Raw genomic sequence first — 101,814 nt, 5'->3', positions numbered from 1 at the left:
ACTCAGGTCCTCTGCAAGAGCAGTATATTGGTGAGCCATCTCTCCATCCCTGTGTAATTCTGTACATCTAAGAGAAAACACAGACTTGCTAGTCATGTTCCTGAATGCTTTCTTTCCCATCCACCATTAGATTTTTTTTTTCTCACACATTGAAGCTTTTTTAAAAAAAGATTTATTTATTTATTATTGTGTATACAGTGTTCTGCCTGCATGTACACCTGCAGGCCAGAAGAGGGCATCAGATCACATTACAGATGGTTGTGAATCACCATGTGGTTGCTGGGAATTGAACTCAGGACCTTTAGAAGAGCAGGCAGCATGCTTAACCACTGAGCCATTTCTCCAGCCACACTGAAGGTCTTTAAAACAACAAAAACAGGCCAGGTGATAGTACTGTACGCCTCTAATCCCAGCACTCGGGCAGCAGAGGCAAGCAGAGCTCTGTGAGATTGAGGCCAGCCTGGTCTACAAAGTAAGTCCAGGACAGCCAAGGCTACACAGAGAGACCCTGTCTCACAAAGACAACAAAACAAAAACACAAAGAAGTGGGAATGCAGGCATGTTGCACCACACTCAGGGAAAATATTATTTCCTTTTTCTTTTTAAATTTATTATGTATACTGTGTTCTTCGTGCATGTACACCTGCAGGTCAGAAGAGGGCACCAGATCTCATCATAGATGGTTGTGAGCCACCATATGGTTGCTGAGAAATGAACTCAAGACCTTCGGAGGAGCAGGCATGCTCTTAACCTCTGAGCCATCTCTCCAGCCCCTAGAAAATACTATATTCTATGTCTGTTTATGAAAGCACATCAGAATCAATGAATGTGTTAATTTCCCTAGCAGGCTGTATTCTTTGTTGTTATTGTTTTGACACAGAGTTTCTTTGTGTAACAGCTCTAGCTGTCCTCTTTGTAGACCAGGCTGGCCTCGAACTCACAGAGATCCACCTCCCAAGTGCTGGGATTAAAAGTGTGCGCCATCATGCCTGGCTCAGGCTGTATTCTTATTTGCTTATTAGCTGGAAATAGTAAATGCTGTATAACTCCGCTCAATGAGTGATTACCTGCCGGTCAGGTATGGCTAGTACTTAACAAAATGTGACCGGAAGTAGGGGAAATTACGTACATCCAGAAAAGGTAAAGAGCTAGTTAGGGAAGCCCCTTCGGATGTGTTGGAGTCTGGCTTGGGGGGAGAGGGAGATGCCTAGAGATAAAGACATTCCAAAGCTCTGTCTGTCCACAGGCAGCTTGGTGATACGCTGGGTCACCGTTGACTGTGCTTTTCTGCAATATGCTGCCCCCCAACCCCCCACCCCTCACCCCCAGCTCTCTTGCTCATGTTTCTTCAGTTCTCCTAAGTTTTTCTTTTTCTTTTCTTTCTTTCTTTCTTTTTTTTTTTTTTTTTTTTTTGGTTTTCTGAGGCAGGGTTTCTCTGTGTAGCCTTGGCTGTCCTGGACTGGCTTTGCAGACCAGGCTGGGATTAAAGTGTGCGCCACCACCCCCGCCTGCTGCCTCCACCTCTTGCTGCCACACCTTGCTTCCAATCCTCGAAATCCTGTCATGTGCTGCAAGCACAGAAAGTACTTTGGATTTCAGGTCCTTGGTGCTCTCTGTTCTTTCAGTGCTTTCTTCCTTTCATGTAGAACGAATGTTAAGGAGACAGCGCAGCTGTGCCTCTCCAATTGCCTCCTCAGGCCCTTCTTAAAAGTCTTCCACCCACACATGGCGTCCCACCCACAATGTCATGTCATGACTCTGTCATCAAAGCCTGGGGACTCTAAAGGAAAAGCAAAAGTCCCTGGCTGCTTCTTCGTGCCCGCGCACATCTGAGAGTCACAAGTGAGTGTCCTATCTGAGGCAGAGGCTGGGGAGCCGTGATGTTCCCTGAGCTCTTACCTTCCTGTCTTTCCAGAAGGTCACTTAATCAGCCAAGCCACAAGAAGGCAAGCTACACAGCAAACCTAGAAACCCAGAGCCTCAGCTGGCTTTAAACAGCAGCTAGCCACAATACTTAAACGCAGCTGTGTTTTCCTTTTTCACTGGGTGCTGGATGGAGAGGTGGCTTAGTGGTTAAGAACCCTCACTGCTCCCGCACAAGGCCCATGTTTGAGTCCTAGCACCCAGGTAAGGCAAGAATGCCTTTGTCCTTTATTGACATCAGAACTCACAGACAGACAACACATATACACTAAAAAGTACAGGAGGATTGCTGTAAGTTCGAGACCAGCCTGGTCTATAAAGGAAGTCCAGGACAGCCAGGGCTACACAGAGAAACCTTGTCTTGAAAGAAACAAAAATAAATAAATAAATAGTACAAATGTAAAAATTAAAATTTTTTGTAAAGAAACATAGGTTGGTTTCATAACTTAGCTTCTGCAAATAGAGCTGCAATTCACTCTGATGTGATAGGTTGACGTGGCATCCTCTTGGTAAGTACTCAGGAGTAGTGCGGCCAGATCACATGCTAGACCTATTTGGGTTTTTTTGAAGACCCTCGATCCTGACCTCCGTGCTGACTGGACTCTTTGACTTTCCCACCAGCATCATATAAAACAGCCTCTCATCTTTCTAGTCTTCTGTCTGTCCCCTCTTCAGCAAGACGTACCGGTAGCTCACTGCTCCCCACCACGACTGCCAAATTCTTTGACACCTCGAAACCTTGGACCCTTGCTCTGAGACCCACTAGTAATTTTCCTCTCTTTGTCAATCAGCAAATATTTGAGGATGTTCTCACATGCTCGCTCAGCTTCCTGGTTTTGCCTATTTGGTTGCTTGCTTCTCTGCTCAAATGTTTCCTTTTCGAGCAAAACAGTTTTTTACTGTTTTTTTTCCCTTTCTCTCTTTCTTTTCTTTTCTTTCTTTCTTTCTTTTCTTTTCTTTTTTTTTACATAAAAAGCTCTGAGAGGGGTCAGGAGGATATTTCTCAATGGAAGACTTTTGTCTTTCCCTGTGGAGGTGCTGGGGGCTCCCTCAAAGCCTTGGAAAGCCCTCCCATCCTCTGACTAATAGAGACAGTGAAGAGAGGGTCCCAGGGTCCCACTGATACCCAGGGGCTGGCCCTGACAACCCATCTCCTTTGTTGTTTGCACTATGCAAGCCCCAGACTTCTCATATGCTCCTGACATGTTTGAAACAGGCTTTTGCAGCAGCGTTAGCTGCATTTTCACACTTGGAGTGGGCTTTTGCAGCACCTGGCTTAGCAGCTCTTTCTCCTGTTCTGGAAGGTGGGCCAATCAGTATTCATTAACCCGGCTGCATGGAAGAGTGCCACAAAGCAGCTCACCCGTAAGCAGAAGGAACATAGAGAGAAGAACAGAAAAAAAATAAGAGGTAGAGGTCAGGGGCCTGCAGCAATGCTAGAGCTTAAGAGCACTTACTGCTCTTCCAAGAGGACCCAGGTTAGGTCTCCACCGTCCATGCTGAGGAGCTCACAACTGTTATAACTCCAGCCTCCAGAGGATCTGACATTCACTCTTCTGGGCTACACAGGCACCTCCTGACACATGGTATAAACATAAATAAAATACAAACCTTGTTTTTAAACAAAGAGGTCCAGGGGGCTGGAGAGATGGCTCAGAGGTTATGAGCACTGACTAGCCAGGCATGGTGGCGAATGCCTTTAATCCTTTAATTGGAGGCCAGCATGGTCCACAAAATGAGTCCAGGACAGCCAGGGCTACACAGGGAAACCCTGTCTTGAAAAACAACAAAAACAAACAAACAAACAAAGCTACTTTGTTAAGATGGTTATAATGTATTTAACTTCAAAAATAGGTGTCAGGAATCTAGGTTTGTTTGTTTGTTTGTTTGTTTGTTTGTTTTGTGCAATACTGAACCAACCCTTTCCTGATACCAGTCTTTCTTCTGAGAAAAAGTTTTTCATAGTTGTTTTTTTTTTATTGTTGTGTGTGTATGTCTACATGTGTGAGTGCTACGTATGTGTGGGTGCCAGTGGGAACCAAAAGAGGTCATCAGATTCCTTGGAATTGGAGTTACAAACTCAAGGCCTCTGCAAGAGCAGTGTGCCTTCTCCTGAGCTGTCCCTCCAGCCTCATCTGGAAGTTTAATTTCTTCAGATCACTCCTTTCAAGTTTTAGAAGTGCACAAGTTCCTGATTTAGACACTTAATGGAAAATATCCTCAATATTACCTCAATGTGTTTGTTTTATATTTATAAACTTTTAGATTTACTTAAATAAAAAACGAATATCCTGCATGCATGTGTGGCATCTTGGATCTGGTGTTACAGATGGTTTTGGATCATTACATAGGTGCTGGGATTGAACCTGGGGCTTCTACAACAAGTACTCTTAGCCCCTGAGATGAGGGTTAAGATCCCCCTGTGTATCTCCAGCACTGACACACACACACACACACACACACACACACACACACACACACACACACACACACGGTTTTTCAAAATAGAGTTTCTCTGTGTAGCCCTGGCAGTACTGGAACTCACTCTGTAGACCAGGCTGGCATCAAATCCAGAGATCTCCCTTCCTCTGCCTCCCGAGTGCTGGGACTAAATTGCACACCACAGCCACGATATTTCTTGCATTATTTTTTTTTTCTTGCAAAACTCTTGACTTCTTTGTTCAGGGCTTTTTTGCTCACCACCAGGCACTCTATGCTTGCAAACAGCCATCTTCTTGAGGCCCTTCAGGCTAGCTACACTGGAAGAGACAGGCCTATTAGCCCTTTTTTAATCTTTCTCCACACTCCAGTTTTAGAAGCACCTGGAACACTTGACAAGAGTGACAGGAAGTCAGGCCAGTGCCTGGGTGATGCTATATGCAGCGGTGAGCATTTGAAAAGTTATTTGTCCAGTGAATAAGCGAAGGTGAATATATGAGAAAGACAGACTGAACTGGAAAGGTTAATTCTCTGTTGCAAAATGCAATTTGGTCAACAAATATTTATTGAGTACTCGCTGTGTCCTTGCCTTGTCGCTCTATGTCAAAATACATGGTAAACAATAGGGGAGTCGGCCTTGGGCAAGGAGTTTCTAAAACCATTTCTTAGCTGCCTGGTTCTATTTCCATGCCTTTTATTCACCCATTGATTTTGAGGATTACATTTTAGCCTAAGGAATCGACTGGTTTGCTTAGACCAAATAAGTTGGTTCCGACCTAATATCAGCAAAGCCTATGGTGCCCCGCTCAGGGCACTGTTGTGTCTCCTAAAAGCTAACCCCAAATGTTGAGACTCCCGATATTTGGGTCCAAACTAACTCTCGCCCAAAATGCTAAACTTCCTAAACGTTGGTTGGGGGTCCTTGGACGGGGAACCTCTAAACGAACGGACAGCACATCCACCAGAGGGTGCTGTGAGGGTAGGTTTGTGGCGGGAGGGGCGCTCGCCCAGTGACCCTCAAACCCACGTAGGCTTATAAATTTATTTTCTTTATGCCTGGTGTTTCCTTCCTACCGGAAAGAACCGTAGCCGCCGCCCCCCCCCCCCATGCCCGCCGCTCCCCCAAGGTTTCTTCTTGAACATAGCACCTCAAGGGTTCCGGAAGAAGTCTAACCTCCATCGCAGACGACGCGCGGCTGGAGCCAGCCTGTCCCCGGACAGCCCCGGGCGCAGGCAGCCGGTGGGTGGGGACCTCCAGGACCGCAGCGGTCCGCCCCGCCGCAGGGGCCGCGAAGGGGTTAACCCGGCGGGGAGGGGGGGAAAGGGGGGGCCGCGAGCCGCGCGTGCGCTCTGCCGCCCTCCATTGTCTCCACGGCGGCGAGGAGCGCCGGCGAGCGCAGCCCGGGACCGAGCGGGGCGGCGCGGCTGGCTGGCGGGGCCGGCGGCGGCTGGAGCCGGAGCGCGACGCCACGCGACCGCGGCTTCCAGAGCTCCGCCTGGCTGCCCCACCGCCGCTAACCCTCCCGAGGCCTGGAGTGGTCCTGGCCACCGGCCCCGGTCGTCGAGTCCTGAGACGGGGGACGCGCGCGGCGCCCGGAGCCTCCGCCGCTTCCTGCTGCGGGCGGGCGGCCTCCTCCGGCGCCTCCCTCCCTTCGCTGCGGTTCCTCAGGCTCCAGATCCCGGGGGCGGCCTGTGGCGCGCGGCGCCCGCTCCGGACCGCGCGCCTTCGGACCTTAAAGGAGAACATGGATTCGGCTTGGACTGTTTGAAATTCTTAGTTTGGGGTCCCCGCTCGCTTGCTTTTTCCGCCCCGAGGATTTTTTGAGGTTTATTTCTCTCTCTCTCTCTTTTCTATTTTTTTTTTTTCATTTTCTTCCCTCCGGGCTCTTTTGTGACTCCCCCCCCCCCCGACCAACCGCCACCCCCCGCCTTTATGTTCGCCCAGCTCTCCACCCGCTGCTGAGTAGTGGGGGAGGGTCTCGGCCTCCAGGTTCCCGCCCCACCGGGGCCCGGGCGAACATGGGGGGCAAACAGAGCACGGCGGCCCGCTCTCGGGGCCCCTTCCCTGGAGTCTCTACGGATGACAGCGCCGTGCCGCCGCCGGGAGGAGCGCCCCACTTTGGGCACTACCGGACGGGCGGCGGGGCGATGGGGCTGCGCAGCCGCTCGGTCAGCTCGGTGGCCGGGATGGGCATGGACCCCAGCACGACCGGAGGGGTGCCCTTTGGCCTCTACACCCCCGCCTCCCGCGGGACCGGCGACTCCGAGAGGGCGCCGGGCGGCGGAGGGTCCACGTCGGACTCCACCTATGCCCACGGCAATGGTTACCAGGAGACCGGCGGCGGTCACCATAGAGACGGGATGCTGTACCTGGGCTCCCGAGCCTCGCTGGCGGATGCTCTACCTCTGCACATCGCACCCAGGTGGTTCAGCTCGCACAGTGGTGAGTCCGCGGGTGACGGAGGCCTTGAAGGGTGGAGTGCAAGGGAGGGCGCGCCGGGGCGCCCCAGACCTCTTAGTGTGCTAAGGTATGGGTATGAAGCTAACTCCTGCCTTTCTTTCCCGTGGTTCCCTCGATGCCAGAGGGTGAATAGGATCAAGTGGGACAACTTGCTGCCCAGAGAAAAAGCTGTCTGCCAGGCTGCCGGGTTTAGGACTGCAGGCATGTGTTCACTTGTGGGTGGCCGAGTGAAACCTGTCCGTTGAATTCGCATTTATTAGCATCGTGATCCTCAGAAAAGAGAGCATCTTGTCTGGCCTACAGTTTGGACACTTCATTTCTGCCACTGCAGCATGGTTAGGGAGGCAGTGTTTCCTAAACAAAGAGTGAGAAGAGAAATAGAAACTAAGGGGCAGGTGGTTCTTGGGTTAGGGTTCTTACCCTTGCTAGAAAAGGGAGGTGGCTAGTTTTTCCATCCAGATGGGTAGCCGTACAAATTGCTTAAAATGGAGCAGAAGGCTGCCTTAGACAGGTGCGGTCTGCTACATGGAAAGCCTCCCCCCTTGGGTTTGCAGGACCCAGGCTTCTGGTCTCATGCTGCATGCAGTAGACTTGGCTCAGTGACTCTAACATCCCTCCATCTTTTTTTTCTCCTGTTCTGTGCTAAGGGCTTGTTCTTCCCGTGATTCTGCATCTTACCAAAAAAAAAAAAAAAAAAAAAAAAAAAGCCAGCAAGGTGGGTGTTATTGCCCAGCAGTTGGCACATGACTGGGGAAGAGGAAGATTGAAAGGATCTAGATGAACTCACTGTGCGCCCTTCTGGTGACAGGCCAGGAAGAGGCTGGAGGGGGATTTCCCAGGCTCTGGCTGGTAGGGCAAAAGAGGTCTGGCAGGCACTTCTAGAGGAAAACAGGTCTGTCTGTCAGCTGTCCTGAGAAGCCAGGACAGGCTTCTAGAAAACTGGGCAGAAGGGGTGTGGGGCTGCTGTTTGCTAATTGAGCAGTTGGAGCGGAGCGGTTACATATGCAGGCTCCTTTGGGTGAGTTGGGAGATTTTAGAGACTGTAGGAGAAAGCTTTCGTCTGCCCATAGTGTGCGTTCTGGAAGGTTTGTCTGTGGGATTACTCTTATAGCTATTTCAAAGCAGGGTAGTTCGTTTGTTTATCTTTTTCTTTCTTTTGGTCAATTCCCTAATCTTAAATTGGTGAAGTAACTTTGGTGGGCTATAGCGGCTAGTTGAAAGCCTCTCTGACTTTAATTAAGGTGTTGGAAATCAGATATAAGGCATGTCTGTCTGTCTGTCTGTCTTTGGTTCCTTTTTGGCATTTGGTCTGCTTTAGGCATCTTGGAATTAATCTTCCCTAAATAGTTGAGTCCAGGAGAAGTCAGCTATATTGGTGAGGCCGTTGTGATTATGTTTGCAGATGAACTGCCGTTGGTATGCTTTTAATGCTGGTAATAGTGTACTCGGTTCTCTAAAATCACAGAATTTTGAGTGTAGCATACAACTGTAATTTTATAGCTCATATGGGGCAGGGGGTGGAAAGGAGTTACGTCTTTGGTAAGATTTTCTTTCTTTTCTTTCTTTCTTTCTTTTTTTTTTTTTTTTTCGGTTTTTCGAGACAGGGTTTCTCTGTGTAGCCTTGGCCATCCTGGACTCACTTTGTAGACCAGGCTGGCCTCGAACTCACAGTGATCCGCCTGCCTCTGCCTCCTGAGTGCTGAGATTAAAGGCGTGCGCCACCACGCCCAGCTTTGGTAAGATTTCTTAAGTCTGCCTCTTACTAGAAACTTCTTTATCCCTGTTCCACTGCTATGTTCCCTGACAAGAGTTACGAACTTACAAGTAAATTCCAAAATCTCACACTCCTCAGATTTGAAGGTTTTGCGCTCTCCCCACCACCACACCCTGATCCTGTCAGGGAGTAGGGAGCACCACTGAACAATAGGAACACAAGGAAAAGTTGGAGCTATTGTCTTCCCGTACCTCTAAAGTATATGTGGCAGGCTCTTATTAACATTATAGGTAGTGAGTGCTTTTATTGATTTATTTATGTTTAGTATATAGGACCATCCTGTCCTTTTGCAAGACTTGGAGCTTATTGAAGTTCACCTCAGACTGCTTCCTGCTGGGGTGAATGTACCAGCCTGAGCACCGCTGTTTTAAGGAATTTGTTCTTTTGTACAAATAGAGTAATTATCTTTTTCTGTGCTGCTCACTTGAGGTGGAGCTCTTGTTTGCATCACTGGCTCTGCCTCTTAAAACAGGCTGTGGAATTTTCTAGGGCATCCTTTTTCTCTCTCTCATTCCCGGCTGCAAGAAGAGAGGCTGCTTCCACTTTGGAGCCTTTGAGTTAGGTCTGAGCAGCTTTTGCTCTCGTGTGGTAAGATTCCGATGGTAGGGCCTTCTGTTCCTGACTGACCAGGTGCCTGGAAACTGATACCATGTTACTGCTTGTGTTTTCAAGGTGCTCTGGGGACCCTTCACTGCACAGAAAGCTGTCATTAGTGAAATAAGTCAGAGCTGTGGGCTTATGCTGTGTTTGGAAGTAGAATATGAGAGGTTGCCGTCTTAGGGCCTCTTCTGACTAACTTTGACCTTGGACAAGACACAGTACCTTTCTCAAGCAAGGCTCATCTTTGTTATTTTAAAAATAGATGTGGTAATCCTCAGTGGTGGCAGCGTGTACCGGTTGTTTTCCAACCCCGATGAGAAGGATGTCCTGCAGTCGCACTTGGCTTCCTCGTTGCTGTGCCTTCCTCAGGAGTGACGCTTGCACATCATGAGATCCTTGTGACAGAAATGCTTGTTCTCCCAGTCTTCACACAGCTCCTTTGCCCCCTCCCCCCCCCCCCCTTAGAGCTCAGCTCTTAACATCTGGCCCTTCCTGTGATTGTTTTCAATCATTTGTGGTAATCTTTTTTTTTTTAAAGCACATTTTGTAAGCATTTATTTATCTGCTTACTTATTTTTCTTCTTGTAGTTTGGTGAAGTTCTCCGCTCTGTGAGACCAGAACTATCTCTTGGTTGCTGCTGTAACTCTTACATCGTGCCTGGCACAGGCAATTGCTGAGTTAAAGAACTGGAGTGGTTTATGTCCACCATCACATTCATCACCCTAACTCTACGCCCAGTTTGCAGGCGAGGTTAGGAACCCAGGCAGCTAGCTTGGTAGGTAGCAGAGAAGGCACTGGAATGCCGGGCCCGCAGTGCCAGAACCCTGGCTCTATTATTACTATGTTTATTTGATTGTTTACTGTTTATTTCTTTTGAGACAGTCTTAATAATGCGATCCCAACTGGCCTCAAACTTATATAATACAGATTGACTTTGAACTCTTAACCCTTTTGCCTTCACCTTCGGGAATCTGTTGAGTTCTAGGTATATTGCTAATGTCCAGCTGTGCTCTAAGACAGTCTGCCTTCTCTCCTCTGTAACTTAAGGAAGTGTCACCCTGGAAACTTACTAGCCCGTAAATGAGAAGGCTAGGCTCAGGATAAAGAGTCTGACTTCTTACCTTGAGTTATGTAGTCACGGATTTGTTATGTCTTCATCTGTAAGATGTCTGTCCTGAGTCCTGCAGAGTCATTGCTGAGGGTCTTTGTGACAATATACACAAAACAAAGGGCAAAGGAAACCCAAATGGAGCATGGTGCCTTCCTCCTGTGCCTTCACCGTCTTCTTAGAACTTTATAGGCAGAGAGGGCTACACATGGGGGAACTTAGGCCCCAGACGGAGGCTGGTGTTGCCGCCAGTCTGCCCACATCCCCTTCTCCCATCCGTGTAGAGGAGAAGTTGCTTGAGAAGCTCTTACAGCCCTTTCCTCTCGCTGCTCAGCTTCTGGTTTGTCCTGAGGTGGATCTGATGCTTCTGGTTTCCTGATGCTGCTCTAGAGGCACGGTCAGTTTTTGTAGTGGTCCTGTTAACCTTGGAGTAGGAGTTTCCAAATGTGGAGAGAAAGCATGAGCTATTCACCTTGTTGTGCAAGATTGCTGTTTTCTGTAAGATGCTGGCTGTTGGGCTTGGCATGCTCTGTCATGTGTGCACACATGTGCATATTCAGAAACTCCCAATGTGTTTCGTGTTTTAGCCAAGCTGTCAGGTGGGGCTGATGGAGTAACTTTGCTAAGTGTCTGAGTATGCTAGCAGGGAATCTCTTGTGGGTTCTAGTTTGTTACTACAGTAGGATTTTCAAAAGGTTGAACTTTTCCTAGTCTTAGATAATGAGGGACAGTTGCCAACTCTATTGGAGTGGATCAGAAAGCCTCTTTGTACCTCACTGTAGGTATGCTAGAGGTAATGGGCCTTTTCAAGCTTTCTGAAGAAGGAAACGCTAGCTCCATCCCCTGTCCAGCTCTGCAAAAAAAGGTTCTAGCCTTAATGAACACTTTGTTTTTAATGCAGGGTTTTTAGCTTTCTCTTACCACCAGGGGCTTATTTTCCATGCTTTCTTCAAGTAAAGGTAATTTCCTAAGAGTGGAAGTTAGCTATTGCTTGTGAGATCTGAAAGGAACTGTAACTAACAAAGGCCAAATTGTTAACATGGTTGCTTTATAGATGTGCATATTTTATATTAAACAAAAACTCATGGCCAACTATGTCACAAGGAATACTGTGAACCAGGGCACCCTTAACTAAAGAAAGAGCACTAGCTCCATTCTTGAGAAGGAACATGCAACATATTTTACAGATGTGATATTTCACCCCAGCTCAATGGACACTGAAGTCAAGTTTTAGAATAACCAAGTATAGCCAGCAGATAAGGGCACTTGCTTCCAAGCCTGATGATTTAGGATCCACATGGTGGAAGGAGAGAACCTATTCCCCCAAGGTCTCCTCTGACCCCCACCTGTCGGTATACACATGCACACACATACATATGCACAAAATACAGTCAAATTTAACAGAAAAAAAATCACAGAGAACCAGTGTTGACTTGAATGGGATGTTGGTCCTGCTCTCAGTAACCCTTAAGTTAGGTTAATGCTAGTAGCCTCTGAGGTTGCGGTACTCCACTCATGAAGCTAGCCCCAGACCTGAATTCTAGCCTCAGTCTCTAGAAGAATAGGTGAGTACAGATTTTTATTCATTTTCCTCCCCAAGCGTTGCTGTGGCCCAGGCTAAATCAAGTGGTTGGTTCTTAACATCTTAACCTTATAGGCTGGAGTACTAGGAGGGGCTTATCAGAGATCTCTTAGTTTGTATTTCCCAATCTTATGTTCTTCTTTTTTTTTTTAATCCTGGGCCCCCGGGTCCTCCGGGCCCTCCCGCTGCACTGGCATCAGCCATTTGGTGTTTTCCCGAGGAAGAAGAAGCCAATCTTATGTTCTTAAGAACCAGGTTTATCTTTGCATCCAGGAGTTGGGTTCCAGTCCCTGATGAGCTGTTTGGATAAGGAGTGGAGACCAGTGGTCAAGTGGGAGGTTTACAAGGAAACAAGTTTTTCTTTTCTTTGTTTGTTTGTTTTTAAGGTTTTTGAGACAGGGTTTCTCTGTGTTTGCCTTGGCTGTCCTGGACTCGCTTTGTAGACCAGGCTGGCCTCCAACTCACAGAGATCCGCCTGCCTCTGCCTCCCGAGTGCTGGGATTAAAGGCGTGCCCCACCCCGCCCCTCAAGCTTCTTATTTATTTAGGTTTTTTGAGACAGGGTTTCTCTGGGTAGCATTGGCTGTCCTGGACTTGCTTTATAGATCAGGCTGGCCTCTACCTGCCTCTGATTCCCGGAGGCCTAGGATTACAGGAGTGCACCGCTGCATGCACCCAGCTCCCAAGTTTCATTTTAAAATCAGCAGCTGGCGTGGTTTCTGGACTTGTGAGGTAATTTACCCTGAGATCTCCCTGTCTTTGTTAGTCTTGGGAGGCAAGTGGAAGGTCACAGTAGCATCCTGTCAATAACTCCAAGTTAGGGGAGACATGACAAGAATTTACAGTGCGGGCCTGGACATATAACAAGGATGAAACAGATAGAAACACAGCTTTCCTGATAACCATGACTGGACTCTACTCTCAGAATTCAGCAGAGCTAAGGAGAGGCCCCAGAAGCTGAAATTAAAACAGATTCTAAGAGTGTAGTTAGAACATCTACATTTGAAACTCAGCTTTATTATGGATTTTGTTTTTCCTTCTGAAACAGGAAAAAAATGCCTTTGTTTTTTTGGTTTTTATTTTATTATTATTAATATTTTTTTTTTTTGGTGCATTCATTAGTATTGTTTTTGATCTTGCTAAACTAGTAAGGTACTTTCTGGACAGGATCCATACAAATATTTTTCACCAGTAAGAGTTTGTTTGATTTTCCACATGGAACTAAGCATTTGTCTCCTACATAAAGGCCTAAGCCAATCTGCCATGGTCTTGAGAGCTGCATGGCTCAGTACAGACAGTAATTGTAGCAGTGTCCCCTTCTGTGCACGTCTTCCCCCTGATTTTTCATACAGGGCCCAGCTGCCTTCGGCTGTCAGCACTGCTGAAGGCCTGCTGAGTTCTGTCCTCTCATGCACACAGGCCCAGCAGCTAGAGAGCTCAAGACCTAGACAGTTAGGACCTGAGGTGGACACGTTGCACTTTTCCCCGGTCCCCTCACTGTCTCAAAGCAGGGGACTTCCTTGCCAGTTGTAATTACTGAGTGCAGACCGTGTGCCAGGAGCTACTGTGGGTGCTGGGAGCGTGTATTTAACGTAAAGGTGAGTATCACTCTCTTCCAGAGCCTGTGCTTTCCTCCTTTGTAAGGCTGTTCCTGTGGCAGTCCTGTGTTGCATAAACACTCGTGTGAGGCTGCTGCAAGGTGTTTCTTCTGAACTCTTCAGTGACTGTTCATTTTTTTTCCTAAACCGTATTTCTAGGCAGGTGAGCTTTGTGTTTGTAGCAGACTGAGAAATGTCTCATGTGACCCAATATAAGGGTGGCCTCTGTCTTCTCAGTGAGAACATCTAAAAGAAGGGGTATTTTTAAAAATTGTCATGTTCATCCTTGGACTTCAGTATTTTTGTTATACCTAGAGCTTCTTTTCTTTCTCCTCACTGAAACACTTTTTCTGGAAGCATGATTCACCACTTTTTAAATCTGTCTTTGTACGATTTATCCCAAACTACAAAATACCCATGAGGAAGTTTCCCCCTTGGTCTGGTAAGTGTAGGCTTCAGAGTTCCACACTGTTGATACTTTAGTGCATCCCCCCCCCCCCATTGCTTTTTACTGTGGTAAAATACATGTAGTAAAATTTACCATCTTCTCCATTTTTAAGTGTATAGTTGAGTGGTGCAGTAAGAACTGAATGTAAGTAATCAAAATATTTCTCTTGTGACCTTCTTATTTCATTAGCATAATGCCCTTAACTTAACTTCATCCATGTTGTTGCATCTCCAGTCAGAATTTTCTTCCCTTTTAGGGGGACATGTACCACAGAATGTATCTAGTACAAACTCTATGCCACATTTTGCTTCTCCATGCATCTGTCACTGACACATGAATTGCTTCCATGTTGTTGTGGATAATTCTGCTGTGAATGTACAGACAGATGCCTCCGGGAGACCCGACTTTTACACCACCGCCCCTTCTCCACCGATGGAGACGTTAGCTAGGCTCTACCACTGAACCATGCGCCCTGTGTTTTCATATATACCTGGGAGTAAAATAGATGGATCATAGTTTCTTCCTTTCTTTTTGACATAGGAGATAGCCCTCCTCTCTCTTTGAATCAGGTTGGATTTTTGTTTTTTCAAATAATCCAAGCTGATAAACATATAATACACACACACACACACACACACACACACTTCTGTGTGAGGGTATCAGAGTCCCTGGAACTGGAGTTACAGACAGTTGTGAGCTGCCGTGTGGTTGCTGGGAATTGAACACAGGTCCTCTGGAAGAGCTGCCAGTGCTCTTAACTGATGAGCCATCTCTCCAGCCACCAGCCCCACCCCACTTTTTTGATAGTGAATGAAAATGGATGCAGTAAAGAAACGTTAGGTGAAAAGGCAAAAGGTTTATTCCAGATTGCCAAGGCTGTCTCTCAGGAAAGCAAGGAGAAAGCTACAACTTTGAGGGTGTAATGGGACCAAGGGAAAAAGAGAGTTTGTGAGCAGGGACTGAAGGAGCCTAGGGGCTAGCAATGACCTTGGCAGGTTAATGGGCATCAGTCACGTTAATGGAAGGGCCACAAGTTCGTCTTGCCAGAGATAAGAAAGACTCAATTTTTTAGCAAGCTGGAACTTTCTTCAGGGAATTGGGGTGGGAGGGGGGTGCTTTCTCTAAATTCCCAACCTTGGCAAAAGGACTTTCTTGGGGACCAGAGAGATAACTTATGGGTGATATTGTTGTGTTGTGTCTTTTTTTTTTTTTTTTTTTTTGGTTTTTCGAGACAGGGTTTCTCTGTGAAGCCTTGGCTGTCCTGGATTCTCTTTGTAGACCAGGCTATCACAGCTATCTGCCTTCCTCTGCCTCCAGAGTGCTGGGATTAATGGCATGCACCACCACACCTGCCTTTTTTTTTTTTTTTTTTTTTTAGTTTCATGTGTATGTGTGTTTTGCCTACACATATGTCTATGTGCCACAGTTGTGCTTGCTGCCCTTGCCTTTGGAAGACAGAAGAGGAGGGCAGGTGGAGGGGTGAGGGGTGAGGGGGTGGTGGCAGACCTTTAATCCTAGCACTCTGTAGACAGAAGCAGGTGGCTCGCTGTGAGGTCGAGGCCAGCCTGGCCTACAGAGTCCAGGACAGGCAAGGCTACACACAGAGAAACCGTGTCTCAACCAACCAACCAACCAACCAACCAAAAAGAGTCCAGGCTCTTAGAACTGAGTTACAGAAGGTTGTTAGCTGCCTAAGAGTGGGTGCTAGGAATTGAACCTGGGTCCTCTGGGAGAGCAGCAAGTGCTCTTAACTATTGAATCATCTCTCAAGCCCCTTCTCTGTCTATTTTTGAATCAGATTGTTTTTTGTTTTTTCTTCTATCTTTGTTTATAGTAATTTATTAAAGCCTAGTATGATAACCAACACCAGTGACCATGTTATTCCCCAAGAATAAACCTGTGTTATATAGGAGTATTTTTGCTCAAAATGAATTTAAAGGTCCTTGTTGAGATAACTTTTTTTATTTTTGTTTTATTTGAAAGACTGTGATAACTGGCTGTTAGATAATGCCTTAATTTCTGAAAAATGATTCTTGGTGAAGTGTGTGTGTGTGTGTGTGTGTGTGTGTGTGTGTGTGTGTGTGTACAATTCTCTCTATAAAATATGATTAAAATAGGCATAACAAATAGCTCTTCTAAACTTACCCTCTTCCATATTGTGTGCATACAATATCGTCTAAGGTCAAGGGCAATTTCTTGAGAGGGAGAAACAGAGTTACTCAGATGATTTGGGAAAGAGCTAGTCCCCAGCCTGTGTGGTCATTTTGCCCACACTTCTGAGCTCTTTGGAGACATTATTGTCTGTTCCCATCTCTGGTAGCCTTTTTCCTGTAGAGACGCCCTGGTTAAGAGTCTTTTATCCTGTTTCTTCCCTAAGGACTCTGAAAATTGTACAGGAATTTAAAGGAACCCTTGGGATTCCATACCAACAAATTAGCTTTGTGAAATATTGTTTGTTTTCCTTGTTTTTACCCTCCAAGATATAACACCATTTAGGCTAGATAGAAAGCTTTCTGAAACACCTGTCATACTGTAACAGCTGTCCCCGACACCCATGTAAGCCTTCGGTTACTGGCTTTATTCATGCCTGCTCAGACGTGGGATTTACTCATTCCTGGTCAGATGCTACCCCTGTAAACAGATGCCCTGAAGAGCTGTGGGCAAGGCTTAAGGCCTGTGATGAGGGCAGGCTTGCAAACTATCTGTCTGTCTTCCATCTTAACATCTGACAAACCCAGTTATATTAGCTGTGTTAAATCCGTTTTCTACCTCTTTTCTCAACCTGAAGGCCAAATGCAACATGGTAAGCTATGTGAACATAACTGTCTCCTGTGTTTGGGTATAGGAATCTCCAGGGAAGTGTCAGACCTAGGAAAAATACTATTATGAGCTGTTCTATTTTGCTCTAGCTTTGGAAAACCTTTGGATTTCTTTACTGAAAATTTGTTTGGGGAAAAAATCTTTTTAATGAAACAGTGTGAGTCACAAAGCAGCCGCCCCTTCTTATAATAGCATCTCTCACCAGGGGAATTTTTGGTAGCTGTTGGGGGAGGGGTGTGAGTAGGTTGGGGATGATACATCCCTTGGTAGAACGTAGCCAAAGGCTGCTACATGAAGACTCTGGAGCTTTCCTTGCTGACACTGAGCTCTGAATTCAACATGCAGGCCAGCAGAACAGAGCAGGAAAAACCTGGGTGAGCCAATGGCTGTCATGAACAATGAGATTGGAGCCCTACATCTTAAATTAATTCAGATCCCACTGCAGTGTGTGTAAAAGGATCGTGAAACAGGCCTGGGGTCAGAGTACAGGAGGCCAAATAGAAGCAGGACGTCAGCTTTCTTCCTAGGTTATGGCAGTGACCTAACGATGCCCATCCAAGCCAGGGTCACAGTAGTCTCTTTCCTTCAGTGTTGTGCCTCCTGTTTCCAGATTGTGAAGGTACAAGGTGGCAGCACCTCCATTCAAAGAGTGGATTTGTAGAGCTCTTCTTCACTCTTAAAACTTTTTGTTCAAAATGGGGTTATGTTAAATTAAAATGCTTCTGCATAGAAAGGAAGGGATTACCAGGCCAGCCTAGTCTACAGAGTGAGTTCCAAGACAGCCAGGGCTATACAGAGAAACCCTGTCTCAACAAAACAAAACAAAAAACTAAATAATCCAATAAAAAATAAGGAGTCTAACAGACTTCAAAAGGAATACTAGTATGTTTCCTTAACTACCAGAGAAATGCAGATCAAAACTCCGATGAGATTCCATCATCAAGAAAAGAAAAACAACACAATGTAGTTCCTTATTCAGTGTTTACCTTACATGGAGTAAGGCCCCGGGTGCTTTCTGGCAATAACAAACAAACAAGCTGGGATAGGAAGGAGTGTATGGAACCACGCCCCTGTGGAAACGTGAATCACTCTAGTCACTATGGGAATCAGTAGGAAGGTTCCTCAAGAAAACCCCAGAAAGATAACTACTATTTGATTTACACCTGCCTCTCTGGGATATATATACACAAAGGAATCTAAGCACACACTAGATACACCTGCATGTGCCATGTCTTTTGTAAATATTTATTTATTTATTATGTACATAATGTTCTGCCTGCATGTGTGCCTGCCAGCCAGAAGAAGGCATCAGATCATATTACAGATGGTTGTGAGCCCCCATGTGGTTGCTGGGAATTGAACTCAAGACCTCTGGAAGAGCCATCAGTGCTCTTAACCACTGGCTCTCCAGACCCAGGCCATGTCTTTTTCATGTACCATTTGCAGACAGTGAGGATATACAATCAAGCTAGGTATGCATGGATAAGTAAAGTGGCATTAGATATACAGTGTGGTTTTATTCAGCCAGTAAAAAAAAAGTGAAACACCAGGTCTGGTGACACACTAATATCAGCATTTGGGAGGCAAAGGCAGGAGGATCTCTGAGTTCCAGGGCAGCCTGGTTTACATAGAGAGTTCCAGGACAGCCTCTGCTATGCAGAGAGACCCTGTCTCAAAACAAATGCTAATAAGTGAAATCATCTTATTTGAACCATCTAGAAAATGGTGAAACTTGAGCTCATCTATTAAGTATAGTAAACCAGCCTCAGACAAATGTTGCATGTTTTCTCTTATATGGAATTTAGATTTAAAAAAAAAAAGGCACCTGGTGGTGGTGGTACACACTGTTAATCCCAGCTCTCGGGAGGCAGAGGCCAGCCTGGTCTACAAAGCAAGTCCGGGACAGTCAAGGTTACACAGAGAAACCCTGTCTCGAAAAACCAAAACCAAAACCAACCAAACAAGAGGAAGCTAGGAAAGCAGAAGAGGACAGGGACAATGTGGAGCACGAGGGGAGGGTAGGTGGCTCAGAGTGCAGCAGTCCCTGTGTGGAAATGTCATTATGAGACCTGAACAATTACTGTACACTAATAAAATTATAGAAACAAAAATTAGATCTAGCCAGCACTTGGGAGGCAGAGGCAGGCAGATCTCTGTAAGTTCAAGGCCATCCTGACCTACAGAGTGAGTTCCAGGACACCAAAGGCTTCTCAGAAAAACCCTGTCTCGAAAAACAAAAGCAAACAAACCGTGGATCCAAAGCATACAGAATGATCCACAAAGGCTTGCTTACCTGTGCAGCCACTGAGTAGGATGGTGAAAAGGAAATAACCTTTCTAGATACTAAAATTTTAGAATAGAGCGGGGTATGGTCCCACACGCCTTTAATCCCAGCACTTGGGAGGCAGAGGCAGGTGGATCACTGCGTTTGAGGCCAGCCTGGTCTACAAAGCGAGTCCAGGACAGCCAAGGCTACACAGAGAAACCCTGTCTCAAAAAACTGAAAAAAAAATTTAGCATAGGTCTGGAGAGGTGTCTCAATGGTCAAGAGCATTTTCTGTTCTTCTAGAGGTCCTGTGTTCTGTCCCCAGTACCCACATGCTGTCTTTTCAAAGCCTCGTATACCAGTTCTGAGTCTCCAGGGCTCAAAAAGGGGGAAACAGGCAGTCCATATTTGATGCATAAGAGCCAGCAAAACTCACAGAGGACAGGGGCACTGGTACTAGGAGGGGGGTTCTGGGCCTTGGGGGACCTGTACCAGTTCCTATACAAGGAAAACGCTTACTTAGGGTGTGTAGCAGAAACTAAGTGTCTTTTGTCTAAGGAATAAACCACTCAGGGAAATGGTGTATTTTGTGTAGCAGTGGAGGTCGCTCTCCTAGCTTTCTTTCTTAGCGGCCCGCTGGATGCTTATCTCAGGATCCCAGCTGTAGCCTGGAGCCCTTCCTCTTCCCTGCCCTTTACTCTTAGCAATAAACTCTGAAGATTTAGTCTTGTGGTTGGTGAATGGGTAGGTCAGGTGGTCGGTGCTGTTTCATGTGTAGGTTTCAGGAAATCAGTGAGCGCTGTGACTGACTAGGAGCTCTTTGGTGCCTTAAAATGTTTTCAAACTATGAACTATTTCAGAAATTCAAAAGAGATGATATACTTAACCTAACAGATAGATAATAATTTAAACATAAACATAATTGTATATATCCTTTCCATTCTCATTTTCTCCATCCTTTCTCAAGAATAGTCACTGCCCTGACTCTGTTGTTTATCTTGATATGTGTGTGTACACATATTATGTTTGCTGCTACATTTGTCCATAACTGTATTTACTGTAATTGTTACTTGTCTATTCTTTGCATAGACTGTATACTAATGTCTACATACATACATACATGTTTATATAGCAAAACAGATTTGCAATGTATAAATTGGTTTTACTTGTTACCACAGCAGTTCACTTTCACTGCCGTATTATCAGATGACTTTTTTTTTTTTTTTTTTTTTTTGGTTTTTCAAGACAGGGTTTCTCTGTGTAGCCTTGGCCATCCTGGACTCACTTTGTAGACCAGGCTGGCCTCAAACTCACAGCGATCCACCTGCCTCTGCCTCCCGAGTGCTGGGATTAAAGGCATGCGCCACCACGCCTGGCTTCAGATGACTTTTTATTAACACTTGTTATTACCTTCTTTAATGAACAAGCATTAATGTCATTTACACTTGCTTCAAGAATGTTTTCATGTTTCCTTATACACCTTTTGTTGTGTTGTTTTTCCTGTGTGTGTGTGTGTGTGTGTGTGTGTGTGTAGGCTTTATCTGAAATATTTTTTGAGAACCATAGGTTCAGGCAAGGAGAGGGCATCAACTTCAGATGCCACCCAGGGTAGTATCTAGTGGTGGTCATAGACAATAGACTGTCTTTGGAAAGTTTGAACTAAAAAAAGGAAAGAAAAAACAAAGGCGCTGGGCGTGGTGGTGCACACTTGTAAGAGGCAGGTGCATTGCTGTGAATTTGAGGCCAGCCTGGTCTACAAAATCTTGAAAAATTAATTAAAAAGAAAGAAAGAAAGAAAGAAAGAAAGTTTGAGTACACAGGAGTTCCATTGTTTGGCTATACTCCAGCTGAGGTACCATCAAATCAATGTCACTCAAGTTCCTGGGGAGCCAAACTCCCACAGCAAGGAGTCCCAAATTGAGGATCAAGTTCCTCCAGAAGTCATTCTGATTGGTACTGAAGCAGTAGATGTCGCAGAGCCAGTCTCCCCTCCCCTGTTGTCTGGGACCTCGGGGACCTTGTTGGCTGAGCCAGTGGTGCTCGCTGTTATCCCACTGGAAGCCATAACAGCACCAAGCACGCCCATTTTGTTTTTCAAGACAGAGTTTCTTTGTGTAGCCTTGTATGTCCTAGAGCTAGCTTGGTAGACCAGGCCTGCCTCTACCTCCTGAATGCTGGGATTAAAGACCTGCGCCAGTGCCACTACCACCTCCTTGAACCCTTTTTTATGTAGCTGGAGATGACCTGGCTACCCTTCCCAAATGGTAGGATTAAAATATGAGCCATGAGGAGGCAGAGGCAGGCAGATCACTGTGAGTTCAAGGCCAGCAAAACAAAACAACAACAACCCATGAGCCATCATAAAGAGCTGTGTGTATATGTGTATCCTTAGCTCTTATTTAAGCTCTTATAGAACCCAATATATATCCAGTGTGCTTGTACTATATTTGCTATTTATATATTTGATAAAAATATATTTATATATACTAACTTTGTATGTTTAAGCATCATTTTCAGCTATGAAGTACTTGCTCATGTCTTTTACTCATATTAATATTGGGAGCTCATTCTTCCTTTAACATCTCTCTCTTATAGCCTACAAAGGCATGCGTGTTTTTGTGGAATGTTCAGAGGACAGCTAGGGTTTCTGAGATTGAACTCAGGTTGTTCAAGCTTGACATCAAATATCCTCATGCACTGAGCCATTTCTCTGCACTAGTTCTTCCTTGGCTTTGCTTTGTTGTCATACATAATATAGAAGTATCCTCTATTTGGGTTTTGTTAGTGGTTATTTTAAAAATGTGATGTAGCTTTTCTCTTAGCTTGGCTAACACTCAAATAATTGAGACTGGACTATTATATTTGTTTAATAAGCTTTATGGCACAAGAACTGAGCAGTATTAATCCTTTTTTTTTTTTTCCTTCTCTGAGACAGGGTTTTGCTATGTAGCCTTGGCTGTCCTGGACTCACTTTGTAGAGCAGGCTGGCCTCGAACTCACAGGATCACCTGCTTCTGCCTCTAGAGTGCATCATATTTTTTTTTCATGGCTTATGTTTTGTTTGGAAAATATTTTCTTTTCTTGAGGTTTTAAATATTTTATATTTTCATCTAAAAGTTTTAAAAACTTTTGTCTTTCATTAAAATCTTTATATATGGAGAATGAATTTGCTGCTGTTTTCTCAGACAGTTTTAAGTAGCCCTAGCTGTACTCAAACTTGCTAGGTAGCCTAGGCTAGCTTCTCCTGTCTCCACCTTCCAAGGACTGGGACTCTAGGCATGCCCTGCTCTCAACATCTGCTAGCAGTAATGAAGGCTTTCTTCCTCTATCAAGTCTTTCAAGGTATATTTGTCAATGGGTTGTTTGTTCTTTTTCTGGGTCGGTTTGTCTCTCCTTGTGCTAATCGATACTGTCTTGATTACTATAGTATGTATGTTTGGTTTTGGTGTCTCTGTTAGGTAGCCCTGGCTATCCTGGGACTAAGTAGACCAGGCTGGCCCCAGACTCACAGAGATCCACCTGCCTCTGCCTCCTGAGTGCTAGGATTAGAAGCTTGCACCATCAGGCCCAGCAATTAGTTCCGTGGGAAGGGCAAATCCTTTGATTAAACTGAATTCCTTTCCAGAACTTTCTAGGGTTTCAAATAAGGATGCAGAGGGGCCAACCGAAGTGACTACCAAGTCCCAGCAACTCCCGCTCGTGGCCGGGGGTCGGGGGTGAGGCGTGAGGGGAGTTTCTCAGTTGACAGGATGTCCGTGCTCCGACCTAATGGCCAGTTCCACATTTTCTCCCTACTATATTGCACAAACAACAGCGTTTCCCTACGTCTTTGTATCACAAAGAGCAGTTTTGAGTTTCCAGACAACAATAAAAACAAAAACTGCCTATTTTGGGCACTTTTTGTTTCCAGACAAGTTTTAGGATCCACTTCGTTAGTATTTATGAAAAAACAAAAACAAAAACAAAAGTGCTGGAATTTTTAGCCTGATCACACTCGTTTGCCATATTTTGGTTGTTGTTGTTTTTCTATTTTTAGAATTCCAGATGTTACCAGAAATACAAATAATTGACAAGCATTAAGTTCTTGGTTCTGTAAAGCCCCTTAAGGACTTACCACGCGAAACCTCACGTGCTTCACTTGTTGGCCTGGTCCTCGGAACGGGAGTACCATGTGATCTTAAGTGACACAGGGTCTGAAGTGGGGTTAGACGTCACACTGAGACCTACTTTAATCAGCGTTGATCTGCATCCTTATGTGAACCAAAAGTAGATATAGCCTCTGCTCCTTTTGTTGGTGCTTTGAGCTAGCCTATTAAAAGATGGGCTTTAAAAAGCTTTTTTAGGGGAGTAGAGAAATGGCCCAGCAGTTAAGAGTGCTTACGTGCTCCAGCAAAGGACCCAGGTTCAATTCCCAACACCTACATGGTGGGTACTGTCTGTAGCCCTAGGTGCAGGGAATCCCGTGTTCTCTTCTCGTCTCTGAGGGCACCAGGCACACACATGGTGGGTACACACATACACAGACAGAACACCTCTACACAAACTTGGTTTTTTGTTTGTTTCTCGAGACAGGGTCTCTGTGTAGCCTTGGCTGCCCCGGCCGCTGTATGTTTTGTTCCTGTCTTCCGTAAGTTTGGGTTGTCCTTATTCTGTGCTCCGTCCATCCCTTGCTCCCTTCCCTGCCGTCTGGAACCTTTCAGTTCTTTTAGTTGCTCCTCTTAAATTTTTGGCCTGCATACTTCAACAAATCTAAAGTTAAATCAGTATCTCTGCTCTTTTCCTAAATAAGAACCCACAGTTTGTGTTACACGTTGCTTTGGTTCTGTATTATAATCCACTTTGTTTTCATACCCTAACATTAGTTATTGCTATTCTTACCTGATAGCGGCTGCTCCCTTGGGCTCACACGCCTGCTCCCCTGCCTCCGCCCACCCGCTGCTCCCCTGCCTCCGCCCACCCGCTGCTCCCCTGCCTCCGCCTCCTGCTGCTTCTTCCATCTTTATGGCTCTGGCTGTATTCCCTGGTACCAGAGGTGGGCTACATGGTTGATTTTTTTTTTTCTGTCTACTACTGTAGTTTTTTTTTCCCCTTGCCTAAATTTATTTTTACTTGTCATGACTATTGGATAATTTACCTGGACATACATATACATGCATAAGTGTATGTATATATATGGGTTTTTATATATTTTATATATTCATATATATCTGGGAGGTGCATGTGTGTGTGTTTGCTTATAGGTTTATTTATTTTTCTCAATAATTTGACAAAGATACTGCTGTGTTTTGTTTAGTTTCTAAAGTTGCAACGATGAGGTCTGCTTCTGAAGTCTTAGAGCTAATCTTTTGTCTGCTGCTCTGTTCTCTCTGTTCTTGGTCTCCTGAAAGCTTACTATAATGTGATCCTCACTTGATTTACTTTTGTCCTGATGGTTATTCATACTTGAATACAAGATCTCATATCCTTCAAAGCACTTAGGAAAATGCCTTGCATTTATATATACAGTTTTTACATTTATTTATTTATTTATTTTTGAGACAGAGTTTCCCTGTGTATCCCTGGTTGTCCTGGACTCACTTTGTAGACCCGACTGGCCTCAAACTCACAGCGATCCGCCTGCCTCTGCCTCCCAAGTGCTGGGATTAAAGGCTTTATTTTTTAAATCTTCTTGGAGCTCTCCTTTTAGAAGTTGTGGGCATCATGGACCAGTCCTCCTCCTGCCCTCTGTGTTCTTTGACTTTCGTCTCTCCAATTCTTGTCTTTGCCTTTCAATACACAGATTGTTTCTTCGCCTACTTTTAATTTACAGCTTTGTACTTCATTGAATCACCTTTTAAGTTCCTTGTGGTAATAAAGTGGGCTATTATTCACTTCTTGCCTTCAAATCACCCTATTTATGCTTTTCTTGTTTTCTCTTTTTGGGAAAGGAAGTAGGGTTTAGGCTGGCTGCCCTTTTACATTCTCTTCCTGCTCAAAGCTTCCGTGAAGCCTCATCACCCTGGCACCATGCTGTTGAGCAAACAAGCACTGTGATCATGGGGCAGGCAGGAAGCTAGAGCCGGGGTGGCTTTGTGTTCCATTCCCACAGGAAGAGCAGCAGCTCCTGAGTCACGTGGGGGAAACCTCGCGGCATTGTACCTCTAGGGGCTCACAGCTGCAGCGGGAATCTGTTTCTATAGCAACCAGAGGCTTAACTCTTCCTCTGTCCTCAGAGTGTGCAGAGAAGAGACAGGGTAAACTTCTGTGCCCTGGGCAGGCTGGTCCCTTTTCACCCCTTTGACCTTATTGTCTAGTATAGTAGCCACTAGCTACAATTAATTAAATTTAAAAATCTGTTTCTTGATTTATTTTTATTTTTGAAATTTTTTTAGTTGACTTTGGTTTTTAAGACAGTATCTGAAAAAATTGCTAATAAAAGCCCAGACTGGACTGAACTGGACGACATACGATGGGCCAGCTTGGCCTTGAATACAAGGCAGTCCTTCTGTTGGCTCACTGTACACCACTGTGACGGCGACAATTCTGTTAGAGTCACCTGCATTCCAGGGCTTAGCACCTACAGATGGCTAGGGAGTGGCACAGTTGGGCAGCACACATAAGGAACAGTTCCATAACTTTCGAAAGTTCTGTAAGTCGGTACTGTTCTAAGCTCTGCCACGGGATTCTCAGTCAGCTCACTCGCTAGCTGTGTATGTCAGCGAGCCTCTTGGTGCGCAGAGTCAGAGGCTTTCTTTCAAGTTAGCACCGTTCTGCACCGGCTGCGTTTTAAGAGAACCCAGAGAGGACACTGAGGTCTGAGAACGGCTGGGTGAAACCTTCACCCGTGGTTTGGTATCATGTCAAGAAAAACCAGGAAACTGGAAAGGTCCTGTCAGGTAAGCTTTGGGGACAGTGAAGACTAGCTTCTGCATGGATTGGTTGGTTTTATGCAACTGTGATTAAGCTCAGATGCTGGAGGACAAGCTTATGAAACGGCTGGAGAAATCTAACTTATCTCAATGGAAAGTTGACATCTCATGAAAATACAATGGAACCAATTATTTTACTAAAATAGACTTTTCTCTCTCTCTTTTTTTTTTTTAATACTTTTGGTTTTTCAAGACAGAGTTTCTTTTGTAGTCCCTGCTGTCCTGACTTCCTTTGTAGACCAAATTGGCCTCGAACTCACAGAGATCCACCTGCCTCTGCCTCCTGAGTGCTGGGATTAAAGTTGTACACCACCACATCCAGCTCTTTTTTGCTTTTTAAAGATTTATTTTTTACTTTATGTGTATTGGTGTTTTGACTGTATGTGTGTCTGTGTGAGGGAGTGTGATTCCATAGAACAGAAATTACAAACAGTTGTGAGTGCGCATGTAGATGCTGGGATTTTTTTTTTTTAAAAATGGAAACGCGTGTCTTTATTCATAGCCCACCAGTGCCCCTTGTCCAGGAGAGTGAGGTGAGAGGGTGGGTTTTAGACTAGGACAGCGTAGACTGCAGCTGCCCTTTGTACTCTAGCGCTGTGGCGATGCACGTGTCCAGCTTGGTGCTCTGAGCCCAGCTCTCCACATCCCCAATTTCCTTAAGTACCTGCTTGAAGTTCACCATTACAATCCACTGGCCGGTCTGCATGGTAAACTGGGCAGCCTGGACCTATAGGGTCTTCACCTCATGGTCCAGCTTCCTCTGGTTCATGTAGGCCTGGGCCACACCCGCATGGTGATCCACCCAAGCCTCAGTCGGGTGGATTGCTGCAGTGAGAGCCTCTTCCTCCTCTTCTGCAGCTCCTTGTGCTCCTGCTTGCGCTGGTGTCCTTTGAGCAGGCGGGACAGCATGGTTGGGGCTGGCTGGGTGTGGGTATGATGTGCCCTTCCCTAAGGCTGGGGGAGCTGGATTGCACCTTGGCTCCAGATGCTGGGAACTGAACCCCCGTCTCCGGGGGGAAGAGCAGCCAGTACTCTTAGCTGCTGAGCCATTGCTCCAGCTCCCACCCCCAACTTATTTTTTTCTTTTCTTTTTTCTTTTTGGAGATAGGGACTTACTCTGTAGCACTGGCTGGTCTAAACAGTCTGTGTTCTGTAAGCCAAGCTGGCCTTGAACTCAAGAAATTGGCCTCCCTAAAGGTGGGAGTCATGCTGTCTTGCCTAAAAACAAAAAACAAAACAGTACCCTCCTCTGTTCCTCTAACAGCCACTGCACTCGTGTACAAAACTCTTCCACACACATATATACATAATTAAAGATACTCTTTTATAGTTGTTTTTTCATTTTAGATTTATTTATTTGTTGTTATGTATACAGTGCTCTGCCTGCAGGCCAGAAGAAGGCATCAGATCACATTACAGATGGGAATTGAACTCAGGACCTCTGGAAGAGCCATCTGTTCTCTTAACCTCTGAGCCATCTCTCCAGCCCAAGATAAAGTCTTAAAACATTTGGGAGACAGCCAGGTGTGGAAGGTACTTGTTTCATGCCACAGTTAGCTTCAGTTGTCAACTTGACTCACTTGGAAAGAGAGAACCTCAGTTGTTGACTTGCCTCCATTGGCTTGGCCTGTGGGCCTGTCTGTGGGCATTTTCTTGATTACTGATAGGCACAGAAGGGCCTTGCATGCCTGGGTATGTGCCCTGGCTTGTATAAGAAAGCAAGCTGAGCAAGTCAAAGCCAGTAATAGCTTACTGAAATCTTACTGACAGTCTCCCTCCCTCCCTCTCTCTCTCTCTCTCTCTCTCTCTCTCTCTCTCTGAATCTCATTCCCCAGTCACATACAGCAGCATTTTCCTGGCAGAAGTCCAGATAGACCAAGGTGGGGCCTGCAGTCATCTGCTAGGGTTAGGGTTATGAGTGAAATTATGGGACCACATAGAGGGATCTTACGTGAGGTCAGTCCACCAGCCCCAAGCTCTGAGCAGCTGTTAGGTAGGTATCAGGGTGGCAAGCGTCCTGATGTCCCTGACTCCTGTGGGACAATGAAATGACCAGTCACCTAGCACATTGTTTGAGTTAAAAGACCTCTGCTCTGTGTCCATGTGGACATGTGGACTACCCCCGGGTGCCCTTTCTAAGTGACTGGGAATTGTTTGACGATGGGGATTGTATCCAGGGCTTTATCCATATTAGGCAAGTGCTCTGCCAGGGTGTCTGGGAAGTCTAGCTTAAACTGGCTTCAACACCCCATCCTCCTGCCTCAGCCCTGCCAAACACAGGCATGCACTACCACATTTGGTGGTGTGTTGGGTTTATTTTTGTTGTTGTTTTTAAAATAAAGAAAAAACATTGGGGGCGGTGAGAGTGTGTATGTGGAGGTCATTAGGTCTGTTTGGTGGCAAGAGCCCTTAGCCACTAAGCCACCTCACTGGCCTGGTGGTGTTTGTTTTGTTTGTTTGTTTTTTTGTTTTTTTAAACAAGATGTTGCTATTACAATGGTGATTGAGGCCTTGTAGGGCAAAGAGTTAAGGTATTGTCACCCAGAACCTAGGAATAAGGTTTAGAATGAAGCTGAACCCATTAGCCAACAGCAGGGCTGTTTATTGAGTTCTGGTTAATGACATGTGTCATTTTCCCTCCTTTCCCAGAGAAAGTGAAGCAATGCGCAGACTAGGAAAAGTACTTGGGAAAGTTCTGTAATGATCTGAACTTGAGCCAGGCTTAACGCTTGAAGACTTGAACCCTTCCCTGCTGTGACTCTTGCTTTTATAACAGTCTGGGCTCGATTAGGTAATGCATCTTTTTTAAAGCAGGCAAGTAGAATTGTAACAAATAGTAACGCCTGATATAATTTTTGACAGCAGACATTTATTTAATTAATGCTTACTAAAACTCTGCACTGTTTAAGTGCATTTAGTATATTCACTCTTTGCCTTTGCCCTGTGACATATTTGGCAAATGCAGAAACTAAGCCCCTGCACATACCAAGAAAGTGCTGTGGCTTTAATGAATTGCGTCTCATACTATTATTAAGTTGCCATTCAGAAATGCAACTATTCGAATTCTTTTTAGCCCTGTTGGTCTTTTCCTCATTTACAAACTTTTGTAGTTCTGTAAAATAGAGAAATAAAACACATTTTCTTACCTCTGTCAGCCATGAGAATTGCGTTCTTCTCCCCTTAACAGCTTTGACTCCAGCTAGACCTACTGTCTATTGACCCTGCTTCCTTTTCCCTCTCCTGCCTGTCTTTCCCCCTTTATTTTATTTTTTAACAATTTATTTAATTTTATTTTATGTGTATTGTTGTAAGAGTGTCAGATCCCTTGGAACCAGAGTACAGACAGTTGTGAGCTGCCATGTGGGTGCTGGGAATTGAACTCTGGTCCTTTAGAAGAGCAGACAGTGCTCCTAACCACTGAGCTATCTCTCCAGCCTCTCTTTCCCCCCTTTAAGCTAAGTTCAGTCCAGGCTGGGTGCATGCCTGTAATCCCAGCACACACACCACCTCACAATACATTAGTTAGTGGTTATATTAATAAATGTGATTTTTAAATGTATTCATAAACTTATATCCATCAGCCTTACGCATATCCCAAAATATTTACCCCAGTCTCAAATTTGCCTGAGAGGAAAGCAAATGAGTAGGCACTAAAAAGTAAAACCCAGTTCACAAAACAGTCACGTGAAGTAAGGAGGTCGTAACCCTCAATCCATAGAAGAAAACACTTGAAAGTCACAAAAAGCCTCATTTTTCTGTTCTATGCTTCAAGTGGCCTGAAGAGTGAGGGAGGTTAGCATCTAACAGGCAGATGAGGGCTGGCCTGTAATTAGTAAGAGGTTCCCGTTATCAGTTTAGTGCAGCGCAGGTCCCACTTACAGAAGATTGCAGGAGGACTAGAGGGAGGATCACTCTCCTGAGTTCAGCAGGACCAGCTCTTCTTGCTGCTAGCACCTGAGTATGAAAACCAGCTATTCTGTTTCAGTCTTGGCCAGCGGTGAATTCAAGGCCCTGTTGCCTCAGTGTCAGTGTTCCTAGCCAGCTCTCAGGCAGGCTTGCTTAGCTGCCTTGGGCTCCTGGCTATAAGGACCCGTCTTTGTCAGTTAAGTTTCTGCTCTTTTATCCTGAAAGACTACAGGACAGGCTACCAAAAATGTTGAATCAACTTAGTTCCTTTGAGCTGCTAACATTTTAAACATTTAAAAAGAATGCTGGTATTTTAATGGTACTTGGACAAGTAATATTGTTCAGTATATATTTGTATTTGTATATACCTACATATGTTTAATGAATGAAACCATGTGTGAGTCACTTTCTTTAATGTGTTCACGGGAAGCCGTTGGGCTATGTAACACTTTGAGAGATCCAGTTTCATTGATCTGAGGTGGAAGAAAGGGGCCAGGAACTTGGCATTTCTTGAGCGCCTGATTTGTGCCAGGCACAGGGGTAGAACTTTACATATATTCCCACTTTTCCTTTATAACAATCCCAAACATAGGAGGGAATTCCTCCCATCGTATAGATGGGAGATTACAGCACCAGGGTTTCTGTCTGACCATCTGCATTGCATTTCACAACCTTTAGGATGGCAGCATTTAAATGTGATTGTGTTTGTTCTCTTTCCTGTTGCGCAGTTGACAGGAAATGTTGCTGTAGACGGACAGAAGCACTATATGGTTTTGCTGAGATCTTTGGGATCTTCTCTGTGGCCTGTAACAAACTCTAAAGAATGGGGCCACCCTGATAGGTTAATCTGTGCGATGTTCACTGTTCTTCATATTTTAATCCCTGGATTTTCTTTTTATTGCTTTATTTTTTATTTTTATTTTTGACAAGGTCTAACTGCATAGCACAGGCTGACCTGGAACTCACAATGCAGACAGCCCAGCTGGCCTTGAATTCAGAGAGAGTTACCTGCCTCTGCCTTCCACCTGCTGAGATAACTGGCTTTTTAATATATAAATTGAGAAACCACAAAACTTTTTGCTGACAGATATGAAACAGTCTATGCTAAGGAAATTAATTGAAACTGGCTTATGAACCCATTTTCCTTCCTCCTGGCCATTGGGTTTCTGGCTCCAAGTCCCTATGGTTTTGTTTGTTTGTTTGATTGGTTTTGGTTTTTTGTTTGTTTGTTTGTTTTTGGTTTTTTGAGACAGGGTTTCTCTGTGTAGCCTTGGCTGTCTTAGACTTGCTTTGTAGACCAGACTAGCCTTGAACTCACAGAGATCCACCTGCCTCTGCATCCCGAGTGCTGGGATTAAAGGCGTGTGCCACCATGCCCTGCTGTCTCTATGATTTTGAGGCCTTACTCAAAACCTGTTTTTGTTATTAGATAATAAAATCTGCCTTAAAATTTAGTAAGTGACTTCCTGGGTTTGGATGGTGGCTCAGTTGATAGAGCTCTTTCTGTACAAACATGAGGACCTGAGTTCAATCCTCAGAACCCATGGGGAAAGCCAGGCCTGATGCTGTGTGTCTGTAATCCTAGTGTTGGTAACAAGTGGATCCCATGGGCTTGCTGGCCAGTCAGTCAACCTAGCACACTTGGCCAATTCCAGGTCGCTGAGAGACCCTGTCTCAAAAAGAGAAATTGCTGGACAGCATCTGAGGCAGGATGCCAGAGGATATCTTGGCCTCTGCACACTTGCACCCACATACATGCAATCCCCCCCACAAGTTAATGACTTAGAGCCATAATAATTCTGTGACACGGGAACGCAGTCAGGGCTCAGCTGGCTTGCTCTTTGTGTGGCAGTGGCTGGCATGGTTGTATTCAGACAGCAACTGCAGCTGTGTTGTCTAAGGTAACTGCTGGATCTCTACCGTCTTGACTGACATGATAGGAGGCAGCAGCCCCTCTCTCCATGTGACTCTGCTCTCTCTGACTGGCTTGGGTTTTATTATATGACAACTCTGTTCCAGGAGAAAAGCATTCTAAGCGACTAAGGCGGTGACTAATGTTTTTCCTAGGTCATAATCCCATTTTTAACTTGTATGAAAATTCCCCAGCTAGGACTGGAATATAGTTGAGAAGGGAAGCACTTAGCATGGTGAGGGCCTGGGTTTCATTCCCTAGCACCAAAACAAAGTAGGAAGGAGAAACCTCTTGCTCTGCCCCTGATGCACTGGTGTGAGTGAGCGCTGTGCTTATGTGATGCGCAGAGCAGGTGCTCTTTCTCTGAGCAACAACTCTAACCCTGGTTTGTTTTTTTGTTTTTTTGATTTTTTTTTTTTTTAAACAGGGTTTCTCTGTGTATCCTTGGCTGTCCTAGAACTCACTTTGTAGACCAGGCTGGTGTCAAACTTAAGAGATCCCACTGCTTCTGCCCTCCAGTGCTAGGATTAAAGGCGTGCACCACCACTACCGGCTGTTCCTGGCTTTTTTAAAGACACTTTTATTTAGAGTCGTTTGAAATAAGCGTCTTATTATTTAACCCTTGCTATCCTCAAACTTGGGGTCTTCCTGCCTATGCCTCTCAGTGCTGCAGGTAGAGGCATGTACCACCACACCCAGCAGACTTTAGGACAGTCTTTAAAATTCCCAGCAAAATGGAGAGGAAAGGTTTTTTGTTTTAGCTCATATATAAGTGTGTTGTACTATGCATTACTTTTAAAGATCTTAAAAAATATTTAAAATCCAGAACCATTTGTTAAAAAGAGGGTTCTAGAAACCTGCAAGAAGAACATTGTGATGGGTGAATCTGGACCCAGGGGCCTCTGCTCAAACTATTGCCCTAACCAAGGACAATACAAATAGTAATCATCGAACGCCTATTCTGATCTAGCCAATGGACAGGACATTCTCCACAGTTATGTGGAGAGCAGGGACTGACTCTGACATGAACTCTGGTGCCCCATATTTGATCACCTCCCCTTGGTGGGGAGGCCTGGTGGCACTCAGAGAAAGAATAAGCAGGCTACCAAGATGAGACTTGATAGCCTGTGACCATATAGTGGGGGAGGAGGTTCCTCTCGGTCATAGACCTAGGGGATCAAAATAGGGTGAAAGCACGAGGGAGTAACGGGAGGATACAAGTGATGGGATAACAATTGAGTTGTAATCTGAATAAATTGAAAAAAAAAAAAAAGGACCGTCTGTCTTGCCTAGTCACTTCACTATACTTAGAGTCACTCACTCTCATTACCCGTGTGCTTGGTGTGGAGTGGCAGGTGTCTGCCATGAAGGGAAGTTAAGGATTCTCTTCCATCTTTTTGGGGAGGCTGAGACAGGAAGATCGGGAATTCAAGGCTTGTACTGACACCCATGCCTTGCTTTGTTTTAAAGCTACCTTTGTACCTGTGAGTGTCCAAGCTGCTTGGCAAGGTTTGGTTCACCTTTCCCTGAGTGAAAGATTGCTTTTTATTGTTGTTTGTTTGTTTGTTTTTCAAGACAGGGTTTCTCTGTGTAGCCTTGGCTGTCCTAGACTCACTTTGTAGACCAGGCTGGCCTCGAACTCACAGAGATCTGCCTGCCTGGAGGTTGTGAGAGGAAGTTCACACTGTGCACTACTACTTCTTTCCCTCAGCTTAACTTCCGCAGAACTGTTCATCTTAACAAACGTTGGCACTTTCCTTCTTCACCAGGCTTTTCCTGTCCAGTTCACGTAACTAGTATTTGTTGAGAATTTAAATAGACAAGAGCCAGTTTAGGCCTTATTAAACATATAGGAATGATCAATTGTAACTCTTATTGTTAGGGGACTTTACAGTTTAGTAAAAGTTAACAAGTGGAAACACACAAGTACTTGTAAAAGGCAGTGTGTGGGGGTAGGGTGGAGACCAGCTTTCAGAACCTTTTGGCTTACAGGAGCTTCCAAATACAAAACCTTGACTTTCGGGATTAAAGCCTGGCTATCTCTTGCCGCTGCTGCAACACACCCTTTTTGGGCCAGAGTCTTCCACCTCTGTGACTCACTTTCCATTTTTCTTCTTTTCTTTCTCCCTCTTTCCTTCCTTTCTTTTTCTTTTTGAGACAAGGTTTCTCTGGGTAGTCATGGCTGTTCTGGAACTCCCTTGGTGTAGACCAGGGAGACCTCGAACTCAGAGATCCATCTGCCTCGGAGAGCTATAAAGGTGTGCCCCACCACGCCTGGACTCCCTAAAAATGGAATTCTTTTGATTGTTTGGACACCCCCTCCCTATATAGCCATGGCTGTCCTGGGACTCCTCTCTTTCCATCCTGTTAAAAGAAGGGGTGGGAGTTTATTTTTAGCAAATCTTCTGGCCAGTGTCTTAGTTGGATATTAGAGCGGTGCTTGTCTGGTGCCCTCAAGGACCTGGCTTTAGCACGTGTTCTTTAAGCATTTGGTGTGAGTACGTTTTCTTTTAATTTTGCCCGTACCCGTGCAGTCCCCGTTTCCTGTGCCAGTACCAGAATAACCCTGGCTAGGGATCAAGAAAAGCCTGGTAACTGACCTAAAATTAAATGCTTAGACTCTGTTTGCCCTTTGCACTGCGTTTTGTTACTGAGCCTCTTTCCACCTTGGACAAGGCTGGGAAGGAGACACTTGGAGTAGTTATCCTAGACACAGCAGGGCCGGAGTAAGCAGGAAGGCCACTGTTATAAACACAGATGGGGGCAGTAAAAATGGGCTGGGCTTAAAATAATTTTAGTTCAACATAAGGATGCTGGACATCACCAGTCATCGGCTTTCCCCCCTGTGAGCCATAGCAGTGCTGACTCTGCCCCTGACTCTGCTGCGCCAGGCCCAGATGCCTGTGGTATCCTCCAGCTCTGCTCTGCTGCTGTTTAACAGCTCACCCAGCAGTCCCCATTGAGAATATGCTACTATCCGTGACACCTCTCAGATGGTAGGAAATCATTCAAGCCTCAAGCAAGGGGCTCTTGCCCAAGATTGGCTTATTCTGACTATAAAATAAATTGCTTTTCTTGATGGTTTTATCTCCCCTTATGTACATTTGCTGCTAGTATAGTAGAAAGTAGTGAGTATGTAAGTAAGTAAATAGTAGTTAAGCTTTGTATCCTGAAGGGGCCTTTGCATCTAGGTAATGGGTAGTAACCCTTTAGAGCTTAGCGTTGCAGTGCGTGTAGACATCAGAGTCACTTTTTAAAAATGTAGGGTTTTAGGCAGAGGAGATGTCTTATGGGATAAAGGTGTTTGTCACCAAGCCTGACAACCTGAGTTCTACATTCACACACACACACACACACACACACACACACACACACACACACACGGTGGGGGAGGAGAAGGAGGGAGGGAGAAGCATTTCAAATATATATACGTACTTAAATAGCAAATATATACTTATTACCAAGATAAAATATCTATTTTTTATGTGACTTTATACTGTTTTGGATATTTGTTTGTTTATATATTGCGTTCTTGGCTAGCCTGGACTGCAATATATAGCTTCTGATTACCTCAAACTCAAGGCAAGCTTTCTGCCTCAGCTTCTCAGCACTCTGAGATTATCGGGGTGAGGCAGCACAGCCAGCTTGGATTCCTTGTGCTCACACTGCTTCAGTGAGTCCCTGTAATTTTGTGTGTGTTAATAGGAACAGGGCTAGAGATGTGCGTTCAGACCCTAGTACTTAAAAGGAAAAGACAAACAAACAAACCAAAATTCCACCATGTTTGCCTCTTTTAAATTTCCTTTTGAAATTCAGTACTGTGTTGTGCTCTTGAGATGTTCCATGCATGTCCAGCATAAAGCTGGTCTGTATGCAGTTAATTTGAGCACATTTTAGTTATTAAGTCACAGTGAGCACCTTTGTATGTTCATCTCTACCCATTAGCATGGAGGAGTGCTGTGGGTTTTGTGTGTGCTGGACTCTTGCCTCTCCTAGTGCAGACAGATGGTCCTGTCGTAGTTGTGTTTCTTACCTTGAGTCCTTTGTCATTTCTGTCATGCTTAGGACTGCTGTAAGGAAAGGCCACTGAGTGAGTACTTTGCTCCAGATGCCGGCATGATGGTTTCTTTCGAGGGTTTCTGCACATGGTCTTCCTTTTGTGTCTGTGTCTCTTACAAGGATATCAGTCTTATCTATTAGGGCCTGCCCCAAAGGCTCATTTTAATGTGCTGACTTGGCTTCTAATACATTATTGGATTAAAGCAAATAAAGCGGATCCTTTGCTTTGTTCCTTCATAAGGAGAATGCTCTTGGAGTTACAGTGAGCTTCTTGTAGCTATTGTTCTTAGGTCAGAGAAGGTTCATTTTCTGAGCTCGGAAAGATAACATGGGCTGTTTCTAAGGCTGATTTGGAAGACAGTAGCTTCAGCCCAAGCAGGTAACAGCAGAAAAAGGTACAAGTACTTGGTAGGCCAATCACAGGCATGAAGGTCCCATTCAGTCCAGTCCCTCTGTTGCTCTTCTGCCCCTCCGTGTTTCTGTGAGAAACCCTGCATTTTTTGATCTGGCTTCTCTCTACCTTATCACTACAGTGCTTCTCCTTTGGTTGCTCTTAGGAGCGGCTCCTTTTTGATCTACTCATCTTCTTTTTTCTTTGGCTGTACTCTGGGCCTCTTCCTCGGCTTTAGTTGTATGCTCTGAGCTCCCATTGCTGTTACTCCTAGTATATGCATTTTCTTTAGTATGTGCACAGAATTGTGCAGGCATCACAACACGGTTGGTTTTAGAACGCTTTCTTTATCCCCCAATGGGGAGGGGGAGAGGGGGAGGTTGGGAGGGAGGGAGAGTGTGTATGTGTGTGTGTTTGTGTGTGTGTGTGTGTGTGTGTGTGTGTGTGTGTGTGTGTGTGTGTGTGAGAGAGAGAGAGAGAGAGAGAGAGAGAGAGAGAGAGAGAGAGAGAGAGAGAGAAACATGTATGCCATGGCACAGTATGAAGGTCAGCAGACAGCTTGCAAGCATCACTTCTCTCCACTATATTGCTCCCAGGAATCAAACTCAGTTCCTTTGCCTGCTGAGCCATCTGGCTGGCCTATCCCATACCTTTATAAAAATGTTGTCAGAGAAGGGGCTGTTTATTTGAGACAACATCTTGTCCTTAGCCCAGATTGACCTGAAACTCATTGTGTAGCTCCTGCTGGGCTTGGACTTGCTGTAGCCTTTCTGCCTCAGCATCCTGACAGTTCCAGTGTGCACCACTGTATTCATCTCTCATGCCCCGTAGACGTCCATTTCCTCTATAACTCCTGTAGTCCAGTGCAGTCTACTTTCTGTCTGTATAGATTTATATTTTTCTCTTCTAGAATATACTTAAATTTTTTTTTCTAGGTTCTCTTTTCAATGTATCCTACAGGCTTGTTTTGTTGTTTTAGACAGGTCTTGTGTAGCCCCCTCAAACTTAGTATGCAGATGAGTATAATTTGAACTCTTGATTCTCCTCCCTTGACCTCTCAAGTACCTGGAGCTACAGGCCTGGTTTCCCACAAACTGTTGAATCATGAATTTTTAGAGACGGGGTTGAGGACAGAAGCAAGGTGTCCTAGTGTAGCCTAGGCTGGACTAGAACTCACTGTGAAGACCAGGCTGAGCTTAAATTCAAAATAATCTCCATGCTTCATTTTACAGGTGCTGGACTTATAGGTATGAGCCACTGGGCCTGGCTTGAGGAATAATTTTATCCTGTTTGTGTTGTTTCTTTCTAAGAATCACTTTGATATTAACATAAGAAGCCGTGTGGTAATTTAGTATTCAGGATTCATAGTTATAGAATATATAGTGAAATTATTCTTAGATCTTTTGATGAAGCTGGCAATTACATTTCCTGAGATGATCCAATACAAATGCATCCTATTTGCTGTTTTAGGAATTATGGAAGCCAAATTGCATGAATTAAACTAATTCTCAGATGAACGCCCTGGGGCTTCCTGATATATTTGTAAGTTTCTTGGATGGAAACTGCATTAAATCACTGCTTCAGAAATAGTGGTATACAGAATCAGCTCAGCTCAGCTCAGGGAAGATTAACCTTGGTTACCTGGAAGGTTGGAGCCAGCCTCTGCTAGGTGAACCTGTCTCAGACAACAGTGAACATAAGGCAAAGCAAATATGGACAAAAAGGTACAATCAAGGATCATGTTTTGTATGTAGTTGTCATGTCTTCATGGTTGGGTTTATTCTAGAATACTCTCTTCTCTCTTCACAAGATTGAACTTTCTAAAGAACTAAGACCAGGCATGCTTTATATCTGGGTTTGTCAGATTGTTTCTCTTAGATTTGGACTCAGGTTAAATGTCCTTTGCAGGCAAAAACTGGAGATGATGGTGTGCTCTTCTGTGTCCGTGTCATGTCACTCCATCCGTCAGCTAGTGTCTGCTAGGCAGAGGGGATCTATGGTTTGATAACTCTGAAGTGGTGTGAGTGTCTCATATCCTGGTCATCTTGGTCTCAGGTTTTAGGATCATTAACAATCATCTCTACTACTGAACTGCACTCCAAGAGTATTCATTTACTTCCTTACTCACTTGTTATTATTTGTTTGCTTTGTTTGTTTGGCTGGTTTTTCGAGACAGGCTTTCTATGTGTAACAGCCCAGCCTGTCCTGGACTCACCTTATAGACCAGGTTGGCCTCGAACTCACAGAGATCCACCTGCCTCTGCCTCCAGAGTGCTGGGATTATAGGCCTGCGTTACCCTGTCCGGCTATGCTCCTTGTTCTGTTGGATTGCTTTGTAACTTACCGTGAGGTCATCTTAAACAGGACACAGACCTGGCCAGTGACTGCAAATTGTAGGGAAGCAGAGATGCCCTTTTCTTTCTGCCCCCTCTACCTCCCATGGGGAGAGGTATTTGGAACACAGGGCTTTCTGTTACACGGGCAGAGCAGGCGTTTGTGTTACTGTGACTGGAACTTCCCAGGATTTTCATTTTCAGTACTGAAACTCATACGTGAAAGTGGTTTTAAGACTTGAATTTCTTCTCTTGCATGCATATTGTGAAGTAACTATATAGTTGACATCTTTCTCGTCGTTTAGGAAGTCCTAGGATCTTGACGCTCAGATTATTACTAACCGTAATTACAGAAGTCTTACAGAGAAGGCATGGAATGGCAGCTAGTAGTCAGGAGGAAAAAGTGAGATCATGAATTAGAGCTTAGAGTAATTTCCCTGCCTAATCTTCCATTCTGGAGGGCATCAGTGTATCAGCATGTAAAATGTGAGAAGCGTGGTTTTCTTTTTAGGACGATTAAACCTGAGAAAATCATTACATTTTGAAATGAAAGGTCTCATGGCTCGTTCCTTTGAGCCTCTAGTTTCTGGGGCTTAAAAATCTTAATGTATGTAATTTAAAAGCCAGGGTCTTGTTTCCAGCAGCAAATAGAAAGAATTGTGTGTAGGGCATGTTCCCTCAAGTCGTAGCTGAGACCCCAGCATTGATGTGCTATTCAGCCTCCTGTAACTGAAATGGGAGCTGGAGAGATAGCTCAGCGGTTAAGAGCACTGCCTGTTCTTCCAAAGGTCCTGAGTTCAATGCCCAGCAGCCACATGGTGGCTCACAACCATCTATAATGAGACCTGTTGTCCTCTTCTGGCATGCAGGTGTATGTGCAAGCAGAACATTATACAAATAATAAATAAATAAATCTTTTTTTAAAAAAAAGGAACTGAAATAATCCACCTAAAAAGCAGAAAAGTTTGCTTTTGCCTTAAGTTTCAGAGGTTTTAGTCCATGGTCATTTTGCCCCGTTGCCTTTGGGCCTGTGGTAAGGCAGTGACTCTTGGGAGAAGAGTGGAGCAGAGAAAGCAAGAGAAGAGAATGGGGATGGGCCAGGAAACCAGGAAACCAGTGTCTCTTCCTGAAAATGTTGATTATTATTGTATGTGTGTGTACATACATGGTATAGGGGCAGGAGCACATGCCCAGTGTGCAGTGTGCATCTGGAGGTCAAAGGACAACCTGTGGGGTTGATTGTCTCCTTCCATTGGACCTAGGTCTCCAGGCTTGCACAGCTCGTGCCTTTACCCACAGACTCGTTTCTCTGGTACCCCAAATCCCTTTCAAGGGCATGCTCTCATATGATTGGAAAACTTGCAACTAGACCCACCTCTTAAAGACTCTCCAGTCTTCTCATTAGTGCCCAGATTAGGGACCATGGTTTTTGGCTTTGTTGTTTTGTTTTTATATAGCACATGGCTTTAAAAGACATTTATTCAAGCCATGGCAACTGGATATAATAGGTGTCAAATACTCAGTCAAAAATACAAAACCAGCAGCTGGGCGTAGTGATGCATCCAACACTGGGAGCCTAAAGGACTGTGGTGATGTGAGGCCTCAGTGAGGGCTACAGAGTAAAGACCAAGCCAGTCTGGCTACAAATGAAATGAAACCCTGTCTCAAAACAAACAAAAACATATCTTTGCTTTAGAGTTCACATTGCAGCTGCCCCAATATAAATTTAGGAAATGTCTGTATTTTTCTTTCTTTCTTTCTTTCTTTGCTTTTTTTTTGGGGGGGGGGTTCAAGACAGGGTTTCTCTATGTGGTCTTTCTTTCTTTCTTTCTTTCTTTCTTTCTTTCTTTCTTTCTTTCTTTTTTTCTCCTGTCTTTTTCTTTTGGTAGTTCAACTACCTTGACACCATCTCCACCTGGCTTGTCATGTGCTGATGTCTTTTTTTTTTTTAATTTTAATTTTAATTTTAATTTTTATTTTCTTTTTTTAATTTATTTTTTTCTCCTTTATTAATTTATTCTTGTTACATCTCAATGGTTATTCCATCCCTTGTATCCTCCCATTCTTCCCTCCCTCCCATTTTCCCCTTATTTCCCTCCCCTATGATTGTTCCTGAGGGGGATTACCTCCCCCTGTATATGTTCATAGGGTATCAAGTCTCTTCTTGGTAACCTGCTGTCCTTCCTCTGAGTGCCACCAGGTCTCCCCCTCCAGGGTACATGGTCAAAGGTGAGGCACCAGAGTATGTGAGAAAGTAATATCCCACTCTCCACTCTACTGTGGAGAGTGTTCTGTCCATTGGCTAGATCTGGATAGGGGTTTAAGGTTTACCGCCTGTATTGTCCTTGGCTGGTGCCTTAGTTTGAGCGGGACCCCTGTGCCCAAATCTGCCTATCATAATGTTCTACTTGTAGGCTTCTAGGACCCTCTGGATCCTTCTACTTTGCCATTCTCCCATGATTCTCTCATCTAGAGTCCCACTAGAATGTCCTCCCCTCTGTCTCAGTTTCCTGGTAAGTGAAGGCTTTCGTGGGACATGCCCCTTGGGCTAATATGCAGATATAAGTGAGTATATACCATTTGATTCTTTCTGCTTCTGGGTTAACTCACTCATTATGATCATTTCTAGCTCCATCCATTTATCCACAAATTTCGGGAATTCCTTGTTTTTAATAGCTGAATAGTATTCCATAGTGTATATGTACTACAGTTTCTTTATCCATTCTTCTATTGAGGGACACTTAGGCTGTTTCCATGTTCTGGCTATTATGAATAAGGCTGCTATGAACATGGTTGAGCAAATTTTCTTGTTGTGCTGGAGCATCTTCTGGGTATATTCCAAGGAGTGGAATAGCTGGGTCTTGAGGAAGCCCTATTCCCATTTTTCTGAGATAGCACCAGATAGATTTCCAAAGTGGTTGTACTAGTTTGCATTCCCACCAGCAATGAAGGAGTGTTCCTCTCTCCCCACATCCTCGCCAGCATGTGGTGTCGCTTGAATTTTTGATCTTACATGTGCTGATGTCTTGAGGGAACAAAAGTTTTGTAGTGCCAGGCTTACTGTCTGAAAGAAAGAAGAAAGGGTATTTATTCACAAATGGCTCAGAAATGTCAGTGAGCATTAACTTCTTTGGTTTTAGAATTAGAACAGATAAACTTCTGTGGTACCTTTGGATGTTTCTATAGTAAGTGATCTGGTGCATGTGGGTGTTTATGTGTTTTGAGACACATTTCCCTGTGTAAACCAGGCTGGCCTCAAGCTCACAGCTAGCCTCTACTTACCAAGTGCTGGGATTAAAGGTGTGTGCCACCATGCCTGTCTAAATTGGTAGTTCTTTTTTGTTTGTTTGTTTGTTTGTTTGTTTGTTTTCTGAGACAGGTTTTCTTTGTGTAGCCATGGCTGTCCTGGACTCTGCTTTGTAGACCAGCCTGAGCTCGAACTCACAGAGATCCACCTGCCTCTGCCTCCCTGAGTGCTGGGATTACAAGTGTGTGCCACCTTGGCTGGCTAAATTGGTAGTTCTCAACCACAGGTGTTTCACAATCATTTGAGGAACATTTAAAAAATTTTAGTATGAAATTATTATAGATTTGCCCAAAGTTCTAAGAACAGTGGTGGGCCCTTGAGTCTTCACTATTTCCTGCAAGCATTGATTTTATATAACTGTGCTTTCTCAAAATAAGAAATGGACCTTAGAGCCATTGGTACAATTCACAAGCCTTATTTGGATTCCTCAGTCTTACATGGCCTCATTTGTGTATGAGTGTTTGTATGCTCATGTTTTATCATTTGTGTAGTTCATGTATTCAGCGTCACAGATATGAAATTGGTCCATTGGAGAGAGCACTTTGGTACTACCACTCTCCTCTTCCCCATCATTATCAGAACTGATCTGTTCTCCATTTCTGAGATTTTGCCATTTTTATAATTCTATGTAATTAAAATCACGTTGAGTCTAACTCTTGGGATTAGTTTGGGGTTTTGTTTGTTTGTCTGTTTTGTTTCTGTCAACATGATCCCTATTCAAGCTCTTATTTAAAAAAAAATTTTTTTAGCCAGGTGTGGTAGTGCATGCCTTTAATCCCAACACTTGGGAGGCAGACACAGGCGATCACTGTGAGTTCCAGGACAGCCTGGTCTACAAAGCAGTCTAGGACAGGCAGAGCTACACAGAGAAACTCTGTCTCCAAAAAAATAAATAAATAAAAGGTTTTAAATTTATATTTATGAGCGCTCTAGCTGCATATGCACCTGCAGGCCAGAAGAGGGCATCAGATTCCAGTATAGATGGTTGTGAGCCACCACGTCCTTGCTGGGAATTGAAGACAGGATCTCTGGAAGAGCAGACAGTGTTCTAATCCACTGAGCCATCTCTCCAGCCCTCAAGCTCTTTTTTTTTTTAATTGCTAAATAATATTCCACGGTGTGGATAGATAACCATTTGTTTAACTCATCTGAGGAACTTTTAAAAACAAAAGAAAACACTAACCCAGGGTTTCAGATATCATGGCGCATACTCACTAGGGAAATAGAGCCAAGAGGATCGTGCGTTCCAGGCCACTCAGCTATATAGTGAGATCCTATCCCCCTTAGCACACTCTACCTCCCTGCAAAAAAAAGAAACAAAAACAAAAACCCTCCAAAGGTTAGAGCAACACTTGTCCAGCAGACACAAGCCCATCCTTCATTCCCCAGCACCTAAAAAAACAAAGCATATCTGCCTCAGCTCATCCACATTACCACCTCCACAGCTGCCTGCCCCTTGCATCTTTTTATTACGCTTGTTAATCATCGCATATTGTTCTGTCCATCCATTGACCTATTTTGACTAGTTTCCAAATAAACTGTACAGTTATATCTGGGTTTTTGTTATTTTGTTGGGTTTTCTTGTTTGTTCGTTTTTTGAGACAGGGTTTCTCTGTGTGTGTAGTCTTGGCTGTCCTGGACTCTCTGAATATTTTAATACAGTACTCAGTGGTATTTTCTGTGTAAAATTTATATATAATAAAATACACACACCTAAGTATATGTTTACTGAGTTTTGCTCTCGGTCCAACCCAAATCCCTTTTTAGACAGAGAAGTTCGCATTCCCCATCTCCGGATTCGATGCCCACCCTGTCAGGGATGCTTGCTGCTTGTTCCTCTGGTGTGAATGCTGACCTTACTCCTGCAGTCAAACTGAGAAGCAGCCACTCAACAACACCCACACTTGCTCTGTCACAAACTGCTCATCTGTGCCTCCCTTCCGCCCTTCATCTTATTGTTACGATTTGCCAAATGCAGACTTTATCTGTAGGCTCTGTCCGCAGCGATCCTGCTTCTGTGGAGCACAGACTTACACAAGAAAGCCCTTGTGAAAAGAAGACTCTGAGCCTGCAGACAGGAGCAGCTTTCTTATTGACTGTCCCAGCCAATAAGGATGTGCAGACATCCTCTGACTAAGCCCTGTGAGGTGCCTAGGTTGGACCCGAGGGAGGGACCTCCTGAGGAAACAGGCTCTGGAAGTCCTGCCTAAGGTGGGCTCATTGCCTTCCTGGGCCTCTATTTATAGGCCTCAGAGGGAATCTAAGGGATTTTATATCACCTCCCACCCTACCTTATAAAATTAGTTCAGGTGGGTGGCTAGAACCATGAAGTTAAACACCAATTATCTAAATATACATGGGAGGTGGGAACAGAGGGTCAGAAAAGAACCCATGTTCTCTAACTTGAGGATTCCAACTGCAAAGATAAAAATGGCAGCTGCCTCCTCTCGTCCGCGGTTGTCAGGAGCTACTTGAACCTTCACAGCTTTCCTCCTTGTGTTTCCAGGACTCAGGCTAAAAGTGCTTCATGCTGGAAGCACCACTTGCATATTACTTTGTTTGGTTTTGGTTTTGAGACAGTCTTTGCTATGTGGCACAGGCTGACCTCTAACTCAGGATCTCCCTGCCCCTGCCTCAGCATCCCCTAGAGAGTGCTGGATTAGTGGTACTGGTGTGCATTGCTGAGCCTGCTATAATTTATATATTAAGTAAGTAAACAAATTCAACTGTCTGAACTAGAGTTTTCCTCATAAGCTTCCATCATTCTGTTTCTGTGCCTTTTTTCTTTCTTTCTTTTCTTTTTTTTTTTTTTTGGTTTTCCAAGACAGGATTTCTCTATGTAGATCAGGCTGGCCTCGAACTCAAAGGGATTCTCCTGCCTTTGCCTGCCGAGAGTTGGGATTAAAGGCATGTGCCACCACACTTAGCTTTGGCTCTATATTTTTAACACATTCTATCACATTTTAAAAGAAAAATTGACTTTGGAGGGAAGGATATGGTGTCCTGGGCTCGTGTTCCGGCTGAGTGGTGAGCCCACCCTGTCATGGCAGCTCAGCGTCTTCTAGTGGATGTCCCTCTGCTAATCAGTCTTCGAGGCCTAGGCGGAACTTTGCTTTTTGTTGAATCCATAATAGACCCTTTCAGCCAATGGGGATGGTCTATTTAAAATTACTTGTTCCAGCCAGGCGTGGTGGCACATGCCTTTAATCCCAGGACTCGGGAAGCAGGGGCAGGTGGGTCTGTGAGTTCAAGGACAGCCAGGGCTGTCTTGTTCCCTCCTTGTTGGCAATTGGCTTTGTGCCTTCCCTTCCTCCAGCAAGGTCCCTTAGTTCTCCGTAGTCTTGTGGTTCTCTTGGGAAAGGCGAGGTCCTTGTGGAGATAATTAAGCTAGTGGTTTCACGTATGCACATTATCTTCACAAGTATGAAGAGCTTTCAGCGTTTGATTCAGAAATGTAGTTTCTGACGTTATCAGTTTGGATTTGAAGGAAGACACCAGAATCCAGCAACTCTTGTGGACTGGGCCATTCTCAGAACTCTGGGACTGGAAATGAGGGTGAGAAGAAGGAAGAAATTGATGTGGCTTAGCTTTGCTGGAACTCTGTTCTATCTTCTTGACTCTAGGAGCAAGCTGAGCCTGAGCGCATCTTTTTTGAAAAAATTGACATCCTAGGTATATTTCCCCATCAGGTCTATGGAAGATAAGGTAGACAAAGGATAGAAAAGGTAATATTATGGAAGAAATTGTTGTATAAGATTATTGGGCCTCTTGCTGGGTTATCATTTCAGCCGTGACTCTGATCTCTGTGTAAGGTATCTCTCATTAGAAGGGTAAGAAAAATGCATTCATTTAGCAATTCGACAACATAGTAGTTTCCCCTTGTCTTCACGGGATAGTTCCTAAGGTCCTCAGTAAGTTCCTGGGATCACAGACTGAATGTAAAGATTCCTCTGTATACTCTGCAGCTAATCAGAAGTAATCTGTCTTTCCATCTTTTGCTCTAATGTCTCCTCTGCATTGCTCCATTTGAGGTTTGGAGCTATTAAGTAAAGCAGTCATTTTCTCCCTTTTTGTTTTGTTTGTTTGTTTGTCATTGTTTTTCTGTGTAGCTATATATGCCCTAGACTTGATTTGTAGACCAGGTTGGCCTCGAACTCAAAGAGATCCGCTTGCCTCTGCCTCCCTGAGTGCTGGGATTATAGGCATATGCCACCACCACACTGGGCTAGCAGTCATTTCTTTTATTTTTTCTTAAAGATTTATGTATTTATTATTATGTACACAGTGTTCTGTATGCATGTACACCTGAAGGCCAGAAGAGGGCATCAGATCACATTATAGATAGTTGTGAGCCATTATGTGGTTGCTGGGAATTGAACTCAGAACCTCTGGAAGAGCAATTGGTGGTCTTAACCTCTGAGCCATCTCTCCAGTCCCAGTCATTTTCTTAACATTGCTGATTTGATAGCTGACACTTAACAGATGAGTAGTGTACCAGACAGAGGTGATTCATATCTCAAGTAGGATGGAGCATAATGGAGCAAGATTTCATCATACTACTCAGAAAAGTCTGCAGATGGACATTTCTGATTCGGGGCCTGGACAGATGGCCCAGAGGTTAGAAGCACTTGGTGCTCTTGCAGGGGACCAGAGTTTGGTTTCCAGCACTCACACCGAGCAGCTCACAGCTGTGTGTTTCCAGCCTTCAGGGACCCAGCACTCCCCTCTGGCCTCTGCAGGCATCTCATTTAGACTTCCCCTTCTTCCCATCTCAGTGCTTTCTGAAGAAGGTATTGAGTGCTGGGTCAGTGTGCTGCAGAGCTTTTAGCGCACACTCAGGGTCTCTGTTTGCTGTGATGATAACACCATGACCACAAGCAGCCTGGGGAGAAAAGGGTCAGTCAGGCCAGGAACCTGGAGGCAGCATCTGGAGCAGAGACCTTGGAGTAATGCGGCCTGTGTCTTATGGCTTGCGCAGCCTACTTTCTTGGAACCCGACAGCACCCCCAAGGTCTCCTTCAGCCTGGACCACTAGCCCCAGGGGTGGTGTCCCCCACAATGGGCTGGGCCCTCCTATATCAATCATTAATCAAGACAATACAGACTTGCCTGACTAGTCTTATGGAGACATTTCTCAGTTGTGATTCCCTCTTCTCTGATAACTCTAGCTGGTGTCAAATTGACATAAACCTAGCCAGCACGTGTTCATTCTGTTCTCCTGCCTGTCCCTCTGCCACGACCATGCGCATGAGTTTGATGTTATCTTCTTGAGGTAGAACATAGCCCTGTCTTGAGAGCCTTGGTAACTCTCCTGAAGAAGTTGGTGTCCAGTACTTTCCATGCTGCCTGTCTAGGCAAAGGCCAAGCCCTGTCCTCAGACCATGAGGTCTTCTCTGGTAGACTGTGGGCTTGATGGCAGACACTGATTTTCCCTCTGGGAGAGAGGCCTCTCTTTGTTCTGTAGGAACCCAGAAAACATTCTCAAGTCAGTTCCCCCCCCGCCCCCCCACTCACACTTCAAACTCAGAAGCTCAGAAAGCAACAAACACAAGGAGAAACTTTGTCTGGAGTTGCCTGTCTGACTAAAGGATGTGCGCCTAGTAGACATGAGATTACTAAAGGCTGCCTCCTAGGAGTCTGAGTAAACAGAGATTAAGTCACAGGAAAAGGAGCCCCAAGTCTGACACCTCGCCCTAAGAGGCTTTACTGCTAGTACTGGCTGTTCTTCTGAGTCTTTCTCTGAAAAACTGCACAGCACGACAGCTATTGTTCACAGCATGCTTACTCCACCCTCCTGGGGCCTTCAGGCACCCTAGACATCCTAGGGCCCTGTCCCTCTGTCATCACATCCCCTAGACTCTCCAAACCTCTACGATTTCTGCAGCTCAGATTGCTGCATAAGCTCAACCATGTGGCCCTTTTGAAGTTTCACACTTCATGTGATTCTATGTGCTTTTATGTTAATAAATTATTCTCTTCCACCTGTTGGTGTACTTCTAGTTTATTCCTCAGAATTGGGTATCATCCCTCTGTAAGGAAAAGAGGAGATTCTTATGTCCCTGTGGCATGCCAGCTGCCCACCTGGATGAAGAAATTCCCGCCAGGCCCTCCCATCAGCCGGCAGACTCCGTTCTGCTGGAAGAATGCTATCTCAGGACTAGGGAGCAGCTCTCAAGTGAACTAACTCACAAAAGAACTTCGATAAGATAGACTAACAACTAATGGACTAATTATTGGTTTTCTGACTTTAAAAGCAGCCTTCTGTCTTTGAAGGAGTGAGAGAGTCTTCCCTCGGAACATTAGCTTCAAAGAAAACAAACATGTTTTTGCTATGCTAGTTCCTGTCTGACAACCCAAAGCATCCCTAGGGCGTTCAGGATTTGTAGTCAGTTTCTTTGCTGAATAGGCAGGTTATAGTCATACTTATTGGAGTAAATTCAGGAGCTCATTTTAGATATGTATAGGCAGGAGTTAGTTCCTCAGGTCTCTCCATGTCTCCTTAGACCTCGTTTTTGTGTCTCTTTGGAAGCTGAAGTGCCCATAAAGATAAACTGAGAACCTCCGCTAGAAGCCAGGGCTTAAGGAAGCTGACCTGTGCAAGAATTCACCCTTCCCGGGAGCCCAGCCTGCAGGCCACGTGGCTTTATGTCTGTTGTGCTTCCATCAGACAGCTCTGTCCAGAGGCCCTGAAGGGCTCAGGTCAGATCAAGAGGCCATCATTTTCTATGACAACCTCTCACAAAGCTCTGGGTTTGTGGCTGGAATAAGTCCGGGAAAGTCAAATACATAAGCAAATGAGGGATTCCTCCTCTCTGACCTCAGAATTGCTACTGACAGCTGTTTTGGAGGAAATGGTTCTGTTTGTCTTGGAAATGACTATACATGGTGGGCTGTGTACAAAGAAGGGTATCAGTGCCATTGTAAAGCCCCTCAACAAAATGGCCTAATAGAGGACTTTTGTTCTTCCCCTTCTTGCCTTATAATCAGTCTACTGACATCTGTGGGTGTTCCCCTTTACTCTGTAGGGATGTAGAGATCTGACAGTAGAGAGGGCTGCCCTCATCCATTGTGTGTATTGTGTTAGCGTTCAGTGGCTTTGCTGGCAGAAGCCACTCTCAGACTAGCACTGTGACACCCAAGTGTAAGGATTATTCCCCTGTATCAGCCACTTCAGCACCACTGAGGGCAGTAGGAATAAAAGGTGGGGGGGATAAAGTGGCCAAGGTCCCATAGAACAGGGAGAACAAATGGTTAAAGATGAGTGCAGCTCTTCCAGACTAGGAGTAACTGCTACAGTTGAAAGGAAATCCCAACCTCCCTTTGAGCAGTTCAGTAGGAGCGAGCAGCACGTCTCAGCTGGTTCCTTGCTTGGGCTGGATAACGTGTTTAATGACGTTGGTACTCTCCTGGTTGACTCCAGGAGAGTTATTTCATACTCAGTCTCCTTTAAATAAACCAGGTCACAGCGGTCAGAACATGAACCCACCCTCTGTGGGACTTAGTTGACAGTGTTTGGCCATTTTTGGTTGGTTTTCCTCAGGTTGTTTCTGAACAGTACCAAGTTTTTTGGTCAAGAGGCTGCACCTCCTAGGTTTTTCATACTGAAAAAGTAAAAGAGCAGATTCTGGCCTTAATCCTGACATTCTGTGATCACTAACAGAAACCAGGTATGAGTCTAGAGAGCTGGCTCAGCAGTTAAGAGCACTAGATACTCTTTTAGAAGACCCATGTTCAGATCTCACCACCCACATAACAGTGTTGTAATGAAAGTTCCAGGGGGTTCCACACCTACTTCTGGCCTCAGTGAATAATGTATTCACATGGTGCACAGACATGCATACACGCCGGCAAAATACCCATATACATAAAATAAAAGTAAACAAAATCAGCTGGACACAGTGGTGCACGCCTGTAATCCCTGCACTCTGGGAGGCAGAGGCAGGTGGATCTCTGAGTTCGAGGCCAGCCTGATCTACAGAGTTAGGTCCAGAACGTCTTGAAAAATACAAAGCAAAATCATTTTTTTTGCCAGAAGTGGTGCCACATGCCTTTAATCTCAGTACTTGAGAGGCAGAGGCAGGTGGATTACTGTGAGTTCCAGGCCAGCCTGGTCTACAAAAGTGAATTCAGGGTAGCCAGGACTATTACACAGAGAAACCCTGTCTTGAAAAACCAAAAAATTTTTTAAAAAAATCATTTTTTTAAGTATTGCAGATTTGTCAGTTACAGCAGGAGCTGTAAGAACAGCTTCCTGTGCTAGTTGATTTAGAGGAGGCACTGGGACTCTTTACGGATGAGTACAGCTCCCCTTCCCTAGTGTAGCCTTGGAACCACGTACCTGAAATTTTAAAAAAGAGCAGCGTAATCAATCTCAGGTACTGTGGTGGTATCAGAGAGGATGCTGTCTTTCCACTTTTGTGTGGTGTGGTGAAATGGCTCAGATCTCCCAGGAACCAGCTTTTCTGCCATCAAAAGACTCCACTGTCTTGAAGTTTGTTTTCAGGTCTATTTGATCTTTTCATTTCTAGATGTGAGTAAAATGTTTTGAGCCTTAAGTTTGAGGGTTTTCTTCTACCTAAAATAGTAGTTGGAAATCACATAAGTCAATTTCAAAGTGCACATAGATTTTAATTAAGCAGATAGATTTGCTCCTCCCTGTTCTCCAGGCTATTTTGTCACATTCTTTGTGTCCCTTCATGTCATTTCTCCTTTTACTCCTTTGTAATTAAGAGTTTGGGTAGGATTGGATGACTAAGCATCTGCTTTAATTATTTGCCTCAATCCAACAGTATGAATGCCTCTCATCAATAAAAACAAAACAAAAAACCAGGAGCACTTGGACTTGACACAACCAAGAAATGGCAGTTCTCAGCACAGTATCAGGAGTGGGGAGTTATATCAGTCTATGCATAAGGGCATGGGGACCATGAAATCCACCCCAGTGTACTGGACACAGGAAATCTTAAAGTGAGAGTTTAAGGTTTAAGTAACCCAGATTATATTCTTGGCTCATACCCTTGATTTTGAAGTAAGACCTCTAAGGTCATCTCTTCATTTCTTCTCTGTGCTCTATGAGGTTACTAGAATTTCTTCACTGTGTAAGGAGGTGGTTGCTAAGAAAGGAAAGGAAAGTCTGCTACATAAGGCTGCTGTGGTGATGTCCTTTGAGAGATGCTGATGAAGTTAGACCCTGCACTGGAGATCTGACGTTCTTGCCAACGTTCCTTTGAGTTGATGATTTGTATGTTCAATATAGCCCAGCCAGAAGTCACCAAAGGAAGGAAACCTTAGAAGTATGAGGCTTATCACTGATGTCTGTGTCCCTTTTTAACTATCCCTCTAACTTGTCCTCAGCTTGGTTTAAATAGTTATTCTAGCTGGGTGTGATGGCACACACCCTTAACCCTGGGCACTCTGAAGGCAGAGACTGTTGAGTCTTGTGAGTTAAGGCCAGCCAGGGCTGAATAGTGAGACCCTGTTGTTGTTTTGCTTTGTTTTGTTTAAAGTTAATCCAGGAGCCTTCTGTGTGTTAGTTTCTGACCTGACTGAGAGCTTGCTGTTGAGATGTGAGGAGATGCTGGCTTCTGTTGTAGTTTTCTCAAATTAATCTGTAAGAAAAACGTAAAATTAGGTTACACTCTTGACAAAATGTAAGCAAGAAAATGCCTTTGTTCTTGCTGTGACACTACCTACACGATACCCTGTGAACATGGCTGTTCAGTGACTTCAAAAGACTTGAAACAGTTTAAAGAACTGACTTTGACAGACTGTTCCAACTCATTTGTAATAACAAGCTTAGAACCCTATGTTTTTAAAAGCATTTTAGAAGGGCAATGCCTTGAAGTGTCTCACTTGAAGTGTCTCACTAAGCCCAGCCATGGTTGGTTAGGGTGTTGGAGGAGGATGCCTCTGAGGCAGCTGGAGAGTGCCCATTGTCAGTGCACTGCTCTGGGTCAACACTCTGACCTTCTGCTCAGACTGAGAGTTGCCGAAGGGAGACGAATTATTTATCAGAAAGTCTATTAAGAGGGATAGTGAAACAGTGCAAACATGGATGTGCCATTACCTTTTCTTCATGTGCCTGAATTCATTTTGTTATCTCTTTGCACAGCAGCAGGTGCACAGCCTGAGTCACTAGGAGAAGCTCTTGTGCCTGTGGCAAGATGCTAGTCAGTTGCTGCTGTCCTCCTTAGGGCATCCCTGTGAGGACGTGTGTGCTCCTCCTTAGGGCATCCCTGTGAGGACGTGTGTGCTCCAGGAGACTGTAGGTGGTAGACCTGTGAGGTATGGGCCAAGACTCCATTCAGTAAAGACATCCCAGGGCCCTGGCTGCAGAGAAGGAATGAGGAGCACGCTCTGAGGTTAATAGTCCCCATGTTGATAAAAAAAAATCTACATTGTCCTAAAAATTACTACAAAGTCCAGAGAGGGATGAGATGAGGGAAGTAAATCAGTTAAACAGCTACTGACAAAACCCAGTAGAACTGAATACATACCCAAACCTTGATGTAAAACCCTGGCAAATGGCCCCAGGTACCACCACATCATTTGTACATAGAACTTTCCACACTGCTCACCTCAGCTGAGTCGGAAGCAGCGAGTACTTCTCCATCAGTACTGCCCTCAAGCCCAACGCTTTCCATGTAACCCTGCCCTCTCATCCACAGCTCGTATAGTTTAATATATAAAAAACAACTCATGTCCCCCCACCACGACCATTTTTGCTATAGATGCACTCTTGACTCTCTATTTCTGGCTGTTTTCTGTCCTTGCTGCTGGTAGTTGCAAAACTATGTCAAGACTCAATCTGTGGGGCTGGAGAGATGACTCAGTGGCTAAGAGCGTGAGCCAGAGGACCCAGATTCAAATCCCAGTGCCCACACGAAGGCTAACAGCCATCTATAACTCTAGTGCAGAGGATCCAGCACCATCTTGTGGCCTCTGCAGGTACCAGGCACCCGCAGGGAACACAGAGTCATCAAATTGGAAGAAAATTTAGAGGGATAAACTAGTCTCCTCACCCCAGTTTACAGGTGGAAAAATAGAGCCAGGCATGATTTAGTCTTAGCACTTGGGAGGCAGAAGCAGGTTGATCTCTGAGTTTGAGGCCAGCTTGGTCTACAGCGTGAGTTCCAGACCAGCCAGTGTAACATAGTAATAAGACCTGTCCCAAAAAACAGAGACACCAAAATTTGTTCAGAATCAGGACAGTAGTTGGAGACATTTCCTAGAAGAGCTTGTGTGCTGCCTATTCCCTCGTCATGCTGTGTGGGAGCTCTGCCTGAGTCCTCCAGCTCTATAGTCGGGGAGGGTGGAGGAGGCCTGGCCGTTTCCTCTGGCCACCTGTAGGGGGGTCTGCATGTTCTGGATCAGCCAGGAGATTCCAGGTCTTGTATAGACACTGCCTATTTTACTTTTACCTAGTTCCCTTCACTTCTGACCCCAGCCCTGCCATGGCACCCACAGTGTTTGCCTCCAATGGATGTGATGTTATGATGTATAGAAGTATGTAGTGGTGGGCTGAAGGCATGGCTTAGCAGTTAACACTGGCTGCTCGCAGAGAATTCAGGTTCCGTTCCCTGCACCGATATGGCACTCACAACGATCCTTCACTAAATTCCAGAGAACTGGATGCCCTCTTTAGACCTCTTCAACACCAGGTATGCAGGCAGACACTCATATACACATAAAAAAACAAATTTACAAGTATATAGTAGTATTTCACCTTTGTGTTTAAAATTTTAGTTCATTTGTCCAGTAATCTCAGGTACTTAAGGCTGAGACAAGAGTCAGAAGTTCAAAGCCTGCCTTAGCATACATGAGTCCAAAGTTAGAATTAAGTATAACTCGGTGAGAGTGTGAGGAATAAAGTTCAGTAGTGACAGGACATGTTCCTGGTGTGGAGGACAAGGCCTTAGTGTGCCCAGCCTCTCTCACATGCACCCCCTACTACTGTGCAAAGTAATAATGGTTAGCCCTAAACCCTTGATCACCCTTTAAACACACTCGAGTTAACAGATGAAGATAGAGAGTTGCTGGTAGTTCTGAGAGTGAATGAAATCATTCTGAATATTTTGTGAGCCATGTATCTTGTCACTCCATCTGTGTGTCCCCAGATGTCAGAAGGTATGAACACTTGTGAGCACATTGTAAATCTGTCCAGCTCTTTGGTCCAGGGAGAAACCCGCTCCTGTTAGCCTTCTCCTGGGAAGGGAGAAAAATCCAGTAGACGAGGAGGATGAAGTCCTTGTGTTCGCTAGTGGCGTTCTACATGGAATGAAGGAAAGACACGGCTGATTTCCTAGCCTGAGATTTTCTGTTAAAATCTCAACTCTAGTCTCTATTTCTTCTAGTTCTTATGTATTTATGTATCACACAAATAGTATTGTTCCTTGAAACTTCTCTTTTTTGGTTGGTTTTGGTTTGTTTATTTTGTTTTGTTTTTTTGAATTAGGGTTTCTCTGTGTAGCCTTGGCTGTCCTGGACTCACTTTGTAGACCAGGTTGGCCTCAAACTCAGAGTGATCCATCTGCCTGCCTCTGCCTCCCGCGTGCTGGGATTAAAGGTGTGCGCCACCATGCCCTGCCTCCTTGCAACTTCTTTTTTTTTTTTTTTGGTTTTTCGAGACAGGGTTTCTCTCTGTGTAGCCTTGGCTGTCCTGGACTCACTTTGTAGACCAGGCTGGCCTCGAACTCACAGCGATCCGCCTGCCTCTGCCTCCCGAGTGCTGGGATTAAAGGCGTGGCCCACCACGCCCGGCCTCCTTGCAACTTCTTTTATCCAAGTCTCCAAGAGATAATCTTTGAGCTATTTTGTTCTGTCCCCACCCTGTACACCAGCACCAGACCCTAGGCATTTTTTCCCATGTTGTTTGGGGATCGGGTGCATTACTGGGGTCCAGTCACTCATAGTAACCTACCCTCACTTCCTCGCACCTTCATTTCCTCAATTGTAAGAAAGCAGTAATAATGGGTCAGCACATGCCCAGAGGCTTAAGAGGCTAAATGCAAAGAGAGTGAAGGCAAAACACTCAGAACTGGCTGACACATGGGTACAGCACAGAGATAGATGTAGCTGCTGCTTGTGATTCCCCACCGCCCCCCACCCCCACTGCTGTATTTCCTTCCTCCCACAGTCCTGGGTGGATGGAAAGCTGAATGAGCAGCCGGCTCAGGGTGACTGTGCAGAGAGTAGAGATGCTTTCTGGCTACGCGTGGCTATTCTTGAAGTACTAGTTCTTGGCACCCATGTGTCTTGTGTCAGTGAGAGCCAGTGGGGCTTTTCCAAAGGACTGCCTGCCCAGCCTGCCCAGCTCAGTGTGTGTCTGGCTGTGTTCCTCGCAGGGCCCAGCAAAAAGCAGCGGAAAACATGGATGGGACACTAGATCGCAGATCAGGTTGTACAGACGGGCAGCATTCACATAACTCAAGGCTGTTGAGATACAGGGCTGAGATGGAGAGGGTAGGGGCCCTTACACACTTGAGATCAGGCCACGGTCCTATGGCTGCTGCTCCACAGCGCTGTGCTTCATAAGGAAAGGGGCAATCATATATGTTCATGAGAAATTATACACACCCCACTGCCTTGGTAATTATAGTAATATGATAATGCAGGCAGCCAGGGCTAAAAACAGGGAGGCTGAGAGTCTGGAGGAAGCGACTCAGTTCTCGTTTTAGTGCAGTCTCTGTGAGCTAGGGCGCTGGGCTGTTCTTAACAGCCGTGGAGTGGATGTGTTAGCTTGCTTAGGTGTGGGAATGAGCACTGCCCAACTACCCCGGGCTGCCATGGTCTTAGCGGCTTAGCCGAGACCTCAGTGATCCTGAAGTAACTGAGGTGGGGAGATACAGTTTTTTAAAAGTTGAATGATGTAATATTTGAGTTCATTATTACAAAAAAATCAAATAGTGCATCCAAAATAAAAGGTTAAATCTCTTCTGCACCTCTCCTGCTCAGGTAGCCAGTTGTGTAGTGTGAGTTCAGAGGTGTGTCCTTGTTTACAAAGCTACTGGGTGGTACATGCCTGTAATGTCAGCATTTGGGAAGTAGAGGCAGAAGGACCAGCTTAAGGTCATAATTGACTACATGAGACCAAGTTTGATGTTGGCCTGGGCTACTTAAGACCCTGTCTCAAAAACAGCAAATGTTAACAGCCAATTAGTGGTGGTGGCCACCAGCGCCTCCTTGAGGATGTACTCACCCTTGCTGTTCCTGCGGAAGTGCCTGTGTGTTTGTTTGCTAAAGGAGTCACATTCTTTATACCCTGCAGTGTTGAAAAATTCGTTGTGTTAAGTTGTGGATAGAACTTTTCACCAGGTTTTTGTTGATGTTGCTTATATAAATAGCTCTGAATTTATGTCACTGTGAAGATTACCATCTTTAAAATATTAGATCCTGTTTAAGAATACATAAGTCACTGGGTGGTGGTGGTGCATGCCTTTACTCCCAGCACTCAGGAAGCAGAGGCAGGTGGATCTCTGTGAGTTCAAGGCCAGCCTGGTCTACAAAGTTAGTGCAGCACAGCCAGGGCTACACAGAGAAACCCTGTCTCAAAAAACCAAACCAAACCAAAACAAAACAAAACAAAAACATGAGCCTCTGCATTTATTGCATGTCTTAGGAGTTCTGCATACTCTTGTTTAAGTTACTACCAGAAACATCATGGTTTTGTCTGTTATTATTTTTGTTTCTAGTTAATTATTGCTAAGATAGAAAAAATGCAATTTGGTAAGTAGACCTTGCAGTTTACATGATCCAAAAAAGCAATTATTATCTTTCTTTCTAACACCTATATATAGGTTTCCCATCCTTAACCTATGGATCAGTACCTCCACTGTATGTATAACAACCGTTTCTCCATTGAGTAAAAGTTTGCTGTGTTTTTTGTTTTTTTGTTTTTGTTTTTTTTTTGGTGAAGATACTTATTTTTTTTTATTAAGTATTCCCCTTTCTGTTTTACTGGGAATTGTAAATATAAAGTAGTAATGAACTCTTCCAGTTGGGTTTTGTTTGTTTGTTTGTTTTTTGGTTTTTGTTTTTTCGAGACAGGATTTCTCTGTGTAGCCTTGACTATCCTGGATTAGCTTTGTAGACCAGGCTAGCCTCAAACTCACAGCAATCTGCCTGCCTCTGCCTCCCAAGTGCTGGGATAAAAGGCGGGCACCACCACCGCCCTGCTTCTTTCAGCTTTTTGTTTTTTTGTTTTGTTTCGTTTTGTTTTTCCTGTATCAACTGAAATAATTATTTTCTCCTCCTTGGTCAATTGATATAGTAAGGTTTCCTTGTGCACTACCTAATTATTTGTGTGTGTGTGTGTGTGTGTGTGTGTGTGTGTGTGTGTGTGTGTAAAATGACTTTAGCTTGACACAAGCTAGAGTCATCAGAAAAGAGGGAGCCTTAGTTGAGAAAATGCCTCCATAAGATCGGGCGGTAAGCCATATTTTTAATTAGTGATTGATGTGGGAGGGCCCAGCCCATTGCGGGTGGTAGTTCTGGGTTCTTTAAGAAAGCAATCTGGCAAGCCATTAGCAGTGCACCGCCATGGCCTGTGCACCCGCTGCTGCTCCCGCCCTGCTTGAGTTCCATTCCTGACTTCCTCTGATGATGAACAGTGATAGGGAAGCTAAATAATCCCTTTCTTCCCAACTTGCTTTTTGGTTCAGCACAGCATTAGAAGACACCTTGTATGTAGAGAGAGTTGCGCTTTCTGTGTCCTCAGTACCACCATCACTTACCTCCTATTTTATTTGAATTTGTGTAGTAGAGGTGCCAGGGAGATTTTCTGCTTGTGACTAGATATTAGTGTCCACAAGTCTTTTCTCTGTAGTGCTTAGCTTCAAAGAAAGATATCCAACTTCTAGTCTCAACCCTGAGACAACAGAGAAATGCTCGTGTGGCCATGCTGCCTCTGCCTCTGCACTTTCCTGCCACCTCCCCCTTCTCTGTAGTTAGCTCTGTCTATAGAGTTGGTTCTCCCAAGATAAGCCCCCCCCACACACACACACACAAGATAAAGAACAGTGTCACTAATAATTTATGTCATATCTATTCTATAACAAAACACCTAAAACTTAATAACAAGTTTAAGCTAATAACAATCATCATCTCTCATGGTATTTATAAGCCAGAGGATTAGGAGGCTCAGTGAGGCATGGGGGCTTCACAGCTTCCCTGAGCTGCAGTTGGATGGTGACTATCTTTGTTTGTTGTTGTTGTTTCTTTGTTGTTGTTTGTTTGAGACAGGGTTTCTCTGTGTAGCCTTGGCAGTCCTGAACTCACTTTGTAGACCAGGCTGGCCTCGAACCCAGAGATCTGCCTGCCTCTGCATTTTGAGTGCTGGAATTAAAGGCATAATTAGCCGGTGATGGTGGCACACAATTTTAATACCAGAGAGTCCAAGACAGCCAGGGGCTCTGTTACACAGAGAAACTCTATCTCAGAAAACAAAGCAAAACACAAAAAAAGTGTGTGTGTGTGTGTGTGTGTGTGTGTGTGTGTGTGTGTGTGTGTACACACCACACCTGACCACATAACTCTTTTAACCTTGCCTTGGAAGTTATACAGAATCATCTCTTGCAACATTCTGTTGGTTCAGGTGCAAGGTGACTTCAGGTGGAAAAGAACACAGAGAGCCTGTCTCTCAGGGGGGGAGTCCTGGCATCATGTCTATGTTGGAAAAATAGTAGTCTGCTACAGAGTACAAGTCTATTACAATTTTGGCTTTTGTCTTTATTGTTGTTGCTGTTGTTGTTGTTTTTGGTGATTTGAGACAGGGTTTCTCTGTGTAGCTATCATAGGGATCCACTTTTCTTGTTTGCTCATGCCCCTCCCCCCATGGTCCTTCACCTTGATGGCTGGTCCCGTGTGCTTGTCAGCATCCCACCTCGGAAATGGGAGTCCCTTTCTGGGTCACTACATCTACTCTCATCCATAGTGAGCAGATGCTGAGTTTTTTCTTGTTGTTGTTGGTGGTGGTTTGTTGTTGTTGTTGTTGTTGTTGTTGTTGTTGTTTTTTCCCCTGAGACAGGGTTTTTCTGTGTAGCCCTGACTGTCCTAGACTCACTTTTTAGACCAGGCTAGCCTTGAACTCACAGCAATCCACCTGCTTCTGCCTCCTGAGTGCTGAGATTAAAGGTATGCAGCACCACACCTGGCCAGAAGAGCAACTTAACAAAACCCTGTTTGAAGATAAAATTAAGGCCACAGATGTGGTTCAGTGGCAGAGCACTCAACTATCGTTTTGTAAAGCCTGAGTTTAGTCTCCATCATTGTAAAAAATCAAAACTAAAGGGATAGGAAATAGTTTTCAGTTTAAGGCAAAACTTTGGGCAACAACAAAAGTGCGGTTGGCATGCACTTCATATTTATCATGTGATGAAGCACACAACAAATGCTAGGTTTCTATCTGGCTCTTGTAAATTGATCACTTGGTTAAGGTGGTGACTGTCACATTTGTAAAGGTGCATTTCTCTCATTGCAATGAGCCAGTCACTTTTACAAGCTGTTAATTAATGGTGGCTTGCAGATGAGATTCTATAGCAGCCAAATGACTGATGATGATGATCTAATGATAAAACTTGATAGTTGTGGCCCCTATAAGCCCCCATACTGTCTCCGTCTGCTAACCTAGGCCTAGGCCTAGAATGTTTTCATCCTCCGAAACTTACTGCTTAGTAAGCTCACCCTTCCTTATTTTCCTGAGTTTTGGGCTGGCTGCTTTAACTCAGCTGTTCTTACTCAAACTCCTCTCCCAGCTGATTTTTTCAATCTGGCTTTTTTCTCTGTCTCTGAATTGCTCTGTTTGGCCCCAGACTAACTCTAGCAATCTGCTCTAATCTTCTGGCTAATTTTGTCTTTGCCTGTGTCTAGCTTGGTCTCTCATTCAACCTCTCTCTGTAAAACTCTCCCTGTAACCCTGTCTCCTCCCTCTCTGTGCATTACCCCTTAAGTAGCTTCCCTTTCCTCTCTCTTCTTGTGAGAGTTGGGTGTTCCATCAAATCTTTCTCTGATTCGTCACTTTCTTTGCCACTCAATCAGACAACACTTACGAACAGGTGGTTTCTTCTACAAACTAACTGTACTTTCATTGTTTGTGATTAAAGATATGTATCATCACACCTGGACCTAAGCTTTTCTTTACCTGATACTTGTTCCATACCAGGCTGGCCTTGAACTCAAATCTAGTTGCCTCTCCCCCCCCCCCCACATTAAAGTCTCTTTGTATTGCAGATGAATCACATAGACCGAGAAGGTCTTTGGATATGATCTCTTGCTAGAGCAGCCATGTTCTGAACTAACATTCCTCTACGGAGCTGTTTCTTAAGAGATGAGAGAGGGGCTGGGTTGTAGTTGAGTTGGTAGGGTGCTTGCCCAGCCTACGTAGCACCACATAAACCAGCGGTGGTAGCGCAGAGTTATACGGTGAGAGGAGGAGAATCAAAAGTGGAAGGTGATTCTTGGCTACACAGCAAGTTTGACAGTGGTCTGGGTTGCATGAGATGCTCAAAGGAGGAAGAGCAGGAGAGAAGAGTCCTTTCCCAGGAGGCTAAGGGGGGATTCTGGCCAAAGCACTATTCCCATTGATAGTTGATTAGTTCTGCCCGTTGAAGCCAAACTCAAATATTTGCTAAGGCAAACACAGAACAGAGCGATCCTGCTGTATGTGACCTTTGGATGTGTTTTAGGTCCCTGCCACCAGCTGCCATTGGGCTGTGATTGGGACTGGCGTCTGTGCAGCCGACTCTCCAATTGCTTCTGTACCTTCCGCCAGGGTATAAAATACAGAGCTCCAGCCCAGCAGGCAGGCTTGGCCTCCTGGCCACAGCCAGAGCATAAGCTTTCTTTTCATGCTGTGGTCGCCTCCCTTACTTACTAATATGTGCTTACAACTGCTTCACCTGGTTTTTGAGTGTACTGAGAAAGATGGCTCTTCCCTGGCCTTCCCCTAACTTCATTCAGCAAATGAGTGGAAACAGGCTGATACCTGAAGAGAATCAGTGGGCTCTGAGATACCCAGAAAAATGATTTCTACTGCTGTCTTGATAGAGATGTGAACAGGGTTAATTGATTCACCTTCTTCAAACTTTAACTTAAGCCAAATCCAAGCAAGGGATGGAAGGATGGAGGAAGGGAGAAAGGGCCACCCAGTGTCCTCTGAATGGTGTCCTAGGCTCAGCGGTTCTCAACCTGTGGGTGACAATCATCTGAAAATACACGTTTCTGACAGTCTTAGGGACTGAGACACAGCTTCAGTAGCAACGTTGCAGTTATGGAGTAGCAATGAACTTAAGTCTTAATGATTTATTTTTATTTTGCATGCATGTACGTGTATGTGAGGGTGTCAGGTCTCCTGGAACTGAAGTTACAAACAATTGTAAAGCTGCCACGTCAGTGCTGGGAATTGAACCTGGGTCCTCTGGAAGAGTACCCAGTGCTCTTAACTGTTTAGCAGTCTGTCCAACCCTGAAACGAAAATACTTTTATGCTTGGAGGTCATCCATCATACATGAGGAACTGTATTAAACCTTAGGAAGGTTGAGAGCACTGCTGTGGATGCTCATTTGGGCTTACTGGTCTGCCCTGTTCCTGCCTGTCAGGGGACCACTCTGTTCTACCCTGCCCTGCACACTTGTTTTGTTTCACTATTTAGCCAAATTCATAATTACAGTCCAAAGCCAGGGACAGTGCTGTAGCTTTAATCCCAGCACTTGGGAGGCAGAGGCAGGTGGATCCCTATGAGTTGGAGGCCAGCCTGGTCTATAAAGCGAGTCCTGGACAGCCAAGGATACACAGAAAAGCCCTGTCTCAAAAAACTAAACTAAAAAAAAACCAACAACAAAAAACCCCCATAATTACAGCCCATATCTTCCCTCCCAGCTTCTATCTCTTACAACAAATAAATCGGCTAACTTTTTTTTTTTGTCAGATTTCCCAAGTTTGGTGTGTCTGAACCTGAGCCATCATCTTCTTCCCTTGCTGTCCTTCCAGCAACCTATTCTTCTAAGATTCCCTTTTCATGAAACCTCCACGTGGTTTTCTCTGTATCTTAAACCATAAACTGGAATACGCCTGCTGGCTTGAGTTGTTTGAGACACAATCTGGCCATATAGCCTTGGCTAGCCTCAAACTTGTGATCCTCCTGCCTCAATCTTCCAAATGAGTACTGTTGTTGCTGGCTACATCTACGCTAACCTATGTCCTTTGCTACTGCAGCCTGGCACAAGTTATTAGTGGATGCCAAAAAGCTCAGTAATCAGGATAAATAATTGTTCAGAGTCAAGTCAGCCACATGTCCCTTCTGGATTCTGAGTCCACCAGATGGCCCACTGGGCACCAGCCCAAGGCCTAGTAGCATAGAGGACCTTCATGTTTACCAGGGGTTGGCAGGGCAAGTGAGGCCTGGCTCTCCATTCACATCACCAACAGCCTGAAGAGCAGCAACTCCTTAGCTGCTCTATAAGCTTTCAGGGCCTCCGACTGCACTATTGCCAGAGTGGTCAGGGTCTCTGTGTCTCTGTCTCTCCTCTCCTCTCCTCTCCTCTCCTCTCCTCTCCCCTCCCCTCCTCTCCTCTCCTCTCCCCTCCCCTCCCCTCCCCTCCCCTCCCCTCCCCTCCCCTCCCCTCCTCTCCTCTCCTCTCCGAGAGTTTAATGTGGGTGTCTTTCTGTCTCTCAGTGAACCTAGAGCTCACTGGCTGTGCTAGCCTTGGTGGAAGTCTGCCCCTCTTCACTTCTTTGTCCCCTCCCAGTGCTGAGGTTACAGATACATGCCCCTATATTTTTATGTGAGTGCTTGGGGATCCAAACTCAGGATCATACTTGTGCATTTTTAATCTAGCAGAGGCAGGTGGATCTCTGAGTTCGAGGCCAGCCTAACCTTACATAGTAAGTTCTGTGCCAGCCAGGGTTACAGAGTGAATCTCTGTATCAAAACAAAGTACTTACAATAGATCATAAGTGTGTATCTTTGTATAATATGGGTACATGCATATTAATGTGTGTGCACATGTATGCATATGTGAGTCAGAGATTGTCTTTCTTAATTACTCTCTACTTCATTTTTGAGACAGAGTCACTGAACCTGGAGCTCACCTGTTCAGCTGATTCAGGCTGGCTAGACAGGGTCAGGGAGCTTCATGTCTCCACGCACTGGGACTATAGGCATGTGTACTGCACAGCTTTTTACATGATGTTAGGAATCCAAACTTGGGTCTCCTTTGTGGACCGAGCCTTCTCTCCAGCCTGTGAATGTGTGTCCTAATGGATCTTTATAAGCTGAACACTGCTATTTGGCCTGTATCCTAGGGCCTGCCTTGTTCCCTTTCCCTGTCACTGCCCCATGGGGCAATTGCTGTTTTGCTTTGAAACAGATTTGCCTGACTTATTTTTGCACTTAAAATAGGTAAAAACCAAACAGTATGTGCTTCTGGGTCTGCCTCCTTCACTGAGCATTGTGTGTGAGAGCCAGCCAGCATCTTGTGGTGCTGAAGACCTTGGCTTTGTTGTAACCATTGCCATTATGTGAATGAACTGTACTTTATCCATTTGTTCTTATACTGCAGCTGCATAACAAAATAGCCTAAAACTTCGTGGTACACAACAACTGCTTATTCCGCGGGCTTGGTAGGAGCAGCTTGCCCCTGCTTCATGATCCCTGAAGTCTCAGCTGAAAATCTGAAGGGAGTATCTTTGGTGGTTTGAAGGAGAATGCACCAACCCCCCCAACTGGTGGAGCAGTTTGTAAGGAATAGAAGGTGTGTCGCTGGGGGTGGGCTTTGAGGTTTCAAAAGCACACATTTAGCTCCCTCTGCCTCTTATGAATCAAGTCCTAAGTTCACAGCTGCTGCTCCATCTCCATGCCTGCCTGCTGCCATGCTCCCTGCCGTGATGGTCGTAGACTCCAACTCTCTGAAACTGAGCCCCAAGTAAACTCTTCTGTAAGTTGATTGGTCATGATGTCTTATCACAGCAGTAGAAAAGAAACTAGGACAGATGGTTCATTCACTCACACGCCTGCCTCTCAGCAGAGGTGTCTGCAAGACTTGTTGACCCAAGGTCTCTCTGCGGTCTAGCTTCCTCCCAGTGTGATGGCTAATTGTGAGGGCAGGGTCCTAAAAAAGCGAAGCAATAGCCATATCCTTTGTATGTCCCTGTCTTGTACAGCATGGCTTTCCTCCTCTACTCTTGGTCTGAATAGTTCTAAGCCCACTCAGGCCCAAGGTTAAGGGAAATAGACTCCAGGCTGAGTGAGGGGTGTCAGGAGCGCATTTGGGAAACATCACACTTCCCAGCTGTGGATGGCTGTAGTATTGTATGATGACGTCATTCCTTTCCAAGGCAGCCACATTAGAACTCACCCAGTTCACTGGCCTCCTCAGGGCCTGACTGGCGTTCTTTATCCTTGAGGCACGGTGTAGTCTTCCCTTCTTTTAAACAAAAAGCTTTTCCTGATATTACTGCCATCTTAGCCTCCAAAATTGTAGTGAAGGTCTAACTCCTTGTTCTGGCACCTTGCCTTGGCTCTATGGTGGTGTAGAGTATGAGGCATGCTTTTGCCTATTTAATTGTCCTTGTCCCCTGCCAGAGTTGGTGCTCTATAAAGCAGATTGCTCCTTCCTTGTGTGCTGCTAGTCAGTGTCTTCCCCAGAGTCTGGCATGTAGTAAGCTACGGCGAAACAGAGAAAATGGATCCAGCCTTTCAAGTGTCTGCTTGCTAGAGACAATGATGTGTGTATCAAACACAGAAATTAGCCATATTTTAGGATATTCAAACATACTCTTCCTTCAACCAGTGAAGTATTAGAACAGGAAGCGTTTTAGGTTGTCCTTTAACTGGAAGTAGATGGCCCAGTGAGCAGCAATCCTAGGCCCTTGTGATGAGAGGTCTTGCTGTGAAGGGGGTTGAGATGCAGAAGCTGTTAAATCCAGTCATAAACACATGAGCCACTAGTCCCACCATTCTCATGTGTGAACTGCAAGAAGGCCACCTTCCTGAGACACGTGTGAAGAGCTGAAGCATCTTGGTTCAGTCCTCCTGCCCTCCTCCCCGGCCCCCAAGTCCTCAATCATTTGGCCAACTATCTGGTTGGGGGAAAGAAAACTTTTTTGGTTTTGTTTTAGGAGACATGGTTTTTCTGTGTAGCTTTGGCTGTCCTGGACTCGTTTTGTAGACCAGTCTGGCCTCAAACTCAACACAATCTGCCTGCCTCTGCCTCCCCAAGTTCTGGGATAACAGGCGTTCACCACCATGCCCAGCTAAAAGAAAGCATTTTTAAAAGGGGAGGAAACTGAAGAGATGCGAAAAGAGGGTGTTATATCCCTGGCACTGGAGTTACAGATGGCTGTGAGCTGCCTTGTGGGTGCTGAGAATCAAACCCAGATTCTCTAGAAGAACAGCCAGTGCTCTTAACCACTGTGTCATGTCTCCAGCCCCCTAAGTCTTTAAATAGTTGTGTATGTATGTTTTTACTCAAATACACGGCATAGTACTACTGTGTGTGTGTGTGTGTGTGTGTGTGTGTGTGTCTGTCTGTCTGTCTGTCTGTCTGTCTGTCTGTCTTTTCCTTAGCCTTCTTTGTTTTTAGATCTGCACTGTGTGTGTATGTGGGCCATTGTTTGTGCCGTCTTGTTGGTGGGTATGAAGGAGCTGCTATACTCTCTCGTACTGTACAAGTTCCCTGTTGCACAAACGCATCTCCCATGGGCCTGTTCTGGGCTGCCCGACAGTATGCTGTGGCAAACATCCTCTGTGTCTGAGAAATAGCCCAGAAGTGTGGTTGCTATGCCATAGACCAGGGAACTTCTTGGGACCTCAGCTGTCCCTGTGTCCCATTTCCTCGTTCTCCTGTGTGTGATGGAAGGCTGCTTCAGATGTCCTCGCTTCACCCTGGATCTAGAACTTCGCAGTGATAGCCTCCAGAGAGTAGAGACAAAGACTGGGGTTTTATTCTCTTGTAGGTTTAACTGTTTCAAAGTACTTTGAATTGTTCAGATACCTACTGTTTATTCTGTTAATTGCAGAGACTCATTCTCCTGTCCTGATTTTGTAACTTGTTTCTATACCCTGTTTGAGGTAGAAAGGAACAGTGGCAGGTGATACAGTGGAGCACATTGACCTGAACACATTATTGTCTTCTCTCTGTGTGTGCCAGCCCCATCCATAAGCTGGAGCCAGGCCACCAGGCCACAGGATGAATGTCAGGAGTCCACATGCGAGCATACAGCAAATCTGCCCATCTCTGTCCTTCCTGCTGGAGACAAGAAAGGCCACAGCACGGGTATTTAGAAGAAAGAACACAATGCTCTAAGTTGTATGAAACATTTGTGGTAGACTTATATTTGAAATTTGCTTCAAAATAATCTGGGGCATAGGAAGTGGGTGCAGTAAAGATCAAATGAGTGATAACCAGGATGGCCCTAGCAAACCAAGACATGGGTAGCCCTGGGAAAAATGAGATGGGATTTACCCTGAGTTGGTCATTGTTGGAGCTGGTTGACTAATATCTGGAAGCTCATTCTATTTTTTTGTTTAAAGATTTCCAAAATAAAAAAATGATTTCTAAAAGACATTAATTAGACTTCTAAAGCATTCAGAAGTCTCCACTGTCAAGCTGGAGATTTCGCCCAGTGAAAGAGTGTTTTCATGCACAAGGCCCTGTGTTTGATACCTCCTTCCTCCCCCATCCCAACACACCTCCGCCTCCAAAAATAGTCCTTATTGCTCAGGAAATGCTGTTGGGTCCCTTGACAGCTCTTGAAGAGTAGTAAGCTTAGGGCATCTGCTGCTGGCTGCACTCTGGGCACCCCTAGGTGGGGGTGGGGGTGGGGGTGGGGGTGGGAGTTGATGGAAGGGCCCCACCTGTTCTTGTTGGCAGGAAGAATGAGAAACTGCAGTTGGTTCTAGCCCGATGTGACTCAGTTCAGCCTGCCCAGAGACCGACCACAGGAGCTCCCTCCTCATGCACACCACAGCCTGGTGGGATCTGTACACAGGCACATGCCACTGTTATCTGTGGCAGGAAGCAGCCTGCAGACAGTGGGCTCCTAACGAACGTTCTGCGGCACACAGACTTCCTTGTCCTACTTAACCTGTGCCCTTGTTTCAGCAGTCAGTTGCTAGAACTGAGGAGGAGAGGGCAGCCTCTGCCGGGAGTATGCTTCAACAACAGGCTCACATGCCCATAATTGCTTATCTCATAGCAGTGGCACGTGGTCCTTCTTCACACAGTTATATGAAGTATGACTCATTCGCCCAATGGACGTTTTCTAGAACCTCTTGTATGCCAAGCTTAGAGGATACAGTAGTAAAAGAAAGGCCACCTTGAAGGAACTTATTGTCACAGGGGCTACTGACATCTTAGTGACTGCTAAATGGGTGGGGACCAAGAGTAGAGAATGAGGCTGTTCAACATAGGTTATCTAAGAGGTGTCAGAGAGGGACCAAAAAAGCAGAAGCAACAAAGTAGGGTGTAAGCAGGTAGAAAAGGAGGTCTTCTTGAACATGCTGCTAAGGGTTCAAGAGTCAGCTTTAGGATACTATCACGAAGGGGTCATTGGTGACCTTAGTAAGACTGAGATAGGTACAAGAGGAACAGGAAGGAGTGAAGTAAAGATACTCAGTGCAAAGAGCTCTTCCTATTTGCTTTGTGGTACAGGAAACATTGTTGGAGGTGAGCATAAGATGGGTAGGACATTGTGTAAAGTGAGGAGTAGGCTATATGTGTCTCAGTCTAGATGGAAAATATAACATGCTTGGTGCAAGTCATCATAAACAATCCTCCTTTTTGTTTGTTTGGTTTTGGTTTTTCGAGACAGGGTTTCTCTGTGTAGCCTTGGCTGTCCTGGGCTCACTTTGTAGACCAGGCTGGCCTTGAACTCACATTAATCTGCCTGCTCCTGCCTCCTGAGTATAAAGGATAGTCTTAAATTTTTTGTTTTGGTTTGTTTTTCAAGACAGAATTTCTCTGTGTAGCTTTTGCTGTCCTGTACTTGCTCTGTAGCCCAAGCTGATCTTGACCTCGCAGAAATCTGCTTGCCTCTGCCTCTCAAGTGCTGGGACTAAAGACGTGTCGCCACCACCACCCAGCTCCTTTTAAACTCTTTAGCAAATATATATGACCTTGATCTTGGAGTGTAGAACACTGAGGGCCTAATTCAATTTTCCTTCTTTAAAGTTTCATCAAGTTAATCACAAGTGGTTAGGCCATTCCTGAAATATCTATAATTATATGTTTTAATCTTCGACCTATAATCTTTCATTATGCAAATTTTCTGAATTTTTGAGCTCAGTCCTTTTAACAATCTAACTCTTTGGATCCATTTCTCAGAAAATTCTCCTCCCTAACAGCAGCCATTGATTCACTAAGAGTAGAAATTATATTTAATGCTTTGCTTTATATTCTTACTGTTTAATATAGAATAAATGTGAATGGACAGACTGATTTAATTGCCCACCCTGAGTATGGCCAACAGCTACATTTCCCCGGGTGCCTAGAGAACATTCTATACCCTGTGGACTGAAAGTGTACACTCTACCCCAACTCCTGTGTGGAACCCCATTATCCCCGGTGTGATGGTGTTCAGAGGTAGGGTCTGCAGGCCGTGTTTAATTTTAGATAAGGTTGTGTCCTCAGAAGAAGAAATAGACACCAGCACCCTCTACTACATGAGGACACAGCAAGAAGGTTGCTGCCTGCAAGCCAGGACCCAAACACCATATCAGGTAGCACCTTGCATCTTGTACTTCTAAGTTAATAAGCCAATAAGAAATAAATATTTGCTGTTTAAGCCACCTAATTCACAGCATTTCATTATTGCAATACAAACAAGGACAACCCAACTTTTAGCAGGACCAAGGAATCCTAATTACTCTGCTTTTTGTTGTTTCGTTTCCTCCCTCTCTCCTTCCTTTCTTCCTTCCTTCCTTCCTTCCTCCCTCTCTCCTTCCTTTCTTCCTCCCTCTCTCCCTCCTTCCTCCCTTCCTTCCTCCCTCCCTCTCTCCCTCCTTCCTTCCTTCCTTCCTTCCTTCCTCCCTCAGAAAAGAAGGGACACATAAAAAAGATTAGGTGTAGGGGAATTTTAATTTAGAACATGGCTGCTCTGCAAGAGATCACATCCAAACACCTTCTAGGTCTGTGTGATTCAGTTAGAATACAAACACACCTTTAATCCAGGAGACAGAAGTGAGCCTGGTGTAGAGCAAATTTCAGGTAAAGAAAAGCTTAGGTCCAGGTGTGTACACGCCTTTAATTTCAAACAATAAAGCTAACGTTAGTTTGTAGAAGGAAGCACCCATGTTTGAAAATGAGTGGCAGAAAAAGAAAGTGAGTAATCAGAGAAGATTTGACAGAATAGGATACACCCAGTTCTCACAAGAAGAGAGAGGAAAGGGGAGCTACACAAGGGGCAGTGCAGGGGGTGAGGCAGAGGAGAGGGGGCAGTTTTACTGGGAGAGTTTTACAGAGAAAGGTTGAGGGAGAGAACCAGCCAGCCCAGAACTCAAGTAAGAACAAGTAAGCAGTAAGTCTTGGAGGCTAAAAACATTCTAGGCCTAGATTAGATTGTATGGAGGCTAGATGTTTCCAGGACTAGGACTGGGTTAGCAGTAAACCTCGGGTGGGGGGGTGGGGGGGTGGAAAGGTAGATATGCCTGAGACATAACCAAGATTGCCCTCTGGCCCCCATATGGGCACATGGCACACAAACATCACACCTGCACACAGTTTGGGAGGCAACATGCCAAGATGGTGCCTTCATTTCTCTTGAGCAGAAAAGAAAGTATAAGAAGACTAGAGCCAGCCGGGCGGTGGTGGTACACGCCTTTAATTCCAGCACTCGGGAGGCAGAGACAGGTGGATCGCTGTAAGTTTGAGGCCAGCCTGGTCTACAAAGTTAGTCCAGAACAGCCAAGGCTACTCAGAGAAACTTTGTCTCGAAAAACAAAAAGACGAAGAGGAGGAGGAGGAGGAGGAGAAGAAGAAGACGATGACGACTAGAGCCCTGATTGTAGATCTGTATCTTTCTGTTCTGTTCTGTCTGGATGCTTGCTTTTTAATTCTTTCCACACATTTCGATAAGCAGTATTTGTCAATATTTATGTTCCGGAAGCCAATCTTCTGGGAAATTGATGTGCTGACTGGAAATGAGAAAATGTTAAGACCAATATAAAAATAGTCTTCAAGGCAAAATGTCAAAGTGAAGAAGGAATTTGGAGTTTTGTGGTCTCCTCTCTCTCTCTCTCTCTCTCTCTCTCTCTCTCTCTCTCTCTCTCTCTCGGGGTGGGGGGTGTTTCAAGACAGGATTTCTCTGTATAACAGCTCTGGACTACAGACTGGCCTTGAACTCACTCAGATCCATCTGCCTCTGCCTCTCACATACTGGGATTAAAGGTGTGCACCACCACGCCCGACCTGGTCCTCTCATTTCATAAGCATTTATGAGTGAAAGGCCCAGCACACAGGCTGCATAGTGACATAGTCTTTTGTCCACGATTGTGACGTTACAGATCTTTTACATGAACTCATTAGGAGGTCCTTGACTTTCTTAGCCTTGGCTCCATTGTCACAGTGAAAATTTGAGGTGTCCTCACGTTCCCACTAGGCGTTGGAGTCTTCCTCCAGGCTCCTTGTTTCCACCCACAACTTCCTCATCCTTATCTGCCAAAGCCAAGTAATCTGAGCCAGAGAAGAACAATACTACGGCTTGCATGTCTTAGTAGAGGCCATGTACTATTTCAGGGATCTTAGAATTGAGGGTCCTTTTTTTTGTGTGTGTGCTATACTTAGGAACTCTCTAGGAAATTCCTTTTGACCCTTTGGTCAGTTTCTTAGAGCCCTCTAGGATGTTTTCATCCAGCTGTGGGTGACAGAAAAGCAGTAAGGATGTTACCCTGACGCTGCTTCCTTGGGTAGAGCTAAATGCTACCCTACTGCCTTCAGAAAAACTATCCTATTCTTTTTGGCATCTTTCTCTTGAGGTGCCATTTCAAAACACAGTGTGGCCTTTGGGACTGTCTTGAGTGTCACCTCCATGTGCTCCAGTGTATAAGTACAACTGAGCAGAGGGCCTGCTGATGAGAAGAGGCCGGGGCTATGTCCAAGCAAGAGTCCAAATCATCATCGTTTGTACATGCCAGGGCCCAAGCTTGAGCTGGTAATCTCTGAGAAATGAACAGAACAGTGTATGTTCTGCCATCTGGGATTATAGTGAGTACCTTGGAAGAACCTTCTGAATTGGTTTCCAGTGATGTAAAGGCCGGGACTAGTGCTATTGGCAGATGTTAAGTTGCACAGTGCGAACAAATAGTTTTATTCTATATGGACGAGCAGTCCTTTGTATTTAAGTATCCTGGTCATTTGCCAATAAGTCCAATATTACATTAGTCATGATCTAGTAATAATGTTCAAGCATTTTCTCTCGTCATTGGAAAATTCTAATCAGGTAATAGGGTGGACAGTGCCTTTTGAAACCCAGAAATAGGTCCTGTATGGATTCTTGGTTTTATTATTTTTTTCTTTGTCCTTTTTCTTTTTTCTTTTCCTTTTCTTTTTCTTAACTAATCTTTTCTTCTAAACACATTGATGCTTATTCTCTTCCTCCCTCCCTCCTTCCCTCCTTCCCTACCCCACCCCCTAGTCCTTTCCCCCCTCCTTTCCCTTATTAAAAAAAGGAAAGCTGGTCTGGAGAGATGGCTCAGAGGCTAAGAGCACTGGCTGCTCTTCCAGAGGACTCTGGTTCAATTCCCAGCAAACCATGCCCTCACAAAATGGACATATATACAAGCAGGACACCAGTGCACATAAAAAATAAAAATAAAAGGAATCATCAACAAAATTTTTAAAAAAGGCAAGTTGTGATCTGGAGCAATGGCTTAGAGGTTAAAAGCACTGACTGCTCTTCCAGAGGATTGGAGTTTGATACCCAGCACCCACATGGCAGCTCACAATGAGTAAAAAAACAGACCCCAAACCTGGCAGCTCTTGGGGAAAGCAATAAAGAGCCCAGTCTCTGTCCAGTGGCGAGGAACCCTGCCACAAGCAGTCTCAAGACAGTCCGTGTTCCTTGGGAAGTTTGCTAAGGATGATGGCTGTGAGTGGGGCTCACTTTTCTCTTGTGGTATAGAGACAACCCACAGATCATTTAGGGCTGATAATGGCCAATATTCTTAGAGACCAGCGTGCGTGCTCCACCCCCCACCTCTGGTTTTGGTTGGTTTGTTGTTTTCAAGTAAAGTCTCGCCTTGTAGCCTTGGCTGTCAGGTACTTACTCTGTAGACCAGGCTGGCCTCAGACTCAAGGAGATCCACCTGCCTCTGCCTCCCAAGTGCTGAGATTAAAGGCTATGACTACTCCTGGCTCTGGTTTGGGTTTTTGAGGGGAAGTGGTCATTGGACTCACTTCCTGTGACTATCAGTAGGAGGAACAAGTTAGGGAATTCATCTGTTCTTAAAAGTATTCTTTGGCATGGCCAAACCCTGGGAAATCCACACTAGCACTGAGCAGGATTACTGGGTACCAAGGGTTAGGGGTGTGGCCTGTTGGAGATTGAAAGGGACATGAAAGAGTCAGGTGGAAACAGAACACAGCACTCAGTAAATACGCGACTCGTGGCTCGTTTACCCGCTGTAATTGCCTGGCTTTTAGGTAATCCCTGGTGTCTGGAGTCTAGAAGAAATCCCGTTTGATCCTTTGGCTACTGGACAACTGTCCTCTTTCAACAGATGGTCCATCCTTTAAATGAGACATCTCCAATATGCAAGCCAACTGCTCCCACTGGAGACCTTACACCCACATTTTTTATGTGGCAGTTGGAGTGCCTGTAAACTTGTCCAAGCGTGGCAGCCAGGTGACAAGAAATAGTAAATAGGTGTTTGCCTTTACCAGACATTCCAAAGGGTAAAAAATTGTAAAACCTGAGTTCACGTTCAGGCTAAGGCTGCATGTTCTTGCATCTGGTCAGGCTTGGGTCCCCACGTTCTGGCCCCATCTACCATCCTTTCCCTGCTGAGTAGCCCGTCTTACTACGTGAAGAGATGGGTTAAAGGGCAAAAGATGGAAACAGTGACCAGCCTGAGCTGTTGCCGCCACTGCCACTGCCGCTGCCTTTGGGCTTCGTGTGCTGGCATGTGCTGTGGCAGCTTGGATGGACTGGAACTTCCCGGGACCTCGGTGCACACTGCTCCCCTCCCTGCCTGCTGCAGACATCTTCACTGAACCTGCTCCGGTTTGCAGCAAGAGAAAAGAATAACTAGTAGTCAGGCATGGAGGCAGAGGCAGGAGGATCTCTGTGAATTTGAGGCCAGCCTGGGCTACAAAGTGAGTCCAGGACAGCCAAGGCTACACAGAGAAACCCTGTCTTGAAAACCAACCTTAGCTGTCCTGGACTCACTTTGTATACCAGGCTGTCCTCGAACTCACATCAGTCTCAAACTCACAACAATCCACCTGCCTCTGCCTCCCGAGTGCTGGGATTTAAGGTGTGCGCCACCACACTGGGCCAGAGGACAACTTTTAGGAGTAAGCTCTCTCTTTGCTCCATGGGATCTGGAACTAGATTGTTATGTTTTGTTTGTTTGTTTTTGAGATAGTGTTTCTCTGTGTAATAACCCTGGCTGTCCTGGACTCTTTTGTAGACCAGGCTGGCCTCGAACTCACAGAGATCTGCCTGCCTCTGCCTCTTCGAATATTGAGATTAAGGCTTGTGCCACCACTGCCGAGCTTCATTTATCAATTTTCACATGAAGAATTTGTCAGTTTCCTCAAAGAGGTAGATTTACCAGCAAACCCCCTCCCCTGCACCAGCGTAAATACGCAGTACCAGATATAGCTCATAGGAGCAACTGCCCATGTGTCGTTCATATTGCTTTGCCTTCCATGTCACAATCACAAGTCTTATCTTTGGGCTTTAAAGCAATGCTGGGCAGTACTGCAGAGTGCTCCATGAATATTACTAAGTTTATACAGGCCACCTGGCTACTAGCTGCCAAAATTGGGTTTTGGGGGTTGTTGTTTGTCTTCCTAGCTCCTGATCTAGCTCTCTTTCCCGCAGGCTAGAGAAGAATCCAGAATAGCAAACGTGTGTTAGGCATGGAATATCGTCTGCTTAGAGTAAAGAACGAAGATTACTTCTGAGAGAATTTCTTAACAAAATAACTAAGCATAATACGTCAACATGTGATACAGACATTGAAAATGAACAGTGTGTAGAGTTAATTTCTGGTTTGTGTTTTTGGAGTTAAAGTAGGGCATCATTCTGTAGTCAGGCTGTCCTAGAACTCAGCCTGTAGCCCAGGCTGGCTTTGAACTTGAAGCAGTCCTCCTACCTCAGCCTTCTAAGTGATGAGACTACAGGAGTAAACCTTCACACTGTGCTAACTATGCATAGCTAAGGAAGAATAGGAGTGTCTGAGCAGAGAGGTTCTGGGATAGACGCCTATCTCCTGACTTCCGGTGCCATCCACTTACTTCCTTGAGCCAGGCAGGGAGCTTGGAGCATGTTTGCAGAGCCCAGAGGACAGTAGAAAGCTGCAGGCGATAAAAAACAAACCAACAACAAAACAACCTGAAAGAAGCTATGAGGAGGGAAGAGGAACTTGACGCACAGCGCTGGGACTACTAAAGGGAGGAGCTTGTCATCAGGGCAGGCCAGGACTCGGTGTGATTCAGCGACAGTCCTCTAAGCCCAGGGGCTGAGCTCAGCACATTTCTTGTCCCCAGGTTGAGAGTATGCAGTGCCAGTGCAGAGTCGGGACTCTGCCCACTCTTGGCAGCTGTTACTCAGGGACTCGAGCTGACAGAAGCTCTTTCTCCCTCTTGACTGCTGCACTGCAAGCAGCAGTGAGTCATCACCCACTCTTGCCGCTGCTTGGCTGTGAGTGGACTTACATTACACTTCACTGCCTAAGTGTATTTCAAACTCACCCCTAACTTCAAGAGGAGTAAGCAAGTTCCACACTACTGCGTACTAGAAAGCTAGAAGTAACCGAGCAATAACACTCAGGACTTAACACTAGGGAAATAATGAAAGATAGAAAATCTGCCTGCCTACTGAAAGAAAGGGAAAAGGGATGGGAAAGGTACACCTACGCACATCCTAATAACATTTCTGAACTCTTAGGATGAAAAGAAAAACCTTTCACGTTTCAAGCCAAATGAACAAATTATTTACAAAGGAAAAAGAATTAAATTGGTCCCAGATTGCCTGCTTACAACACCTGCAATCTAGCAGATGGCAAAATTTCTTCTGTAGACCACTAAGGATTAAAGGAATGAAAAAAAAAAAAGAACCCTTGTACTTAGAGGAAAAGAAAGGGCTTTGAGCTTGTGTAAGGATTCAGCGTGCGTGCTCTACTCTTCCCACTGTCTGTGTCCTCACAGTGCCTAGATGCTTTGTCTAGCTGTTGAGGGGCTTGTGCATGTGTGTCCCTGTGCCCGTGTGTGTACATGTGGCAGCAGAGGTTGATGCCAAATATTTTCTTAACTTGCTTCCCCACCTCTTTCTTTTGGGGGAGGGGTTTCGAGACAGGGTTTCTCTGTGTAGCCTTGGCTGTCCTGGACTCACTTTGTAGACCAGGCTGGCCTTGAACTCACAGAGATTCACTTGCTTGTAATTCCCAAGTACTGGGATGAGAGGCGTATGCCACCATGTCCAGCGGTTCCCACCTCATTTTTGAGACAGGGTTTCTTACTGACTTGGAGCTCACTAGTTGGAAGCCCCAGGGAACTTCCTGTCTCTCCTAACCCGAGCCATGAGATCCCTGGTGTGTACCTTCTTGCCTGGCTTTTTCTGTGGCACTAGTGGCTTGGACACAGATCCTTGTGCTTACACAGCGTGTGTTTGGCCATTTCCCCAACCGCCTTGTTCTGAAACATCAGCACCTCTGCTCACTTGTCACCTTCTATGTCTAAATCACCAGTCACCTTCCTCTTCACATCACAGTCTTCTGCCGACACTATCCAGCCTACCGCTGAGCTGAGAGATGTTTAGCCCGTGCACCTCACTGTTTATTTTAATGTAGAACCTGAGCTTCCAAGTGTCAGCAGCATGTCATTCGCTGCACTTTAGACACACACACACCCCCTTTGCTTTTTTGAGACAGTCTCTTGTAGCCCAGGATGGCCTTGTTCACTATGTAACTGAAGATGACCTTACATTTTTGATCTTCCTGCCTCTGCCTCCATCGCCTAAGCACCAAGAATATAGCGTTCACCACCATACCTAGTACAAGTTTTTTAAAATTCAAGTACAGTTTTGAAACAATGAAAGCTCAAATTTGAAGTGTATATTTGACAAACTTTAAAAGACAAATGCAGATGAATAACCCAAACCTCCTCTTAATGTAAGACATCATCATTACCTTGGAAAATTCTCCTATTACCTTCTCTGTCAACCTGTGTCCCAACTTATGTCCCCAAGAGACAACCACTGTTCTGTTTCTTCTCACAGTCTGTTGGTTTTGCCTATTCTAAGATGTCTTCTAGCTTGAGTCATACTGTGTGCCCTTACGCCCTTCACTGAGCGTTTTTAATGGCCATCCATGTTGTTGTGTGCATGAGCAGTCATTAGCTGCTGCTGCTGAGTGTTTTTTCCCATTGTAGTCTGCACGTATTACAGCATTTGTCTCCACTCTGTAAATGGACAGTTAGGCTGTTTCCAGCTTTTGCTTGTTGTTAATAGAGCTGTGGTGTATAATTTTATAAATATCTACTTATAGACATATGCTGTCATTTGGTGGGAGTGGGGAGAGAGGAATTGCTTTGATCATAGACTAGGAGTGTGTTTTATAAGAAACACACCCACCTTTTCCCAATTGGCTGTCATTCCAGCATTTCATGTTATAGCTGTTCCATATCCTCACCGGCATTTGGTGATGTCAATTTTATTATTGACATCTTTAAAAAATTTTTTTTCTTGACACACACACACATGCTTGAATGCACGGGCACACACTTTGGGGGGGGTTCCCCTGAGCTCTAGAAGAGAACTGCAGAGGCCAAGTCCAGAAAAGAGTTGATGAAAGAGAAAAGAATTAGAACAGCTGACCCTTTCTTTGTCTGGAATATTCTTCAGGAGACATAACTCACACATCAGTTCATTAGTTGATATAGTTATTATACATTGGGTTTTTTGAGAGGGAAAGGTGTGGAGAGAAAAAATATATGGAACCTATGATATAGAAATGTAGCATCTCTCATGGCATCGTTGTCACCTGTCTATAATAAATCCCACTTGATCAGTTCGTGTAGCCAAGTCCTGTTTTATTGTCAGTAATCATCACAGGATGTGGCAGGTAAAATCAGCCCTGGCATCTGGGAACTGACTGGTAGAACAGAATTGGGGTGGTGTCCTCGGATCTCCCAGCTGAGATGTGCCACAGTGTTTGTTACTCTGTCTGCAGCTAGGCCCCTCCAGGGTGTGCCGCTCCCTTCACCGTGGTTCCTTCTTTTGATTCCCTCCACCTTTAGGTGATCCCAGAGACAAGCAGAACTGGGGCAGCCATTAAAATAGCGCATCAGCATCAGGAGGGAGGGGGAGGGAGGGTGGGGAGAGAAACTGGAGCAACAAGCAGCAGCTCTTGGTCCTGCCCAGGAAATCAGGTCTTAAAGGAGAAGGTTTCAGTTTGGGAAAATGAGAGGTACATCTGTGCTCAGAGCTTGGCAATTCGTAGCTTAGGCTGTAGAACATGGAGGTGGGTTGGGAGCTCTCTGAGCCTGCTGTCCCTGTCAGACTGAGAAGCCCAGTTAGCCTGCTCCAGGAAGATGCTTTTTAATTCACATGACGACACTGTAGGCTTTCTTGAGGCCACTCTTGATTCGCTTGCCAGTGGTCCTAACCTGACATTCCAGATGGGCTCCCTTGAGTTGGCGCAGCGCAGGCTTGTCTTCTTTTGATCTGAGTCTCTGGTAGATAACTGCGTGCCAAAGACTCCCACTTAAACTGTGCACTTGTAGAAAGGAAGCAGCTGGGCTCTGGAGGATAGGCCCCTTTTCTTTTGTGTCTTAGAAAGGATAGGAGATAGGAGAGAGATTTGGTTTTGTGTGTTTTTGTTTTTTGTTTTGTTTTGTTTTGTTTTGTTTTTTGTCCTCTTTGGCTACTTTTGGCTACTCTTGATAGAATCTTGTAGTGATATTTGCGTGGTAGAGCCACCAAGCGCACAGTAATGCACTCCTTTCTCATCTGAGACATGAGCAGAGCAGGGTAGGCAACAAGTTGGGGAAGCCACCAGCTCTGCCTCAGTGTACCACAGGAGACGAGGGTGAGCTTTAACCAGTGCCAGTGGCAAATATTGAGGACAAGTGGGGAGAAGCTCCTGGAGCTCGGGCTGCCCCATCCCCAGGTGTGCCAGGTGGTTGCACCAGGTGACTTGGGGGCATCTGGCAGAACCACCTGTGGTTTTCTCCTGAAGGAAAATGAAGATTCTTATGGCCGCTCTAGAGCACTGAGGAGGTGTGAGGAAGCCATATGGCCTGGCCAGCTCTGCAGATCTTGGGTTTACCTTGGTCTGCAAAGCTGATTTCATTCAGTGCAGACTTACTTCCAAAATGGGATAAAGATTTCCAAGAAGTTTTGACCATCAAATAGTTCATAAATATCAGTATTTGTCATTCTATAGGGCTGTTGGTGCTGAATCAAGACTGGACAGATACAAGAAAAGATTGGGGCAGTAAAGTATAGAATTCATCTTGATCATCGGATGACCTTTCAGGAAAGAAGGTGGGGACATTAGCTTTTTCCCCCTAGCTCTCCTTTTCTTTTTCTTCTTCTTCTTCTTCTTCTTCTTCTTCTTCTTCTTCTTCTTCTTCTTCTTCTTCCCTTTCTTTCTTTCTTTCTTTCTTTCTTTCTTTCTCACCTTTTGCCCTTTACTTTTATCTGAAAGGTAATTTGCAGACTCAGCATCTTCCAGCCAGACTCAGCATCTTCCAGCCAGCCTGTGCTGTAGGCTCTGGGCCAAGTAGAATGCTGAATTCTGGAATTCTGACCGTCCTCATTAACGGAATTCCTAGAAAAGGGTTATTGTTTAGGGATTATTCAGAAGCATGGGTGTGGGGCAGGGCTGAAAATCGGAAGCAATTTGAAGACTTGCATCTGTTGTGCTTGGTGCTGAGCGGGCCTCTGTGCTTGTTGGGCAGTGCTGCAGCGGGGTGCTGGCTCCAGGGCAGACTGCTAGGTATCAGCTCTCGCTCTTTCTGGCTCTGTTAATGTTGAACAAGTTACTTGAGATTTTGACCTTCACTGTGTTCTGTAAAATAGAGTTAATATAGTACCTGCCTATTGATAGTTCTTATACGGAACCATACATAAGTAGCTATTAAAACACAGTGGCTCTCCATAGAAACAACTCCACAAATGCAAAGTACTGTTTACCTACTGCAAGAGGAGACCTGTTTCCACATTGGCAGTGTGGATGGGACCAGTGCGAGTTTACCTCCTTAGCCCTCAGCCTCAGTCCTTCCTCGTGTCTTCCTCCTCACTTACTGCTCTAGGCCTGATAATGATATCTCATTCAGTGTTTGCAAGCATGGGATGAGTTCCTCCATATTTTCCAGTAGTAAAGTGACGGGCCAGGGAGGGATATATTACTTACTAAGGCCTTGAGTCTAGAAAACCTCATCATATTGCATGAAAATAGTTCCTAATTACTTTGTGAGCCTTGTAAAATAAGTTAAAACAAAAACACCGAGAGACACGGACCTGCCTGCTTTTGGTTAAGACATGGTTCTCCCTGCCACGTCAGGCTTCGTCTTCCAGAGGTTTACTATTTCCCAGCTTACCTGTTCCTCAGAATCCCACGCCACTTCCTCTCTTGATGAAGAGCTTTAGACCCTAACCCTCACCCTGAGAAGATTCAGTGTGGTCTCAACTCTACTGTCCCGTATGTGCCCTCGCCCTGCACCAAGCCATGCTGGGGCTCCTTCTTCATCCAATGAAGAGACTGCTCTCAACCCCAGTCTCACTCAGCCTTTTGTCCCCTAGGGTACAAATGTCTAGTGACATTTAGACCTTGCTGAGTGGCCTGCTCGCCAATATCTGTGGTAACTTGACCCCTTCTCCTTCACTCAGCACCTCACATCGGAAGACAGGACTATCGTGATGCTTTTCCAGGAATTACCTAAATCTCAGAAATGCAAGGGAAATACGCAGCGTGGGAAATGTAGACTTTTTCTAGTTACAGATCAGTTGACCTCTGTATATGTGCCCAGGCTAGGATCGGAGGACCTGTCTGGTGGCCTCTGTGCCACTGTAGCCCCACCACCCAGCCTGTAACAGGCGCTAACCCAGGAGTGCAGCAAACAGGTATTCTCCGAGCTGTCTAACTTCCTGAGAGCCTTTGCTCCTGTGAGTGGGAAACAGCAGAAATTCTTTTGTAATCACACAGGAGTTAAGTTAGAAATGACGAGTGTCTTTGCTCTGAGACTTGTGTTTATCCCTCCTCTCTCTGTTACATTTGTGGCCCTTCGAAGCTGGCTGTAAAAAATAAGCAGCCTGGTCCTTCTTTTGGTCTTCTGCTTTTGTTACTTATGGCCTTGTAACCATGCAGAGGTCAGGTATGGTGGGATGTAGATGCTGAGAATTTTTAAGGAAGTGGACCAGGGGGGTAGGAGCCACACCCTGGAGTCCACTTCAGCTGCAGTTAGCTGAGCACTAAGCCTTCTCTTCGGTCCTGTAGCATTATAGATACTTGCTGTGGTGGCACACATCTTTAATCTCAGCACTCAGAGGCAGAGGCGAACAGATCTCTGTGAGTTTGAAGGCACTGTGGTATACATAGCGAGTTTCAGGATAGCCAGGGCTACATAGAGGTTTTGGTTATTTATTTTTTTAAGCATTATCATTGAGAAAAATATTTGAAGACTTCAAGTAAGTACCCTGTGTGATTTGCTTCCTGTCCCTGTGCCACTTTACCCCAGTCACAGCTTTCCATACAGATTAGCAGGGGGTGTGAGGGACACTGGAGAAGGTGTGAACGCCTTTGTCTTAGGACTCACAACCATGTGTTTGAATGCTTGTCCTTTTCTCTGTTTCTTTAAAAATGTTTCAGGGTAGACAGAGGCAGGCAGAACTGTGAGTTTCAAGGCCAGCTTGGCCCACATAGTAAGTTCCAGATGAGCCAGGACTCCACAGTGAGACCCTGTCTCAAATAAGGCTGAGGTTGGGGAGCAGGCTGGAGAGGTGACCCAGTGGTTTACTAGCATTGACTACTCTTGCTTCCCAGGACCCACATGGCAGCTCACAACCATCTGTAATGCCCTCTTCTGACCTCCACGTGAATCAGGCATATATGTGCCACACGTACATATATGCTAGCAACACACACACACACAAATTTTCAAAAAATAAATATTGTAGATGGCCATTACACCTGAAAACTAATGGAAGAGTGAAGTCTTTGCACAGTAATTAGATGTGTTACGTTATGTTAGCTCATCCAGGCCAGGTAAGTAAGAGTCGTTGTCACCAAAGAAATAAACTGGTGTACACAAATGAGTGAGACATCAGTAACTTTTCAAAGTTGGTGGGTCTGTGGTAGAATTTGCATGCAAAGAATTGACCTCTTTGAAACTGTTCAATAATAAAAAATGAAAAAGATCGAAATTCGTCTATCAACAATCTTAACACTGGGCATGTTCTTCAGTGCATTAGCTTGCTGGGGTGGGGAGTGACCAAACTACTAAGTGTGTGCCTCTGTGCGTGTATCCCTCCCCAGAAGTTAACTTTCCACCAGGCAGTGGTGGCCCCAGCCTTCAATCCCAGCACTCGGGAGCAGAGGCAAGTGGATCTCTCTGAGTTTGAGGCCAGCCTGGTCTACAAAGCAGGACAGCCAAAGCTATGCAGAGGACTGTTTACACAGAGAAACACTGTGTTTCAAAAAAATAAATAAAATAAAATAAAATAAAGAAACAAAAACAGAACAAACCAAAAAAGAAAAAGTTAGCTTTGCTTAATTGTAGTTCAACCAGAACTTAACAATACTGTTTCAGTGCTGAGGAGCCCTTTGGTGTGTAGCAGTCCGGATGCCCTGGGGATAAAATAGCAGATTACAATGACCTGTGCTCTCCTGGCATCAGAAACAGCTGCTTTACTTAGCAGCATTAGGACCACTCTGGAGAGCCTCCTACTCCTCCCACCTCTCCCAGGCTGATCACATACTTCCTAAAGGATACAGCTGCCTTAGTTTCAAGGGAGGCCAGGGATGCTTGGGTGAAACACGAAGTTGCTGAGTGTGTGAGGTGGAGGTGCAGCTGACAGTAGGGACTCCTCCAGTGGAGAGAGGGGCCCAGTGGGTGTCAGGCTCTGATGTGTAAAGATTATTTGGCTGCCTTAGGTTGTTGCTTCCCTAGCCGTCTTGTCTACTAGACCACATTGAAAAGGTCTGAAAGAGCCAGGTGGTGGCACACACCTTTAATCCCAGCACTTGGGAGGCAGAGGCAGACAAATCACTGAGTTCGAGGCCAGCCTGGTCTACAAAGCGAGTCCAGGACAGTCACATCTACACAGATAAACCCTGTCTCGAAAAACCAAAAGAAAAAAGAAAAGATCTAAAAGAACATGAACCTCAAGTCATTCTGTTTTCTTTCTTTCAGGTTTCAAGTGCCCCATTTGCTCCAAGTCTGTGGCATCCGATGAGATGGAAATGCACTTTATAATGTGTCTGAGCAAACCTCGCCTGTCCTACAATGGTAAGAGCTGTCTGTCTGTCTGTCTGCTTCTTGATGTCAAGATGATTTGAACAGTTGGGGGTCTAGCTTCCAGGTTGGCGGGGGGACTCTAAATTGTTTTATTTTAGCAGCAATGTCTGTGTGATGGTGAGGAACCTGCTGTTCTGGAGAGCCTTGGTTATAAGGTAGAGTGGCTGAGGAGCAGCCAGGGAAGGCAAGTTCCAGGCCAGGGCCACAGTGGTGAGAAGGCTTTCAGCGCTCAGTCTGTCCTGTGCCTTCTGCACCTCCATTCTGTGGCCTTCGGTTGGGAGGCAAAGCCATTCTTTCCCCTATTTATGACCCTGACCATGGGAGGCTCCAGGACAAATGGGCTCGTTCTAGAGAATACCATGTCTCCATGGGCAAGGTAGGCCATGGTGCTGATGGCCTAGAGAGAGCCAATCACTTCCTGTTCATTTCCAGCTCAGGTGAACACCTGCTTAAGCCATGTGACAGCAGTTGGAACAAATAAGTTCAATTTGGAGATTACTTTGGAGATTAGTGCATGAGAGGGTCTCCGTGTCCCACCATAGCTTCCTGCCTAGAGGCTGCTTTAGAGTTGAGCAGGAGCCAGACGGTGGTGGGGCACGCCTTTAATGCCAGCATTTGGGAGGCAGAGCCAGGGCTACACAGAGAAACCCTGTCTTGAAAAACCAAAGAAAGAAAAAAGAAAAAGAAAGACTTTACTGAATCCAGTGGGGATGGAATCGTAGGGTCTGGAGGATTCGGTGGCACCTGTGTCACTGTAGCATGTGTCACTATAGCATGAAGTTGAGTGCCAGACCTACCCAGTATGTTGTAGGTACATTTCTGGAGTTCAAAGGTAAATCTTCCTCTGCCCACTGACTCCATAATTTAGACTAGTTGTTCAGCTTAGTACAGCCTCAGTTTTCTGTCCCATAAAATGAAGATAGTGCTCTCTGCACACAAAACCCTCTAGCACAGAGCTCTGCACATGACAGTGTTTAGAATATCACAGCTTTCATGGAAAAAGCAAGGCCCCACAGCGCACCCTGACTGCACGCTGCCCAGTCTGTGCTGCTGGGGATGGCTGGCTTTCCATTCCTCTAGCAATGTTTGCCAGGGCAGTGTGCTCTCTGTAAGGTCGACGGGGGGGGGGGGGGGGGGGGGGGGGAAGGTTTGGGGATCGGGGGTGTGGATCCATTCTCAGGTTAGTGTCACAGCAGCCCTGGGAGGAGTGCGGGCCTCTGAGAGCCTAAGGCTGTCTCTCTCCTGCCACCTGAGGTGTCCTGACGACAGTATCAGCCCAGGAAGGGCTCAGGACTCCCAAGGGATCCTGGAAAATAAATCAGACTATTATAACCTGACTGATGTTCTTAAAAAAACACCAGGTTGAAAAAAAACAAAAACAAAAACAAAACACCAGGTTGAGTAGATTTTACTTGAAATTTTTAGGGCCAAAGATGTTTAAGATTTTGGGTTGTTTTTTTTTTTAATTTTTGAGGATTTGTGTAGGTATGAGCAGTCATACTTCTCTACTGAGAACAATCTAGAACCCAAAGCCCCACATGTTTTGAATTTCATGTCCCTACTCAAAAACTTCAAGGGCTAAAGGTAGAATGCTAGCTTAGCATGCACAGGGCCCTGGGTTCCGTTCTAGCACACACACCCCCCATATTTTATATTTGGGGTGCTAGAATGGAATCCAGGGCCTTGTAAAATATAAAATAATATATTTTACTTATAGTATATACTTAAAATATAAATAAAATAAAAATACATCTTAGATTTTTCCAACAAGATTTGTGTTCTTAAACCTCCTCCTCGCCTGGCCAAAGGATCCCAGTTGCTGAAGACTTGTGGGTGTGCCGTAGAGCCAGCTGTGGGGCAGGCTGTGGGCCTGTTGTCGCTGCCTTAGCTGGCCTTCCCCTGCTCAAGCTGAGCCTTGTCCCTGTCTCTGCCTGGAACCTTGGAAGGAGAGGCCCTGTGTCTCAGCATTTGCTTCTGCCCCACGTGTGTCGAGACCATGTGAAGACTGTTTTGTCCTGTGGGCTGCTGGCGAGAACTCTGTGTAGACACTGCCTTTGCTGTCCTAGCACAAAGAAGCTTCAGAGGGGTCTTGGCCTGAGAGAGCTTGGCTGTTAGAACCGCTGGGGAGAACTTTGTAATAATGTCCGTGCAGACACGGTGCTATCAGGGCTGCCCGAAACAGTCACCTCACATGGTAAGTTAGGGTCTGCATAGCTGTGAGGAGACACCATGACCTCAGCAACTCCTATAAAGAAAAACATTTAACTGGGGCTGACTTACAGTGTCAGAGGTTTAGTCCATTATCATGGTGGGAAGCATGGCGGCAAGCAGGCAGACATGGTGCTGAGAGTTCTGCATCTGGATCTGCAGGGAGCAAGAAGAAAATGAATCACATTTCCTCCAAGAAGGCCATACCTACTGCAACTAGGCAGCACCTCCTGATAGTGCCACTCCCTGTGGATGTGTGGAGGCCATTTTTATTCATCTCCACCTTCTAGTCCCTGGCCCCCATAAGGTTGTAGCCATATCATAATGCAAAATGCATTTAGTCCATCTGTAAAAGTCCCTATAGTCTATCACAATATCAGCACTGTCTAAAAGTCTCTTCTGAGCCCATGTAGTCTCCTAATTGTAATCCCTTGTAAAATAAAAATAAAAAGCATATCACGTACTTCAAACATACAATGGCACAGAGTATACATTACCATTCCAAAAGGAATGAGGAAATACTGGACCAAGGCAGATAGCCAGGCAAACTCAAACTCTGCATTTTCACGTCTGATGTCAGAACACTCTTCAGATCTCCAACTCCTTTTGGCTTTGCTGACTGTAATACACTTCTTTCTCTTGGGCTGGCTCCACTCTGCATCTCCAACAGGTTGGGGTTTCCATGGCAATCCAGGCTTCACACAGTGGCATCTCTGGGCCTCCACGCAGGGACACCCCTTACAGGACTCTGGCCTTGGTCACAGAGGGAGATTCCATAACCCCTTTCTTCTGTCCTTGACTCTAAAGCCAGAACCGCATGGCCACAGCTGCAGAGTTCTGCTGTTTGCTGGGCCTGGAACGTGGCCCCTTGTTCAGTTACATCTTCACCAGATTTCTGTTTTCAGTGGTTTCCTTCTCGGCCTAAGCTTGACTGTCCTGGAACTTGCTCTGTAGACCAGGCTGGCCTCAACCTTTGAGATCCAGCAGCTTCTGTCTTCTGAGTGCTGGGGTCCATCATGTGCCTGGACCTAAACTGTTCTTTAATTTCTTTGTTCCATTTAATATCAGGCTTGAACTGTATATTTTGTATTTCTTTCTTACTCAGCTTATTCCTTTTCATTATAGATTTTCATAAGAATGACCACTAATAACCACAGGACAGTCAATACTAGGCTGTGTTGAAATTTCCTTTGCCAAAGCAACTAATCCAAAACTCTTCAAGTCAGCCCCAGGCTGACTTTCTTGGACAAGGGCAAAAGGCAGCCCCATTCTTCACCAAAATATCACAAGAATTGTCTCTAGCCCACACACTAACACTCTTCGCTACAGTTCAAATCCCTCAGTGCCACTGTCTTCTATGTCCCTACTAGGAGGGTCCACTAAGCCCAGGTAAAGTGCTCAATGTCTTTTCTAATCCATCGTCTCAGAATCCACATTCCTTCCAACAAAGCATGGTCAGGCCTGTCACAGCAACAACCGCAGTCCCGGTAACAACTCCTCTAAGTTAGAGTTTCTGTTGCTGTGAGGAGACACCTCCTGTAAAGGAGGACATTCAGTGCAGAGAGGCTGTGGCAGCATGGTCACCGTGTGTTCGATCTTTTTCCCTCTGAAGACACCAGAGGTAACAGGATAGTGTTTGCTACCTAGGTTGTGTTTGGACTGGGGTGCTTACCACATGTTAAAATTCAGACAAAACATGAACTTTTGGGTCCCTTAGGCCACAGCCTCCAAGGCTGTGTGTGGTCCTCCTTTGGTTTTCCTGGTAACATGTTCTACATAGTTTTTCTTTTCTTTTCTTTTCTTTTCTTTCTTTCTTTCTTTCTTTCTTTTTTTTTTTTTTTTTTGAGAGACAGGGTTTCTCTGTGTAGTCTTGGCTGTCCTAGACTCGGCTGGCCTCGAACTCACAGCGATCTGCCTGCCTCTGCCTCCCAAGTACTAGGATTAAAGGCGTGCACCACCACACCTGGCTTCAGTCTCACATTTAAAAAAAAAAAAAAAGGCTCAGAGGTTAGGAACTTGGCTGCGCTTCCAGAAAACCTGGATTAAATTTCCAGCCCCCACGTGCTAGCTCACAGCTATCTGTAACTCCAGTTCGAAGGGAGCTGATGGCTTCATATAGGAAAAACATCCATACACACGAATAGATTTTTTTTTGGCGGGGGGGGGGGGGGGGGGGGGAGAGGACAGGGTTTCTCTTTAGCCCTGGCTGTCCTGGACTTGCTGTGTAGACCAGGCTGGCCCTGCTCTCACAGAATCCGCCTGCCTCTGCCTCCCAGGTGCTGGGATTAAAGGTGTGCACCACCACACCCAGTTCAAATAGATCTTTAAAATAAAAAATTTTTAAAGATTTATTTGTTGATTATCTATACAGTCTTCTGCCTGCATGTACTCCTGCATGCCAGAAGAGGGCACCAGATTGTCATTGTAGATAGGTGTGAGCCACCATGTGTTTGCTGGGAATTGAACTCATGACCTTTGGAAGAGCAGCCAGTGCTCTTAACCTCTGAGCCATCTCTCCAGCCCCTAATTTTGTTGTTTAGTTTTGTTTTTTGTTTTTGTTTTTCAAGATGTTTTTCTCTCCGTCATAGCCCTGGCTGACCTAGAAGTCTCTTTGTAGTCCAAGCTGGTCTCAAACTCACAGAGGTCCTCCTACTTCTACCTCCTGGGTGCTGGGACTGAAGGTGTGAGCCTTTTTAAAGAGAAAGGTAATGAGGAAGTCTGGCCCGAGGCAATGAGCTCTTGGACTCTTTCTTCAGCGGTGGTGAAGCTCGGTTTTCTAATGGAAGATGGCTGCAGGGCCTGGAGAGATGGCTCAGTGGTGGTTAAGAGTACCTGGCAGGCCGGGCATAGTAATCCCAGCACTCGGGAGGCAGAGGCTGGTGGATTTCTGTGAGTTCAAGGCCAGCCTGGTCTACAAAGTGAGTCCAGGACAGCTACATAGAGAAACCCTGAGGGAGTGGGGGAAGTGCTTATTCTTTGCAAAGGACCCAGTTTTTTTTGTTTTTTTTGTTTTTTTGTTTTTTTTTTTGGTTTTTTGAGACAAGGTTTCTCTGTGTAGCCTTGGCTGTCCTAGACTCGCTTTGTAGACCAGGCTGGCCTCGAACTCACAGCGATCTGCCTGCCTCTGCCTCCCGAGTGCTGGGATTAAAGGCGTGCGCCACCACGCCCGGCTAAAGGACCCAGTTTTATTCCCAGCACTTCCGTGGAGGTTCACCTCCGTGGACACCAGGCACACTTAGGCTGCATAGACATTTGTGCAGGCAAAACACTTGTACACACACACACACACACACACACACACACTAATAAAATAAAAGAAAAGGTTTAAGTGACTCAAGGGCTGAGAATGCGTGCCTGTTGTGTGTGAGGCTCTGATTTCCAGAAGTAGGAAAAGGAGAGGGGGAGGGATGTGAGCACCAGTGAACACGCTAGTGAGCTCTGGGACCTCCTGGTCACTGTCCTAGAGACCTACACATGCACACACACATCGCTCACACCTTCCACGGTTGCTGGCACCAATTGAAATTTTTATAGAATTTATGATGGTTATGTAAGATGAAGCTTAGTTAGCTACTAAAGAAAAAAAGTAGGAGCCTCCTAAATGAGGCAGATAGAAAGTAGTGTTTTTCTTAATATGAAGGTTGGCCCAAGTAGAGAGGGCTGGAAGGCTTCCAATAGCTGCCTGCCAGTTTTTGTTTTGTTTTGTTTTAGTTTAGGGAAAGCAAGACCAGTTTAACTGGTCCAGCCAGTGTTCAGAAAAAGAGAGACCTGGCACCTGGTGCTACTAGGGCAAGAACTCCGCCAGGTGACCAGCAGAGCCCTTGCTGGAGGAGCAGTGGGGACAAGCTTCTTACCCGTCTGAGTGATCCTGTGGCAGCCCTGAGCCTAGTGACCCCCGGAAGCTGAGGGAGCTACAGAGAAGAGAGGAAGTTTACCTCTGTTTAAACCCATTTCTCTCTTACCAAAACCTCCAGCCATCATGCTGCCCAGCCGGAGGCAGAGGTAGGCTTTTCCTCAGCGTTGTGATACCATAGAGGTGACTCAAAGCTGAAGGGTGTTGCGCCAAGACTTGCCAGCACTCCTTGCTGCAGATGTTCTGGTGAGGCAGTCAGTTTGCTACAGCATCCAGGGCACAGGGACCAGTACACTGCTTCAGTAGATTCCCAGATTGTGTTGTGGGGTGCAGGCCTGGGGCTGGGTTTTATCTTTACAATGGTCCCCCCGCATCCTGTGCAAAACTCTGAAAATGCTTTTGTGTGAGCTCCTGCCTGCCTGCCTCCCTCCTTCCCTTCCTTCCTTTCCATTTATTTAGTGTGAGTGCCCACATGTGGGTGTGTGCCATTGCACACGAGTGGAAGCCAGAAGACCATGTAGATTCTAGGGATTGGACTCAGACTCCCAGGATCTGCAGCAAGTTACCCACTGTGCCATCTTACCAGCCCCATGTACTTTCTTGAAGGAATTGGGACATGTAGGTGCATGTAGAGGGCAGAGGTCAACATCAGATGTCTTCTTCACTTTTCTACTTTGGTTTTCTTTTTAGATTTGCTTTTTTAGCTTTTTATATCTATGAATGTTTTACAGGCACGCGCGCACGTGTGTACGTGTGTATGTATGCGCGCACACAGCATGCTTGTCAGAATAAGGTACCAGATAGGTGCACTAGAACTAGAATTACTTAGGAACGGAACCCCGTTATTCTGCAAAAGCAACAAGTACACTGAGCTGCTGAGCTGGCTCTTCAGCCCTTTTTTCTTTTTCTTTTCTTTCTTTTTTTTTTCTTTTCTTTTTTTTTTTTTTTTTTTTGAGATGGGTTATCTCATTGAACCTGGAGCTCATGGGGTTAGCTAGGTTTAGCTGGCTACTGAATCCTAGGGACTCTCCTGTCCCTGCTTTTTCGGTGCTAGGATTAGAGGCATGTACAATTACGTTGGAGTTTGGGTTTGTTTTTGTTTGGTTTGGTTGGTTGTTTTGTTTTGTTTTGTTTGAGACTGGTTTCTCTGTGTAGTCCTGACTGTCCTGGAACTCACTCTGTAGACCAGGCTCCCTCTGCTGGGATTAAAGACATGTGCCACCAGGCCTAGCTATGCTGGGCTTTTATATAGGTGCTGGAATGAACTCAGGTCCTAGTGCCTGAGCGGCAGGCGCTGTACCAACTGAGTCATCTCTCTAGCCCACATAAATAAGCTCTCTTTAAAGGAGTGGAAGCCTGGCTCCCCTAAAAGCAGGAAAGCTTTTTACAGTCAGCTGCTACAGTCAGCCTGGTTGGAGCCACTGACCTGGGCAGGCAAGTACAGTATTTCCTGTCTTCTGCTAACAGATATTATAGTTAGGATGGGAGTGCTCTGCCCTTCCTGGGCTGGGGAACTCAGATCCCTGCTGAAGAGTTGGCCCAGCCCTGAGCTTGGCTCCTCCCAGAGCTGTTGTTAGGTGCTGCAGCAGTGGACGTGTCTGTCTGCTAGAGAGCTAGAAGGAGGGATCTGCCCATCTGGCTGCTGCTGACCTGTTGGTCAGATTAACAGCTCACTCACTGTGCCCAGGAGTGGCAGGGAGGCTTGTGGGGGCTCTGTCAGGAGGGAACAGAACTAGAGGCTAAAGGAGCGGGCACTGCATGCAGAACCTGGGGACAGCTTTTTGTCTCCATAAAACACCCCAGCCCTTTGCTGTCTTTAGTTGACTTTCCCCCTCTGGGTATCGTCATTGCAGCCAAACTTGTCAGAACATCGGAGTATACCTCATGGTCCAGGGGTATTGGATAGGGTGTTGGCTGACAGAGGACACGCCATCATTGCTACAAAAGGAGTCCGCTGATGCCCCTACCTTGTCCTGTCCGCCAACACATCAGAGCAGCAGCAGCTCTGTGCTTGCCAGCGATGGTGTAAGGGCAGGCTCATCTGTGCCTAAGCTACACCTTTTGCTGGTTTTCCTCTTGGCTTCCTCACTGGCACGCCACAGTGGGCAGTGTAGCTGTGTGCCCCTGCTCTCAGCCAGATCTGAGCTGCACCTCAGCCTTCCCTCCCAGGCCCATGCCACCAAGAGTTCTGGGACCCCTTGGTGAGGGCCTTGCCAGAGCTAAGTCCTGGGATGTCAGAGGCAGCAGTGCTGATCCTCACTCTGCCCTGTCCTTTGTGAGCATCCGGGGACTCCATACACTTCACAGAAATGGAAAATGTAACCTCCCTGTGAAATGTGTGGTGGTTTTTTGGTTTTGGTTTTGGTTTGACGTGTTTGTTTCTGGTTTGGGGGTTTTGGTGGTGGGGGTGGTATTGGTGATGGTGGTGGTTGGTTGGTTTGTTGGTTGGTTGGTTGGTTGATTTGGATTGGTGTTTGATTTTTCAACACAGAATTTCTCAGCCAGGAGTGGTAATACACGCCTTTAAATCCCAGCACTTGGGAGGTAGAGACAGGAGGATGCTATGAGTTCGAGGTCTACAAAGGGAATTCAGGATAGCCAAGATTACCTAGAGAAACCCTGTCTCAAAACAAACAAACAAACAAACAAACAAACAAAAACAAAACAAAACAAAAACCACACAGGATTTCTCTACATAACCCTGGCTGTCCTGAACTCACTTTGTAGACCAGGCTGGCCTCGAACTCACAGAGATCCACCTGCCTCTGCCTCCCAATTGCTGGGATTTAAAGGCGTGCGCCACCACACCCAACACTGGGCAATGTTCCCTGGACCTTTAAAGGAAGCAGGTAGGACAGCAGATTGAAGGAGCTCCAGCCTGAGAGTGGGGCACTTAGCAACTGCAGAGTTGTCCATCTGCCGGGGTCTGCAGGAGTCCCTGAGGTTTCTCTAAAGTGCTTAGTACATAGCTGGCTCAGGAAAGCAAGAGCCTTTTTCTTCTTCCTCTTCCATGACTTTCCTTTGATAGATGGCAGGTGTCACAGTGTTGTACCTAATCTGAGACAGCAGAGGGATGCCATTTTCTCCATCCCTACCTGTCTGCAGGCTTCCTGCCTACTGTTTGGGCTGCTGTTCGGGCTGTTGTCGGTTGGTTCCTTTGTGTGGTTGGAGGCTCTGGCATCAGCACCATCTGATACTGACCCCAGCCAGGCCACACTCCCCCACAGGCAGTGACACTGGTTGGGTTTGCTCATGGCATCAAGAAAGTTGCAGGCATATCCCAGTTGAAAGCCTGCTCTCTAGCGCTGTATTATTTATCTCTCCTCTGTCTGTTCACAAACCACCTTACCCGTCAGTGTTCTAATGCTGTGAAGAGGCAGCATGGGCACAGCAGCTCTTCTAAAGGGAAACATTTAATTGAGGATGGCTTTCAGTTTCAGAGGCCACTTAGTTCATGGCAGAAAACATGGTGGCACACATGCTGGAGAGGCAGCTGAGAGTTCTATATATGAATGGTCAGGCAGCAGGAAGAGAGAGAGAGAGAGAGACACTTGGTCTCGGTTGAGCATTTGAAACCGCAAAGCCCACCCCTGGTGATACTTCTTCCAGTAAGGTCACACCTCCTAACCCTGTCAAGTTACACCACTCCCTAATGACCAAGCATTCAAATCTGTGGGTTTATGGGGACCATTCCTACTCAAATAACCATACCAGTGCACTCTTTGTTTATTGGTTTTGTTTTGTTTGTTTGTTTTGAGATAGGATCCTACGTCACAAAGTAAAGCTCTGGCTGTTCTGGAACTCACTCTGTAGACTAGGCTGGCGTCAGATACAGAGATCGGCCTCCTGAGTCCTGGGATTAAAGGTGTGCGCTGCCATGCCAAGCTTCCAGCACACTTCTCTCTCTCTCCCTCTCTCTCCCCCCCCTTCTCTCTCTCTCTCTCTCCCCCCCCCCCCCCGCCCCTCTCTCTCTTTTGGTTTTTCGAGGCAGGGTTTCTCTGTACGTAGTAGCCTTTGCTGTCCTGGACTTGCCCAAGCTGCTGTTGAACTCCCAGAGATCCTCCTGCATCTGCCTCCAGAGTGCTGGGATTACAGATGTGCACCATCACACCCAGCCCAGTGCACTTCTTTATTGAGGATTTTCAATGTCAAAATAACACAAAAGAACGTAAAGGGTGCTTTGCTTCTAACCCTCCTTTCTGTCACTTTTTCTTACCTGCCTAAACAATTATATATGGTATCTAGTGCTTTAAGAGACCCTTTGGGGTGTCCTTACACTTTCTAAGCTTATACTGTTCTTTCTATTGTACCCTTAGCTTAGCTAAATGTTTAAAGAGAAAGTGTGACCACAAGTTGTCCCAGTGGTCAGGAAAGTACCTTCCCCTTCAACTTTTCTGGACGTGCTCCAGGATTCTTGGTAGGGAACTTTGAGTCAGCAGGCTCTTCTAGCCTATGAATAATCCATATTTTATGAATCTTTAGTAATTTTTCCCCACCAAAATTAGGAAATAAAGAAACAGCAATGGTAAGAGAGGTCATTAGAACAAAGGGCCCCAATCTTGGCACAAGCATTTTCAAGCCCCCTGACAAAGGCAGGGCAAAGGTCCTGAGTTCCAATTCTCAGCAACCACATAGTGGCTCACAGCCACCTATAATGTGATCTGGTGTCTTATTCTGGTGTGCAGGCACACATGAGGTATACTATATAAATAATAAATAAATCTTTAAAAAGAAACAAAACAATTGTTGTCTGCTCTTCCAAAGGTCCTAAGTTCAATTCCCAGCAACTACATGGTGGCTCCCAACCGTCTATAATAGGATCTGATGCCATCTTCTGGCCTGCAGGTGTACATGCAGGCAGAACACTGTTTACATAATAATAAATAAATAAAAGCCCAGCAGTGGTGGTGCACATCTTTTTTTTTTTCCTGTTTGTTTGTTTTTGTTTTTTTGAGACAAGGTCTCTTTGTGTTAGCTTTGGCTGTTCTGGATTCACTTTGTAGACCAGGCTGGCCTCGAACTCACAGCTATTCACCTGCCTCTGCCTCCCGAGTGCTGGGATTAAAGGTCTGTGCCACCTCACCCAGCGGTGGTGCACATCTTTAATCCTAGCAGAGGCAGGTGGATCTCTGAGTTCAGTGCCAGCCTGGTCTACAGAGTGAGTTCCAGGACAGCCAGAGCTATACAGGGAAACCCTGTCTCGGAACACACACACACACACACACACACACACACACACACACACACAGGAGAGGGGGGAGGGAGGAGAGGAGAGGAGAGGAAAGAAGAGGAAAACAGAGACAGAATGGACATAGTCCATGACCGATAGCCTGAGTGCTGGTGAGTGACCTGTTCTAAGCTGTCCGTCCTGAACAGCCATAACCTGCTCACCGGATGTTCTGTTGTGGTAGGGCTAATGTCCGGGTAATTCCATGTCACCTCTGTATAGGTCTGCCTGTGGCTTTATCAGAGTTTAGTCTAAACTTTTTCCTTGGATACTCTATCCTTCTGTCTGTACATGTTGTCCCACGTGTAGAAGTCTCAATTGGAATGTTGCTTTGGAGATAAACAATAGACACCTTGCCTTTTCTTGTGGAGTGTCACAAGGACAGATACATACATGCCATTGCCCTGCCCCGAGAACATGTGTGCTCCTGCTGCACGGTCAGAGTTGCCTGCAGATGGAGCTCCCCTACTCCACCTCTAATACCTCTTGGCTTAGCACAGGAAACTGAGATTCCACAGCGCAGTATGAATGTCGCCTGGGAGCCTGGCCTCACCCTGCCTATGACTCCTTGAATCTCTTTGCAAGCTGTCTCAGCAGCCTTCCTGAAGGTCCCAGGTGGCCTGGAACCTTACCTCTCCCGCCCCAGCCTATTCCTCTGGCTCATAGCACTGTGAAGTTGTCCAGGCCTTCCGTGCTGTCTGAGTAAGCGCATTTTTCTGTGCCCCTCCCACCTGGGCTTCTAGGTCAGACGGCTCTTGTAGATCACTGCATATTTCTCCCGTTGCTGTGTGGCCCACATACAAAGCATAGGGGGTTAGGTCATGCAAGTGGCTCCTAGACCTGGGTTTGCTCTGTGCCACCCATCCGCTGGTGATCAACGCTGTCTCTCCTGTCTCTCTTGCAGATGATGTGCTGACTAAAGATGCGGGTGAGTGTGTCATCTGCCTGGAGGAGCTGCTTCAGGGGGACACGATAGCCAGGCTGCCTTGCCTGTGCATCTATCACAAAAGGTACTAGGGCCTGGCAAGAAGGACTCTGCCAAATCCACCTCCATGGGGAGATCCCTTCACCAGTCATCCAGTCTTCTTTGGTTATGGGATGGCCTGTATACTCTTTGATCTCTGATAGGAGTCAGACATCTACTGTGGGGACCAGAAGGCTCAGTCATTACAAGGGCAGAGCAGAGGTGAATTGCTCAAGGTCCTACTGAGCTTCAGCAGTTCAGAGGAGCCAGTGGGTAGACCTGGCTTAGAGGAACAAACAAGCCCACCCGGAGCTTGACTCCTCCTCCTTCTCCTGCAGAGAGAGAGGTATCAAGGGCCTGGTGTCCTTGCTGGTCTGTGTGGCACCCTCTTGCCCCAAGGACCAGTATTCAGGACCAAGAGCTGCTATAATTAGCCAGGCCAAGATTCGTCCTCTGCCTTCAACAGTATTCTTAGTCTCTTTCCTAACTGGAAAGGAGACACCTCCCTGTCCAGGACAGGAGCACACCCTGTATTCCTGGGCCTAGCACCTGTTCTCTGCTCCTCCAGCCTGCACTGTTTTCTGGCACAGGGCCTTTTCCAAGTGCAATCCCAGACTGCTGGTTTTCAATGTCATACCTGTGCCTGTGTGTGATTGGGAGAACTGTGCCTTGTGGCCTGGTTTCCACCACAGATTGCTGCAGCATCCCAGGAGGCACTAACCAGAGCCAGGAGAGGAAACCCCTGGTTCTGGGAGACCTAAGCAAATTATCTCTTTGGCATAATGGCACAGGCCTTTCATCTCAGTACTCGGGATGCAGAGGCAGATGGATTTTTATGAGTTCAAGGCCAGCCTGGTCTACAGAGCGAGTTCCTGAACTGCCATGGCTTCATGGAGAAACGCTTTTCTCAAAAAGAGTCCACTATAAACGCTGGAGAGCGAGGCCTTACTACACTCCTACCCCAAGGCTCATCTCCCCTTGCTGCTGTTATATCTCAGCTAGGTAGACTTGGAGCTCCTGAGAGCCCTCATCACCCCAGACCTGGCCAGCCTCTTGTACAGGTCTCACTTCCTGCCTCTTGAGCCTTGGAGACAGTTAACCTGCTGCCCTATGCCGTCCACCTGTTCTCACCTCCTTAGTACTAGCTGTTGCTATCCTGGGCTCCCAATACTTGGACTTTGAGCCTCGCAAGAACAGATCTACCAAAGCCTGTTCCTGTCTCCTGCCAGGCCAGGGTTTTTTTTGTTTTGTTTTGTTTTTAGTTTTCAAGACAGGGTTTCTCTGTGTAGCCTTTGCTGTTTGCTGTCCTGGACTCATTTTTTAAACCAGGCTAGCTTCAATCACAAGGCGATCCGCCTGCCTCTGCCACCGGAGTGCTGGGGTTAAAGGAATGCACCACACCCGGCTTTATTTTTTTCTTTTCTTTCTTTTTATTTTCTTGATTCTTAAAAAATTATTATATTCATTTATGTATTATTTAGTTTATTGAGGCAGAGTTTCAGTATGTAGCTTTGGCTATCCAGGAGCTCACTATGTAGTCTGGGCTGAACTTACAGAGACCCACCTGCCTCTGCCTCTCAAATGCTAGGATTAAAGGTATGTGCCATCACTACCATACCCAGCTTTTTTTTTCTTATTTTATGTGCATGTGTGTTTTGCTTTTGTGTTATGTGCACTACGTGTGTTCCTGGTACTTACTGAGACCAGAAGAGGTCATTGAATTCCCAGGACCTGCAGTTAAAGATATTTGTGAGCCACTATGTATGTATATGCTAGGAACTGAACCTAGCTCTTCTAAAAGAGCAGCTAGGACTCTTAATTACTCCCCAGCCCTTAGGATTATTCTCCCCCCCCCCCACCCCCCTTGGTTTTTTGTTTTTCAAGACAGGGTTTCTCTGTGTAGCCCTGGCTGTCCTGGACTCACTTTGTAGACCAGGCTGGTCTTGAACTCACAAAGATCTGCCTCCCTAGTACTGGGATTAAAAGTGTGCACCACCATGCCTGACAAAAAAAAAAAATTAATTTTAAATTATGAGCCTGGCGTGGTGGTGCACACCTTTAATCCCAGCACTTGGGAGGCAGAGGCAGGTGTATTGCTGTGAGTTTGAGGCCAGCCTGGTCTACAAAATGAGTCCAGAACAGCTAGGGCTACACAGAGAGACCCTTGTCTCAAAAAAAAAAAAATTATGGGTATGGTGTGTGTGCATCTGAGTTTAGGAGTCTACCAAGGCCAGACAGGTGAGGTCTCTGGAGCTGGACTCATGGGGTGTCTGAGAACCAAAAACTTGGGTCCTCTGAAAGAGCAGCGTCACTCTCAGCCACTGACCCATCTCCCGAGCTCTCCACCTGCCTCTCCGTCCACTCTCAGGACACCATTTTTTATATTCTCCCTTCTCCTGTTTCAGGTGGGTGGGCGCATAATCATTTTTCCCTGGGGTCCTTTCAGGAGAAATTTAGAAAGCCTTCCCTGACCAGATGTGGTGGCACACTCCTTTAATCCCAGCACTCGGGAGGCAGAGGCAGGCGGATCTCTGAGTTCAAGGCCAGCCTGGTCTACAAAGCAAGTCCAGGACAGCCAAGGCTACACAGAGAAACCCTGTCTCGAAAAATTAAAAAGGAAGCCTTTCCTGTGTGTCCAAATCCTTGCAAGGCCCCTTGGCGGCACAGTGTTGCCAGCAGCTGATGTGTTCCCCCTTGACCCCCACTCCAGCTGTATAGACTCGTGGTTCGAAGTGAACAGATCTTGTCCAGAACATCCTGCTGACTGACCCTGCTGGGCTTGCTTGCTGACTCCTCTCAAAGGTGAGCCCACATTTGATGGGGGGCTCTGGGTTTAGGGTAAAGTTTCTGGGAGCTGGGGGAGAGGAATTGGGTTGCCTGCTAACACCCTGCCCTAGAGAAAGCAGAACCAGACAGACAGAAGCCATCTCCTCAGGGAGCAGTTCCCAGGAAGTTCCTGGGGGTGGGGGGAAGCGTAAGAGAGGGACAGTAACATACTCCTGAAGAACACTATGCAAAGGCAGAATCAATCCTTGGCTCCTTTCCCTCAGGAGAGGCAGAAAGATACCCTGCAGAGTGCATGGGCTGAAGCGGATGAGCCCCAGCCAGGCGCTGCAGCTGTCTCATTGCGGCAGCTGGCGCATCCTCCCTCACCTCTGAGACTAAGTAGATGACCTGTGGAACAGGACACTGTCCACTGCAAAGTGCTGCTCTGAGATCTTTTCACTGCTGGTTCTTCCACCTGCTGGCCACCTCACCCCACTTCTAGGGGAATCTGAGGGTTCCAGGCCATACTCTGCCCATCTGTCCACGGCACAATGTCACAAGAACAGCGGGCCAGCATGACAATCCCTCCCACACATGCATATGTGTGTCTGGTGTAACTGTTGGATCTGACGTCTATTTCTCCCCCAGGGCACCTTGTTTAACTGCTGACCCCTGCCCCAATCCTGTCACCCACCCTGCCTGTGCCTTCTGAGGTCTGTGGTGGTCTCTCTCTCTCTCTCTCCCTCCCTCCCTCCTTATTTCCTTCCTTCCTTCCTTCCTTTTTTCCTCCTCTTGACCAACAGAACTTAAGCCCCAGAAAACCCAGTAGCCATCCCACTTCATCTCACACGTAAAGTCTTGGGGGAAAGGAAATCTCTTTTCTTCTTTCTCCTTTGTTCTGTTTTCTTTTGTTAGGTTTATTTTATTTATTCCAAGTAAATGCCCAGAACAGCTGACGGTATCAGGCAAATCAGGGACATTTGCTCTTTTTACCTTCACCTCAAAATCTGATGACAAGGGGAGAAGACAAAGCAAGGGTGAGAGTGAGGCAGAGGGACTGGATCCCAGCTCCAGAAGGCAGGTCCAAATTGCCGGCATGATGTTTGGCTTCCGGTGGGCCTTCCTGGACTGAACCAGCTGCCCAGCCTGCCCTCAGGGGACACACTGCTGCCACCGTGAAATGCAGCTGCAGCTCAGCCAGACAGAGCATGGCTGACTTCTTCCGACCCACACAGGAACAGACAGCCCCTGCTCCTGGGAGGAGGCTCCTCGGACACTGGACAGAGCTGAGCTTGGGACACCAGAGGGAACAGGGCAGCCTTCTGCGCTAACTTCCAGAAAATGGTCCTCCCTCCTCCCTGAGGACTCCCAACTAGATGAGAGCGAGCCTGAGAGAAGAATGAATTGACCTCCATCCTTCCCCTCACCCTCAACCAGGAGGGAAAGGGCGTTTTCTTTTCCACCTTTGAACGGCGTTGTGGGTCTGTCTTTAAAGTGTTTACAACAACAAAAAATTATATAAAAAAAAGTCTAGTGTCGACTGGTGTTTTCCCTCGTGATGTTTACAGATTGCTGTTTGCTGCCCAGCTAAAACCCACTCAACGACAGAACCACAGCCATGTCCTCCCTCACTGCTAGTGCTGATGGCGGGCGGGTGGGCAGGCTGGTACACGGTCACTTCCTTTGCCCAGTACCCCAGTTGGCTCTCTGTGCCACTGACCTTTCTACCTTGGGGAATTTGGGGAGGGGTTTTGTTTTGTTGTTTTTCTGTCTCATTTTTCTGGCTTGGTTTTGCACTTTTCTCCCCCTTAAAATCCCATTATATTGATTTCCTTGCCAAAAAAAAAAAGAGAAAGGAAGATGAAGAAGCAGCCATGGAAGACACTTCCCTCTCCATTCCGTCTTCCCTCTTTCTCCCGGATCTGGTCCAGAGAACTCAACAACCACAAATACACTGAAAAATGCCTGGACATTCTTAGGCCCTTGTGAATTTTTTTCCTCAGAAAACTTAGTTACCGAAGGGACATGTACTGCTTCCCTGTCTCCAGGCACACTGAGAACATATTAGCCATTGACTGTCACACATGGCACCAGCCCGTGCAGGATAGGTTTCTGTATTTATATATTAAAATACAAAAAAAAGCTTACAAAATGTTTTAAAAATGCCCAAAGCTTGGGAGAAAAGCTTACCTTCATGAGTCAAGGTGTTTTGATATGGTATTAAAATAATGTCTAATAAAAGATGCACCGTGTGATTCTATTTAATGAAGTGCTGTTACACAATCGAGGTGGAGGCAAAGGCCACTTCCCTCTGCCCACCTCCCCAGCCCAGCACTGAGCACCTGTGGTGGTCCTCAGCCACACCCAGGCACAGGCTTGACCTGCTGGCTCGGGTATATCTCTGAAGCTTATGAATTCTTAAGCAGCATGGAGTGATTGTCGGTCTGTCATCTCTGGTTGTGATGGAATGTTTATGGAAAGATATTCGGGGGCAAAGATGGTGCAGTCATCAGAGGCTGCAAGAACATGGGTCCCCTCCAGGTGCCAGCCCAGCCGTCTTTCAGAGCCTCTTCCCCATCCTACGTTCTGCTTGCCTGTTGCTCCAGCCACAGCTCTGTGCTGACTCACGGCCGTGCTTCACTGAGGCCCAGAAGGAGGCCCTGATCTGGGGCTGTGCCAATTCACAGTCCCTGAACCAGAACCAGTTCTCAGCCTCATAAAAATTGGCTAACTGCAGGCTGGGCAGGAAGCTCAGGGCAGGGGCCAGCAGTGCACGCCTGCCCTGTCCCCTAGCCAGGTTCCAGGAGCTGCATGTCAGGGCCTTGTGCAGAGCCAGCTAAGGAAAGCTCTGGAGGGAGATGGCTGGCTGCACATCTCCACCATGACCATTTCCAGACCTGCCCGTGGCACTGCCGCCTCAGGGCCCAGGTCCACAACTTTGGACTGTGCTGCCACCCTTGCTCTGAGGTCACTTGGCCCTCAGATGCTTCCTGAAGCAACTATTTTGTGCAAGGACATTGGACACATGTGAGCCAAGGCAGGTGGGCAAGTTCAGACAAGTCAGGATGCTTCAGAGCCTGAGTGTGAGACCTCAGGACCTGAACAGTGAGCACCGTTCCTGGCTAGAAACTGGGCTCTGTCTGTACAGGGGCTCTTTACTTCTTGGCCAAATGGCGAGGAAGTAACTTCATTCATCTGAATTTGATTCCTTGCATGTGAAGTGGGGACACAGTCATGCAGCTCAGTTCAGTGAGTGTTGGGGCTCTGCCCCAAAGGCTTGGCATATGCGCAGCAGGCTTCCTTGTAGCTTTGTCACTGCAAAGGGCACTGTTCTATTCCCAGCACCTCCAGCTTCTGCCTGGCAACTGTGTCGCCCTGTTCTATATATATAATCCTACCAGCAGAGCTGGCGGGGCAGGGCCCAGCCCTGAAAGAGATCTCCTTGCCTGACCCCTGGGCCTGGAGACAGGCTCTGGATACCACCTTGGCTGTGTGAGCCCAGCTGCTTTGGCAGTGCTGTGGCTGAGTCCCGTGGTTGAATTGGTTGGGGCAGCGCTGGGCCCCATAACGGGTGCTATTCTAGGCTCTCTAGGCTGGTGCTCATCTCATCCCCAGTGACTTCCACCCCCACCCGGCACACCAAAGCCCTCTGTTGGCTGTAAACGTCCTCTGAATCTGGACCCAGATTGCCAGTGCCTGGTGTGAGGGTGGGACTAGGCTTGTCTGGCCTTCCCAGGTGACATTTGTGTTTGTCACCTTTCATGCAGACAGCTCTAGACTCCTGTGTTGTTCCTACTCTGCCTTTCTGAGAGGGAAGGAAATAAGATGGGTTCTTGCCCTTTGCTCTTAGGAGCCCCTGTTGGAAACCACCCATCTAATAGCCATTTAATAGTATTGAAGCTCATAGGAGAATGTCCTTCTTAGGAGATAGATGCTGAATTATATAGTTGAGTGACTTCAAGAAATGTATAATCCCAAATGGTCCTCCCCCCAAAAGATACACAAAGCAAATAAGGCAAAAATGTCCATTGTTGAGTCTCAACGACTGAAATTTCAGTGAACAGTGTATTTGTTCTCTCAACTTTTCTGTATGTTTGGAATTTTCTTTAATAAAAGAAACTGTGGGGAAATGGCTGTTTATTGAGTTGCCAATTACTGGAGAGAGTACGGGAGCAGAAGCGCAGGCCCTTGGAACTCAACTGGGGGGGGGGGGGAGGAGCCGGCAGTCTGCCTGGGGGAAGGGGCGCAGAACTCCTTCATCCTGAAATGGTTGGGGAGCAAGCCA

The 101,814-nt window shown here is 45.9% G+C and overlaps 2 protein-coding genes and 1 pseudogene across 6 annotated transcripts in view; 1 reads left to right on the top strand and 2 right to left on the bottom strand.

Annotated features, from left to right (window-relative positions):
• Positions 1 to 6,090: 6,090 nt before the first annotated feature.
• Positions 6,091 to 99,067, top strand: ZNRF1 (zinc and ring finger 1). 4 transcript variants are annotated; one of them, XM_084756703.1, is made up of 5 exons: positions 6,091 to 6,805; positions 82,407 to 82,502; positions 94,704 to 94,809; positions 97,474 to 97,565; positions 98,765 to 99,067. In XM_084756703.1, exons 1-4 carry the CDS (start codon positions 6,382 to 6,384, stop codon positions 97,529 to 97,531), a joined length of 684 nt encoding a protein of 227 aa, XP_084612829.1. In that variant the 5' UTR covers positions 6,091 to 6,381; the 3' UTR covers positions 97,532 to 97,565; positions 98,765 to 99,067. The 4 variants fall into 4 exon arrangements, with proteins under 4 accessions (XP_084612829.1, XP_084612830.1, XP_084612831.1 ...); XM_084756704.1 differs by having other exon boundaries at positions 98,445 to 99,067; XM_084756705.1 differs by lacking the exon at positions 98,765 to 99,067 and adding an exon at positions 97,814 to 98,438.
• LOC311583284 (biogenesis of lysosome-related organelles complex 1 subunit 1-like) lies at positions 24,811 to 26,937 on the bottom strand (annotated as a pseudogene). The gene has a single exon. The product of its transcript is annotated as a biogenesis of lysosome-related organelles complex 1 subunit 1-like (transcript).
• Positions 99,068 to 101,540: 2,473 nt separating the features above from the next.
• Positions 101,541 to 101,814, bottom strand: part of LDHD (lactate dehydrogenase D) — a 4,754-nt gene continuing 4,480 nt past the window's right edge. Inside the window, exon 11 of the mRNA XM_084756673.1 lies at positions 101,541 to 101,814. This exon is cut by the window's right edge and continues 1,234 nt beyond it. The gene's annotated coding sequence lies outside the window, so the exon portion shown is untranslated.

This window comes from Acomys minous (assembly GCF_964271855.1).
Source record: "Acomys minous genome assembly, chromosome: 14".
Taxonomy (NCBI): Eukaryota; Metazoa; Chordata; class Mammalia; order Rodentia; family Muridae; genus Acomys; species Acomys minous.
The sequence above is the reverse complement of the archived record's forward strand: the minus strand, read 5'-3'. Positions and strand labels throughout refer to the sequence as shown.

Excerpts from the sequence above, each read along its gene's own strand:
- ZNRF1 (XM_084756703.1), top strand. The coding sequence starts at position 6,382 with ATGGGGGGCAAACAGAGCACGGCGGCCCGCTCTCGGGGCCCCTTCCCT. Across the intron at positions 6,806-82,406 it reads GTGGTTCAGCTCGCACAGTG|GTTTCAAGTGCCCCATTTGC; the intron begins GTGAGTCCGCGG and ends TCTTTCTTTCAG. Across the intron at positions 94,810-97,473 it reads CTGTGCATCTATCACAAAAG|CTGTATAGACTCGTGGTTCG; the intron begins GTACTAGGGCCT and ends CCCCCACTCCAG.